Source organism: Cryptomeria japonica, chromosome 11 (assembly GCF_030272615.1).
Source record: "Cryptomeria japonica chromosome 11, Sugi_1.0, whole genome shotgun sequence".
NCBI lineage: Eukaryota > Viridiplantae > Streptophyta > Pinopsida > Cupressales > Cupressaceae > Cryptomeria > Cryptomeria japonica.
Genome location: NC_081415.1, coordinates 567111427 through 567253259, shown reverse-complemented (window position 1 = coordinate 567253259; position 141833 = coordinate 567111427). Strand labels below are relative to the sequence as shown.

The window sequence follows — 141833 nt, the reverse complement described above, 5'->3', positions numbered from 1 at the left end:
TCACAAACTCCATAGACTCTACAAACATTCTCTTATTGGAATCACCCTTAAGTTCAAAGGCCAGTCTTGCCACAAAGACTCCATTCCATTTCTCAATTTGTTCAACATATCTTCGTTGTTGCAATAAAGGGTAAAAAATGTAAACCCTCATTCCATCAATCTAAGGTTCATTGGGTAATCTAGGATAATCTCTTATGCAGGCTAAAATATAAAATAGGTAAGAAGACATGTAAAACCCAGTCATACCCACAAAATTGGTTAGTCCTTCGTGAAGCCTCTCCACAATTACCTGAAACCAATCCAGAAATGTGTCACTAGATAGAACCACTTGGACAAAAAAGTACATCCAATCTTCCCAGTAGAAGGAATGTGAGTTTCCCTTTACTATGTTTAAAAGCACAAAAATGTCCCGCACCTCAGTGATGAGGTGTTCTCTGGTTAAGGGTTTGGGTAGTCATGATGCTCCTTTCTGAACCCTCAAGAGCCAATTTCTTGCAATTGCACTTTTGTACTTGCTCTTCTTCTTAGAGAAATAGGCGTATATATTTCCAATGGTCCAATCCTTATACTCCTCTTTATGTAGAATACTCATTCTCGCCATCACCGTTTCCCTATTAATACTGACTAACACCTCACCATCACTGGTTTTGATACACTTGTTCTTAGAGTCATCTCTGTTCATACAAGCCAACAGTAAATCTGGATACGGCATGGCTAGCGGGAATAAAGCAACTTCCACAAGACCACTCTTAACTATCTTCTCCATTAGTGACCTAGCTTGAGGATTCTTAGTCCTTTCAAAGAATTTCCCAAAATCTACATGAACTAAGGAGGTGTCTTCCATTTCTAGCAAGATATTCACTAAACATGAGGTTCGGTCAAGCTTTGGTAGCACTGGCCTCATTTTAACTATCTATTCCCTTAACCAAGAAATTCTAACAGCAATATAGTATGCTACCCCAACAATTTTTGAGATTTCCCCCTTTTCTATACTAATTAAGCTTTAGTGCACAAAGAAACACAACATAGGAGAAGACAACTGAACTTACCCGATAACACCATGAAAACTGGAAATTCTTCTAGAGAACAGAGCTTGATTTACCTTTGGCACCTCCAATTAATTGAAGTATTGCAACCGTGACCTTCCTAAATATGGAAATAAACTCATACATTTTTCTTTTAATCAAATGAGAAAATATCAATAGGGCTGCACACGCTTCATCATGATTTACTCAAGCATGCGAAGTAACGGTGAAATGACAAACCTGACACCTTCTTAATTACCCATCACTTCTGCACAGGTAATTTGATGTTTTCACAATTACTTTCCACATTTAGAGTTTCAAAAAGCTGAATAAGGGAATATTCCTTCTTGTTGCCCCGCTTTTTATTCCACCAAAAAGCTTTTCAGATTAGTTTGAAAAGAACTTATGAACCTTGAACCAGTTGAACACAAGGTTCAATGTTTCAAGTTCACTTAAGAAAAAAAACAATAACGGTCGGTACATAAACAACACTGGGAATGAGTGGCAAAAGAAAAGGACTATTTAAAGTGAACCTTGAACCTTTTGAACCGCTTGATATTTGGTTCAAGGTTCAAGACCACATATCAACTCAACATAAAGAGACGCGGGCTCGTCATATAACAATACATTGCCACAACTCACAAACAGGCATTTCGAACCTTGAACCTTGAGCCTCTTCAAATTTTGTTCAACGGGTTCAAAACTTCAATGAACAAAAACAAAAAGCGTGCTTGAAATTTGGTGACAAAGACCGAAACAACTTTCTTTTTAAACTATGCTTTGAACCTTGAACCTTTGAACCTTTTGAAAAAAAGTTCAATAGTTCAAGTACGAGGAGAACAAATGACCTGATGGAAATAAAAGGCACAAAATGGCAACCCGCAAACTGGAATATTTTAAAAGAAAAAAATTTACGAGTGGACTAACATCAGCTTTGACTGGGGACTAGAACTATGAAGGAACTAGAAATGAACTTTAGAATCTTTGGTTTCGCATGCCAAACTTTATTCAAAGACACAAACTGACTAAACCGAAAAGACACACAAACACAAAATAACTAAACACTATTGTACAAAAACTACGAGGGACTCTTGTTTATAATTGATATAACTTCAAATCTTGACCATTATAGGTCAAAGGAAGAACAATACCATCCAAATATGCAAGTTTAAAATAATTCAATCCTTTTAGCTCATGAATTAGGAATGGTCCCTTCCAAAGCGACTCAAACTTAGCATGTTCTCCCTTAGGTTCTCTTCTTTTGTCCCAGAGCAGTACCTGATCACCCTCCATGAACTTTCAAGGCCTTGCTCGCTTGTCGAATATTCTTTTTACTCTCATTTGATGTTCTATTATCTGGTCCACTAGTCTATCCCTCTCTTCATCAATCTTTGTCAGGTGCATGATTCGCTTTTCTAAAGACCTCAAGAAGTAGGCTTCTTCAATCACTGTTTGTAACTTGGTGGCTGCCAGCACTAAAGGAAGTGCTACCAGAGCATCCACACCATAGACCAGTTCAAATGGAGACATCCCAATTTCTCTCTTTGGCATTTTACAGTCAGCCCAAAGAGCTTCATACAGTTTCTTATGCCAGTCCTTAAAATTCTCACTCACTAATTTTTTCATGATATTAATGAGGTTTTTGTTACTAGATTCAGCCTAGCCATTTCCCTGAGGATAATAATTAGATGAGTGAGCAAGAGAGATTCCATGATCATAGCAAAACAAAGAAATTTCAGCAGAGGAGAAATTAGTAGCGTTGTCTTCTACAATTTTTAATGTGACTCTAAATCGAACTAAGATGCTCTCCTTTAGAAAATTACAAACAATCTCCGAAGTTGTTTTTCGTACCAGAATGGCCTCAACCCATTTAGTAAAATAGTCCATGGCTATTAAAATATGAGTGTGACGAGCACTAGAGGTTGGTGTCAAGGGACCAATAAAATCCAGAGTCCACTACTTGAAAGGTTCATCCACAACCATGGTTTGGAGTGGTAATGCTGCGAGCTAAGGTTTACCGACGAATAACTTACATTTGTCACACTTGGCCACCCATGCATACGCATCCTTGAATGTTCCTGGCCAATAATAGTAGTTCCTCAAGACCTTGTAAGCAGTCACTGTTGAAGAGAAATGACCCCCACAGGCTTCATCGTGGAAAGTTTTCAAAAGAGGTTCCTGGAGCGATTTATCAACACATCTTAAGAAGGTTCCATCCAATCCCCTTTTATATAGTACATCATTAAACACGACGTACTTAGCAGCTTTCAGTCTCAGGTTCCTCTTCTCCTTTGCAGAAAGGTGTTTTGGGCAATCTCCATATGTCAAGTAATAAGCTACATCTGCAAACCAAGAATCTTGTAGAGAAACGAATAGAACTAAAGGCAATTCCTCTATCACTTCCTCCTTACTTTCAACAATTAGCTTGCACAAACCTTTCCCCCTCAACACTTTTGTTGGTCGAATGTCTAAATTAAACTCCTGAATTTTTGATACCTAATAAGCTCTTTCATTCATCCCTATGTCTTGCTACGTTAGAATGCTCTTGACTGCCAAATGAGGTACATAAACCACAATGTGAGAATGGAGAATATAATACCTAAACTATTTCATTACCTTTATGACTGCATATGCTTTCTTTTCCATTATTCAGTATTTAAGTTCATTCTTTTTTAGAGGTACGGTCATGAATGATATAGGGACCTCATCATTATTATCATTATTTTGTAGAAAAGTCCCTGACATAGTGTGCTCTGATGCATAGCAGTAGATGACAAAATCCTTACTGAAATCGGGATTAACCAAGATAGGTGCTTAACCAAGAGCATCTTTTATTGAGGTGAATTCTTTCTTCCCTTCCTCACTCCATTTGAAAGATTGTTTCTCACTCACCAAATTCACAATAAATCTGGTAGTCTCAGCAAAGTCATGAATGAACCTTCGAAGAAAATTCACTTGCCCGAAGAAGGATATAACGACATTCCTACTTGATGGCTGAGTTAGCTGTTGAACTACTCTTACCCTTTCAGGATCTATTTTCACCCCTTCTTTAGAAACAATATGAGCTAACAACTTACCCTCTATGACTCCAAACACTGATTTCTTAGGGTTCAATGATACCCCATGCTCGTGACACCTCTGCAACACTTGCCTCAGGTCCCGAAGATGGTGTTTTCTTCTTTTTGAGGACACTGTGAAATCATCCAGATATACAACAATGATCTTATCCTTAAAGTGACCAAAAGACAAGTCCATGGCCCGCTGAAATGTTGCTCTTGCATTAATCAAGTTGAAAGGCATCTGGTTATATGCAAATGTACTCCAGGGAGTAATATAAGTAGTTTTGTGTTAATCAACTTCCTGAACACTGATCTGATTATATCCCAAAAATCCATCAAGCATGGACATCATCTCTAACCCTAAGATAGTTTTTAGAATATGGTCCATGGCCGGCAAGGGATTATTGTCTTTTAAGCTAGCTTGATTAAGATTTCTGAAGTCTACACAAATCCTTATTTCGTTGTTCTTCTTCCTGACTGGTACTATTTTTTCTATCCATGTAGAATGATGAATAGGATATATAATCCTAGCTTTTAACATCTTATCCACTTCTTGGAATATAGCCTGCACTACTTTTGGATGGAAGTTTCTAAGCTTTTTTCGGAAAGGGCTTGCCTCGGGCTTCAAAGGAATCCGGTGCTGAAATCTCCCTTCTTTGAAATTCTTAAGGTGATCATAACACCACAAAAACACATCCTTGAAATCTACTAGGAGGCTAATGAACCTCTCATTTTTTGCTGGTTTACAACACTTTCCCAGATTGATATATTTAGGTTCATTCTCAGTACCAGTGTTGACCTTTTCATAGCCTCCACTATCATGAGCCTCTCGAGAATTGTCATCTTTGTTATTTTTGTAGGCATCATTATGGTCAAGCAAATGTTCCAAAGAAACCATTCCTCTAGGAATCTTGTTTCCTTTCAATTGCATGATTCCATTAGGTAATTCCTTTGTTCGTCCAGGCAAAAATTCTTTGCACTCTGCATCATAACCTTCAAAATACATGGCAGAAAACATATCCAAACCTTGCAGTAAATTATTTATTTACTTATCACTCTCAAATACCTACCATGAGTTAGAGTTGTCTGGAACATTGGGCCGATATACCAACTCTATCCTATAAGTTTCTTCAATAAATTCAGGGTGTGGGACAAGTAATGAAGCTAAGATTGCTAATGAATCTGCTTTTGAGTTCAATTCCCTTGGTATTGCCTCAATGGAGAATGCATCAAAACCTTCAATTTTGTCCCAGACACTATTTTGATAGTGCTTCAACCTTTCATTTTTGACACTAAACAACCCCCTGACCTGCTTCACAATAAGTTCAACACCTCCTTTAACTCGCAGGAGCTTCACTCCTAATCTATTAGCTTCGGCTAAGCCTAACAACAAGGCTTCATACTCCATTGTATTGTTGGTGTTTTTGAACTCTAGTTTAAAGGAAAAAATAATAGGGTCACCAGAAGGTGGTATCAACACAACCCCTACGCTAGAAGAAGACGCTGCACAACTACCATCGAACTCCATTAGCCATAGGATTTATTTTTCCTCATTTTGAGATGAATCACCCTCCACCTCACTATAAGACAATATCATGTAGTTCCCAAATTGACAATCATGATACAAAATCTGCGCCCTAGGGTCATCAGATGGGAAAACAATGAATTTGGACTTTGGTTTAGGTTACAGGATGACTCATTGCTTTCCAATAGAGATTGTGGCTTGTGACCAATCCTTTTATTTGGGTGAGATGCAAGAACTACTTGAGAATCCTTAATTTGACCTAGTAGAGGAATTTTTTTTGAGTTCATGGAATAGAATCTACCAAAGGCTTTGGTCAGGGATAACCCCAATGCTTTGGCTACAACAGAGGGCATTATGTTATCAGATGCACCTAAGTCTATAATGCAATTATTCAACCTATGACCATTAATGAATAATGATATATAAAAGGGCTCTGGTTTCAACTCAAGAAGGGGGACATAATCATCTGTTTGAAGATAAATTATTTCAGGCATCTTTTCACAAACCAAGAGATAAACAAACTCATTGCTATGTGAGGGCAATATGTCATTTACTGACTATTGCATACCATTAGTCTATTGTGCATTGTTTCCTTTCACGAATTGTACCAATCTACCTAATTCTTTAGAATTTAGTTTTAGGTATTCAGAAGGTGTGATTTGAATTTGAGAAGACTCGCAAAATTCTACTATATGAAAAGAAATTTCTTTTTCAACGGCCTTTAAAAATAAAGTCTCTGGCAATTTTTTATCTTTATTATGCAACTTTGAATCAATTCCTTTACCTTTGAAGGCTATCACAGATGAAGAAGAAGACATCTGGGGTTTCACATTTTGCTAGTTTCTTGTAAGCATCGCACATGAAGGATCATCCAAAGTAACCAAAATATCACTGCCTCTTTTTGAATCTGACTCGTACTCAAGAAAATGGATTTCAGAATCTCCAGGTTGGTTTGAAGATTCTTCCTCACCCCACTCATTTGAGGTATCTTTGAAATTCATCAATTTTGCATACCCTACCATCTCGAGATAGGAACTACCATCATGTTCATCAGTAAGGTGAAATACACACATATTCCCTTTAACAAGAGGTGCTTCAATTGCTAATCTTTGCTGAGTAGGGGTTAACTGCATGGTCTTATTTCGAAAGCCCAGAGACTGATTCACATTCCTTCTAGGTATATCTTGGTAGGGAGATGGGTATGAGGTGCTAGCTTTGGGCAACTATCTTTTAAAGGTAATCACATCATTCATTAACCGTTGGATGATAAGATCACAAGAAGAAGTTAAAGGCTAAGCATTTGGTGTTTGTACTTTGCTTTTCCATTTACTTGCTATGATTAAATCATCTTCTAGTTCAACTGCAAGGGTTTTGGTAGTATTTAAATCCGCAACCCTCTGCCTGCGAATCAAGAAACCTATTTCAAAAGGCATAGAATTAATAAAGAAACACTTGAGATTGTCATCTGAGGGCTTCTAATTAGTTGTAATCTTGTGCAAGATATTATCAAACCTTGCTATGAAATCCCTCATAGATTCAAGAATTTCCTTCTTTAACTACGCTAATTGAGCTAAGAGGGAATGTTCATCTGCTGCTACTTTAAATCTTGCCTCAAATCTTGTTTTTAGATCTTTCCAGGTTGTTATCACACTATTTGGTAAGTGATAAAACCAATTGGTTGCTAGCCCAGTTAATGTCTCGATGAACAACCTCACAACAACATCCTCATGTTGAACCGCTAGTATCCCACAGGCTATATTAAAGGCATTCAGGTGTTCATCAACGGTAATCTTTCCATCAACATTGAATTTTGGAAAATGATCCCTAGCACCTTTTGGTAAGGGATTAAGATTTAGACCTAAGTTCAATGGGCCTACAACTACCCCCAAGGGATTATTCGCTACCATTGGAAATATGATATTGAGGGGAGTGGGGTTTATTATATTAGGTAGAGTAACATCATGCATGGTCATAGCTTGACAAACTAAGGACATAGGTGGTGATGGTGATGAGGAAGGAGGCATACTTCTTGCCCTTCTCTGAGGTGAGAAAGTGGGTTGAAAATCTATGATTTGTATCTCCTAAAAGACAAAATTAAAAACCCCTTCACTTCTTTAGGACCTAGTGTATCTCCTTGACTCCAGACTCGCAACTAGGCAACCAATCTTATAATTTGACTCCCCAGTAGAATCGCCAAAAATCTATTGGTAAACAGATTTGTCTCTTTTCTGAAATCTTAATACAAAACACAAAATATGACTCTGATTCACCCTTTGTGAAAAGAAAACAAATTACCAATAGTTGGATGAATTAATTGAAATTCAATCTCTGCATTAGAGGGCAGCTCCTCATTTGATTTGTAATGAATTTATTATATATACTAACACTTTTAACTAGAAAGCATTGAAAGGCTCCAACATTTATCCATCAACACAAATAAACACCTTCAAAACTACCACATAGGTAAATTTTAGAAAATATTAAAAGTAGAGTTCACAGACTCTGATTCATAACATTCTCGTTGGATACATTTAAAAACAAAATGGGAACTCAACAAGAGAAACTAATAGCTCAACCGAGACTCTCTCATACCTCATAGGGCAAGGGGGATCAAGCAAATCAATACAATCATGTGATTCACCCAACATTGAATAGTAAACATGAATTAAAAGAAATTACAGAGGTAACTGATCATCAAATTATATTGTTCCTTAATAAACTTAGGAAAGATTGCAGATCTAAGAAGACACAGATTAAGAGATAACACAATATTTCATTAATAACCAAACATTGTATCATCAAAACAATTAATATCTGAAACCTAAGTTTTATTTGTTTCTCCCAAACTCACAGTTTTCAGAACCTCTTCAAAGGCAAGCTTTTCAGCTTAAATAGCCACCACACCATAGTTTTTACGTAATTAACAAATAACATTTACTTTCACTTTAGTGAAAGAAACCATTTAAATGACACAAAACAAACCTAAACTAATAGCCACTGAAAGGCCAACATTTCATTGTAGCACAACTAAGCATCTACTGCAACTGAGGAATTTACGGGCTTGTCTTGTTTTGTCACAGATCCTCACCATTCTAGGTGTGCAGTCAAAAAGTTCAAGATAACTTGGAAATAGGGCAGGCCAATGTGTATGATCCTCTACTTCCACACTTCCTTGACCATATTCACCTGCATGACCTTCACTTTATGAACCTCTAAGTGATTTGAACAGACAATGAGCATTTATTCAATCATTACTACTTTCAAAAAGTCATCGGTAGTTAAGGATTTTGTGGTATGAATGGAATGAGCATTGTCTTGAAAGACTTTAATCATGTTTGTAACTTTCTCAATTACCTTGGCTCCCTCCTTCATGATTTGGATATCAATACATTTAAGGTCCTTTTGTATAGGGTCAATCAAGTCAGTAAGTCCCCTGAGTAGCTTGGTGGACACTTCATGGCCTTTCTCGATGATTGAATTACGCCATTCTATGTTCTTCTTTGATACGTATAGCACATTATCATCTAGGTTCTCCACCATTTTCTTAGCTAGGAACTTCATCACTCCATACTTTTGGACATCATTCATTTGTGCGAGAAGCGCTACCCACTTAATTCTTTCCTTTTCGGAGGCGACCATCTCCAGCTCGAGCTCTTTACTCATAGTTTTTGCATCCTTATAAACCTTGACCAGATTAGTAATATATTCTGATCCTTGTTGAATTATTAGATCCAGCCATTTGTTCAACATCTCTATCACTACCATGTTCCTTTGAACTTGATCAAGCATCTTCTGATTTGCTAGAGACTTAGGGTCAAATGACAGTGGCACCTACGACAATGGTTGAGGATTTGGATTATGCATAGCTCTGATGTACTCTACCATCTATGTGACCATTTGCTTCATTTCTCTCTTATCTTTTTCATGTTTCCAAGTCCTTGAGATTATCCTCTTTGTAGAAGATTCCAAAGCTTTACATCCACAACCCTTGATGCAATGCCCAAATCTATTTTCTCCACAATAAATCTTTCTTTGTGGCCTTATCTACATCTCTCCTAGGAATGGGCTTGGCCACTTCAGATGTCCAGTGTCCTGTTGTGTCATCCACATCAAGCATTGATTGTCTTTTGAGCTTTTTGGGCTTTAATGCTTTTCCTAAGCATTTACTAACCATGTCCTCCAATGGAATGGTGACCGGAACCATGCTCCTCTTCTTTCTGATGGTGACTTCCAGCCACCTTGGTGCATTGGTAGGTCCTTTAAGTGGCCAAGTCATCTGTGAATCTGGGGAGGTAATGATTACTAGGGTATTCATGGGATCCTATCGAGTTTCTACTCCTTCATTTGTATCCAATTCTTGTATCCCAGGTTGGCTTTGATCCTGTGGGTCCATTATTTATTCAAGCTATTCATTGGGTTCTAAGTCCACCATGACCTATTGCAGAATAAGCTCTCTACTCTTATTTTTTCTTCTTGACTAGGTTACTTGGGCAACTGTAAGACTAGATGGTGAGCTTCCTGACCTTCTTGGCAGTATTTTCTCTACGGCGGGCTTTGAGACACCTGCAATATCAATAATTTTATTAGTGGGAAAAATAGGAGATTGAACCAGGATGTGTGAATCACTTCTTGATTCATCTGGGGACATGGAAGGACCCTCCTTGAATTTCAGTTTCCTCAACCATCTCTCTATTCTCCTGACAACATTGAAGGTCCTTGCTTGAATGTTATCATCTTCTTTTTTGTTCTAGTCAATTTTTGGAATTGGTTTCCCTTCAATCTCAGTAACAAACTTAGGGTCCAGGACATCTTCCTCTGTGTCTTCCAATACACCTGATGTATTAATTGGGAGCCTCAAGGAAACTATCTGTCGTAAAGTGAATCTTGATTACAACCTCTTTCTCACTTCATTCTCATCCTTGCATTTTTCAGAATAATCCTCTATCTGAGGTTCATGGCAGAAATGACTGTCTATGTTAAGGTTCTCCCTTGCATAACCTTTGTTGTAAAATCTTCGCCTAGCCACATATGGCTGCAAGTTCATCCTTTTGAACTCTAGTTCCAAATTCAAAGCATCTGATACCAATTTACAACTGTAATACCCAAGCTGAATGGGAAAAGCCACCCAGATTTAGTCTTCGCTCCTAGTCTTTTATCTATATGAGCTAGCTGCGTGCTCACTTTTGTAAGTACGAAGCTATCAAAGGCATACCTTGGCAATTTGAATTGTTGGCCTTCAAAACCACCTACCCGTATGTAAGTAAACCATAGAAATTGGATAAAGAAGCTCCCATAAATACTCACAAACTCCATAGCCTCTACAAACATTCTCTTGTTGGCATCACCCTAAAGTTCAAAGGTTAGTCTTCCTACAAAGAGTCCATTCTATTTGTCAATTTTTTCAACATATCTCTGTTGTTGCAACAAAGGGTAAAAATCGTAAACCCTCATTCTATCAATCCAAGGTTCATTGGTTAATCCAGGCCAATCTCTTGTGCACACTAAAAGATAAAATAGGTAAGAAGACATGTAAAACCTAGTTATACCACAAAATTGCTTAGTTCTTTGTGAAGCCTCTCCAAAAGTACCTTATACCAATCCAGAAATCTATCACCAGATAGAACCACTTGGATGAAAAAGTACATCCAATCTTCATAGTAGAAGGAATGTGAATTTTCCTTTACTCTGTTTAAAAGCACAATAATGTCCTGCACCTCAGTGATGAGGTGTTCTCTGGTTAAGGGTTTGGGTAGTCATGATCCTCCTTTCGAAACCCTCAAGAGCCAATTTCTTGCAATTACACTTCTGTACTTTCTCTTCTTCTCAGATAAATAGGCATATGAATATCCAATGGTCCAATCCTCATACTCTTCTTTATGCGGAATACCCATTGTTTCCATCATCATTTCCCTCTTAAGATTGACTAACACCTCACTGTCACTGGTTTTGATACACCTATTCTCAGAATCATATCTGTTCATACAAGCTAACACTAAATCTGGATACGACGTGGCTAGCGAGAATCCAACAGCTTCCACAAGACCACTCTTAACTATCTTTTCCATTAGTGACCCAGTCTGAGGATTCTTAGTCCTTTCAAGGAAATTCCCCAAATGTACATGAACTAAGGAGGTGTCTTCCATTTCCGGCAAGATACTCACTAAACATGAGGTTTGGTCAAGTTTTGGCAGCACTGGCCTCATTTTAACTATCTATTCCCTTAACCAGGAAATTCTAACAGCAATACAGTATGCTACCCCAACAATTTTTTAGATTTCCTCCTTTTCTATACTAATAAAACTTCAATGCACAAAGAAACACAACACAAGAGAAGACAATTGAACTTACCCAATAACACCATGAAAACTGGAAATTGTTTCAGAGAAAAGAGCTGGATTTACCTTCAACACCTCCAATTAATTGAAGTATGGAAATTGTGACCTTCCTAAATATGGAAATAAACTCATACATTTTTCTTTTAATCAGACGAGCAAATCTGAATAGGGCTGCACACACTTCTTCATGATTTACTCAAGCGTGCGAAGTAATGGTGAAATCACAAACCTGACACCTTCTTAATTACCCATCACTTCCACATAGGAAATTTGATATTTTTATGATTACTTTCCACATTTAGAATTTCAAAAACCCGAATACAGGAATATTCCTTCTTGTCGCACTTTTCGTATTAGTTTGAAAAGAGCTTATGAACCTTGAACCACTTGAACACAAGGTTCAATGGTTCAAGTTCACTTAAGAAATAAAACAGTAATGGTTGGCACATAAACAACATTGGGAACAAGTTGCATAAGAAAAGGACTATTTAAAGTGAACCTTGAACCTTTTGAATTGCTTGAAATTTGGTTCAAGGTTCAAGACTGCATATCAACTCAACATAAAAAGACTCACACTTGTCATATAACAATACATTGCCATGACTCACAAAAAGGCATTTTGAACCTTTAACCTTGAACCTATTGAAATTTGGTTCAATGGGTTCAAAAATTCAATGACCGAAAACAAAAAGAGCACTTGAAATTTGGTGACAAAGACCAAAACAACTTTATTTTTAAACCACACTTTGAACCTTGAAGCTTTGAACCTTTTGAAAAAGAGTTCAATGGTTCAAGTACGAGGAGAACAAATGACCCGATGGAAACAAAAGGCACAAAAAGGAAACCCGTAAATTGGAATATTTTAAAAAGAAAAAACTTATGCGTGGACTAATAGGTTTCTCCCAAAGGAAGGAGGAATCTTGATCCCTCGCCACTTTTTTCTTATACTGTCATCCCGAGTAGAATTTTTTTTTGCTAGAATCTGTTGAGAAGGCTAGTTTGCAACTTACTCCCTCAACAATTGATGTTTCAATTGAGGATAAAATTGATTCAAATATTCTTACTTTGTCATCAAAAAGACTTCGATTCCTTTCTTTCCATATTTCCCAAACAAGGCAAGAAGGAGAGATTTCCAAAATATGACTTAAAGTGCTTTCCTTAGAAGGAAGTGGCCAGCATTGAGAAAGAGTGACTATATAATTAGGGAGGGGTTTTTTACACCCAAGTTTTGTACAAAACCATCACCAACATTTTGATACAAATGGGCAGTTTAAAAGGAGATTGTCTACTATTTATCCTTGAGCTTTGCACAAAATGCATCTTGAGGGGCCTTCGTAGCCCATTTTAGTGAATCTTTGTGCTGTGAGGATCCTCTTTTTGAAAGCCAACCATGGAAAGATTCCTGCTTTTGGGATAATCTTGACTCTCTAGAATAGTTTTAGTGGAATATCTTGTTCCTCTTCATTCCCAAAGTTTTCTAGAACCCTATAGCCATCTTTAGCATTATATTGTCCTATTTTTGAACAAGCCCATGTAAGGGAATCTTTCCCTCTTCTGGGATTAATATTTCTTTTTCTAATGAGCTCTGATAGCTAGTTGATTTTGATAGTAGGAATAGGCAATCCCTCCAATTGTTTCCAGCTCCATCCTTGCATTCTAGTAGCCCTATCCAAAACCAAATAATCACTAACTAGAGATCCTCAATGCTATTGAAGCCAATGGTTAGCTATTGGAATATTGAGAGTTGTCAATGCTTGGATATCCTCCCAATGAGTCTTCCCAAAAAAGGCTGGAGGATCCATCGTGGATATCCCAAGACAAAGAGTTTGCAATTAAATTTTTGCATGTGACAATGAAATTCAAGGTCCTAGATCCCTCTGGATGAGAATTTGATCTTAGAAGATTTAGAGGAACCCCATCTATAAGGTATTTTGTTGCCATTATACTTACCCAAATTGATTTAGGGTTTTTAATGAACTTCCAAACTACTTTAGCTCCCAAGGCTTTATTCTGCAAGTGAAGATTTTTTATTCCTAGACCCCCACGGACTTGGGTTTGATGATTTTATCCCATGCAATTAGAGCAATTTTATGTTTTTCTTCAGTGTTTTACCACAAGAAGTTTCTCATCTTTTCAATGATAAACGAATTTGCACTAGCAATGAGGGATAAAAAGGATAAAAAGTAGATGGGTAGAGCAAAATAACTACTCGGAGCATTACCATCCTACCAGCCCATGAGTGCCATTTTCCTTTCCAAGAGTTAATATTCTGATCCAACTTTACCTTCAATGGATCCCAAAGTTTTGAGTTCCTCAATCCTTTGTCAATTGGGATGCCCAAGTGAATACAAGGAAGAATGCCTCTTTTAAAATTCTAAATTATTTGGATCTTAACATCTAAGGGGGCAGGGGTGGAGAAGATTTTTTTTTTTTTTTTCATTGTTCATAATTTGTCATGAGGCCTTCCCAAAGGATTCCAAGAGCATTTTCACCTAAATGGCTTCCTTGATCTTTTCTACACTCAACAAGAGGTTATCATTTCCAAATTTTGATGCTAGTCAATGAAACATCTGTTGAGAATCTTGTATGTCCTATGACATTCTCTCGTTAGACAGGTTTCAGACATTATCTCACCGGATGAGTGGTCATGGTCATCGTCGAAAGAGTCTTGGGTGTTGTCATAATTTTGATGTCCACCTTGGAAACATTTGACGAGGATGTTGTATGACTAATGACATTCTCTCACAGGATGAGTGGTCATGACCATCATCAGAAGTGTCCTAGGTGCCATGGGAATTTCGACAATAGTCAAAGAAACATCTAATGAGGATTTTGCATGTCTTATGGAATTCTCTCATCGGATGGGTGTCAAAATTCTGATGTGCACCCAGGAAACATCTGACGAGGATGTTATATGCCCGATGAAATTCTCTCACCAGATGAGCGGTCACGGCCGCCATTGGAAGAGTCCTGGATACCGTCAGAATTCGGATGCCCGTCAAGGAAACACCTGACGAGGATATTGCATGTCATATGGCATTCTCTCATCAGATGGGTGTCAGAATTCTGATTTCCACCCAAGAAACATCCAATGAGGATGTTGTATTCCTTCCGACATTCTCTCCCCAGATGAGCGGTCATGGCTGTTATCTTCTCTGATCTGGTCGCTGCTTCTTGAGAATTTTTTGGATCCTACTCTGTCTTGAAAGAACTGAATGCCACCTTCCTGATTCTCATCCCAAATAAATCTAGCGCCTTCTCTTTTAAGGATTTTAGACCTATTAGCCTTTTCAACTCTATTTATTAAAAATTCACCAAGATTCTTGTGCTCAGGCTTAGGATTTGCATCCCCTCTTTAATCTCTAAACATCAAAATGGGTTTGTGCCTGGGGGGTAGACCCTGGATTCTGCTATTGTGGTTCATGAGAACATCCACTCCCTTTGTATTAACAAAAAACCATGTTTTCTCCTGAAACTTGACCTGCTGAAAGCTTTTGATAGAGTTAATTGGTGCTTCCTCCTCAGAATCCTCAAGACCTTTGGATTTTGAGATAACTTCATCCAGATTATTGTGAAATGTGTTTCCACCCCAAAATTCTCTATGTTGATTAATGGATCTGTCTCCAGATTTTCTTTGGGTCTAGGGGAATTCGACAAGGGGATCCTCTATCTCCTTTTCTTTTCATTCTGATGAGTGAATCTCTTAGAAAAATAATTCAGAGGGAGGTCTGAAATTGCAATATTACGACCCTTCGGCCCTCCTGTCAGGCCCCTACTTGCTTTCACGAGCAATTTGTTAACGACACTCTCTTGATGGGGGAAGGTTTGATCAAAGAAGCAAAGAATTTAAAAATGACTCTGAATATATATGAACATGGCTCTAGACAAAAAAATAGCCTCCCTAAAATCTCCATCTTCTTTAACACCCCTGAGAATAGGAAAGTTAATATTGCCTTGATTATTGGCTGCAAAATTGGAACTTTGCCTGATTCCTATTTGGGCCTTCCACTTTACCAGGGCACAGCTCCTGACTTTTTTTGGGTGAATCCTATAGACAAATTCTAGAACAAATTGGCTGGATGGAAAGGCACTTCACTAAGCCAAGCTAGTAAGGTCCAATTACTCAAAGCCTCGCTTTAGAGACTTCTGGTTTATGCTATGTGTCTATTCAAAATCCCAATGAAAATCGCAGATAAATTGGAAAGAATTCAAAAAAAAAATTATGGACTAGAACTGAATCCAAAAATAGATTACACCTTGTGGCTTGGAATCAAGTTTTCTTGGCCAAACTCATGGGAAGTCTAGATATCCGGAATTTGAGAGACTTTAATAAAGACCTGATATCCAAGTAGCTATGGAGATGTCTTAAGGAGCCTAATGAATGGACTGATATATTCAAACTTAAGCACCCCATTCCTGATATCCAAAACACTCTGGAAACTTGTGAGCTCCCCAATGTGGCTTCTGATTTCTAGAGAAATTTCTTTGGCTCCTCCTAAGTTATCTTGCATGGCTGCAATGGATGCTAGGTAATGGTACCAGAATCAGGTTTTGGGATGACTGCTGGATTAGTGAAGGCCCCCTACCAGACTCTATTTGGGCTTCCCCCTACAAAGAATTATGCCTCACAAAAATTGGCACCTGGGTGGTTGATTACATTAGAAATGGAGAATGGTTGGACCTCTCTTCTGTTGATAATGATTTGAGACCTATGCAACCTTGGTTGATTTACATCCACATCCCCCACTCTCAAGAAGAGGATGAATTGTTCTCAAACTTCTCCTCTTCTGGGAAGTTCAAAGTTGTTGATGCCTATAAGTTCATCTCTAGATCCTTCTCCCCCCGTCCATTGGGTGGGTATTTGGAACAAACTCCTAATTCCTAAAATTAACATCTTTTTTGGGTTGTTTAAGCAGGGCAAGATCTCTACCATCGATAATGTTTGCAGAAGAGGTATTCCTCTCTCTAATAGATTGTTTCTTTGTAAAGAGGCAGAGGAAAATGATGGCCATCTACTACTACATTGCACCTATGCCAAGGATATCTGGAATCACTTCCTTAAAATTTGGAACATTGCCTAGGTCATCCCTATTTCTAATCAACAAAAGTGAACTGAATGGAAATGCCCTTCTGATAATTACGGCTTAGGAATTCTTTGGAATTTATCTCTTCCTTATATTTCTTGGGGTATCTAGAAAGAAAGAAACAATAGAGTTTTTAGGGACATGGAAACTCCTCCTTTTGTTGTGCCTATTAGAAGTCATAATTTTATCAAAGATAACTTTCTCCATTCCTACCCCAGCAGAAAGAATGAGTCCCCCATTCCTACTCTCTAGGAGGATTGGGATACTATCAATTGGTTGCAAATTGATTGGAACATTGCCAAACCAGTCCACAAAACCAAGCAGTGCAAACCAAATGTTGTATGGCATCCTTCTCCTATGGGCCGGATCAAAATCAATGTGGATGGGGCGGCTAAAGGAAATCTTGGGCCGGCCGGGTGTAGGGGAGTGGCTAGGAATCAGATGCCTCTGCTATTTTCCATGGTGGCACTCCACCTAGGCACCCAGACTAACAACTACGTGGAAGCTAGTGTTGCCCACATTTGGCTACACATGGCTAGAAGAGATGGGTGATTGCTACACATTTGGCTACACACTTGGATCATAGATGCGTGATTTCCAGCTTGATCAAGGACTACTAAAATATAATTAATGAACTAATAGATTTCAAAATCTTGCACATATATCTAGAAGGCAATAAGGCAGTGGATCTATTGGCCAATTTGGCAGTGGGATACCTAGCAAACAACTGGTGGAGTAGCATGGATGGTTTACTCAACATGGTACATAATGATTACTGCATTAATCAAGGATCCCTCATCATGACATGACTGAATTGATAGGGAAATGACTCTTTTTGGTTTTCCCTAATCAAAAGTCTAGAAACCTCCTTGGCAACTAGATTTCCTATCTCATTGTGTGGTTTTTCTTTTATTGTTCTGATATCCTTTGGGTGTGGCCCATTTTTTGCGACTGGTTGATAATGGGAGCAGATAAGAATAGACAAGAGCCCTCTACTTTCGAGAATTCAAAAAAGAATAAAGATGTATGGTAGGAAGTTGTCGATGGTGGTCTCATCCCCTATTTGGACCAGCTTCATGACCTCTCTCCTCTGATTACAAAGGTCTTTGTTAATGGATGGAAAAAAGGGAGTCTCAGGGCTTATGGTGTCAATTATCAGATTGATGAATCTTTGGTGGCAATGGTCACTGGTTTGGTTATAACTGGAAGAAGGTTTTACAGGGATAGAAAAACTAAGGAGGAGGACCTGTCGAGTTTCTTTGACAAAGACAAGGTGCGCTCCAGAGTCACCAAGATGGCCGATGGCAACTATAATAGAAAAAACGTCATGGTCCCATGGGCTAACATGATAGAGTTTATAATGAGGTATATCACCCTAGATGGTAGGTATGCAAGCATTTTCTCATACCATTTCATTGTCCTAAATCATTTTCATCATGGTAAAATTATCTCTGTTCCCTACTATCTTGCCTCCTCCATTGAGAATAGCCTGGAAAAGCACTTGGAAAACCCTAACAACCCTATTCTTCATGAGGGATGTATTATCCTTATCATAGAACATTCCAAATCCCTTGAAATTATGTCGCCGCTTGCTGAGATTGGCCTACAGAAGGATGTCCAAGATGTCTCTGATTTGAAGACGGACCTGGATGATAGTGGGGTTCCTTTTCATGACCCTGAATATGAACCTATGGATGAAAAGGAAAATATGGTCACTCCTAAGATGCTCGACAGCAAGAATCCTTCCAGATGGGTGGCTAGTAAATACAAAACCAACAACAAGCTGATCTCAAAGGCCAAACCCCTCACCAAAAAGAAAAAGATGGTGGCGAAGGATCACAACCCAAAGAATACAGACCAAGGGATTAAAATGGACATCCCTATCAATGTCCTAAAAGATAATTAGGGGACAGATGGTAGTCTGATGAATCTTGTCATGGAAGCCACTAGAAGCAAGGATTGCTACTGGAAATGGGTCGAGCATGAAATTGACACCCTCAAAATGGGGGTCAAAGAAATAATTGATATTTTCACTGCTTCCCCTGAACCCAGCAAGCAGGAAAAACTCATGATCATGACTCAAAAAATCTCTCTGAATGTTGAGGTAATTAAATGTAACCACGAACAAAGGATTGATAAGGTGGAAGAATCCATGGTTGAGATTAAGAAAAATCTCAAGAACCTGGTCGACATTAGTAAAGAAGCCATGAACAACAGCATTGAGGGTCTTGAAAAGATTAATGACATGGTTGCTAACTATAGATCCTTCCACAGTGACCTAGTGAAAGATCTTGGAGGAGATGATGTGGTTGTTGGAGAGAGAAATACAACTAGACCTAGTTCCAGAACAAGAAGCAAAAGCAGCAACAAGGGTACCTCCAGATTCAAAATGGAGGATCTTGAGGAAATCAACAGGATTTCCATCCAAAAGAACAAAGATCTAGTGCTCTCGCTTAGGTGAGAATTTTTTTTTCTTTGGCTTGTTTGTTTGCATTTGTTTTATTTTTGTTTTTGTTTGGAGTTGCTCCCTTATTTTGCTATTGTTTCTTGTCGGTTTCACAGTTGGCCGACTGTTGTAAAACTTTAGGTTTTGAGTCCTTGCAAAACCCGTTTATCCTTATCAAAAAACAATTAATAATTCAACAAGCTAAATATCAAGATTTATCATCTAAAATAACATGATCAATTCTACTTGAACTAATTATAAATATATAACATAGACACATAGACATGTGTAATAAAAAAACAAGTAATCTCATCAAACAAAGTGTGTCTGATATGTACAAGTGTTAGATACATTAAAAAACATGTACAAGAGTCTGATATGTATATAATCTCATCGAACAAGTGTCAAATACATATATGTAAAAAAAATACATGTATTGTACATATAATCTCATCAAATAATGATAATGAATAAACTAAGTCGATCGACCCTCCACTGATCCATGTCCTGAATGTTGTCATTGCAAAAAAATGTACATGCAAGAACATGTATATATAAGAACATGCAAATATTATCTAACTATAAGTATGCAAATTTTACTTCAACATAAGTACATGCAAATTTTACCTGGTCTAATCCATCATTTGCACCACCAAAGTGTGCAGGGGCCACAGGTATCCGAGATGAAGAACTAAAACGTGGTCCACGAACCTCAATCATATATACTTTTAAATTAAAATTGTGTTAAGTAATAATTTTGAAGTTGAAATCCACTATTTAAAATAAATTAAATAATATGACCTTACAGAAAGAAAAAGAATGTGTACCTGACTATGACCATGTCTAGGAGCAGAAGGAGGCTGCAAATATACTAATGTCTCCAATGTAATAGGATGCTATATATAATTCAAAATTTGAATTATGTTAAAAAATTTCAACTTGAAATTCACTATTTAAAATTAAATAAATAATATGACCTTAAAGAAAAAACAATGTGTACCTCATGAGACTCAAAGGCTCTCCCAATCTTGCTGACCTCGAATGAATGGAAGGACACATGGTCAATGTATATATCCAATGATGTATCCTATAAAATGTCAATAAGAAGACTAGTATAGTGACCATTAGCTCGAGCAAGAGCTATAAAAGTAATAGGCAATAGCAGTGTAGGTCATGGTGGCTCAGTTGTCGGATTGCCTAGTGTAGGCTGAGGAGGAGGTGTGGGATCAACTGATGTATGTGGTGGATGGGTTGTAGGATGCACCAAAATTCCCACCTCTCTCCCCATATCATCGTGAGATTATCTACCACCATTGCTCCTAGATCCATCTCCATGTACATGTTGTCTCACCCATGCTGGTACATCCTCGAGTGGGATCTCATGAATCAAAGAAAGAAGTGGATATGATTCGAATAAATAACTAAACAACAATGCACTCATCCATTGTAAAGTATCAACCTCTTTCTACCATGCAGCATCAAGTGGAGATGGTATATCTACATAAGCGTAAGGATCAACACCACTACTAGATGTCACATCTGTAGCTTGCAGAATAGTACCCTGCGATCCCAACAAATATCGCCCAACATGATCAGATGTCATCCAGTCAACCTCAGTGGCAATATATGCAATGCTAGAATAGATATGTCACCTGGCATTATCAGTTTTTGCATCTCATTCCTATGGTAACTCCAAACATTTTGGTAGAACCAAAAGGTTTGGACCAACTAATACTTGTTTATTAACGAGCACTAGTACATCAAGTCATCTAAATTTATCATTGAGCCTCCCTCTCCCCTACCCAACATTCACTGGTATAGATGTATAATCAATGTCTAAGCCCATATGAAACTCTGCAAATAATAGTTTTTAAAAATAAAGTGGCAACTCATCCTTTTGTGGCCACATATGATGAGTTGCCAACCATTTAGGAAATATGAATGGTGCCACAATGGGATTGATGCATCTGGTAACTAAATATCTAGTAATCTTACATTGTCTCGGACATTGATAATGGGGGAGCATAGTATAGACCTGTGTAGAGGATATATCCTTGCTCACGCCTTCTCATTTCACTGTTAGGATTATATGTCCGAATAGAGTCAATCATATTTAGTAACTCATCCCTAATAATATTTGCCCTTTCCTTATTAGGTCAGGTTGTGGAAAAATATAATTTGGACACAAGATGGTCTAGTGCACGCTAGAGGGCCTAAGTGGTTTCGGAAAAAAGTTGAGCCCTAACATCACTATCACTAGAAGACATTCAACCAGACTATCTAGATGTCTGGTTAGTGCCCTCGCGATGAACTCTACCATCTGATGCCTAATCGGCCATGTCAAAAATATCTGTATGTACATAATTTTAAAATCAAAGAATTTTAAAAATAATTATTCAAAACTATTTTAAACAATTCAAACTAATTTTGAATACTATTTTAAACTAATTCAAACATATATAAAAATGATATACAATTGTAATTTAAAGTACAATTGGAAGTAATTGAAACATTTGATACAAATTACTTTAAAGAAACATTAAAATTAAATACATGTGTACATACACATACACATACACATATACATATATAATTTACTTTAAAGAAACATTAACATTAAATACATGTACATGATACACAAACACATATACATTCACATACACACACACACACACATGTGCATATACACACATACTATACCTACATACATACATACACACATAAACACATAAATACACATGTATATACATATACATGTACACACACATATACCCACATACATACATATACATACGTGCATGCATATATGTATACATACACATACACACATACGTGCACATACACATGCATACACACATATGTAAACACATACATACATGCGTACATGTATGCATGTATGTATGTATGTACATATGCATGTATGTGTGTGTACATGTACACGTATGTGTGTATGTGTATGGATACACATGAAAGCATGTGTATGTGTATGTGTGTGTGTATGTATGTATGTGTATATGTATTTGTATGTGTGTTTATGTGTTCATGTATGTATGTATGTATGTATGTAAGTGTATGTATGTATGTGTGTATGTGTATATACATGTATGTGTTGGCACATGTGTGTATGAATGTATGTATGTATGTTATATATATATGCATGTTGATGTATGTATGTATATAACATGTATGTATGTATGTATGTATGTATATATGCTTATGTGTATCTGTATCTATGTGTCTTTGTATATACACATAAGCACACATAAATACATAAACACATACATACACTGACATACACACATATACCCATACACACATACAAATCACATATGCATGCATGCATACATACATACACACACATACACACACATATACACACATGCATACATATACACGTACATACATACATACACATTCAAATGTAAAAATTCAAATTTTGGATTTGGCAAGCGCCAAATGTGAAAATTCAAAATTTTGCATTTGGCGAGCGCCATATTTGGCGCTCACCAAATGGTTTGCTTGGGAGAATACAAACCCTTTGGGTTGGATTTGCCTTGGGCATCCAACACATAGGTTTGGATGACCTTTTCATGCCAATGACGTATTTTTTATGAAAAAGTAAGAAGTGGCACCCTTTTGGTACCACAACTTGGTGCACTTACCCTCAAATTACATCATATTATCTGCAAAGAAGAAGAATTTTGGAAGAAGAGATCTAGAGCTTTATGGCTCAAAAGCGGTGACAAAAACACTAAGTTCTTCCATATGATGACTCTTAAGCACATGGATACCAACATAATAAACAAAATTTAGATTGGGCAGAGATGGGTTGATAAGTATGATGAGATTTGTTAGGAAGCCATCAATTTTTTCTCCAAACTCCTTTCTGTGGACGATCCTCTTGATCCTTCAGCTCAGATTGAAATCTTGCAGAAAATTCCCTTCATCATCTGTAGGGACATAAACTTGGAGCTTACCAGAATCCCCTCACCTGAAGAAGTTCACAATGTTTTTTTCTCTTTTGAAGGTAACAAGGTCCCCCGACCTAATGGTTTTCCTCTTTTTTTCTTTCAAAACTTTTGGTATGTTATCTTCTCTGATGTAGTCGCTGCTTCTCAAGAATTTTTTGGATCCCGCTCTCTCTTGGAGGAACTGAATGCCATCTTCCTGGTCCTCATCCCAAAGAAATCTAGCGCCTTCTCTTTTTCAGGATTTTAGAGCTATTAGCCTTTTCAACTCTATTTATTAAATATTCAACAAGATTCTTGTGCTCAAGCTTAATATTTTCATCCCCTCTTTAATCTCTAAACATCAAAACTGGTTTGTGCCCTGGGGGCAGATCTTGGATTCTTCTATTGTGGTTCATGATAACATCCACTCCCTTTGTATTAACAAAAAACATGTTTTCTCTTGAAACTTGAGCTGTTGAATGCTTTTGATAAAGTTAATTGGTGCTTCCTCCTCAGAATCCTGAGGGCCTTTGGATTTGGAGATAACTTCATCTACATTATTGAGCAATGTGTTTCCAGCCCAAAATTCTCCATGTTGATTAATGGATCTGCCTCCGGTTTTTTCTCTGGGTCTAGGGGCATTAGACAAGGGGATCCTCTATCTCCTTTCCTTTTCATTTGATGAGTGAATCTCTTAGAAAAATAATTTAGAGAGAGGTCAGAAATGACAATATTATGGGCCTTCGACCCTCCTCTCAGGCCCCCACTTGCTCTCACGAGCAATTTATTGATGACACTCTCTTGATGGGGTAAGGTTCGACCAAACAAGCTAAGAATTTAAAAATGACTTTGAATATATATGAACATGGCTCGGGACAAAAAAATAGCCTGGCTAAAAGCTCCATGTTCTTCTTTAACACCCCTAAGCACAAGAATGTTAAGATTGCCTTGATTATTGGCTACAAAATTAGAACTTTTCCTAATTCCTAACTAGGCCTTCCCCTCTGCCAGGGCCCGACTCTTGACTCTTTTTGGGCGAATCTTATAGACAAATTCTAGAACAAATTGGCTAGATGGAAAGGCGCTTTTCTAAGCCAAGTTGGTAAGCTCCAATTACTCAAAGCCTCTCTTCAGAGCCTTCCAATTTATGCTATGTGTCTATTCAAAATCCCAATTAAAATCGCAAATAAATTGGAAAGAATTCAAAAAAAAAATTATGGACTGGAACTGAATCCAAAACTAGATTACACCTTGTGGCTTGGAATCAAGTTTGCTTGCCCAAACTCATGGGATGTCTGGATATTCAAAATTTGAGAGACTTCAATAAAGACCTGATGTCCAAGTACCTATGGAGATTTCTTAAGGAGACTAATGAATGGACTGATATATTCAAACTTAAGTACCACAATCTTAATATCCAAAACACTTTAGAAACTTATGAGCTCCCCAACATGGTTTTTGATTTCTGGAGCAATTTCTTTGGCTCCTCCAAAGTTATCTTGCATGGTTGTAGATGGATGTTAGGCAATGGTATAAGAATCAGGTTTTGGGATGACTGGTGGACTGGTGATGGCCCCCTATCAGACTCTATTTGGGATTACCCCTACAAAGAATTATGCCTCAGAAACATTGGCGCCTAGATGGCTTGTTACATTAGAAATGGAGAATGGTTGGACCTCTCTTCTGTTGATAATTATTTGAGACCCATGCAACCTTGGTTGAATTGCATCTACATCCCCCGCTCTCAAAGGGAGGATGAAGTGTTCTGGAACTTCTCCTCTTCTAGGAAGTTCAAAGTTGCTGATGCCTATAAGTTCATCTCTAGATCCTTCTCCCTCCCCCCTATTGGGTGGGTATTTGGAACAAACTCCTAATTCCTAAAATTAACATCTTTTTCTGGTTGTTTGTGCAAGATTAAATCTCTACCATTGATAATATTTGTAGAAGAGGTATTCCTCTCTCTAATAGATGTTTTCTTTGTAAAGAGGTGGAGGAAAATGTTGGCCATCTACTGCTGCATTGCATCTATTGCAAAGATATCTTGAATCACTTCCTTAAAATTTTGAACATTGCCTGGGTCTTCCCTATTTCTACTCAGTGAATGTGGTTTGAATGGAAATCCCCTTCTGATAATCAGGCCTTAGGTGTTCTCTGGAATTTATCTCTTCCTCATATTGACTGGGGAATCTGGAAAGAAAGAAGCAATAGAGTTTTCAGGGACTTGGAAACTCCTCCTTTTGTTGTGGCTGTTAGAAATGACAATTCTATCAAAGAGAACTTTCTCCACTCAGGAGGATTGGGAGACTATCAATCGGTGACAAATTGATTGGAACATTGCCAAACCAGTCCAAAAACCCAAGCATTGTAGAACAAATATTGTATGGCATCCTCCCCCTATGGGCTGGATCAAAATCAATGTGGATGGGGTGACTAAAGGAAATCCTGGGCCGACCGGGTGCGGGGGAGTTGCTAGGAATCAAAACCCTCTATTGGTTTCTGCAGTGGCACTTCCCTAGGCACCCAGACTAACCACTACGCGGAAGCCAGTGCTGCCCACATTGGGCTACACATGGCTAAAAGAGAGGGGTTTACTAAAGTGTCGCTAGAGTCCAACATGCTAAACACTGTCAACTACATGAGTGGTCACACAGATCCTAGCTGGGTGATTGCCAGCTTGATCAAGAACTGCTGAAATATGATTAATGAACTAACAGATTTCAAAATCTCGCACATATATGTGGAAGGCAATAAGGTGGCGGATCTACTAGCCAATCTGGCGATGGGATACTTGGTAACCAACTGGTAGAGTAGCAAGGATGCTTTCCCCAAAAATCTGTGTGATCTAGCATGTAACAATTAGTGTGTTAATCAATGATCCCTCATCATGACATGTCTAGGTTGATAAGGAAATGACTCTTTCTGGTTTTCCCTAATCAAAAGTCTAGAAACCTCCTCAGCGACTAGATTTCATATCTCATTGTGTGGTTTTTCTACTACTGTTCTGATAATCTTTGGGTGTGTCCCATTGTCTATGACTGGTTGGCGATAGTGAGCCCCTTCTCCTATTATCTGGCGACTAGGAGCATAATGGGAGGGGATAAGAATAGACAAGAGCCCTCTACTTGTGAGAAGTCGAAAAAGAATAAAGATGTAATGCAGGAAGTTGTCGATGGTTGTCTCATCCATTACCTAGACCGACTTCATGGCCCCTCTCCTCTAATTACGAAGGTCTTTGTTAATGGATGGAAAAAAGGGAGTCTCAAGGCTTATGGTGTCGATTATCAGATTGATGAAACTTTGGTGGCGATGGTCACTAGTTTGGTTATGACTGGAAGAAGATTTTACAGGGATAGAAAAACTGGGGAGGACAACCTGTCGAGTTTCTTTGACAAAGAAAAGGTGCGCTCCAGAGTCACCAAGATGGTCGATGGCAGCTATAATAGAAAAGAGGTCATGTACCCATGGGCTAAGATGGTAGAGTTTATAATGAGGTATATCACCCTAGATGGTAGGTATGCAAGCATCTTCTCCTACCATTTCACTATCCTAAATCATTTTTGTCACGGTAAAATTATTTGTGTTCCCTACTATCTTGCCTCCTCCCTTTAGAGTATCCTAGAAAAGCACCGTGAAAAACCTAACAACTCTGTTCTTTATGAGGGACTTATTGTCTTTATCATGGAACATGCCAAATCCCTTGAAATTGTGCCCCCGCTTCCTGAGATTGACCTGCAGACAGATGCCCAAGATGTCTCTGATTCAGAGATGGACCTATATGATAGTGGGGTTCCTTTACATGACCCTGAATACGAACCTATGGATGAAAAGGAAAAGATGGTTACTCCTAAGGCGCTCAACAACAAGAATCCCCCCAGATGGGCAGATAGTAAATATAAAACCAACAACAAGCTAATCTCCAAGGCCGAAACCCTCACCAAAAAGAAAAAGATGGTGGCAAAGGATCACAACCCAAAGATTATGGACCAAGGGATTAAACTGGACAACCCTATCAATGTCCAGAAAGATAATTGGGGGAAGGATGGTAGTCTAATGAATCTTGTCATGGAAGCCACCAGAAGCTAGGAGTGCTATTGGAAATGGGTCGAGCGCAAAATTGACACTTTTAAAATGTGGGTCAAAGAAATAATTGACATTTTCACTGCTTCATGTGAACCCTGCAAGCCGAAAAAACTCATGACCATGACTCAAAAACTCTCTTAGAATGTTGAGGTAATGAAATGTAACCATGAACAAAGGATTGATAAGGTGGAACAATCCATGACTGAGATTAAGAAAAATCTCAAGAACCTAGTCGACATTAGTAAAGAAGCCATGAACAACAACATTGAGGGGCTTGAAAAGATTAATGACATAGTTGCTAACTATAGATCCTTCCATAGTGACCCGGTGAAAGATCTAGGAGGAGATGATGTGGCTGCTGGAGACAACAAAACCACTAGACCCAGTTCCACAACCACGAGCAGAAGCAACAACAAGGGTACCTCTAGATTCATCATGGAGGAGCTTGAGGAAATCAATAGGATTTCCATCCAAAAGAACAAAGATCTAGTGCTCTCGCTTAACTGAGAGCTTTTTCTGCTTTGGCTTGTTTGTCTGCATTTCTTTTGTTTTTGTTTTTATTTGGGGTTGCTTCCCTATTTTGCTGTTGTTTCTTGTCGGTTTGGTTGTTGGCCGGCTATTATAAAACTTTAGGTTTGGAGTCCTTGTAAAACCCATTTATCCTTATCAAAAACAATTAATAATTCAACAAGCTAAATATCAAGATTTGTCATCTAAAATAACATTATCAATTCTACTTGAACTAATTAAAAAAATATAACATAGACAAATAGACACGTGTAATAAACAAACAAGTAATCTTATCAAACAAGTGTGTTTGATATGTACAAGTGTTAGATACATAAACAAACATGTACAAGTGTCTGATATGTATATAATCTCATCAAAGAAGTGTCAGATACATATATGTAAAATAAAGGTACATGCATTGTACATATAATCTCATCAAAAAATTATAATGCATAAACTAAATCGGTCAACACTTCACTTATCCATGTCTTGAATATTGTCCTTGCAAAAGAATGTACACACAAGAACACGTATATATAAGAGCATGTAAATATTATCTAACTATGAGTATGCAAATTTTACTTCAACATAAGTACATGCAAATTTTGCTTGTTCTAATTCATTATCTGTAGCACCAGAGTGTGCATGGGCCACAGGTATCCGAGATGAAGAACACAAAAGTGGTCCAGGAACCTGGATCATATATAATTTAAAATTAAAACTGTGTTAACTAATAATTTTGAAGTTGAAATCCACTATTTAAAATCAATTTAGTAATATGACCTTACAGAAAAAAAAAAAAGAAAAAAAAGGTGTACCTCAATATGACCATGTGCAGGAGCAGAAGGAGGCTGCAAATATACTAATGTCTCCAATGTAATAGGATGCTATATATAATTCAAAATTTGAATTGTGTTAATAATTTTCAATTTGAGAGTTCTATTTAAAATTAAATAAATAATATGACCTTACAGAAAAATCAATCTGTACCTCACGAGACTCGAAGGCTCTCCTGATCCTACTGACCTCGAGTGAATGGAAGGACACATGGTCAACATCTATATCCAATGACGTTTCCTCTAAACTGTCAATAAGAAGACTCGTATAGTGACCATGATCTCGAGAAGGAGCTGTAAAATTAATAGGTAGTAGAAATGTAGGTCATGGTGGCTCAGGTGTCGGATTGCCTGGTGTAGGCTAAGGAGGAGGTGTAGGATCAATTGATGTATGTGCTAGAGGGATTGTAGGATGCATTGGAATTCCCTCCTCTCTCCCCATATCATCGTGAGATTTTCTACCACCATGACTCCTAGATCCACCTCTGTGTACATGTATATGAATCCAATAAATCACTAAACAACAATGCACTCATCCGCTTCACAAGATCAACCTCTCTCTACCATGCAACATCAAGTGGAGATGGTATATCTACATGAGCATAAGGATCAACGCCACTACTAGATGTTGCATCTGTAGCTCGTGAAATGGTACGCTGCGATCGCAACAAATATCTCCCAACATGATTAGATGTCATCTAGTCAACTCGAGTGGAAATCTATGCAATGCTGGAGTATATATGTCGTCTAGCATTATCAATTATTGCATTTGATTCCTGTGATAACTCCAAACATTTGGGTAGAACCAAAAGGTTTGGACCAACTAATACTTGTTTATTAACAAGCACTAGTACATCAAGTCATCTGAATTTATCATGTGTATGTGTACCATTCACTTGTATAGATGTTGTGTGTACATGTGCACATATGTGTGTATGTGTATGGATACAAATGCACGCATGTGTATGTGTATGTGTGTATGTGGATTTATGTGGGTGTATGTGTGTGTATGTATGTATGTGTATATGTATATCTATGTGTGTTTATGTGTGCATGTGTGTATGCATGTATGTGTGTATGTGTATGTACATGTATGTGTGTGCACATGTGTGTATGAATGTATGTATGTTTGTATATATGCATGTTGATGTATGTATGTATATAACATGTATGTATGTATGTATGTGTGTATGTATGTTTATGTGTGTGTATATATGTATGTATGTGTGTGTGTGTCTGTGTATGTGTATGTGTATTTGTATGTGTATGTGTATGTGTATGTATATGTCTGTGTATACACACATACACACACATACATACACTCACATACACACATATACCCATACACACATACACATACACATGCATGCATACATACATACACACACATACACACACATATACACACATGCATACATATACACATACGTAAATACATACACACAAACATACCCGCACATACCCATGCACACACATGTAAAACTATGTCTGCATGTGTATGTTTAATTGTGTGTATGTGCACATGAGTCTCTGTGTGGGTGTGGGTGTGGGTGTGGGTGTGGGTGTAGGTTTAGGTGTCTATGTCTTTGTATGAGTATGAGGATTTATTTTTTATGTGTAGTGTATTAATTATATTTTTTTATGGTTTATATGTAAGCGTAATGAGAAAATGATTTTTTTAAAAATTATTTAATAGGTATATGCGCATATTTTTTTCATAGTGTCAGTTTTCACATTTTGCTAGCTTTAATTTTGTTTTAACATTTTTCTAATGTTTTCCTTCTAAATGTTTTTTAAAAATTGATAAACTATTCAATAAATATAATTATAGCAATAAATATATTAATTTTTAAATTACAAATACAAAACCAAAAATCAATGAAAAAAAAATGAACCTTCTTGGAAAAATGGGGGTTGGAAATAAGTTCCTTGTGAGTCCAGCCAAACTCCCAATGCTCCTTAGGGTGCAAATGGCGGTCGCTGGGGAAAATATCAGTTTTTATAACCGATAGTCCGATTGGACTCCCGACACCATTTCAGCACCACGCGGCCTAGGTGTAGTCTGTCTGGACTGAGTCAATTCGGACTACCAATAGTTGACTTAAAGTGTGACACAGGTTCATGCATTTACCCCCTACTCTTTGGACTCTATAGTGCACTTGCTACTTTTCAAAAAGCTATCCTGGCCATTTTTCTAGACTCGAAAACATGTGTGGAAGTGTACATGGATGATTTCACTATCTATGGGAAAGCTTATGAAGAGGCATTGAGTTGTCTAAACCAATTATTGAAGATATGCAAAGACCACAAATTATCCTTGAATCATCAAAATATTTTATTAATGATGATGGAGGGAATCGTCTTGGGTCATCACATCTCTGAAGAAGTCACAATAGACTCTATAAAGTTAGAAGTTATTCAATGAATCCCAATACCCTAGAATAAAACTAATATAAGGATTTTTTTGGGCCATGTAGGTTATTATAGGACATTTATTTTAAGAAAGATACAAATTTCACTTGGACAAAAGACTATCAAGAGTATTTTGAAGCCATTAAACAAGCCTTGACAATTTCTATTGTTATAAATGTACCAATGTGGCAACAACCATTTCAGATTCATGCTAATGCATCCAATCCAACAATTGAACTGGTCCTCAGTCAAAAGGACGAGTCTAGAGAAATGCATGAAATCTACTACATCAATAAGAATCTCAATCCAGCTAAAATGAACTACACCATAATTGAAAAATAATTATTGGCAATTATTTCCTTCAATTAATAAATTTAGACATTACATTATATTGTTTAATTTTTTTTTGTCAATACGGACCATGCAACTATTAGGTATCTAATGAACAAGTTTGTAATAGGAGAACATATTATTAAATGGTTACTAATACTTCAAGAATTTGGCATAGCCATTGTTGATAAACTAGGAAAAGATAATGTCATAGCTCATTTTCTATCACGAATGATTCTATAAGGTAACGATGAACCAATCAAGGATACATTTCTAGATGATCATTTGTTTCCCATTTCTATCCAATCACCTTGGTTGATATTGTAAATTATTTGGTGACGGGGAAGTGTCCTTCTCAATTTAGCTCAAAACAAAAAAAGAAACTAATTTGTAAGAGTTGTAGGTTTAAATGGATTAATGACATGTTGTTTAAAATGTGTCTTGGCCATATTAGAAAGAACTTTGAGATATAAGTGAAAATTATATCACTAATATACATATACAATTTAGTATGTGATGAATATACAATACTGCAATTTGACCTAACTCCATGTATAATGTATTATATGATGTAATGTTCATGTGAATATTCACAAATTATCAATTTTACTTATATCTTCTTGTCTCAATGCTTTTTAACTAAAATTTTCAAGAGACTCAAGCCCATATCCTTGACATATACCTATTGTTTCCAACATTTTGGTTCCAATGTCAAGACTATTCTAAAGTGATAAAGGAAAGGTCGAATCAATACATAAGGAAATGTCAAATCAATACTATCATTTGTGATGGTAAAATACATTAATAAAAGATTATTTAAGACTTGGAAAAGAAATAATAGGTAGAAATAGAAATACTACACATATGTATCACACTTTAATAAAGAAAACAATCAATACACATACAAATTTTCAAATTCAAACGCCTAAATGTGACATTTATTATTTGAATTTTAAAATGATGTAAAATGTAGTTTATAAGATACATTTAAAAATAGTTGGATTTATCATTTTTTTCTAAAATTTTAGAAAACAATGAGCTGGATGGGACATCACCAAAAAAACAAAATCGTTTTTCTCCTCATAGATTACTTGAAATCTAGTGCATGAAAAAAAAGAAAAAAATTCAATGATTTTTTTAATAATTTTTAAAATTAAACTTAATCAAAACATTACAATTTTCATAAGATATCAATTTTCATTTAATTTTTTTATGATTTAAAAAATGTGACCTTGGAGAGGATTGTCTCCTCTAATACACTCTATGTTTTTCAAAAACTCTAGATATATTTGATATATATTTACAAATAATTAAATAGAATATGTTGGCCAAACGTGAACGCAACATAACTTCTGCATCTAATTAGAAGAAGAAAATTTGATGTACTTATTTCTTTTAGTAAGGACAGAAAACAATGAGTTTCTTATGATGAAAGGTGTGAAAAGAGATAGCGACACTTTGATCGACTATGAATCTAATGTAAGAAATTTACAATTTTTATTCAGAGAATTAAATATGATCTTCCTCATTGAAGTCAATTGTTCCCAGGTTGAATCTGATTCCAAACATGGATTTTTGCCCACCAGAATATGTCCAACATCAACATTTTCTAAGTCATGTACATCAATTGGAGATCCAATCTTAGTGGGACATTCAATCATTGCACCATCTTCAAGTAAAATATTTTCCCAAGTTGAATCTAATTCAAAGGACAGATTTTCCTCTAATGCAAGCATGGCATCAACATTTTCTAGTCCATCAACACAAATCGAAGATCCAATACTAATGGAACTTTCAGTCATTGCACCATCCGATTCACAACAGCTCCTAGGTTCTTGTAAATCTCTAAATTGCCCTTCAATTTGCTTGGTTTTTTCCTCTGCATTTGGTTACCCTAGATTATGATAAGCAGTATTCAAAATAATTTTATGAATAGGCTCCTCACTCATATTGTTTTGGGAAATAACATCATCTTCATATTTCTTGATGTAAATTTCACTGTGTATAATCCATCATCCAAGTTTGGACCCAAGTTCAACTCAGCTAGCCAATTACTTCTCACCTGTAAATCTGGTGCAAAAGTGGAGTTGATGCCATTTTCATTTATAACTAAATTCACTTCTGCGCAACCTGAAGTGTTTACACCATTCTTGTATGCTAAAGTTTCAATGTCTCCATTTTCATGTGTACCTGGTTACATATAACAAAACAAGTTAATATCAATATTAAATAGAGGCCACAAATAAAGTATTGTACCATGTCAAATTAAGGAACAAGAGCTTTTAGTTCAGGGTAGAGCACCCCAGCATCCGGACCGTCTTAAACCATACACACCAAGCAACATATGAAGTCTAGAGAATGTTAGTCAACTTTGAGTGTTTAACACTTTTAAGTCTAGAAATGTATTAAGCCTAAAAAATGTCAGTCAACTCTCAATGTTTAACACTTTTAAGCCTAAAAGCGTAAGCTTCATGTGTATGATTTAAGCCGTTACCCAACACCCTAACAACACAATAGACAATGCTTAGATCTAATTTGATCCTACTGTTTGGCCGCAAAATATGTAGTACCGATTCTAGATTGTTTAATACTTGTGTACCCAGTTTTATGGTGGGAAACCTAACATTATGGATTACAGAAGCTTGACATCATTCAACAGTAATAATGGGCTCCTATTGCTCAAGCAGAAAACATGCTAATTGCTACATCGAAGCTTTGTAAAACGATAGTGTTCTGGTTCTTGGGCTTGAACTGTGCACCATTCTTCATTCTCTTGGTCGGGCAATCCCATATTAAATGATCCAGCTTGCCACAACAATAACAAGTTCTCTTTCGAATTCGGTAGCTCTGTCTATAATCATTCTGCGAAATCACCCTCTCTTTTCCTGATATATGAGCCTCCATTCCCGACTTGACCGGATTTTTAAACAAAATGATTCGCAATAATAAGAAGATAAACTTAGAGAATTGTGAACAAATATTTTGCTCCGAGCTCGGTTATTTATTTGATAATTTTTAAAATGAGGCTGTAGCAGTCACACCCACGAGGGTAATGGACGTATCGCTTGGATCTATAAGTTAAAACGTAGTTTTCAATTTATAATTTTTTAAAATAAGCTTTTACTAATTATAGTGGCCACTATAATGGATATATTAACCTCATTTTAAATTAATCAAATATAGATACATATTAAAATCTTGTTAATAAGTAGCAATCGCACTTTAGTGTGCGATGTCGAAGAGGTGTGGAAAGTCAATTAGGAAGAAAGTATATATTTTACATATATTTTCATAGTCCATGTGGTCATTTAATAGATGACTTTTATGCAACAAAGGTCTTAATAGACAAGTGATATCTCCCATTCAACTATGCATATGCTTACATGGATATGAACATGATTGAAATAAAGCCTTTAAATTAGGAAGATAATCAAGATCAATTACCAATAGGATCATGTTATATTTGCAATAGAGAGTGAAGGAGAGAGAGGGATAGATAAGGATGGAAAGGAGAGATAGAGGGGGGAAGAGAGAGAGGGGGTTAAGGAGATAGAAATAAGGGATGGAGGTAGAGACGAAGCTAGAGACAAGGTGGACATAGAGATGGAGATGGAGGTGGAGAAGGATATAGCTATGTAGAGAAGGAGGGGGAGAGATAAGGGGAGGGGAGACAAAAAGATAGATAGAGATGTAAGAGATGAATATAAATAGAGGGAGAGAGGTGGAGACAATGTGACAGAGATATGAAACAACATAGAGAGGTGTAAAGAGATATAGTGGTAGAGAGAGATGGAGAGATACCAAGATAGAGATAGAGGTAGAGATGGAAGAAAAAATATAGAAAGATTAAGATAGAAAGGCAAAGAGATATAGGTGTAGAGATGTAGGAATAAGGAGAGGGGTGGGGGATATAGATGTAAAAGAGAGGGAGATATGTCTAAAGATAAAGGGTGAGAGAGGAAGATAGAGGTAGAGATGAAGATAATGAGATAGATTAACAAGGTCGGAGAGAAGAGGGGGAGAGGAAGAGATATAGATAGAGCGTGATATAAAGAGATAAAGAGGGATATGGAAAGAGATTGAGAGATAGGGAGAGTGATCGAGAGATAGGGAGATAGAGAAAGGCACAAATAGAGATGGAGAAAGACAAAGAGAGATGAAGAAAAAGAGATATTGAGAGAGGTAGAGAAATAGAGAGCCCAAGAGGTAGAGGGGGAAAGAGAGACTAATAGTAAAACTGACAAGTTTATGATTCCATATTATGCATGCATGTCTACCAATGTAGTTGTGATATATGTCATAGCCTATTCTAGATCTCTCGTTTTCATACAAACAAGGAGAAAGTAAGAAAAAGTTGTAGAGATTTACTTTATATATGTAAAATGCATTTGCTTAAAAGTTTATAAGTAATTTTCAACAAATCCATTTTGTGTAGTTTTTGCAATTATAGCAAGCCATGAGACAAAGATAGAAACTAGGTTCTTATTTGAAACTTTTGACCAACTATCTCATGATGTTAGACATCTTGCTAGCCAAACATTTTTTTTTTATGCTTCTTTTGTACATTCTCCTAAATTCCAAGCATGTATGATTCTTGAGTATATAGGAAAACAAATAAGAGAACTAGAGAAGAACATTAACCCAGAAATGTATCCACAATTGTTTAAGGAATTACAAGATGAAGTAGATAAGGAAATGAAAGAGATGATCCCTGAAAAGGGAAGAAGATTATTGTAAGAAGAAGGGGTCCTAATCCTACTTAGATGGGATATTAGCTCAACCATAGATTTTGACAACTTAAGGATCAATTGGAGCATGCAAGTTAAATTGAGTTTTGGAGATGCAAATAAGATCTACACTAGATCAAGATTTCACCCTAATAATAAGTCTTCGTATACTTGGGCCTTATATCCACCACGTAAGAGGTCTCTCAATATTGAAAATCCAAGTCAAATTTATGGATATCTTGTTCATAGATTAGAAGACATGAACCTTGTTAAGGCTGTAGACCTGACACTTAATGCAACAAAATTTATGAAAGCTCATATTGAAAAACTCATGAAACAAAACACATGGTATAAGAGAGAAAATGAGCACTTGAGAGAAGAAAATGTGAAATTTGGAGATAGATTGCCATCTTATTCAGGGACTGCTCTGTTGCCAATAATTGATGCACCAAATCATGAGAGAAGACTAATGAAGGTTACTTCAAAGAGGTCTTATTAGAAACTAGAAGTAATAAAGTTAGTGAAAAGAAAGGAATGGATAGTTCAATAGTGGAAGGCTTTAAAAGCCAATGTTGTCATAGAGTTAATGAATGACATGTTTGAAAAACTATTGCTACATGTTGACAGATTTTGGACTGTATTAATTGGAACATAAAAGGCCATTAAAGAGAATGAGAGGTTACAAGGAAGGATAGAATCAAAAAGAGAGGAAGTCACATAAGATCTTGTTCAAGAGAAGTCAACATATGCAGCGAAACAAGTTGATAAATGGATAAAAGTACACAAAAAGTTTAATATGAAGTTTCAATCAAAGAATTAAATAGATATGATCAAATGAAAGACAGTCATTTCCCCTCACTACTTAAGGATACTGATAGTAGTTTGAAAAAATTCTTGAAGAGTGGAAAATGAAGATTATTTATATGTTACCACAGGCCACAAGTATTGTCCTTATTAATTACAAGTTTTTGAGAATACAAGTGTTAAATTGAATAAAATATCTTTACTAGGATTTGGAATGAAGGATGTCAATGGCCTCAATGGTGTATATGCCGTTGGCATTTTTGATGATTATGCTGTGATTGTCATTGATGGACACACACTTGCATTGAGATCACCTTTATATGAATGAGTTAAAGCTCAACTAGAATTTGTTGCAACTGGTATATTGTATTATATTTTTTAGACTATCGGTGTTTTGAAGAATGTGTTTACCGGTCTGAAGCGATATCTTGACCCCAAGCAGTTTGTGGATCTCAAGCGGTACGAAGGATCAAGCGGCAGGACACTCATTTTCCCAGTCTTCATTTCTTGTCAAACCAGCAACTAGTATTTTGCTTAAATCGGTATTTTGTATGAATCGATAATACTTTGTGATGAGTTACCAATGGGCATTTTGTGATGAGTTACAATCCATCGAATGTTTGACAGTGCCGACACTCTGGCGGTGCTTTTTGTGTCGTGTTACCAAGTATGTCTAAATTCATTGAACCTAGGAAATTGGATTGTAAACCTATTGGACCGACATGAAATCAGATTCCTTTATAAGGACATCATGTCTAGGGTTTTAGAGAGTTGCTAGGGTTTTAAGGTGGTTGATGATTTTTTGTAATGGAAAATACAAAAGAGAAGTTTAGGTCTAAAAAGAGAGACAGAGAGTGAATGTGTTGAAGACTAAAGTAATGCTGGAATGCATTAGCTATGAGCCATAGTGGATCTAAACAAGCAATCTGTGCTATTTGCTAGATCAATCTCTTGTTGATTACTCACATCTTTGACAAGTCTGAAGCCCTTAACCGGGTAGGCTCAGAGTAGCCTTTGTAAAATCCTCTAACAAGGTGGTTCACATATGTGGATCTAAAAGCCTCTAGCAAGGTAGTCTTTCATCGGACTTATCTCCTAACAGAGATTGGGATCCTAATAGGATCTGTTCTGGTAAAGAACATTGTATGACCTTAACCAGTCTAACCTTAATCGATCTGCTTCCTATTCTGCAGATAGTTACTTGTGAGTTTCATCTCACCGTGGTTTTTCCCATTTGGGTTTCCATGTCAAATATTTTGTGTTATGGTGTTATTGCTGTTGTGGGTGAATGTCTTATTTGCATTTTGGTTTAGTTGCCTATTAACCTATTTGACTGTTAAACTGTTCTACCAGTTTATCACTAGACTGTTTAAGGGTTTTAATACAGTGTTTTTCAGTATACTAATTCACCCCCTCTCTTAGTATTCATCAATTGGTATCAGAGCCTATCTTTCTATAAGTCTAACCACTTGGAAAGAGACATGGGGGAATACACTGTGAGGTGTAGGATTTTACCAAGATCAAGGGCACAATGAAAAGCATAAAAAGAGAGACAATAGAATGACAAGAACAAACTGTATTCTCATCAATATGCAAAATGATCAACAGGATTAACCAATACAATGAATATAGGCCTACTTATATAGGCAAGGCCATATGGATGTATGAGCACACAATTATGACATGTGGCTCAATGAGAAACAAGGGTAGGTAAGAAATACTAGGGGTAGGTAGGAGAAATAATATAATATTCCACAAGAGGTGGATGACCCACCAAATGTGGAGTGTAACATCAAAATAAGACCACAAAAGGTGGAATTTCTCCTACAAGCTCTATCCCTATGTGCACATTTCCCTAAGTGTCTCAAATCCAAACTATGAAGAGATGCATTATCTTGAGTTAACTTAAGTAAAGTGTAATAATATCCAAAATGAATATTTATTTACACCAACACCCCCCCTTAAGTGCAACTTAGGGGAATGAAGACTCAAGCCAACAATGCAAGATGGGTCCCAGCTACTAGGCCATGATAGGTACCCATGTACAATATGCAAATGTAAGCAAAACTATGCAATGCAATCTCTCACAAACAGAGAAAGGGAGAAAACCCAATGGGAAAAAACTCCCCCCCAAAAGAGAGATGAATGTACAAAAGACTCTCAAAGAGGAAAAAGTTCCCCCCATAAGAGAGGAAGGAGAAGTCAACTGACCCCCCCTAATGACACATCCCGCACCCCCAAGAGAGATCGCAACTGCTGGAACTTACTCTCGGTGAATGGTTTGGTGAATATGTCAGCAACCTGCTCTGTTGTAGGACAATACTGCAAATCAATGACCTGCTCTTGGATGAGCTCTCAGATATAGTGCATATGAATTTCGATGTGTTTGGTCTGCTGATGCTGGACTGGGTTCTTCAAGATTACAATAGCACTATGATTGTCACAATTTAGAACTGTCGGTCGTGGAGTGGTGAATCCAAATTCTGTGAGGATTTGCTGGAGCCAAATGGTCTCAGACGCTGCGTTAACAGCGCCTCGATACTCAACCTTAGTCAAAGAGAGAGCAATAGCATGTTGCTTCTTTCTCTTCCAACAAATGGGGCCCGAACCAAGGTGAAAACTGTAACCAAAAGTAGACTTACGATCATCAAGATTGCCAGCCCAATTGGAGTCTGTGTAACCAACCAAGTGAAGTCCTGTGCCTGCTGCATAGTGAATCCCATAGTGATGTGTACCCTGGATGTAATGAAGGATGCATTTGGCGGCTTTCCAATGAAGCCCATGTGGTTCCTGCATGAAGTGGGAAACCATGCCAACTACAAATGAAATATCAGGGCGTGTATGGGTCAAGTAGATGAGACTACCCACAAGCTGATGATACAAAGTGGCATCAACTGGTGGAGAAGAACACTGAGCCTCAAGCTTGACTCTAAAAGAAAAGGAGTCGGTGTAGGCTTACAATCAGCCATATGAAAGTGTGCAAGTAGATCAAGAGCATACTTGGGCTGTGATAGTGTAATCCTGGAAGGTGACTGTGAAATCTCTATCCCAAGAAAGTAGTGCAAAAGACCCAAGTTAGTCATAGAAAATCTGTCATGCAAAGCAGATTTGACCCTGCTAATGATGGATGAAGTACTCCCTGTAATGATCAAGTCATCAACATAAAGCATAAGTATCAAGTGAGAGTCATCCTGTCACAAAATGTAGACATTCAGATCGGAATGACACCTGGTGAAACCTGCGGAGAGAAGAAAGGAATCCATCTTGGTGTACCAAGCCCTGGGGGCCTGCTTAAGGCCATAGAGAGATTTCCTTAGTCTGCAAACCAAGGAAGTATCCTGGATGAAACCCTATGGCTGCTCCATATAAATCTCCTCATCAAGATCACCATGAATAAAAGCACTCTTCACATCCATCTGATGTACAGCCCAACCATGAGCTGCAGCAATAGCAAGTGTCAAACGAATGGAGTTCATCTTGGCTACGGGTGCAAAGGTCTCAGTATAGTCAAGACCTGCAACCTGAGAGAAACCTTTTGCAACAAGCTGAGCCTTATACTTATCCACACTACCATCCGCTGCAAACTTGGTCTGATAGATCCACTTACATCGAACCAACTTTCTCCCCTTAGGGAGATGGACTAAATCCCATGTGTTGTTCCTCATCAAGGAACTATACTCTTCCTCCATAGCTTGGTCCCACTCAGGAACCCCTGATGCTTCCCTAAATGTCTGTGGATTGGAAGTAGTAGCAATGAATGCATGTGGTAGATCCTGATGTTGTTATCGAGCTCTCTGTGTATCTGAAGGATCCCCAACAAGAGAACCTGCGGACTCAAGTGTTTGTCGATCCCAACGAGGTTGAGGTGGAGGTGGAGAACGAGGCTCTTCAACTACAAGTGGACCCTACAGAGGTGTAACCCTGCGAGTCAAAGTTGAAGGAGTCTCATCATCTGAATCACTAACATCACTATCCACAATGGAGGAAGGTGGAGGAGGTAGAGAGGCTAAGCTAGGAGAGCTTTCCTCAAAGTGAACACTCCTCTCTATGAACACCTCATGTGTCTCTAGATCCATCAATCTGTATTCCTTAACACCCTTAGGATGTCCAACAAATATGCAAGGTCGACTCTATGGTTCCAATGCCTTTCATTTCTGCAGAGGTATGTGAGCCCATGCTGGACACCCAAAGACTCTGAAATGTCTCACAATCGGTTTCCTACCAGCCCAAGCTTCAAAAGGAGTAATACCTTGCAAAGCTTTGTGAGGAACCCGATTCTGGATGTGTGTGGCACAACTGATAGCCTCTGCCCAAAAGGTGGGATCAAGAGAACGTGCATGTATCATACAGCTAGCCATTTCTTTGAGAGTTCTATTCTTGCGTTCTACAACCTCATTTTGTTGTAGAGTATATGCGACAGAATGCTGAAGATCAATCCCCTCAAATGTACAAAAATCCTCAAGTCTTTTGTTCACATATTCCCTTCCATTATCTGTATGAAGAATCTTGACCACTTTCCTTGATTGCTTCTCCACACAAGTCTTGAAGTCCTAAAATCTGTCAAATACTTCACTCTTATGAATAAGAAAGTAGACCCAAGTGAAGCAAGAGTAGTCATCAATGAAGGTGAGGACATAGCGGGCCTTACTAAATGAAGGTGCTGGAAATGGACGTGCTACATCGCCATGAAAAAGTTGAAGAACTTCCAAAGCTCTCCAAGCTTTCCCCTTATCAAACTTCTCTTCAGGATGCTTGCCCATGGAACAACCTGAACATACACCCTCTGAAAAACTGATTCGAGGTAGACCTGTGACCATGTCTTTAGTGCTTAGCTGTTGAAGATAGCGGTAGTTGAGGTGACCAAACCACTCATGCCATAGCTTACTTTTTGAATTTGAATGAGTAAGCAAGGCCCTAGAAGGTGAACTTGGCACAAAGTGGGAGAATGAATAAAGCCTTGAGTTGTCATTGACTTGTCCCACTGCTACCAAGGCATCATCATCAAGTTCCTTTACCACAACTGAATCTGGTGTAAACTCAACCTTTTTCCCATTCCCATAGTGAGTGATTTGGTAGATGGAGAGAAGGTTGGTAGACAAGTTAGGAACATAGAGAACATTCTCAAATGTTCCATCATCCATGTCAACTGAACCTTTCCCTTCAACCTCTACTTGTGTATCATCACCTATGTAAATGTGAGGTACCTTAGATGGCTCCAATGAAGAAAACTGCTCCTTTGTAGAACCCATGTGATATGAGGCACCCGAGTCAAGTATCCATTGCTGTGAAGAACCTGTTGTAGCCAAAAATGCTTGCCCTTTTCCCTTAGACTGTGAGGAAGAGGAAGGAGATGAATCCTTCTTTGTGTAGGTAGATGGCAAGTTGATGTTGTTTTTCTTAAGAAGATTAGTTAACTCATCAACTTGCTTTGCGTGGCATCGATGCTCATCATGACCATACTTCTTGCAATATGCACAAGTTGGTTTATCCTTCTTAGGTGGTGTCCCCTTCTTGGAAGAGGATGTAAAATCGCCTTGTGATGGAGAGGATGATTGTCCTTTTTCCTGGTGTGGCTTAGACTTAGAGTGCTTCTTCTTCTTGTTGGAATCTTTGCCTTGACTTCCTTGATTCCCTTGATTTGCCACCAAAGCCTTGGACTTTGAAGACTTGAGAAGCCCCATGTTCAACAACTTAGATTGTTCCAATATCAACATTTCTGTGAAAGAATCAAATGAAGGCATAACATAGGAACTCCCCACTATCAAACGATGAGTTTGGAAGCTAGACACAAATGCTGCATATTCTGGTGCAAGCTTGTCCAACAAGTTGAATATCAACTGAGCATCCTTTTTGTCAATTCCACAATCCTTAAGCTTTGCTCTTAGCTCATTTGCTTTGGTGACATAATCTTGGATTGTATCAAAACTCTTGGGATCCAAGTTGGTGAGTTCATTGTCAATCTGATAGCCTCTGATTTCATCAACTTGACCATACAATTTTTGAAACATATCCCAAGCCTCTTGGATTGTTTTACACTTCTCAATGTGAAAAATGAGGTCATCTGATACATACTTGCACAAAGTTCCAAGAGCCATGCAATTATTTGTGAGCCATTCTAATTGAGCATTTGGATCAGCCTTAGGATCAGGTGGTGCTGTTATTGTTCCATCTATGTAATGTGTGAGACCCTTTTCCATTAATTTACTCCATGCTTTAATTTTCCATGATGCATAATTATGTGGAGTTAAAGGGGGAAATTTATGAGGACTCATTGCAACAAAAATGGAAAGAGCACAAAGAGAGGCACAATCACACAAGACACCCCCCAAATTCACTCAATCAAAGAACCCCCCCCCCCCCAAAAGTGATGATTTGGCACTTTATACTTAGTGCGTATATAATGGGCCACTTGCAAAAAATGGAAAAGTGGACTTCTGATTACAATTTTACAACTGCCTCAATAAGGCCAAAAGATCTAACTAAGATCAAACTGATAATGCAAGAGATCTAACTAAGATCCAAGCAATTTACAAGTACCTAATAGGCCAAATAAGACCAATATCTGAAAGTACAATTTCCACTCAAAATCTTGGAAATCTGATCATAGAATATGAAATTAGACAAAAAAACATGCACTTTAAAAAAAAATGGCACCTAAAAAGGCGGTCATATGAGCTCAAATGAGGCCTTTGAAGTTGCAGAATTGAGGATTGGACAGGTACAACTGAGAGAATTCAAAAATTCTAAAAAACCTATGCACCAAAATCATAAACTAACCACACCACTACGAAGATCATGAAATTTTAGCCCATTTCAAAAAAATGTATACCACAAAAGGAGCAAAAATGAGCAAGATATGGCCTTTCAAAGTTGGACTCCAAAACTGAAAAGCTCAATGGAGAGGGGTTAAAAAATTTCAAAAGTCTGCTGATGTGGTGCTAATGTCAACAATTTACTGGCTTAAATTTGATGGCCATATGATAGTCATGAAAACTTCACCTCCCTGCTGACTGGGCGTTCGTACCGTACGGACTGCTAACTGGGCACGGTGACTGTGTAGCTGACTAGGCATACGATTGGTTGATGTGGCGCTGTGACTGTGTGTACGGATGGACTACATGTGTGCCACGTGGTGGGGTCCCGGCAGCTGACTGGGCTCCGCGTGGCGAGTTGTAGGCACAGCAGCCGGCGGTGACTGGGTGGTCGCCGGAGGTTCTGGCCGGTGGCCGTGGCTGGGTCGCAGTTGGCGGGAGGAGGTCTAGGCGGGAGCCGAGGTCGTGGCCGGCAGGAGGAGGCTGCCGAAGAGCTGGGCTAGGAGCCGAGGCGGCATGCACAGCGAGGCAGTGGCGGGAGCAGGTACGTGGCGACGCGGCGGCTCCGACAGTAGGTACAACCTGCAACCTGCAACACGCGTAGGGTACTGCGCAGTACGGGGGGGTTTGCGGACCCCCAAAACAACCAAAAAAAATTTTATTTTTTATTTTTTTTTGGATTGCTTTTTTTTTTTTTTCGAATTTTTTTTTTTCAAAAAATAATAAATTTTTTTTGAAATTCATACGATAATAGCCAAAATGGGGAAAAAAATTTCTCACCAAAATAGGTTGACTTTATAGTCAAAATTTATGGAAATGGCCTCCTGGATTAAACGGTGATGTCCAAATTGCTGTATGACACTCCCAAAAAATGAAGATCCCCAAATCCAAAAATAGAAGCCTTCCACGATGTCTCCAAAAACCAATCAATGAAGCCCAATGGCTTTGATACCATGTAGGATTTTGCCAAGATCAAGGGCACAATGAAAAGCATAAAAAGAGAGACAATAGAATGACAAGAACAAACTGTATTCTCATCAATATGCAAAATGATCAACTAGATTAACCAATACAATGAATATAGGCCTGCTTATATAGGCAAGGCCATATGGATGTATGAGCACACAATTATGACATGTGGCTCAATGAGAAACAAGGGTAGGTATGAAATACTAGGGGTAGGTAGGAGAAGTAATATAGCAATCCACAAGAGGTGGATGACCCACTGAATGTGGAGTGTAATAGCAAAATAAGACCACAAAAGTTGGAATTTCTCCTACAAGCTCTATCCCTATGTGCACACTTCCCTAAGTGTCTCAAATCCAAACTACGAAGAGATGCATTATCCTAAGTTAACTTAAGTAAAGTGTAATAATATCCAAAATGAATATTTATTTACACCAACATGAGGGAACTTACTCATTGGCTCACTCAGCTTGAGCAAGCCTATGATGATCTTATGGTAAAATATGGCCTCTTAGGCAAAAAGAAGAGAGCATGCTGAAAAACTGATGGAGCTATCTAGAAATAGTTCTTCTGATGAAGCGGATGTGGAAGCCCTAATTCAGGAAGTAGAAAAGTTGAATGAATCAAACTCCAACCTAAGAAAGGAGCTTGAAGGACTGACTATCCGAATGTGTCAAGAGCCTGAGAACCGGAGGAAAACTGAAGATCTGGTGAAGGACAAAGATCATGAGATCTCCAAGTTGAAGCAAGAGATCAGTGCACTTACTGTTCACCTTCATGAAATTAGAATGGAAAAAGAAGAAGTACAAGGTGAACTGAACACATCCATCTCTGAGAATGCAAACCTGAAGGAGACAAATGCTGCTATTTCCAAAGAACTCTCTGAGTCAAAGGAAATACTTGCTAAGTTCAACAAGAATACTGTTAAGCTAGAGCAAAAGCTTAAATTTGCCAAACCTGTCAAGAATACTGATGGACTTGGTTTCTTTGGTCATGAGGAAGGTGAGACCTCAGGTGCAAATGCTGAAGCATCAAAGAAGCAACCGACATTCAAAGGTAAAGGTAAGAAAAACTTCACACCTGTTTGCTTTAACTGTCTTAAAGAAGGACATACTGCCAATGTATATAGGAGCAAAGCCTATAATAATTTTCCTTACTTTATAAACAATGTACCTAGATCCAATAAGTTCAATGGTAATTGTTATGCATGCAACAAGTATGGGCACAGAGCATTTGAATGTAGGTCTGTCATGAACAACAATGGAAGATATCCTCAGAGGACTCAAAGAGTTGGTCCAGAATCTTTTGTGAACCGGAACCCCAACTGGTTTAATGCCTTTAATCATCAATCAGGAAGTGGGGGCTATCAAGTGGTAATTGGATGGAGAGAAAACTGTTGGATTTGCCATGGTTATGGTCACACTACAACAACATGTAGAAGGAAGAATGGAAACATGAACAATGGACCTTGGAGAGCACTTGGAATGGTTTACTATCACTGCAACAAAATGAGTCTTTCAGTAAGATTCTACAGAAGTAGAAAGAGTATATCGGATGATATACCAGTCAATCTAGAAGGAAAAATTATGTTGAAACTGTCCAAGTGGATATGAACAAAACCTGGAAAAAGAAACTAGCAATGTTGCAAGAAAACTGGTTTCTGCACCTAGTGTGGAAATCACGGAACTGGCAAACTAAGCTTTAGAAAAGCTTAGGGGGAGCAAACGGTGAAATGTTTCATACGCCTGGCTTACACCGGTAAAAGACCTTAACCAGTGTGTGATACCTGCCTCGTGGCAGAAGATCAGAAATGGTGAAAGGCAAATTAGGGTTTACAGCTTAATAGTGGAGCATTAATTACAGTAGGTGAGGAACCTATTTAAAAGGAATTTTGAAATCATTTCTCACTTATCATTTTTCAAATTGAAGAAGTTTTTCAAGTGCAGAGCAAAGAAAAAGTGACTTGCGTTGCGATTTAGAGAATTTTAGAAATCTTGAAGGAGTTTCAGAAGCTAATTGCAAACAGTCAAGAGAAGAATGCAAAGTGGTGATCATGCAATCGACGAAGTGTGAGGTGAAGTAGAATCTGAAAGCCCTAAATTCATGATTTCCAAAAGGTATTTCTCAAGTTTTCTATTTTTATCATGGCTTCCACATCTCATACTAGCCTGAGTGCATCTGTCGATTCAGTGAACTTCATTCAATGCAAGTCCAAATACAATGCCCTATCACAAGTTCCTGTTGGACTAATAGTAGAAGAAGGAATCTCTGATTATATAGATTGTAACATTGAAGACCTAGGGTCTCTCGCAATCCACTCACAGCTAAGTCTATTATGTGGGAAGGATAAAAAGATCAAACAAAAATATAGCATCCTGGAGAAGAAGATGCCTCATAATGCAGTTTACTTCCTTGAGGATTTCATAGATGATCATATTAGAATCATCCTGAGCAGGGTTCATGGTGACAAAATGTATCTTGAAAGAACGCATGATATCACACCACAAGATGTTCATGCCATCATCGGTTTCTGCAACGTTGGTGAGGTATTGGCCCTAAGGAAGATCATCAAGACTGAAATGACCAAGCTCACCGGTTCAGTGAGCGATTCATGAGGAATGACTGTTAATTTCATCAAGGATGATCTCGTGAAGTATGCCTGCATGGTGATAGGTTACCGGACATTCTCTGCTAGTAGAATTAATTATGTCTCTGCTGCAACGGTAAATGCTGCTTATAGGATGATTAAGGAAGATGCATCGTTTGATCTGTGCACCGTTATGCAAAGCCAACTCCTGTTGAATCTCAAATCAATCAAATAGGATAATGCATTGAAATTCAAGTTTGGTCAACTACTACTAGGATTATTTTTCTACTTTCAAGGCTACTTCCCAGTAGTGGGAGACATTCAGTGGTCTGCTGACCAACCAGTTACCAAGCAAATCAAAGAAAGCCTGCGAGTAGTCGGAACCGGCTACCCTGAAGTTATGAACAAGCATTTTGATGAGTTTAGAAGCAAGATGAGCCTAAGGATGAGGATATCCAGTGACATTGTCAAGAAATATGAACAGGACATCTACTTCACCATCAAAGTGGATGTATGCTTAATGGAGGCCGTTGAGCCTAGATAGGAAGAAGTAGAACCTATAGGCTATGAGGTAATGAATGATATGTTGGATGGGTATGCTTCCACCCTAATCGTCTCACCCCTTGATCCTAAGGAAAAGAGAACTAATACTTATTTAGAAAGGGTTACACCAGTTACAGAACCCTTAGAAAAGAAAGGAAAGGCAGTGCCTTCAGCATCGACATCGGTTACTGTAGCCAGTCCCAAAGTGACCAAGCGGTCACCGATCAAGAGGAAACCGGAAGAGGCACCAACAAAAGTCTTCGAGAGGAAACGGAAGACAAAAAGCAATTCACCTGAGTCAGAAGAAACTGTGTAAGAAGAATCGCCTAAGAAGACTGGGCAAATAAGGAAAAAGACAAAGATTGAACCGACATCATCTGCACTGGTAAATATTGACATTTCTTCATACAAACCTTTGACACATTGTCGAAGAACAATTAAGAATATTAGGAGAAAATTGTTAAATGATTTGGTAGATCATTTTGATGATTTTAATGATGAAGAACAGCAAGAAGTAGAGCAAGAAGATATAAGGTATTTATGTGCTAATGACCAGTCGCCTTCAAAAATTAGATCTGAGATACTGGATTCTTTGTATAAGTCCTTAGACAATAAATGGCGCATTGCCATAGAGAATGAACAAGAAATTAAGGAGAAAGTTTTTGCTCAACACTTTCCCGACCTGTCCAATTCAAAGCTATTTGATGTCATCAATCAGAATAAAGGACTCTTCTTCACCAAAAGAAGAAGACTGTGGTTATTGGAAGGAGGAATTGATGATGTCAAAAAGGACACTCATCTGCATATGACAACTATTGTTCATACGCACAAAGTGCTACAAGCCAACAAGAAGGTTGAGGAAGAACTAGCAATATCAAGACCGGATGAAGTGTTTGATGATGAAGGCAATCCGGTTGTTGAACCTACAAACACTATTGATGTCGATACTCTGGATGTAGAGGATGTTGCTCAGGACTCACCATTAGAAGCAATAGGATAGGAGAAGCAGGCAGAATAGGCAGAAAAGCAAAAGGAAGCAGAGGACAAAAAGGAAGAAGCAAAGAAGCAAGCAGAGGAGAAGAAAAAGAGGGATGAAGAGGAGAAGAGGAAGAAGGAAGAGGAAAAAAAGAAGGATGAAGAGGAAAAGAGAAAGAAGGAAGAGGAAAAGAAGAAAGAAGAAGAGGATAAGGAAGAGAAGAAGTAAAAGGAAGAAGAGGAGGAGAAAAGGAAACAGGAGGAAAAGAGAAAAGAGGATGAGAAGAAAAGAAAGGAAGAGGAGAAGAGACATCTATAATAATCAATTCCTTGGGTCAATTCAACAATATCTCATATGCTCACATATGGTCTTACATTCATGTGTGTGCAGACAAGAGAGAGAGAGAGAGAGAGAGAGAGAGAGAGAGAGAGAGAGAGAGAGAGAGAGAGATCAATATCTTTTAAGCTTCTTAGATAATTGGAGGTGAATTAAGGTTTTGTGGTAGAAAAGTGAAAGTGTTGTGGTGAGAAAGGAAAAGTTTGAATTGGGAGATGGTAAGATGTGCAATTGAGAGAGAGAGAGAGAGAGAGAGAGAGAGAGAGAGAGAGAGAGAGAGAGAGAGAGAGAGAGAGAGAGAGAGATGTAAGTATTTAAAGGTAGAAACATTGACGGTGAATGGAAGAAAGCAATTCAAATGTGACAAGGTTCATGTTCAAATGGGAGGAGAAAAATTGGAGATGATTCACACTCTACGTTCATTAAAAACAATTAAAGCTATGCTTATTGAGAAAAGAAGCCAAATTTTTTTTTTTAAAGTTTTCAGTATGTATTTTCCATCTTTATAATTACATAAGCTACTTCTAAATTAAAAAGAAATTTCGAAAAAAAAATATTTTTCTTTCTTATATAAATTTTATAGATACAACCAAATTATATAAATAATAAGATCCCTATTCTTAAAAAGACCAAATACACTTTAGTAGAATCTATTTATAAGAAAATAATGATATTACTTGTTATCATACACACTAATTAAACTCAACCCCTTAAATGCTAATAATATCTTATAATTAATTGCAATATACAATATGCTAATTAGGCTCAACTACTTTGGTATTAATTACCATTTGGAAGCAAGAAGATACATATTTAGGTATCAAGTGGGGCCATTTCACCTACTACCATTAGCAAACAACCACAAAACTCATGCCTAATGGCCAACATACATAGTGGATAACGTAGTCACTTGTGATGGGGCATTTTCAAAATAATGAGATCATTTCTGGAACTCAATAACCCAGACTCCATTAACCCCACAAATTGGCTTTATACCTGCTGCAAATCTTGTTTCTTTTGCAAGGTCTTTGAACTCCTCCTCTGTACGCTCTTTTCCAACTAGGTTGAATGCCAACATGCAAAGATCTACATGAAATGTTTTCTTGGCATAGGAAGAGGTCTATGCAACCACTGGCAAAATGGAATCCACTATAAGAACTACGACCTGTCTTTGCCTTCAACTGATCTGGGGTTTCCAACAATATTGCATAATCATAAACATTCCAGTCTTCTATTTGATTCTGATCTTTTCTTAAGTTTTGGGTGAAAATTAAAGAATCCATTATCAAGAAGCAGAAAGCAAAAGAATAAAAAAGTGTCAGAAATCAAACTATAGATCATAAAATTTGATCTGAAACATAAAAAAATTACCACAATCAAATTTCAAAAAATATAAAGAAAAGATAAACCAAAAATGTATGATTCATAGAAGATTTCCTCCAAAACTGCATCTGGAGAGATGGAGAGAGAGAGAGAGAGAGAGAGTATTTGATGGTAGAAACATTGACGGTGAATGGAAGAAAGTAATTCAAATGTGTCCAGGTTCATGTTTAAATGGGATGAGACAAATTGGAAATGATTCACACTCTATGTTCATTAAAAACAATTAAAGCTATGCTTATTGAGAAAAAATGTCAAAAAATAAAATTTATAAGTGTTAAGCATGTATTTTCCATCTTTATAATTACATAAGCTACTTCTAAATTAAAAAGAAATTTCTACAAAAAAAATATTTTTCTTGCTTATATAAATTTTATAGATTCAACCAAATTATAAAAATATTAAGATCCCTATTCTTAAAAAGACCAAATACACTTTAGCACAATATATTTATAAGAAAATAATGATATTTCCTGTTATCATACACACTAATTAAACTCAACCCCTTCCATGTTGATAATATATGATAATTAATTGTAATATACAATATGCCAATTAGGTTATACTACTTTGGTATTAATTACCATTTGGAAGCAAGAAGATAAATATTTAGGTATCAGGTGGGGCCATTTCACCTACTACTTTTGATGGGGGCGTTTTCAAAATAATGAGATCATTTCTGGAACTCAATAACCCAGAATCCATTAACACAACAAATTGGCTTCACACCTCTTGCAAACCCTATTTCTTTTGCAAGGTCTTTGAACTCCTCCTCTATACACTCTTTTCCAATTGGGTTAAATGCCAACATACAAAGATCTACATGAAATGTTTGCTTGGCATAGGAAGAGGTCTCTACAGCCACTGGAAAAATCAAATCCACTACAAGAACTACTGCCAATCTCTGCCTTCAGCTGATCTAGGTTTTTCAACAATAATGCATAATCACAGACATAATTTCCAGTCTTCTATTTGATTCTGAGCTTTTCTTAAGTTTTCGGTCAAATTTCAGAATCCATTATCAAGAAGCAGAAAGCAAAAGAATGAAAAAGTGTCAGAAATCAAACTATTGATCATAAAATTTGATCTTAAACATAAAAAATTTACCACAATCAAATCTCATACAACATAAAGAAAAGATGAACCAAAAATGTATGATTCATAGAAGATTTCCTTGAAAATTGCATCTGAAGAGAATTATAAAGAAGAATCACTGGGGTAGCTAAGTATACATTTTTCCACAAATGAACAGGTTCAATAAACATAATAAAATAAATAAATAGTTGGCAAAAATCTTAATGAGCTATTTAAACAAGTAGATTGACTATCTAGGTAATCAAAAGATGTCTCATACATTCATAAGAATAGTCAGACTAGATGGTACACTATCGAAAATATCTCCCCCAACATGTGTAACCCCTGAAATAAAAAAAATCATCACAAAAGGGAGTTACTATGGAAAAACATTCCAACCAAAATCCTAGCTTAAAAGATGTCATATCTCTTTTCACTATTAATCTAAGCAGTCACTAACTGCCTGCAGGTGTCCCTAGATCTCTGGAATCGATGGGTTTGGGGCCTGAATTCAGTAGTAAACTAATATTCCATTGGAAAACACTCACCTGGAAACTGAGGAGAATCTACCACAACATGAGGTTGATCAAAATTCACTCCCCTTATACGGGGTACTTGGAAACTATAAGATTGAGAGTAGACCCAACTCCACCTCCTACATCCACCAGCTCCTCCTAATCCTTAAAACCCTCATATGTCTCCAGAATCCTCCCTATCATAAGTGTAGAGTGTTCATCCATAGCCCTATTAAAAACCCTATTGAATCTTTGGTCTTTGGCAGGGTACTCAAATGCATTCACCCCATGTGCCTTGGTGAATGGTTGGCTCCCTTCAACAACAACATCCTTAAGATAATGTCAAGTGTCTATGAACACCTTGTCCTAGTTCATCAAGGTTAGTGGTACCAAGGACAGACCATCCTTGTTCTACACATGGTATTTGCAGAGAGGATTCAGACCATAGTATTTGCAGAGAGGATTCAGACCATAGATCCTCTCAAGTTTTCTATTCTCGTGGTTACAAAAAATCTAAGGAGGGAATGACTTGCTAGAAATCTGAGAATCTTATCTAGAGTAATTGCTGAATCTGGGTTTGTTTTTTCTTGGTCGATAAAAGGCAAAGCTAGAATAATATATTGATTTTAAAGAGAATTTACATTAAGAAACCACAAATTTCTAAAATGGTCCATTAGGGCCTAAACACTGTGAAAATAAAGATATGTCCATGAGTATGCATAGAAAGAGAAAACCACATCCAAAACCCTAAAATTCTCTTAACTCAGAGTGGGATTTGAGTGTTGATTACAATTCATTTATCCCTTTCATAAAATCTATTAAAGGATTTTTTAAATTTATAAGTCTAATGCTATGTTAAAGTTTCTTTGTAAGTTTAAAATTAACAGAGAAATAAAAAAGAGCCAACTATGTGTTGTGTAGTAGCCTCAAAAAAGAACAGAACAACTGAAAACCTATTTGTTTAATCCTCTCTTTGAGGCATGGGCGGAGGCATTGGGGCACAAACTCTTCCGAGAACCCTTCATGGAGGATGAGCCCTTTCTCGACTAGAAGCATGACCGGTACCTCGACCACCACCTCACCTACTCTTGTCCGCTCGGGGACCCTCTGCTTCTATTTTGGGAGGCAGAACACCATTGAGTCTAGCAAATTCTAGGAATTCTTCTTTCCTGCCTGTGTCCTTTGGATTGTCCCCCAGAAACCTCCATTTTAAAAACCAGAGGGCCATGCCAGCAAAGGATTTATTCTTTTGTAAGTCCTTTCCCATCAGGTCTAGTTGAAAAGGATAAAATTTAATCATCTCTCCCAGGATATTGAAGAGGATTCTCTCACTCAGATACGAAGCACCAGAATTATGTTGCACTTTGTTTAGGACTTCTTGAAATTCAAGCAAGATGTCACCTGGGAAGAGTCATTTGGTGACGTTCCAGACTTCCTATTTATCAAGCTTGAGGTCCATCAAGGAGGCGAAAAACCAAGACAAAATGTTCATATTGTCTCGGGGGTATTCATCTTTGTTGATATGCCCACTACCAAGACTGAGCTTAATGACCAGGATGACTATTGGCTCAGGAACTAAGAGGAGCTTCTTCAATCTCAGGTCTGTGAATTGTCTGAAAGAGACTTGCCGAGTTGATGCAAAGAGAGAGATGGGGGTATCCACTCCAAAGCATGAGATTGGTGTTGGGAAGACACTCATTTTAAACCTGAACGACTCCTCCCTAGACATCGCTTAAAAACCTGTAGTAGCTTTAGCTTCTTTGAAGATGGTTGTAGAGCGAATCTAGTTGATAGTCTTGTGGAAGAAGCCAAATAAAAGCTAATAAATGTTCTCTTCAACATGCACTTACTACAAAATGGCTTGCAATGAATTCACCTGCAAAGGTGGCAAGGGATATCTGTCTAGCATCATGCAAAATCTCGAGGCTAAAAAATTGTGCTCTTTCCAATGAATAGCGCATGCATCGTACTTGTAATGACAGCAGACCATAGGCTGTCTTTTTAGGATGAAAGTGGCAAAAATTGCTTTTAGAAAGGCCAAAATAAGATGATGTCATAGTTGACGTGACAATTTCACTTTTGGAAAGCTGGCGGAAAAGTTTGAATTTGAAATGATAGCCATTTAGACCAAGCTGGTAGAATTTTTTTATGTCTAACATATGAAAACAAGAATCTACTACTGAGCAATGTTGATATACTATCTGTAGCTTTAGCCATGATTAATGATGTCTTTCTCCAGCCAATGTAAAGAAAGGCCTTCTACTGCAATTTTTGAGAGAGAGTTTGCTTCTATGTTAGCCTCTTTGTAGAGATGTTTAGCCTCATATTGCTCTAATTTGATCAAAATATCAGTTATGTTGTCCAAAATCACATGTAGCCGCCAGTTTGGGGTTTTTCTTGATTTAATTGCATTGATTGATATCTCTGAGTCTCCCTCTACTATGAGGTTTCATATCCCATGTTTGCGGCAATCAAGTAAGCCTATGAGAAAAGCTTTGTATTCTGTTATATTGTTAGTATCTGGTGGCAGTGACATGGCCATCTTTCCAATTACTATTCCTATATGATCTCTAATCACATATCCTATACCTGAAGCACCTAGGTTTACTTTGGAGGCTCCATCAAATTTTAGCTTGAACCAACCCTGTTTAGGGGGAGACCATATAGCATCCTTTCTTGCACTAGGGTTTCTCCCAAAGGAAGGAGGAATATTGATCCCTTGCCATTTTTTTCTTATACTGTCATCCCAAGTAGAAATTTTTTTGCTAGAATTTGTTGAGAAGGCAAGTTTGCAATTTACTTCCTCGATAATTCATGTTTCAATTGAGGATAAAACTGATTCAAATATTCTTGCTTTGTCATCAAAAACACTTTGATTTCTTTAACAAGGCAAGAACAAGAGATTTCAAAAATATGACTTAAAGTACTTTCCTTAGAAGGAAGTGGCCAGCATTCAAAAAGAGTGACTATATCATTAGGGAGGATTGTTATACACCCAATTTTTGTACAAAACCATCTCCAACTTTTTAAGGCAAATGGGTAGTTTAAAAGGAGATTGTCTACTATTTCTCCTTGAGATTTACACAAAATGCATCTTGAGGGCCCTTCATAGCCCATTTTAGTGAATCTTTGTGCCATGAGGAGCCTCTTTCTGAAAGCCAACCATGGAAAGTTTTCTTCTTTTGTGATAATCTCACTTCTCTAAAATAGTTTTAGTGGAATATCTCGTTCATCACGATTCCCAAATTTTGCTAGAACCCTATAGCCATCTTTAGCATTATATTGTCCTATTTTAGAATAAGCCCATATAAGATAATATTTCCCTCTTCTGGGATTAATATTTCTCGATCTAATGAGCTCTAATAGCTGGTTGATTTCAATAGTAGGAATAGGCAATCCCTCCAATTGATTCCAGCTCCATCCTTGCATTCTAGTAGCCCTATCCAAAACCAAATAATCACTAACTAGGGATCCCCAATGTTGTTTAAGCCAATGCTTAGCTGTTGGAGTATTGAGAAAGTTGTCAATGTTTGGATATCCTCCCCATGAGTCTTCCCAAGAAAGGCTAGAGGATTCATCGTGGATATCCCAAGACAAAGAGTCCGCAATTAAAATTTTGCATGTGACAATGAAATTCCAGGTCCCAGATCCCTCTAGATGAGAATTTGATCTTAGAAGATTTAGACGAACCCCATCTATAAGGTAATTTTTTACCATTATCCTCACCCATAATGCTTTAGGGTCTTTAATGAACTTCCAAACTAGTTTAGCTCCCAAGGATTTGTTCTGGAAGTGAAGATTTTTTATTCCTAGACCCCCATGGACTTGGGTTTGATGATTTTATCCCATGCAATTAGAGAAATTTTATGTTTTTCTTAAGTGTTTTGCGAGAAAAAGTTTCTCATCTTTTCAATGATGAAGGAATTTGCACCAGCATTGAGGTATTACCATCCTACTTGGAGCATTACCATGCTACCAGCGCATGAGCGCCATTTCCCTTTCTAGGAGTTAATATTTTGATCCAGCTTTAACTTTAGAGGATCCCAGAGTTTTGAGTTTCTCAATCCTCTGTCAATTGGGATGCCCAAGTGAGTACAAAGAAGAATGCCTCTTTTACAGTTCTAAATTATTTGGATCTTAACCTCTAAGGGGGCAGGGGTGGAGAAGAATTTTATTTTTTATTTTTCTTTGTTCATAATTTGGCTTGAGGCCTTTCCAAAGGATTCCAGGAGCATTTTTAGCTAGATTGCTTCCTTCATATTTTCTACATTCAATAAGAGGTTATCATCTGTAAATTTTGATGCTAGTCAATGAAACATCTGATGAGGATGTTGTATGTCCTATGACATTCTCTTGTTGGACAGGTGTGAAAATTTCAATGCCCACCCAGAAAACATCCAATGAGGATGTTGTATGCCCGATGACATTCTCTCGTTGGATGAGGGGTCATGGCCATCGTCGAAAGAGTCCTGGGTGTTGTCATAATTTTGACATCCACCCAGGAAACATTCGATGAGGAATTTGTATGACTGACCACATTCTCTCACTAGATGAGCGGTCATGGCCACCATCGGAAGAGTCCTGGGTGCCATAGGAATTTCGACGACAGTCAAAGAAACATCCGATAAGAATGTTGTATGTCCTATGACATTCTCTCATCAAAAGGGAGTCAGAATTTTGACTTGTAGCCAGGAAACATCTGATGAGGATATTGTATGTCCGACAGAATTATCTCACCAGATGAGCGGTCATGGATGCCATCGGAAGAGTCCTCGGTGCTATTGGAATTTCGATGCCAGTCAAGGAAACATCCGACAAGGATGTTGTATGTCGTATGGGATTCTCTTGCCAGATGGGCGTCAAAATTCTAACATCCACCCAAGAAAGATCTGATGAGGATGTTGTATGCCTATCAACATTCTTTCACCGACTGAGTGGTCATGGCTGCCATCGGAAGAGTCCCAAGTGTCGTCGAAATTCTGATGTCCACCCAGGAAACATCCGACGAGGATTTTGTATGTCTAACAACATTCTCTTACTGGATGAGCGGTCATGGCCACCGTCGGAAGAGTCCTAGGTGCCCTCAAAATTCTAATGCTAGTCAACGAAACATCCGATGAGGATGTTCTATGTCCTATGACATTCTCAGTGTTATCTTTTATGGATGGTTGGTAAATGTTCTATAGTTATATTTGCACTTAAATATTATATCTATTTTTCCGATATTTGGTTTATGTATTCTAGTAATAAGGTTTTAATGCTTAAAGTTCTATAATATATTGACAACTGATTCACCCCTCCTATTAGTTGTCTTCTGGTTATCTGATTTGTCTAACAACAACAACAACATGCTAAATGTGGCCTAAAGTTTTTGTGGAACTTTTTTTAAGGTGGACATGGAAAAGGAGAGCATGATGAGCAGGAGCTTGTGTGCAACGTGCACTTCGCCAATATAAATTTGGAGGTAACAACATACAAAATTCAAGTGAGATAGTAGAATGGTGCAAAAAATCATTTTGGTGCACGTGACACAACGTACAATAAATGCTATTTGGGGGAAGTTAAATATTTTGATCAATCATATTGCCAAACAATTAATGGCATTAGAAGTTTGCATCAAGTGATGACTACATGACATACCAAACCTCTTTAACAATCATGTTTTTGTGTTGATTGCATTGAAAACAATGCAAATATTCAACAATGTCAGAAAATTAGAGATGGATTTTCTTCAGAATGGAAGATGAAACAATTTGTCACAATGCCTCCTTTTGAAGATAGTGACATTGTAGATATTCATGATCCTATATATTCAGTTGATTATGAACGTGTTTCTGATTTAGTTGTGTGAGGTACACTTGCATTTTATTTAAATATACTTATAGTTTTTCATGTACTTTGTTTAAATTTTAATTCAATATGAATTATTTTTACACTCTACCATACACTTTATAATTTAATTGTTTGTATTTTGCCGTATATGAGTGATATTTTTGTTGTTCTTGCAGATCCTAACAATGTAGAAAGTGTTGACTATTACCTACTATGATGCACAAAACCAAAATGTAAATTGTCAGAATCAGTGGAAGATGTTGATGGGGAACAACATCCCACTAGATCCATCATTGTTGAAGGTACTTATTATCAACAAATGAAGATAGATAATAATGGTGTTACATTTACTGAATACATGCCCATCCAAAAAGTTTTGCATTATAGTCATTTAGTTATAGCAACAAGATTACATTTTAAAACTTAAAAAAAAGAGTTTGTATCTCCCAAACATGGTGGTTGCCTATCGAAGATCATGAAAGCATATTACAGATAGTAAAAGATAGAGAGGGTCCATATTTTTTTACTTTTTTTAATAGATTAATAGCTCCAGAGGGGCAGCACCCTTGTATTAATCAAAATTAAGAAACACATACTTGGTTTAGAAAGAGCCATAGAGGGAAATAACCAGGAGGAAAACCCCTTATCATTGCTCCAATAGTGAGCAAAAAGGCCACCCAAGCTGGCAAAGATCCTAACAAGATAGAAAAAGAGAGAACTGGAGGAGAACAAAATATCGATTGAAACCAAAAGCCTACAATTATCTAAACAATGAAAGAAGATGGGATATGGAAAACCAAAGAGGATCATAGCACGGGCCGATGAGGTCAATACATTCAGGATTCTTCATTGCTTGAGCCTGGGTCCTCATCACTGGGAGCAGGAGTAGCGGTTGCATCCAGAATTACCGAGGAGTCATTCCCGCAAGCAGCATGAGCCAATGCTTCCAGTTTTTCCTAGGGGTGGCGGAAATCTTCTGGAATCCACTCTTCGCTGTGGCCATGACCCCAAGAGTTTCCTTCAACTATATAACCATTGGCCATAACGCCAATATCTTCTCTACCCAAAATCCCTTTGTCCTAGATAAAGGTACAACTCCCGGTAGCTGTGAAGCCTGGCAGTATACTTGCAATCTTGTAGAGGAACTCAATATTTCTGTTAATAATAGGCCAGGAGGCCTCCAAGGCATTGAAGTCAATAGAGTTTACAATCACCTTTTTCCACACCTCCACACCATTACCCAAACTCATATAATAATTTTGAGGGAAGGGAAATCTCAAATTGTCATCGACATTGTCAAAAACTGCATCAATTTCCCCAAGAAAGCGGTGCTCGACCACTATTTGGGTGAGAAGATTCGCCTTTTGTTTTCTAATCCTCATATAGAGTAGCATAGCTAGGAAGAAAGTCGGGGTGTCTGCTTTGGCTCTGTATCTATGGTATTCATTTAAGAATTCCTTCCCCAAAATTATTTTAACATAGTGAAGAATCAAAGGGTTTTTTGAGGAAAGAACCGATTGCAGGCGCTTATCATAGATTTTGCCTAGGAATGCCATCTGACAGCAGGTTGCCTCCAACAGAATTGATGTTTCCATTGAAAAACAATAGAGAAAGAAAGAGGAAGATTTTGATATGAGCTCACTTAACTTATTAGAACAAGTGAACTCGTGTATTTTTTTGACCATGATACATGTCTATATATGCATATATATGTATACATACATTTGAGTTCTTTATTGGATTGCTATACATTCAATGTGTATGTACATTCGAGCTCTTTTTTGGATTGCTATACATATGTACAGACATGTAAATTTGAGTTATTTTTTGCAGCATATATATGATATACATTTGAGTTTATTTGTTGCAACTGCTTTGAAATCAAAATTTGCACAATTTGAGTTAATTTGTTGCATGCTATCTTATATTGATTTGAATCACTTAGTTGAATTGAATTAATTAATTGATTTGAATAAATAATTTGATTTCATTTCATTAAATCATTGGAGGTATTTGAATCACTTAATCGAATTGATTTAATTAATTATTTGGATTGATTAGAATCACTTAATTAATTGATTCATTCGTTGGATTGGTTAATTAATTGGATTGATTAACTCATTGCATTAATTCGTTGGACTGATTAATTGATTTGATTAATTGATTTTAATTAGTTTGATTAATTCTTTGAATTGATTTGAATTGATTTGAATTAATTTTATTAATTGATTTCAATTAGTTTGAGTAATTCATTGAATTGGTTTGAATTGATTTGATTAATTGATTTGAATTAGTTTGATTAATTCATTGAATTGCTTTGAATTGATTCGATTAATTTCTTTGATTAATTAGTTGAATTGAATTGATTTGATTAATTTAATGAATTCATTTGATTAATTGATTTGAATTAATTTGATTAATTCATTGAATTGAATTGATTTTATTTAATTAATTGATATGAATTAATTTCATTAATTCGGTGAATTCATTTGGTTAATTGATTTGAATTAATTTGATTAATTCATTGAATTGAATTGATTTGATTTGATTAATTGATTTGAATCACTTTTTGATTTGAATTGATTTGATTAATTTAATAATTAAATCAACAATAAAACTAACTAAATCAAATCAATAATTAACAATTCAACTAACTAATTAATTTGATAATTCATTGGTTTGAATTGATTTGATTAATTGATTTGAATTAATTTGATTAATTGATTTGAATTAATTTAATTAATTCATTGAATTGAATTAATTTGATTTGATTTGATTAATTGATTTGAATTGATTTGAATTGATTTGATTAATTTAATAATTAAATCAACAATTCAACTAACTAAATAAAATCAACAATTCAATTAACTAAATCAAATCAACAACTAATAATTGCTACTAGATTCTGTAATCTTAAAGATGGGTCCTCCTAGGTCATTTCCAACATCTATGCTCCTAATGGGAGATCAGCTAGGAAACCTCTATGGTCTTCCATTTTCCTTTCCAGATCTCTCTTCCCTAATGAAAAATGGATCCTTCTAGGTGATTTCAATACTGCTCTTTCTAATCTAGAAAAATCTGGTGGTTTACCAATTTCTATTGATAGTAGACAAGACTTGGCTAACATGATCAACTCTTTGAGCCTTTTAGATCTTGATGTTATTGGGGCTAAATTAACTTGGTCTAATAGACGCAGTGGGGAGGAACTTATTCAGGTCAAGCTTGATAGGGGTCTTATTTCTTCATATTGGCTTCGTCTAGCCTCATGCAGACTCAATGCCTTAGCCCGTGTTGGATTGGATCACTTCCCCATCTACCTCCAGTCTCTCCATTATCTCATAGAAAGGCATACCCCATGAGATTTGAGAAAATGTTGCTCATGGCCCTAGAAAGCCAAGATAAAATTTTGGAGTGGTGGAATATTGATATCCAGGGAAAGACTATGTTTTGTATAGCTAAGAAGCTCTCCAATGTTAAGTCTAATATCCAACGCTGGAATAAATCCACTTTTGGCAACATATTCAAAGCTAAAGAGAAGCTCAAACTGGAATTTGTGGAGGTTCAAGAGCATATCCAAGCTTACGAGTTCGATATTGATGTCTCAAATAAAGAAATTGAAATTTTGACCAAATTACATGATATCATCTCCAGAGAAGAAGAATTTTGGAAGTAGAGATCTAGAGCCTTATGGCTCAAAAGAGGTGACAAAAACACTAATTTCTTCCATATGATGACTCTTAAGCACATGCCTACCAACAGAATAAACAAAATTCAGATTGGGCAGAGATGGGTTGATAAGCATGATGAGATTTGTTAGGAAGCCATCACTTTTTTCTCCAAACTCCTTTCTGTGGACGATCCCCTTGATCTTTTAGCTCATATTGAAATCTTGCAGCAAATTCCCTCCATTATCTCTAGGGACATGAACTTGGAGCTTACCATAATCCCCTCCCCTGAAGAAGTTCGCAATGTTGTTTTCTCTTTTGAAGGTAACAAGGTCTCGTGACCTAATGGTTTCCCTCTTATTTTCATTCAAAACTTTTGGCATGTTATCTTCTCTGATGTGGTCGCTGCTTCTCAAGAATTTTTTGGATCACGCTCTCTCCTGAAGGAACTGAACGTCGCCTTCCTAGTCCTCATCCCAAAGAAATATGGTGCCTTCTATTTTCAAGATTTTAGACCTATTAGCCTTTTCAATTCTATTTATAAAATATTCGCCAAGATTCTTGTGCTTAGGCTTAAGGTTTTCATCCCCTCCTTAATCTCTAAACATCAAAATGGGTTTGTGCCTGGGGACAGATCCTGGATTCTGCTATTATGGTTCATGAGAACATCCACTCCCTTTATATTAACAAAAAACTATGTTTTATCTTAAAACTTTACCTGCTAAAAGCTTTTGATAGAGTTATTTGGTGCTTCCTCCTCAGAATCCTCAAGGCCTTTGGATTTGGAGATAACTTCATCCAGATTATTGAGAAATGCGTTTCCACCCCAAAACTATCTATGTTGATTAATGGATCTGCCTCTGGTTTTTCTCTGGGTCTAGCGGCATTCAACAAGGGGGTCCTCTATCTCCTTTCCTTTTCATTCTGATGAGTCAATCTCTTAGAAAAATAATTCAGAGCGAGGTCATAAATGGCAATATTATGGACCTTTAGTCATCCTCTCAAGCCTCCACTTGCTAAAAGCTCCATCTTCTTCTTTAACACCCCTGAGAACATTAAAGTTAAGATTGCCTCGATTATTGGTTGTAAAATCAGAACTTTGCTTGATTCCTATTTGGGCCTTCCCCTCTGCCAGGGCCCGGCTCCTAACTCTTTTTGGGAGAATATTATAGAAAAATTATAGAACAAATTGGCTGGATGGAAAGGCGCTTCGCTAAGCCAAGCTGGTAAGCTCCAATTACTCAAAGCCTCGCTTCAAATCCTTCTGGCTTATGTTATGTGTCTATTCAAAATCCCAATTAAAATCACAGATAAATTAGAAAGAATTAAAAAAAAAATTATGGACTGGAACTAGATCCAAAAATAGATGACACCTTGTGTCTTGGAATCATGTTTGCTTGCCCAAACTCATGGGAGGTCTAGATATCCAAAATTTGAGAGACTTCAATAAAGCCCTGATGTCCAAGTAGCTATGGAGATGTCTTAAGGAGACTAATGAATGGACTGATATATTCAAACTTAAGTACCACATTCCTGATATCCAAAACACTCTGGAAACTTATGAGCTCCCCAACATGGTTTCTAATTTCTGGAGCAATTTATTTTGCTCCTCCAAAGTTATCTTGGATGGCTGCAGATGGATGCTAGGTAATGGTACCATAATTAGGTTTTGGGATGACTGGTGGACTGGTGATGACCCCCTATCTGACTCTGTTTGGGCTTTGCCGTACAAATAATTATACCTCACTAAAATTGGCGCCTACGTGGCTGATTACATTAGAAATGGAGAATGGCTGGACCTCTCTTCTATTGATAATGATCTGAGACCTATGCAACCTTGGTTGAATTGCATTCACATCCCCCACTATCAAGGGGAGGATGAAGTGTTTTGGAAATTCTCCTCTTCTGGGAAGTTAAAAGTTGTTGATGCCTATAAGTTCATCTCTACATTCTTCTCCCCCCCTATTGGGCGTGTATTTGGAACAAACTCCTAATTCCTAAAATTAACATTTTTTTCTGGTTGTTTATGTAGGGAAAGATCTCTACCATTGATAATATTTGTAGAAAAGGTATTCCTCTCTCTAATAGATGTCTTCTTTCGATAGAGGCAGAGGAAAATGTTGGCCATCTACTGCTGCATTGCACCTATGCCAAAGATATCTGGAATCACTTCTTTAAAATTTGGAACATTACCTGGGTCTTCCCTGTTTCTACTCAAGGAATTTGGTTTGAATGGAAATGCCCTTCTGATAATTAGGCCTTAGGTATTCTTTGGAATTTATCTTTTCCTCATATTGCCTGGGGCATCTAGAAAGAAAGAAACAATAGAGTTTTCAGGGACTTGGAAACTCCTTTTGTTGTGGTTGTTAGAATTCACAATTCTATCAAAGAGAACTTTCTCCACTCTTACCCCAACAAAAAGAATGACTCCCATTCCTACTCTCTAGGAGGATTGTGATACTATCAATTGGTGGCAAATTGATTGGAGCATTGCCAAACTAGTCCACAAAACCAAGTAGTGCAGAACAAATGTTGTATGGCATCCTCCCCATATGGGCTGGATCAAAATCAATGTGGATGGGGCAGATAAAGGACATTTAGGGTCGACCGGGTGTGGGAGAGTGGCTAGGAATCAGACCTCTCCCCTAGTTTCCGTGGTGGTGCTCCCCTTGGGCACCCAGACTATCCACTACACGGAAGCTACTGCTACCCACAATAGGCTACACATGGCTAAAAGAGAGGGGTTTACTAAAGTGTGACTGGAGTTCGACTCGCTAAACAATGTCAACTACATGAGTGGTTGCACAGATCCTAGCTGGGTGATTGTTAGCCTAGTCAAGGTCAACTGAAATATAATTAATGAATAGATAGATTTCAAAATCTTGCACATATACCTGGAAGGCAATAAGGCAACACATCTACTGGCCAATCTAGTGGTGGGATACCTAGCAACCATCTGGTGTAGTAGTAGGGATGCTTTCTCTAAAAATTTATATGATCTAACATGTAACGATTACTGCATTAATCAATGATCCCTCATCATGACATGATTGAGTTGATATGGAAATGACTCTTTCGGGTTTTCCCTAATCAAAAGTCTAGAAACCTCATCGGCAACTGGATTTCCTATCTCATTGTGTGGTTTTTCTGCTATTGTTCTGATATCCTTTGGGTGTGGCCCATTTTCTGCGACCGGTTGGCGATAGTGAGCCCCTTCTCCTATTATCTAGTAACTAGGAGCATAATGGGATGGGATAAGAATAGACAAGAGCCCTCTACTTGCGAGAAGTCAAATAAGAATAAAGATGTCTGGCAAGAAGTCGTCGATGGTGGTCTCATCTCCTACCTGGATGGATGGAAAAAAGGGAGTCTCAGGGCTTATGTTATTGATTATCAGATTGATGAAACTTTGGCGGTGATGGTCATTGGTCTAGTTATTACTGGAAGAAGATTTTACAGGGATAGAAAAACTGGGGAGGAGGACCTATCGAGTTTCTTTGACAAAGACAAGGTGTGCTCCAGAGTCACCAAGATGGTCGATGGCGGCTATTATAGAAAAGACTGCATGGCCCCATGGGCTAACATGCAATAGTTTGTAATGAGGTATATCACCCTAGATGGCAGGTATGCAAGCATCTTCTCCTACCATTTCACTATCCTAAATCAATCTCATCATGGTAAAATTATCTTTGTTCCCTACTATCTTGCCTCCTCCCTTGAGAGTAGCCTGGAAAAAGCACCTTGAAAACCCTAACAACCCTGTTCTTCATGAGGGACTTATTGTCCTTATCTTCGAACATGGGAAATCCCTTAAAATTGTGCCCCCTCTTGCTAAGATTGGCCTGCAGATGGATGGGCAAGATATCTCGGATTGAAAGATAGACCTGGACAATAGTGGGCTTCCTTTTCATGATCCTGGATACGAACCTATGGATAAAAAGGAAAAGATGGTCACTCTGAAAACACTCAATAGTAAGAATCCCCCAAGATGGGCGACTAGTAAATACAAAACCAACAACAAGCTAATCTCTGTTAGGTCCCAGAGACAACTGCGAGCGCGGGGTGAATTAGTTGTCTAATAAATTCAAACAAAAAACTATTTAACTAGCTTAATGCTTAATACTGATAAACCAGTTAAGTATGCTGGTAGATAGTCTTAACAGTAAATTACTATACCGGTAAAGATTACTGCATGAAACATAAACATAAAGTCATCGACAACACATAACACCAATATTTGTACGTGGAAACCCTGTAAGGGGAAAAACCACGATGGGAAACCTTACCCACAATTAGATGATACTACTGCAGATTGTAAGTGTACGTAAATGGGGTTAGCACATGCAGAAAGGCCAATAGCCTAGAGCTCACTGCTCAATCACAAAATGGGAGTCACACTGACTATAGTTGGATGGTTAAATCCAATAAGAATGTACTGCACAAAATAGCATCTTTATATGCTGGATTCAGTACAAGTGTAATGCTGATATGCTTCTACAAAAACCTAGCTTCACCTTCAAATGATGTCTTCATGTATACCTCTTCTTTATCTCACATATACCTTCACACAATTTTTTTTCACATTCCATATTCGATCTTAAAAATAAGATCTTACATTTATACCATAACCTAAGACCAATTTTAGTAGGTCAGCTCTACAAGATATTACAAAAAAACATTTTACAAACAATATAATATCCAATGCAATAACTGATTGAGCATGTCATCTTAATGCATTTACAATAATAATAAATCATCTCCATAGCGTGCCATGCTGATCTGGAAAAGATAAACCTGCCAGTGTAACCCTGGACCTATTTGCTAGTAAAAGCAAATATGCAAATATGAATATACCAATGATTAATTCTTCAAAACAAAGTGTCCACACGATGTTTTCAACATTACCAAGTGTCTTCCACATCATTCCAAGTGCCAGTGAACATTATATCTTGCCGATGAACCATATACCAGTAACTGTGCAATAGTTACTTGCTTGCCGGTGAATGTTGCTAGATCTCCAAAGTGCTAGTGTTCTAGTAGGTGTTGACATCAATGACAAAACCATACCAAAATACCAACAATCTCCCCCTTTGGCATTTATGGCAACACAAGATGGAAAAACCATCAAAGTGCCAAAATAGAAATGCCAAATACTAAAAACAAACAATCTCTCCTAAACAACAATCTCTCCCCCTGGCAGCAACATGTGTTTATCCAAAGATTTATTTTCAATACCAATCTTTCTATCAATCTTTCCTCAAAGATAATGTGTTTTTCCATAGATATCTCTCCCCCTTTGACATCAAATGCCAAAGTTCATATACAAAATACCAATCAATTCAATATACTAACTACTCCCCCTGAGAAGTAGCTTCCTCATCAAAGACCGGAGTAAAAGATTTGTCTTTCAATTCTGTCAGTTGATGACAATCATCAACTGTCTAAGTTTCTACCGGTGGTGGTATGACTCCAAGCTGATCTCTGAGATATTCAAAAGTCTCCTTAGGCAAAGGTTTTGTGAAAATATCTGCAAGTTGTTCTTTAGTATTCACATAAACCAGTTTTATCTCCTTTTCTTCCACTTTTTCCCTTAGAAAATTTAGTTTGATAGAAACATGTTTTGTTTTAGAGTGTAATACTGGATTCTTAGATATATCAATTGCTGCAGTGTTATCACAATATATAGTAATAGGTTCCTTGCATTTTACCTTTATGTCTTTCAACATTTGCTTAAGCCATAGTACCTATGTACAGTTAGTTGCTGCTGCAACATATTCTGATTCTGTTGTTGATAAAGATGTACAACTCTGTTTCTTACTTAACCAAGAAACTAATCTCTTTCCAAGAAAGAATGCTCCTCCAGTGGTGCTTTTTCTATCATCCACATCTCTTGTCCAATTTGAATTTGTGTATGCACATAGATCAAAATTTTCATCTCTAGGATACCATAATCCAAGATTTGCAGTGCCTTGTAAGTACCAGAAAATCCTTTTTACTGTCAACTCATGATTTTCCCTACGATTACTTTGAAATCTAGCAACAATACATACTGCATTCATAATATCAGGCCTGGTTTGTGTCAAATATAGTAAACCTCCTATCATAGATTTGTATCTAGTTCGATTAATAGGTGTAGATTCATCCCTTTGAGATAATTTGTTATTTGTAGTCATAGGTGTGCTTACCGGTTTAGAGTTCTCCATCCCAAATTTCTTTAGTAATTCTTTCAAGTACTTGGATTGACTCAAAAATATAGCTTTATCAGTCTGTGAAATCTGCAATCCTAAAAAGAATTTTATTTCTCCAATCATAGACATTTCAAATTCTTGCTACATTTTAATTAAAAATTCCTTACATAATCCATCTTCTCCTCCAAAGATTATATCATCAATGAATACTTCTATAATCAAGATGTCATCATTAGTTATTTTGTAATATAAATTGTTGTCTGCATTTCCTTTAGTAAAACTAATCTTTAAAAGATAGTTATCCAACCTTGCATACCAACCTCTTGGGGCTTGTTTCAATCCATACAGAGATTTTCTTAACCTGCAAACCATATCATTGTCATCTGTCAAAGAAAATCCATTAGGTTGTTCAATATAGACTTCCTCTTCAAGATCTCCATTCAAGAATGCACATTTAATATCCATTTGATAAACTTTGTAGTTCTTGTGAGCTGAAAAAGCCAAGAATAATCTGACTGCCTCAATTCTAGCTACCGGTGCAAAGGTTTCATTGTAATCAACTCCTTCTTTCTGAGAATATCCCTTACACACTAATCTTTCTTTATTTCTGACAACCTTACCATCTTCATTAAGTTTGTTTCTAAATACCCATTTGGTTCCAATTACATTTTTATCTTTATGCCGGGGAACTAATGTCCAAGTATTATTTTTCTCAAATTGTCCTAATTCTTCTTCCATAGCTTTAATTCAAAATTTGTCTTCACATGCCTCATTGATAGATAATGGTTCAATTTGAGAAAGAAGACATACCTCTTCATTTGCCAATCTTCCTCTTGTCATAACTCCTTTAAATTTGTTTCCAATTATTTGATCTTCAGAATGATTCAATCTTACATACCGGGGTGTCTTAGTTTGTTGTTGTTCTTCAATTGCTGTGGAATCCTTTGATGGTACCGGGGTAACTGGATCTTCATTCTGTACCGGTGAATTTATTGTAGGTTCATTTATCACAATTTCTATTGCCGGTTCAAAGTCTATATACCTTGAAGTTCCTCTGAATTGTTCATCAATCTTTACATTTGTACTCTCAACAATTTTCTGCAATCTCTTATTAAAACATCTATATGCCTTGTTCTTAGATGAATAACCAAGAAATATTCCTTCATCACTTCTAGGATCAAATTTTCCAATATAGTCATCTCTTCTAATATAACATTTACTTCCAAAAATTCTAAAATACTTAAGAGTAGGAGTACTACCAAACCATAGTTCATGAGGGGTCTTACCGGTTTCATCTTTGATGTGAATTTTGTTGAATGTATAGACAATAGTGCTAACTACTTCTCTCCAATACACATGTGGTAAATTTTCTTTAGATAACATACTTCTTGCTGCATCCAAGATAGTTTTGTTTTTCCTTTCAACAACTCCATTCTGTTGTGGTGTCCGAGGTGCTGATAATTGTCTTATGATTCCATTCACTTCATAGAATGTATTAAAGTCCTTAGATGTGAATTCTCCTCCTTGATCTGATCTTAAACATTTCATTTTCTTACGGATTTCATTTTCAACCATTGCTTTGAACAGTTTGAACTTTCCAAGTGCTTCTGATTTTTCCTTGAGAAAAGTAACCCAACACATTCTAGAATAATCATCAATAATTAGCATGAAATATCTATCACCTTGTAAGCTTTTAGTTCTAGCTAGACCACATAAATTAGTGTGAATTAAATAAAGAGCATTATTGGATTTTTCTAGAATACTTTTGAAACTAGCTCTAACTTGTTTTCCAAATTGACATTCCTTACAAATTGTATTATGAGGTTTCATAATTTTAGGTAGATCTCTAACTGCCTTGGAAGTACTGATTTTTACCATGCAATCAAAGTTTACATGACATAGTCTCTTATGCCATAACCAACTTTCATCTATATGTGCAATCAAGCATGTATTTTCACTGTTATTCAAATGAAAGATATTACCTCTAGTTTGATTACCGGTTCCAATTTCCAAACTAGTTCTATTCATGATTTTGCATTTTCCATTTTTAAATTGTAACTGAAATCTCTTCTCAACTAATTGACCAACACTTAAAAGATTATGCTTTAATCCTTCAACATAGTAGACATTTTTAGTGTTATGCTTACCATCAAGAGATATTGAACCCTTACCTTTGATTGAATAGCCTTTGTCATCTCCAAATCTTACTAAACCTCCATTGTATTCTTGAAAGTTCAAGAATTTACCCTTGTCTCCTGTCATATGATGTAAGCATCCTGAGTCAATGATCCATTCATCCTTTACTTCAACTTTAGCTGCTAGGTTTTGTTCTACCGGTTGAGCACTAGGTGTCAGTTGATCTTCTGTTATAGCAACAAAAACCCATCCATTGTCTGCTGGATCCTAATCAGAATCATCAGTCACACCTTCATCAGCAATGTAACAAGATTTGTCTTTGTTCTTCTTAAATCTGTATCTCAGATATTCAGGATTAGGCTTGTATGTTCTTCTAGCTTCTTCTCTTAGTCTAGCATGTCTATCAGGGCATCTCGAAGCCATATGACCAATCTTATTGCAGTTGAAACATTTAAAGGGTGCTATACCTTCATACTTGCTTCCGACTAGACCTTTTGGCATTTTCCTTGCAAATAGTGCTTCAAGTTCTTCAAGCTCTTCATTTTCCTTCCTAGTTTCTTCAAGTTCTCTTGCATAAAAGGCTTTCCAGTCTGATTTGTCAAATGATGGAGCAGATGATGTTGATGCTTTAAAGGCCAAATTTGTCTTTATAGTAGCAACAGGAACAAATTCCTCAATTTCAAAGGCTAAAAGTTTTCCAATCAATGTATCCCTAGTTACTAATGTATTAGGCATTGTTCTCAACTCATTTATAGTAGTAACCTTCATTTTATATGCTGGTGGCAATCCTCTTAAAATTTTTGAAATAATTTCATCCTCACTTAAGGTTCCTCCACAACATTTAATACCCAAAACAATTTCATTTACTCTTTCTGTAAAAGCAGAAATCCTTTCATCTTCTTCCATTTTCAAATGTTCATACCTGACTCAGAAGCTTTCAAGTTTTGCAATCTTGACTGTGGAATCTCCTTCATTCAATGTTTCCAAATGATCCCAAATAGCTTTAGCAATAGACCTATCTGATAATCCCATGATTTGTTGATATGATAATGTGCTCAGAAGTGCTTCTCTTGCTTTGCAATCATTCTCCTCATCTTTAGCTAAGGTAGTTGGAGAAGTCTAACCAGCTACAACAGCAGTATAACCATTCTTTGTAACTTCCCAGATGTCTTTACCAATGCAATTCAGATGTGTATCCGTCCTGGTCTACCATATCCCATAGTTGGTTCCATCAAGTTTAGGACTGTCCTTCCTGAAATGATTAGTAGACATTGGATCTCCTCAAGTTGTTAAACTTCTGCAAAAGTGGACTGTGCTCTGATACCAAATGTTAGGTCCTGGAGACAACTGAGAGGGGGGGTGAATCAGTTGTCTAATAAATTCAAACCAAAAACCATTTAACCAACTTAATGCTTAATACCAATAAACTAGTTAAGTATGCTGGTAGATAGTGTTAACAGTAAATTGCTATACTGGTAAAGATTAATTCATGAAACATAAATATAAAGTCATCCAAAACACATAACACCAATATTTTTATGTGGAAACCCTGTAAGGGGAAAAACCACGGTGGGAAACCTTACCCACAATCAGATGATACTATTGCAGATAGTAAGTGTACATAAATGGGGTCTGCACATGTAGAAAGGCCAACAGCCTAGAGCTCACTGCTCAATCACAAAATGGGAGTCACACTGACTACAGTTGGATGGTTAAATCCAATAAGAATGTACTACACAAAATAGCATCTTCATATGCTGGATTTAGTACCGGTGTAATGCTGATATGCTTCTACAAAAACCTAGCTTCACCTTCAAGTGATGTCTTCGTGTATACCTCTGCTTAATCTTGCATATACCTTCACACAAATCTTTTTCGCATTCCACATTCGATCTTACAAATAAGATCTTACATTTATACCATAACCTAAGACCAATTTTAGTAGGTCGGCTCTATAAGATATTATAAAAAAAATTTTACAAACAATATAATATCTGATGCAATAACCAATTGAACATGTCATCTTAATGCATTTACAATATTAATAAATCATCTCCATAGCATGCCATGCTGATCTGTAAAAGATAAACCTGGCAGTGTAACCCTGGACCTATTTGCCGGTAAAAGAAAATATGCAAATATGAATATACCAATGATTAATTCTTCAAAACAAAGTGTCCACACGATGTTTTTGACATTACCAAGTGTCTTCCATATCATTCCAAGTGTCGGTGAACATTATATCCTATGGGTGAACCATATACCAGTAACTATGCAATAGTTACTTGCTTGCCAATGAATGTTGTTGGATCTCCAAAGTGATAGTGTTCCAGTAGGTGTTGACATCAATGACAAAACCATACCAAAATACCAACAATCTCCAAGGCCAAACCCCTCACCAAAAAGAAAAAGATGGTGGCAAAGGATCACAACCTGAATATTATGGACCAAGGGATTAAACTGGACATCCCTATCAATGTCCAGAAAGATAATTAGGGGATGGATGGTAGTCTGATCAATATTGTCATGGAAGCCACCAGAAGCCAGGAGTACTACTGGAAATGGGTTGAGCATGAAATTGACACCCTCAAAATGGGGGTCAAAGAAAAACTCATGATCATGAATCAAAAACTCTCTTAGAATGTTGAGGTAATGAAATGTAACCATGAACAAAGGATTGGTGAGGTGGAACGATCCATGGGTGAGATTAAGAAAAATCTCAAGAACCTAGTTGACATTAGTAAGGAAGTCATGAACAATAGAATTGAGGGTCTTGAAAAGATTAATGACATGGTTGCTACCTATAGATCCTTCCATAGTGACCCGGTGAAAGATCTTGGAGGAGATGATGTGGCTGCTAGAGACAACATAACCAGTGGACCCAATTCCTGAACCTGGAGCAGAATCAAGAACAAGGGTACTTGCAGATTCATCTTGGAGGAGCTTGAGGAAATCAATAGGATTTCCATCCAAAAGAACAAAGATCTAGTGCTCTCGCTTAAGTGAGAGCTTTTTTTCCTTTGGCTTGTTTGTTTGTGTTTCTTTTGTTTTTGTTTCTATTCGGGGTTGCTCCCTTGTTTTGTTGTTGTTTCTTGTTGGTTTGGCAGTTGGCTGGCTGTTGTAAAAGTTTAGGTTTTGGGTCCTTGTAAAACCCATGTATCGTTATCAAAAATAATTAATAATTCAATGAGCATGACAACAAGCAAGACAACTAATTATAAAAATATAACATAGACACATAGACATGTGTCATAAACAAACAAGTAATCTCATCAAACAAGTGTATAAGAAACATGTACAAGTGTTAGATACATAAGAAACATGTACAAGTGTTCGATATGTATATAATCTCATCAAACACATGTCAGATACATATATGTTAAAAAAATTACATGCATTGTACATATAATCTCATCAAATAATGATAATACATAAACTAAGTCGATCGACCCTCCACTAATCCATGTCTTGAATGTTGTCCTTGAAAAAGAATGTACACGCAAGAACATGTATATATAAGAACATGCAAATATTATCTAACTATAAGTATGCAAATCTTACTACAACATAAGTACATGCAAATATTACCTGGTCTAATCCATCATCTGCACCACCAGAGTGTGCATGGGCCACAAGTATCCAGGATGAAGAACTCAAACGTGGTCTAGGAACCTAGATCATATATAATTTTAAATTAAAATTGTGTTTACTAATGATTTTGAAGTTTAAATCCACTATTTAAAATCAACTAAATACTATGACCTTACAAAAAGAAAAAAAATGTGTACCTGACTATGACCATGTGAAGGAGCAGAAGGAGGCTACAAATATACTAATGTCGCCATAGTAATAGGACACTATATATAATTCAAAATTCAAATTGTGTTAATAATTTTCAAGTTGAAATTCACTATTTAAAATTAAATAAATAATATGACCTTACAGAAAAAACAATGTGTACCTCACGAGAATCCAAGGCTCTCCCAATCCTGCTAACCTCAAATGAATGGAACGACACATGGTCAATGTCTATATACAATGATTTATCCCCTAAAATGTCAATAAGTAGAATGGTATAGTGACCATGAGCTCAAGTAGCAGATATAAAAGTAATAAGCGGTAGGAGTGTAAGTCATGGTGGCTCAGGTGTCGGATTGCCTGGTGTAGGCTGAGGAGGAGGTGTGGGAACAACTAATGTATGTGGTGGATGGGTTATAGGATGCACCGTAATTCTCACCTCTCTCCCCATATCATCATGACATTATCTACCACCATGGCTCCTAGATCCACCTCCATGTACATGTTGTCTCACCCATGTTGGTACATCCTCGAGTGGGATCTCAATAATCAAAGAAAGAAGTGTATATGAATCCAATAAATCACTAAATAACAATGTACTCATCCACTGCAAAGGATCAACCTCTCTCTGTCGTGCAACATCAAGTAGAGATGGTATATCTACACGAGTGTAAGGATCAACGCCACTACTAGATGTCGCATATGTAGCCTATGGAATGGTATCTTGCGATCGCAACAAATATCTCCCAACATGATCAGATGTCATCTAGTCAACCTGAGTGGCAATCTATGCAATGCTAGAATAGATATGTTGCCTGACATTATCAGTTGTTGCATCTAATTCTTGTGATAACTCCAATCATTTTGGTAGAACCAAAAGGTTTGGACCAACTAATACATGTTTATTAATGAGAAGTAGTACATCAAGTTATCTAAATTTATCAATGAGCCTCCCTCTCCCCTACCCAACATTCACTGGTATAGATGTATAATCAATGTCTAAGCCCATATGAAACTCTGCAAACAATTATTTGCAAAAATAAAGTGGCAACTTATCCTTTTGTGGCCACATATGATGAGTTGCCAACTATCTATGAAATATAAATGGTGCCACAACTAGATCGGTGCATCTGGCGACTAAATATCCTCTAATCTTATGTTGTCTTAGACTTTGATAATGGGGGAACATAGTATGGACCTGTGTAGAAGATACATCCCTGCTCACGCCTTCTCATTTCACCGTAAGGATTATATGTCTGAATAGTGTCAATCATATGCAGTAAATCATCCCTAATAATATTTTCACTTTCCTTGTTAGGTTGGGTTGTGGAAAAATCTAATTTGGACGCAAGATGTTCTAGTGCATGCTAGAGGGCCTAAATGGTTTCGGAAAAAAGTTGAGCCCTGACATCACTATCACTAGAACGCATTCAACTAGACTGTCTAGATGTCTCGTTAGTGCCCTCGCGATGTACTCTACCATTTGATGCCTGATCGGCCATGTCAAAAATATCTGTATGTACATAATTATAAAAGTAAATAATTTTAAAAATATTTATTCAAAACTATTTTAAACAATTTAAACTAATTTTGAATACTATATTAAATTAATTCAAACATATTTAAAAATGATATACAATTGTAATTTAAAGTACAATTGGAAGTAATTGAAACATTTGATACAAATTACTTTAAAGAAACATTAAAATAAAATAAATGTGTACATACACATACACATACACATACACATACACATACACATACACATACACCTACACATACACATACACATAAACATACACATACACATACATATACACATAGACATACTATTAGGTCCTGGAGACAACTGAGAGGGGGGGGGGGGGGTGAATTAGTTGTCAGATAAATTCAAACCAAAAACAACTTAACCAACTTATTGCTTAATACCGGTAAACCAGTCTTTTATACCGGTGGACAGTTTTATTAGTTAAGTGCAATATCAGTAAAGATTAATGCATGAAACAAAAATACAAAGTCATCCATAACACATAACACCAATATTTGTATGTGGAAACCCTGTAAGGGGAAAACCACGATGGGAAAACTTACCCACAATCAGATGATACTACTGCAAATAGTAAGTGTATACAAATGGGGTCTGCACATGCAGAAAGGCCAAGCACCTAGAGCTCAATGCTCAAACACAAAATAGGAGTCACACTGACTACAATTGGATGGTCAAATCCAATAAGAATGTACTTCTTAAATTAGCATCTTCTACGCTGGTTTTAGTACTGGTGTAGTTTTGATTGTCTTCACAAATAACCTCCTTCAACCTTCAAATGAAGTCTGCATGTATAGCTCTTCTTATTCTTGCATATACCTTCACACAATCCTTTTTTGCATTTGAATACTAATCTTACAAATAAGATCTTACATTTATATCATAACATAGGACCAATTTTAGTAGGTCAGCTCTAAAGGATATTACAATAAAATCAATTTACAAATAAATTAATGCCTGATGCAATAATGGATTCAACATGTTGGCTTAATGCATTTACAACAATAATAAAACATCTCCATAGCATGCCATGTTGATCTGGAAAAGATAAGCCTGTCAGTGTATAACCTGGACCTATTTGCTGGTAACAACAAATATGCTAATACGAATATGCCAATAAACAAATCTTCAAGACAAAGTGTCCAAATGATGTCTTTGACATAACCAAGTGTTTTCCATGTCATTCCAAGTGCCGGTGATCATTATATCATGCCGGTGTACCAAATACCGGTGACTATGCATGAGTTATTTGCTTGCCGGTGAATGTTGCTGATTCTCCAAAGTGCCAGAGTTGATACAAATACATGTACACACACACATACACCCACATACATGCTTACACATACATGCATGCATATATGTATACATACACATACACACATATGTGAACATACACACATACACGTATATGTAAATACATACACACATGCGTACATGTATGCATGTATGCATGTATGTAGATATGTGTGTATGTGTGTGTACATGTGCATGTATGTGTGTATGTGTATGGATACAATGCATGCATGTGTATGTGTATGTGTTTATGTGTGCATGTGGGTGTATGTGTGTGTGTATGTATGTATGTTTTTATGCATATTTATGTGTGTTTATGTGTGGATGTGTGTATGTATGTATGTAAGTGTATGTATGTATGTATGTGTGTGTGTATGTGTACGTACATGGATGTGTGTGCACATGTGTGTATGAATGTATGTATGTTTTTATATATGCATGTCAATGTATGTATGTATGTATATAACATGTATGTATGTATGTATGTATGTATGTATGTATGTATGTATGTATGTATGTGTGTATGTATGTTTATGTCTGTGTGTGTGTATATATATGTATGTGTGTATATGTGTATGTATGTGTTTGTATATACACACATAAACACAGATAAATACATAAACACATACATACACTCACATACACACATATACTCATACACACATACACATCACATACACATCACATACACATGCATGCATACATACATACACACACATATACACACATGCATACATATACACATATGTACATACATTCAGACAAACATACCCGAACATACCCATGCACACACAAGTACAACTATGTATGCATGTGTATGTGTATATGTGTGTATGTGCACATGTGTCTTTGTATGGGTATGGGTGTGGATGTAGGTGTATGTGTCTATGTCTTTGTATGAGTACGAGGATTTATTTTTTATATGTAGTGTATTAATTATAATTTTTTATGGTTTATAGCTAATGGTAATGAGAAAATGATTTTTTTTAATTGTTTAATAGGTATACATGCATAATTTTTTAATAGTTTCATAGTGTCAGTTTTCACATTTTTCTAGGTATAATTATAGCAATAAATATATTAATTTTTTTAATTTCAAATACAAAACCAAAAAAAAAGAAAAAAAAATGAACCTTCTTGGAAAAATGGGCATTAGAAATAAGCTCCTTGTGAGTCCGGCCAAACTCCCACAACTCCTTAGGGTGCAAATGGGGGTCACTGAGGAAAATATCAGTTTATATAACCGATAGTTTGGTCGAGCTCCCGACAACATTTCAGGGCCACATGACCTGGGTGTAGTCTGTCCGAACTGAGTCCAACCGAACTACCCATAGTTTTCTTAAAGTGTGAGATAGGTTCATGCATTTACCCCCTACTCTTTGGACTCTATAATGCACTTTCTACTTTTCAACAAGCTATCCATGCCATTTTACTAGACTCAACAACATGTGTGGAAGTGTACATGGATGATTTCACTATCTATGGGAAAGCTTATGAAGAGGCATTGAGTTGTCTAAACCAAATATTAAAGATATGTAAAGACCAGAAATTATCCTTGAATCATTAAAATATTTTATTAATGATGATGGAGGGCATTGTCTTGGGTCATCACATCTCTCAAGGAGTCACGATAGACTCTATAAAGGTAGAAGTTATTCAATCAATCCCAATACCCTAGAATAAAACTAATATAAGGATTTTTTTGGGTCATGCAGGTTATTATAGGAGATTGTTTTAAGAAAGATACAAAATTCACTTGGACAAAAGACTATCAAGACTCTTTTGAAGCCATTAAACAAGCCTTGATAATTTCTATTGTTATAAATGTACCAATGTGGCAACAACCATTTCATATTCACGTTGATGCATCCAATCGAACAATTGAAATGGTCCTTGGTCAAAAGGATGAGTCTAGAGCAATGCATGAAATCTACTAGATCAATAAGAATCTCAATCCAGCTAAAATGAACTACACCACAATTGAAAAATAATTATTGGCAATTGTTTATGCAATTAATAAATTTAGGCATTACATTATATTGGTTACAATTTTTTTGTCAATACAGACCATGCAACTATCAGGTATCTAATGAACAAGTTTGTAATAGGAGAACATATTATTAAATGGTTACAAATACTTAAAAAATTTGGCATAGCCATTATTGGTAAACTAGGAAAAGATAATGTCATAGCTGATTTTCTATCAAGAATGATTCTATAAGGTAACGATGAACCAATCAAAGATACATTTCTAGATGAGTATTTGTTTCCCATTTGTATCCAATCAACTTGGTTGATATTTTACATTATTTGGGGATGGGGAAGTGTCCTTCTCAATTTATCTCAAAACAAGAAAAGAAACTAATTTGTAAGAGTTGTAGGTTTAAATGGATTAATGACATGTTGTTTAAAATTTGTCTTGGACATATTAGAAAGAACATTGAGATATAAGTGAAAAGTATATCACTAATATACATATACAATTTAGGATGTGATGAATATACAATACTGCAAGTTGACCTTACTCGATGTATAATGTATTATATAATGTAATGTTTATGTGAATATTCACAAATTATCAATTTCACTTATATCTTCTTGTCTCAAATCTTTTTAACTCAAATTTTCAAGGGACTCAGGCCCATACGCTTCACCTATACCTATTGTTTCCAACATTTTGATTCCAATGTCAAGACTTTTCTAAAGTGATAAAGGAAAGGTCAAATCAAGACATAAAGGAAATGGCAAATCAATACTATCATTTGTGATGGTAAAATACATTAATAAAAGATTATTTAAGACATGGAAAAGAAATAATGGGTAGAAATAGAAATACTACACATGTGTATCACACTTTTATAAAGAAAACAATGAATACACATACAAATTTTCAAATTCAAACACCTAAATGTGACATTGATTATTTAAATTTTAAAATGATGTAAACGAATTTAAAATGTAGTTTATAAGATACAATTAAAAATAGTTGGATTTATCATTTTTTTCTATAATTTTTAAAAACAATGAGTCTATGTGGTCAATTAATAGTTTATAAGATACAATTAAAAATAGTTAATAAGTAGCAATCACACTTTCGTGTGCGATGTTGAAGAGGGGTGGAAAATCAATTAAGAAGAAAGTATATTTTTTACATATATTTTCATAGTCTATGTGGTCAATTAATAGATGACTTTTACGCAACAAAGGTCCTAATAGAGAAGCGATATCTCTCATTCAACTATGCATATGCTTATAGGGGTATGAACATGATTGAAATAAAGCCTTTAAATTAGGAAGATAATCAAGATCAATTACCAATAGGATCATGTTATATTTGCAATAGGGAGTGAAGGAGAGAGAGGGATAGATAAGGATGGAAAGGAGAGATAGAGGGGGGAAGAGAGAGAGGGGGCTTAAGGAGATAGATATAAGGGATGGAAGTAGAGAGGAAGCTAGAGATAAGATGTAGATAGAGATGGAGATGGAGGTGGAGAAGGATATCGCTATGTAGAGAAGGAGGGGGAGAGATAATGAGAGGGGGGACAGCTAGATAGATAGAGATGGAAGGGATAAATATAAATAGAGGGAGAGAGGGGGGAATGATGTGAGAGAGATAGAAAGATCAAGATAGAGATAGGAAGCAACATCGAGAGAGGTAAAGAGATATAGTTGTAGAGAGAGATGGAGAGATACCAAGATAAAGATAGAGAGAGAGATGGAAGAAAAAATATAGAAAGGCAAAGAGATATAGGTGTAGAGATGTAGGAATAGGGAGAGGGTGGGGGATATAGATGTAAAAGAGATGGAGTTATGTCTAGAGATAAAGGGTGAGAGAGGAAGATAGAGGCAGAGATGAAGATAAATGGAGAGATTAACAAGGTCAGAGAGAAGAGGGGTAGAGGAATAGATATAGATAGAGGGTGATATAAAGAGATAAAGAGGGATATGGAAAGAGATTGAGAGATAGGGAGAGTGATAGAGAGATAGGGAGATAGAGAAAGCCACAAATAGAGATAGAGAAAGACAAAGAGAGAGTTGAAGAAAAAGAGATATTGAGAGAGGTAGAGAAATAGAGAGCCCAAGAGGTAGAGGGGGAAAGAGAGACTAATAGTATAAGTGACATGTTTATGATTCCATATTATGCATGGATATCTACCAATGTAGTTGTGATATATGTCATGACCTATTCTAGATCTCTTGTTTTGGTACAAACAAGGAAAAAGTAAGAAAAAGTTGTAGAGATTCACTTTATATATGTCAATTGCATTTGCTTAAAAGTTTATAAGTAATTTTCAACAAATCCATTTTGTGCAGTTTTTCCAATCATAGCAAGCCATGAGATGAAGATAGAAACTAGGTTCTTATTTGAAACTTTTGACCAACTATCTCATGATGTTAGACATCTTGCTAGCCAAACATTTTTTTTTATGGCTCTTTTGTACATTCTCTTGGATTACATGCATGTGTGATTCTTGAGTATATAGGAAAACAAATAAGAGAACTAGTGAAGAACATTAACCCATAAATGTATCCACAAGTGTTTAAGGAATTACAAGATGAAGTGGATAACGAAATATAAGAGATGATCCCTAAAAAGGGAAGAAGATTACTAAGTAAATGAAAGAGATGATCCCTGAAAAGGGAAGAGGGTTATTGTAAGAAGAAGGGGTCCTAATCCTACCTAGATGGGATATTAGCTCAGCCATAGGTTTTGAAAACTTAAGGAACAATTAGAACATGAAAGTTAAATTGAGTGTTAGAGCTGCAGATATGGTCTACACTGGATCAAGATTTCACACTAATAATAAGTCTTGGTATACTTGGGCCTTATATTCACCACGTAAGATGTCTCTCAATATTGAGGATCCAAGTCAAATATATGGATATCTTATTCATAGATTAGAAGACATGAACCTTGTTATGACTGCAGACCTAACACTTAATGCAACAAAATTTATGAAGGCTCATACTAAAAAACTAGTGAAAGAAAAAATATGGTATAAGAGAGAAAATAAGCACTTGAGAGAAGAAAATGTGGTGTTTGCAGATAGATTGTCATCTTATTCAGGGACTACTCCGTTGCCAATAATTGATGCACTGGATCATGAGAAAAGACTAATGAAGGTTACTTCAAAGAGGTCTTATTAGAAACTAGAAGTAATAAAGTTAGTGAAAAGAAAGGAATGGATAGTTCAATAGTGGAAGGCTTTAAAAGCCAATGTTGTCATAGAGTTAATGAATGACATATTTGAAAAACTATTGCTACATGTTGATAGATTTTGGACTATATTTGTTGGAACATAGAAGGTCATTAAAGAGCATGAGAGGTTACAAGGAAGGCTAGAATCAAAAAGAGAGGAAATCACACAAGATCTTGTTCAGGAGAAGTCAGAATATGCAATGAAACAAGCTAATAAATGGATAAAAGTACATAGAAAGTTTAATAAGAAGTTTCAATCAAAGAATTAATTAGATATGATCAAATGAAAGACACTCATTTCCCCTCACTCCTTAAAGATACTGATAGTAGTTTGAAAATTCTAGAAGAGTGGAAAATGGAGATTATCTAGATGTTACCACTAGCCATAAGTATTGTCCTTATTAATAACAAGTTATTGAGAATACAAGTGTTAAATTGAATAAAATGTCTTTACTAGAATTTGGAATGAAGCATGTCAATGGCATCTTTACTATAAATAGAAATCATTGGCAAAGGTTCTAGAATAGACATTCGGATGGGTAGCTTGTATGTAGTCGAATTTTGTTTTAGTAATGGAGCGCAATTTGCAAAAAAAGGTTTATATCTATGATATTGTATCAGCCATTTTGAAAAATTAATGAGAATATGCTTTAGGATTATCTCTAACTTGTGTCATTTTATTCACATGAACTAGTACATAAAAGATGTATTGGTTTGTCTTTGTTCTCTTTGTGTGAATGTGTAATGCATTTCATAAGTTTCTTTCAAGAAGAGAATTTGTCTCTAAGGACATTGTAGTGAACATGAGTATATGTGTTGTGATCCTTGAGTAGAATTGTGGGTGCATATCTAATTAACATTTGTATAATGCATAAGTGTTGGGATTAGATGATTGGATTTAGATCAATTCCAGATATTAAATATATATGCTATTTGACTCCATGTCCCTAGGAATCAAGCACCAATCTATCTTTGTTCCAGATTTTTTTCAGAAACGTCTCAACTATCAAGATCTCTTTTAAATTTATTTTGTAGGATTAGCTTTAGTTTAGGTTTTATTCTCAATTGTTAAGTTGATGATGATAAACCAAGAATGCAACCACATTCTAAGATAATTAATCATTTCCTTGGTATATTTTCATTGGAATATATCTGCTATATATGCAATATTTGCAAATTATTTATGTGGAAACTTTTAATATTGCAAGGTATACTCACTTAGGTTTAGTAGAGCCTAAAGAGTAGGAGATTACTCAATCATCTAATTGAAATCTCATTTGTTGGCCACTAATCCAAGGGTTTGAAGATTGAAATTTGCATTTCGTAGGAAATCCTCAGGCAATCAGATGAAGTAACCAATTAGTTTAGGGTGAGGACTTTCTATGAATTTGTAACCTAGTGATATATAGCTAGCAAAACCATCTTCTATAAGCCTAGAATGAATTCATTTTATGTGGGTTATACCTATATAGTCCTATGATCTGTATAGGGGTTATTGAGGTAGCAAACTATTTTTTGTTCAATGACATTCTTTGGGGCTAAGTCAACAAGTTGGGTTTGATTTTGTTTATAGTGTAATGGTCCATTTTGTTCAAATTTAATATCTATTAAGGTATTACTCTAGGAATACCCTCAGGAATCTAAGTTGAATTCAAAATGTAGGAGATATAACCTACTCTCGTAGAGTTGGCCTCTAACCCTCCATGATCTATTGCTGAGATGATTTCACTTGCAAGAATACAACCCTAGCCTTACGAGTTGATTTTAGTTCTAAGAAGTGGAACAACAATTTTAAGATCCAATAGGATGGACAAAGGTATTAATATTGGGGTCACATTTAAATTTTTACATTGTAATATTTCTTTGTTAAGGATGTTAGCAAGAACAATTATGTTGTAGATTTTGCATGGTCCTATCTATATGGGTAGGGTCATGTCTACTCAAGGGTACTAGAACCCTAATAGTACATTGGAGTCTTGTAAAATACAAATAATGTATCTACAAGTTTTGTGGTATCTTTTATAAGTGCACCAACATCCTATATAAGTCTAGCATCATCATTTATGTTGTCTTGAAAAACTAACAATTTTTTTTTTTTATTCCTATACCAACATGTTTAAAAAGGACAAATTTGGTTCCTAAGGCACATTTGGGGGGATCTATAATAATCAATTCCTTGGGTTTATTCAAGAATAATATATCTCATTATGTTGTAAGTGTCTAAACATACCTATAGGTGCAAGTTTAGGTTGTTCAAAACAATGGTGAATTGTGATGTGTTCTCTTGGAGGATATCTCATATGCTCACATGTGGTCCTAGATTCATGTGTGTGCACACGAGAGAGAGAGAGAGAGAGAGAGAGAGAGAGAGAGAGAGAGAGAGAGAGAGAGAGAGAGAGAGAGAGAGAGAGAGAGAGAGAGAGAGAGAGAGAGAGAGAGAGAGAGAGAGAGGAAAAGTTTGAATTGGGAGATGGTAAGATGTCCAATTGTGTCCATAAGAAAAGTGTGTGTGTGTGTGTGTGTGTGTTTCAGAGAGAGAGAGAGAGAGAGAGAGAGAGAGAGAGAGAGAGAGAGAGAGAGAGAGAGAGATGTAAGTATTTGATGGTAGAAACATTGACGGTGAATGGAAGAAAGCATTTCAAATGTGACAAGATTCATGTTCAAATGGGAGGAGACAAATTGGAGATGATTCACACTCTATGTTCATTAAAAAAAATTTAAAAATATGCTTATTGAGAAAAAATATCATTAAAAAAAATTAGAAGTGTTAAGTATTTATTTTCCATCTTTATAATTACATAAGCTACTTCTAAATTAAAAAGAAATTTCTACAATTATTTTTTTTCTTTCTTATATAAATTTTATAGATTCAACCAAATTATATAAATAATAAGATCCCTATTTTTAAAATGACCAAATACACTTTAGCACAAACTATTTATAAGAAAATAATGATATTGCCTGTTATCATACACACTAATTAAACTCAACCCCTTCCATGTTGATAATATCTTATAATTAATTGCACTATACAATATGCCAATTAGGCTGAATTACTTCGGTATTAATTACTAGTTGGAAGCAAGAATCCATTAGCAAACAACCACACAACTCATGGCTAATAGCCAACATAAATAGTGGATAACACAGTCACTTTTGGCTTCACACCTCCTGTATGCTCTTTTCCAATTGGGTTGAAATGTTTGCATAGGAAGAGGTCTCTACAGCCACTGGAAAAATCACTAGAAGAACTACGGCTAGTCTCTGCCTTCAGCCACTGGAAAAATGGAATCCACTGGAAAAATTTCAGAATCCATTATCAAGAAGCAAAAAGCAAAAGAATGAAAAAGTGTCAGAAATCAAAGTATAGATCATAAAATTTGATCTGAAACATAAAAAAATTACCACAATCAAATCTTAGACAATATAAAGAAAAGATGAACCAAAAATGTATGATTCATAGAAGATTTCCTCCAAAACTGCATCTGAAGAGAATTATAAAGCAAAATCACCGGTATAGCTAACTATACTTTTTTCCATAAAAGAAAAAGTTCAATAAACAAAATAAAAATAAATAAATAGTTGGCAAAAATCTCAATGAGCTATTTAAACAAGTAGATTGACTATCTAGGTAATGAAAAGATGTCTCATACATTCATAAAAATAGCCCGACTAGATGGTACGTTGTCAAATATATCTCCCCCGACATGTGTAACCCCTGAAACAAAAAAATCATCACAAAAGGGATTTTACTACGAAAAAACATTCCAATCAAAATCCTAGCTTAAAAGATGTCATATCTCTTTTCACTATTAATCTAATAAATTATTAACTGCCTATAGGTGTCCCTAGATCTCCAGAAACCATGGGTTTGGGGCCTGAATTCAGTAGTCAACTAATATTCCATTAGAGAACACTCACCTGGAAACTATAAGAATCAGAGTAGACCCAACTCCACCTCCTACATCCACCAACTCCTCCAAATCCTTACAACTCTCATATGTCTCTAGAATCCTCCCCATCATAAGTGTAGAGTGCTCATCCATAGCCCTATTAAAAACCCTATTGAATCTCTAGTCTTTGTCAGGGTACTCAAATGCATTCACTCCATGTGCCTTGGTGAATGGTTGGCTCCCTTAAACAACAACATCCTTAAGAGAATGCCAAGTTTCTATGAACACCTTGTCCTAGTTCATCAAGGTCAGTGGTGCTAAGGACACGCCATCCTTGTTCTGCACATGGTATTTGCAAATAGGAGTTAGACCATAGATCCTCTCAGGATTTCTACTCTTGTGGTTATAGAACAACTAAGGAGGGAATGACTTACTAGAACTCTGAGAATCTTATCTAGAGTAATTGTTGCATCTGGGTTTGTTTTTTCTTGGTCGATAAAAGGCAAAGCGACAATAATATATTGATTTTAAAGAGAATTTACATCAAGAAACCACAAATTTCTAAAATGGCCCAGTAGGGCCTAAGCACAGTGAAAAGAAACCTATGTCCATGAGTATGCACAGAAAGAGAAAACCACATCCAAAACCCTAAAATTCTTTGAACTCGGAGTGGAATTTGAGTGCTGATTACAATTCATTTATCCTTTTTATAAAATCTATTAAAGGTTTTTTAAAATTTATAAGTCTAATGCTACATTAAAGTTTGTTTGTAAGTTTAAAATTAACAGAGAAATAAAAAAGAGCCAACTATGTGCTATGTAGCGGCCTAAAAAAAGATCAGACCAACTGAAAACCTATCTGTTTAATTCTCTCTTTGAGGCATGGGCAGAGGCATTGGGGCACGACCTCTTCCAAGACCCCTTTGTGGAGGATGATCGTTTCCTTGAACAGAAGCACGACTGGTACCTCGACCACCACCTTGCCTACTCTGCTCTGTTTGGGGACCCTCTGCTTCTATTTTAGGAGCCAGAACACCATTGAGTCTAGCAAAGTTTAAGAATTATTCTTCCCTGCCCATGTCTTCTGCATTGTCCCCCAAAAACCTCCATTTTAAAAATGTAAGGGACATGGAAACAAATCATTTGTACTTTTGTAAATCATTTCCCGTCAGGTCTAGAAGAGAAGGATAGAATTTAATCATCTCTCTTGGGACATTGAAGAGAATTCTCTCACTTGTACATGGAGCGCCAGAATCATGTCGCAGTTTGTTTAGGACTTCTTGAAATTCAAGCAAGATGTCACCTAGGAAGAGTCATTTGGTGACCTTCCATACTTCCTGTTTATCAAGCTTGATTTCCATCAAGGAGGCAAAAAATCAGGATGAAATGTTTGTATTGTCTCGAGGGTATTCATCTTTGTTGATATGCCCACTATGAAGAATGAGCATAATGGCCAAGATGACTATTGGCTAAGGAACTAAGACGACCCTCTTCAATCTCAGGTCTGTGATTTGTCTAAAAGAAACTTGGTGGGTTGAGGTAGAGAGAGAGATGAGGGTATCCGCTCCAAAGCATGAGATTGGTGTTGGTAACACACTCATTATAAACCCAAATGACTCCTCCCTAGACATTGCTTAGAAACCTATAGTAGCTTTAGCTTTTCTGAAGAAGGTTGCAGAGAGAATCAGGTGGATAGTCTTCCAGAGGAAGTCAAATAAAAGCTTAGAAATATTGTCTTCAAAATGCACTTAATAGAAAATGCCTTGCAATGAATTAGCCTGCAAAGGTGGCAAAGGATATCTATCTAGCATCATGCCAAATCTTGAGACTAAAAAATTATGCACTTTCCAATGGATAGCACATGCCTTGTACTTGCAATGATGGCGGACCACAAGCTATCTTTTCAAGATGAATGTGGGAAAAATCACTTTTAGAAAGGCCAAAATAAGATGACGTCTTAGTTGACGTGACAATTTCATTTTTTATAAGCTAGTGGAAAAGTTTGAATTTGAAAAGATAGCCATTTAGACCAAGCTGGTGGAAATGTTTTATGTCTAATGTATGAAAATAAGAATCCACTATTGAGCAATGTTGATATACTATCTGTTGTTGTAACCATGATTAATGATGTCCTTCTCCCACCAATGTAAAGAAAGGCCTTTTGCTACAGTTTTTGAGAGAGGTTTTGCTTCTGTGTTAGCCTCTTTGTAGACATGTTTAGCTTTATATTACTCTAATTTGACAAAATATTAGTTATGTTGTCCAAAATCGCCTGTAGCTGCCAGTTTAGGGTTCTTCTCGATTTAATTGCATTGATTGCTATCTTTGAGTCTCCCTCTACTGTGAGGTTTCTTATCCCATGTTTGTGGCAATCAAGTAAGCCTAGGAGCAAAGCTTTGTATTCTATTCTATTGTTAGTATCTAGTAGCAGTGGCATGGCCATCTTTCCAATTACTATTACTATATGATCTCTAACCACATATCCTATACCTGAAGCACCTAGGTTTACTTTGGAGGCCCCATCAAATTTTAGCTTGAACCAACCCTGTTTAGGGGGAGACCATATAGCATCCTTTCTTGCTGTAGGATTTTGTTGGTAAATAAATTTGTCTCTTTTCTGAAATCTTAATATAAAACACAAAATATGACTCTGATTCACCCTTTGTGCAAAGAAAACAAATTACCAACAGTTGGATGAATTAATTGAAATTCAACCTCTGCATTAGAGGACAGCTCCTCATTTGATTTGCAATGATTTTATTATTTATACTAACACTTTTAACCAGAAAGCATTGAAAGGATCCAACATTTATCCATCAACGGAAATAAACACCTTCAAAACTCCCAAATAGGTAAATATTTCAAAGAATGTTCCAAGGAGAGTTCATAGACTCTGATTCATAACATTCTCGCTGCATACATTCAAAAACAAAATGGGGACTCATCAATAGAAACTAATAACTCAACCGAGAGTCTCTCATGCCTCACAGGGCAAGGTGGATCAAGCAAATCAATACAATCATGTGAGTCATCCAACATTGAATAGTAAACTTGAATTGAAAGGAATTACAGAGGTAACTGATCATCAAATTATATTGTGCCTTAATCAACTTAAGAAAGATTATAGATCTAAGAACACAGAGATTCAAAGATAACAAAATATTTCATTAATAACCAGTCATTGTATCATCCAAACAATTCATATCAGAAACCAAAATTTTATCGGCTGCTCCCAAAATCACAGTTTTTGGAACCTCTTCAAAGCCAAGCTTTTTCAGCTTAAAGAGCCACCAGGCCATAGTTTTTACATAATTAACAAATAACATTTACTTTCACTTCAGTGAAAGAAACTGTTGAAATGACACAAAAGAAAGCTAAACTAATAGCCACTGAAAGGCCGACATTTCATTCTAGCAAAACTAAGCATCTACCGCACCTGAGGAAGTTATGGGCTTGTCCTGTTTTATCATAGATCCTTGCCATTCCAGGTGTGCAGCTGAAAAGTTTAGGATAAGTTGGAAATAGGGTAGGCCAATGTGTATGATCTTCTTCTTCCACACTTCTTTGTCCATATTCATCCGTGTGACCTTCGCTTTATGAACCTTTAAGTGATCTGAACAGACAATGAGCATTGATTCAATCCTTGCTACTTTCAAAAAGTCATTGGTAGTTAAGGATTTTGTGGTCCGAATGGAATGAACCCTATCTTGAAATACTTTAATCATGTCTGCAACTTCCTCAATTACCTTGGTTCCCTCCTTCATGAGCTGGATATCAATACATTTAAGGTCCTTATGTATAGTTTCAATCAAGTTAGTCAGTCCCCTGAGTAGCTTGGTGGACTCTTCATGGCCTTGCTTGATGATTGAATTATGTCATTCCATGTTCTTCTTTGATACGTATAGCACATTATCATCTAGGTTCTCCACCATTTTATTAGCTAGGAACTTCATCACTCCATACTTTTGGACATAATTCATTTGTGTGAGAACTGCTAACCACTTAATTCTTTCCTTTTCCCAGGTGACCGTCTCCAGCTTGAGCTCTTTTCTCATGATTTCTACATCCTTATAAAACTTGACCATATTAGTAATATATTCTGATCTTTGTTAAATTATTAGATCCAACCATTTGTTGAACATCTTCATCACTACCCTATTCCTTTGAACTTGATCAAGCATCTTCTGATTTGCTGAAGACTTAGGGTCAAATGACAGTGGTATCTATGACAATGGTTGAGGATTTGGATTATGAATAGCGTTGATGTACTCTGCCATCTATGTGACCGTTTGCTTCATTTCTCTCTTATCTTTTTCATCTTTCCAAGTCCTTGAGATTATCCTCTTTGTAGAAGATTCCAAATACTTTACATCCACAACCCTTGGTGCCATGCCCAAATATATTTTCTCCATAGTGAAATCTTTCTCTGTGGTCTTATCTACATCTCTCCCAGGAATGGGCTTGGCCACTTCAGCTGTCCAGTGTTCGGTTGAGTCATCCACAACACGCATTGCTTGTGTTTTTTATCTTTTTGGGCTTTAATTCTTTTCCTAAGCATTTACTAACCATGTCCTCCAATGGAATGGTGACTAGTACCACACTCCTCTCCTTTCCAATGGCGGCTTCCAACCATCTTGGTGCATTGGTAGGTCCTTTAGGTGGCGGGGCGATCTGTGCATTTGGGGAGGTAATGATTAACAGGGTATTCATGGGATCCTGTTGAGTTTCCACTCCTTCATTTGTATCCACTTCTTGTATCCCAAGTTTGCTTTGATCCTGTGGGTCCATTATTTGTTCAAGCTCTTCACTGGGGTCTAAGTCCACCATGACTTGTTGTAGAACAGGCTCTTTATTCTTCTTTTTGCTTCTTGACCGGGTTACTCGGGCAGCTGTAAGACCGGATGGTGACCTTGTTGACCTTCTTGGTGGTATTTTATCTACATTGAGCTTTGAGACACCTGCAATATCAGCAATTTTATTAGTGGCAAAATAGGAGATTGAACCAGGATGTGTGAATCACTTCTTGATTTGTGTGACAGCATTGAAGGTCCTTCTTTGAATCATATCATTTTCTTTTTTATTCCAACCAATTTATGGAATTGGTTTCCCTTCAATCTCAATACCAAACTCAGGGTCGAGGACATCTTCCTTTATATCTTCCAATACACCTGATGTATTATTTGGTAGCCTCAAGACAACTATCTATCGTAAAGTGAATCTTGACCACAACCTCTTTCTCACTTCATGCTCATCCTTGCAGTTTTCCCAATAATCCTCTATCTGAGGTTCATGGAAGAAATGACTGTCTATGTTAAGGTTCTCCCTTGCACAACCTTTGTTGTCAAATATTCGCCTAGCCACATATGGCTGTAGGTTCATCCTCTTGAACTCCAGTTCAAGATTCAAAGCATCTGATACCGATTTGCAACTTTAATACCCAAGCTCAATAGGAAAAACCACCCAAGATTCACCCTTTGCTCCTAGTTTCTTATCTATATGAGCTAGCTTCCTTCTCAGTTCTGTAAGTACGAAGCTATCAAAGGCGTACATAGGCAATTTGAATGGTTGGCCTTCAAAACCACCTACCCGTATGTAAGTAAACCATGGAAATTGGATAAAGAAGCTCCCATAAATACTCACAAACTCCATAGACTCTACAGACATTCTCTTGTTGGAATCACCCTGAAATTCAAAGGCCAGTCTTGCCACAAAGACTCCATTCCATTTGTCAATTTGTTCAACATATCTTTGTTATTGCAACAAATGGTAAAAAATGTAAACCCTCATTCCATCAATCTAAGGTTCATTGGGTAATCTAGGATAATCTCTTATGTAGGCTAAAATATAAAATAGGTAAGAAGACATGTAGAAACCAGTCATACCCACAAAATTGGTTAGTCCTTTATGAAGCCTCTCTATAATTACCTGAGACCAAACTAGAAATCTATCACCAGATAGAACCACTTGGACAAAAAAGTACATCCAATCTTCCCAGTAGAAGGAATGTGAATTTCCCTTTACTCCAATTAAAAGCACAAAAATGTCCCGCACCTCAGTGATGAGGTGTTCTTTGGTTAAGGGTTTGGGTAGTCATGATCCTCCTTTCTGAACCCTCAAGAGATAATTTCTTGCAATTACACTTGTGTACTCACTCTTCTTCTTAGAGAAATAGGCGCATATATTTCCAATGGTCCAATCCTTATACTTCTCATAATGCAGAATATCCTTTCTTGCCATCACCATTTCCCTATTAATACTGACTAACACCTAACCATCACTGGTTTTGATACACCTATTCTTATAGTCATATCTGTTCATACAATCCAATAGTAAATCTAAATACGGTGCGGCTAGCAGGAATGCAACAGCTTCCACAAGACCACTCTTAACTATCTTCTCCATTAGTGACCTAGCCTAAGGATTCTTAGTCCTTTCAAGGAAATTCCCAAAATCTACATGAACTAAGGAGGTGTCTTCCATTTCCACCAAGATACTCACTAAACATGAGGTTCGGTCAAGCTTTGGTAGCACTGGCCTCATTTTAACTATCTATTCCCTTAACCAAGAAATTCTAACAGCAATACAATATGCTACCCTAGCAATTTTTCAGATTTCCCCCTTTTCTATACTAATTAAACTTCAGTGCACAAAGAAACACAACATAGGAGAAGACAACTGAACTTACCCGATAACACCATGAAAACTAGAAATTCTTCCAGAGAATAGAGCTTGATTTACCTTTGGCACCTCCAATTAATTGAAGTATGGAAATTGTGACCTTCCTAAATATGGAAATAAACTCATACATTTTTCTTTTAATCAGACGAGCAAATATCAATAGGGCTGCACATAATTCATCATGATTTACTCAAGCGTACGAAGTAACAGTGAAATGACAAACCTGACACCTTCTTAATTACACATCACTTTCGCACAGGCAATTTGATTTTTTCACGATTACTTTCCACATTTAGAGTTTCAAAAAGCCGAATAAGGCAATATTCCTTCTTGTTGTGCCACTTTTATTTCCACCAAAAATCTTTTCAGATTAGTTTGAAAATAATTTATGAACCTTGAACCACTTGAACACAAGGTTCAATGTTTCAAGTTCACTTAAGAAAAAAAATAGTAACGGTTGGCACATAAACAACACCGGGAACGAGGGGCAAAAGAAAAGAACTATTTAAAGTGAACCTTGAACCTTTTGAACCGCTTGAAATTTGGTTCAATGTTCAAGACCTCATATCAACTCAACATAGAGAGACTCACACTCGTCATATAACAATACATTGCCGTGACTCACAAAAAGGCATTTCGAACCTTGATCCTTGAGCCTCTTGAAATTTGGTTCAATGGGTTCAAAACTTCAATGAACGAAAATAAAAAGCATGCTTGAAATTTGGTGACAAAGACCAAAACAACTTTCTTTTTAAACCGCGCTTTGAACCTTGAACCTTTGAACCTTTTGAAAAAAAGTTCAATGGTTCAAGTACGAGGAGAACAAATGACCCAATGGAAATAAAAGGCACAAAATGGCAACCCGAAAAATTTGAATATTTTAAAAGAAAAAAACTTACGGGTGGACTAACATCGGGTTTGACTGGGGACTAGAACTATGAAGGAACTAGAAATAAACTTTAGAATCTCTAGTTTTGCATGCCAAACTTTATTCAAAGACACAAACTGACTAAACCGAAAAGACACACAAACACAAAATAACTAAACACTATTGTAGAAAAACTATGAGGGACTCTCATTTATAATTGATATAACTTCAAATCTTGACCATTATAGGTCAAAGGAAGAACAGTACCATCCAAATATGCAAGTTTAAAATAATTTGGTCCTTTTAGCTCATGAATCAGGAATGGTCCCTTCCAAAGAGACTCAAACTTAGCATGTTCTCCCTTAGGTTCTCTTCTTTTGTCCTAGAGCAGTACCTGATCACCCTCCATGAACTTTCGAGGCCTTGCTCACTTGTCGAATATTGTTTTTACTCTCATTTGATGTTTTTGTTATCTGGTCCACCAGCCTATCCCTCTCTTCATCAATCTTTGTCAGGTGCATGATTTGCTTTTCTAAAGACCTCAAGAAGTAGGCTTCTTCAATCACTGTTTGTAACTTGGTGGCTGCCAGCACTAAAGGAAGTGCTACCAGAGCATCCACACCATAGACCAGTTCAAATGGACGCATCCCAATTGCCCTCTTTGGCGATGTATGATGTACTTAGCAACTTTCAGTCTTAGGTTCCTCTTCTCCTTCGCAGAAAGGTGTTCTAGGCAATCTCCATATGTCAAGTAATAAGATACATCTACAAACCAAGAATCTTGTAGAGAAACGAATAGAACTAACAGCAATTCCTCTATCACTTCCTCCTTACTTTTAGCAATTAGCTTGCAGAAACCTTGCCCCCTCACCAATTTTGTGGGTCGAATGTCTAAATCGAACTCCTGAATTTTTTATACCCAATAATCTCTTTCATTCATCCCTATGTCGTACTACGTTAGAATGCTCTTGACTACCAAATGAGGTACATAAACCACAATGTGAGAATGGAGAATATAATACCTAAACTATTTCACTACCTTTACAACTGCATATGCTTGCTTTTCCATTATTGAGTATTTAAGTTCATGCTTTTTCAGAGGTACGCTCATGAATGATATAGGGACCTCATCATTATTATCATTATTTTGTAGCAAAATCCCTGACATAGTGTGCTCTGATGCATAGCAATACATGACAAAATCCTTACTGAAATCGGGATTAACCAAGACAGGTGCTTGACCAAGAGCATCTTTCATTGAGGTAAATGCTTTCTTCCCTTCCTCACTCCATTTGAAAGATTGTTTCTCACTCATCAAATTCACAATAAATATGGTGGTCTCAGCAAAGTCAGGAATGAACCTTTGAAGCAAATTCACTTGCCCGAAGAAGGATATAATGACATTCCTACTTATTGGCCAAGTTAGCTATTGAATTACTCTTATCCTTTCAAGATCTATTTTCACCCCTTCTTTAGAAACAATATGACCTAACAACTTACCCTCTGTGACTCCAAACACTGATTTCTTAGGGTTCAATGATACCCCATGCTCGCGACACCTCTGCAACACTTTCCTTAGGTCCCGAAGATGGTGTTTTCTTCTTTTTGAGGACACTGTGAAATCATCCAGATATACAACAATGATCTTATCCTTAAAGTGACCAAAAGACAAGTCTATGGCCCGCCAAAATGTTGCTCTTACAATAATCAAGCTGAAAGGCATCCGATTATATGCAAATGTACTCCAGGGAGTAATAAAAGTAGTTTTGTGTTAATCAACTTCTTGAACACTAATCTGATTATATCCTCAAAATCCATCAAGCATGGACATCATCTCTGACACTGAGATAGTTTACAGAATATGGTCCATGGCCGGCAAGGGATTATTGTCTTTTAAGCTAGCTTGATTAATATTTCTGAAGTCTACACAAATCCTTATTTCCTCATTCTTCTTCCTGATTGGTACTATTTTTTCTATCCATGTAGAATGATGAATAGGATATATAATCCTGGCTTTTAACATCTTATCCACTTCCTAGAATATAGCTTGTGCCACTTTTGGATTGAACTTTCTAAGCTTTTTCTGGAAAGGGCTTGCTTCGGGCTTCAGAGGAATCTGGTGTTGAAATCTCCCTTTTCTTAAATTCTTAAGGTCATCATAACACCACAAAAACATGTCCTTGAAATCTACTAGGAGGCTAATGAACCTCTCATTTTCTGGCGGTTTACAACACTTTCCCAGATTGATATATTTAGGTTCATTCTCAGTACCAATGTTGACCTTTTCATAGCCTCCACTATCCTGAGCCCCTCAAGACTTGTCATCTTTGTTATTTTGTAGGCATCATTATGGTCAAACAAATGTTCCAAAGAAACTAGTCCTCTAGGAATCTTGTTTCCTTTCAATTGCATGATTCCATCAGGTAATTCCTTGGTTCATTCAGGAAAAAATTCTTTGCACTCTGCATCATAACCTTCGAAATACATGGTAGAAAACATATCCAAACCTTGCATTAAATTATTTATTTGCTTATCACTCTCAAATACCTACCACGAGTCAAAGTTGTCTGGAACACTGGGCCGATATACCAACTCTATCCTGTAAGTTACTTCAATAAATTCAGGGTGTGGGACAAGCAATGAAGCTGAGACTGCTAATGAATCTGCTTTTGAGTTCAATTCCCTTGGTATTGCCTCAATGGAGAATGCATCAAAACCTTCAATTTCATCCCAGACTCTATTTCGATAGTGCTTCAACCTTTCATTTTTGACACTAAACAACCCCCTGACCTGCTTCACAATAAGTTCAACACATCCTTTAACTTGCAGGAGCTTCACTCCTAATCTCTAAGCTTCATCTAAGCCTAACAACAAGGCTTCATACTCTGTTGTATTGTTGGTGTTTTTGAACTCTAGTTTAAAGGAAAAAATAATAGGGTCGCCAGAAGGTGGTATCAACACAACCCCTACACCAAGACCAGATGTTGCACAACTACCATCGAACTCCATTAGCCATAGGATTTATCTTTCCTCATTTTGAGATGAATCACCCTCCACCTCACTGTAAGACAACATCATGTAGTTCCCAAATTGACAATCATGATACAAAATCTGCACCCTAGGGTCGTCAAATGGGAAAATAGTGAATTTGGACTTTGGTTTAGGTTGCAAGATGACTTGTTGCTTTCCAACAGGGATTGTGGCTTGTGACCAATCCATTTTGATTTCACTACCTAAGTCTCTACAGAAAGTACGACTTAAAATCATGTTGTAACTAGCTGGGATATCAGCTATTAGAATCATCAACTTGATCCTTTTATCCGGGTGGAATGCAAGAACTACTTGAGAATCCTTAATTTGACGTAGTAGAGGAATTTGTTTTGAGTCCATGGAATAGAATCTACCAAAGGCTTTGGTCAGGGATAACCCCAATGCTTTGGCTACAACGGAGGGCATGATGTTATCAGATGCACCTAAGTCTATAATGCAATTATTCAACCTATGACCATTAATGAATAATGATATATAAAAGGGCTCTGGTTTCGACTCAAGAAGGGGGACATAATCATCTATTTGAAGATAAGTTATTTCAGGCATCTTTTCACAAACTGAGAGATAAATAAACTCATTGCTATGTGAGGGCAATATGGCATTTACTGACTGCTGCATACCATTAGTCTGTTGTGCATTATTTCCTTTCATGAATTGTACCAGTCTACCTAATTCTTTAGAATTTAGTTTTAGGTACTCAGAAGGTGTTATTTGAATTTGAGAAGACTCGCAAAATTCTACTATATCAAAAGAAATTTCTTTTTCAACGGGCTTTAAAAATAAAGGCTTTTGCAATTTTTTATCATTATTATGCAACTTTGAGTCAATTCCTTTACCTTTGAAGGCCATCACAGATGAAGAAGAAGACATCTAGGGTTTCACATTTTGCTAGTTTCTTGTAAGCATCATACGTGAAGGATCCTCCAAAGTAACCAAAATATCACTGCCTCTTTCTGAATCTGGCTCGTACTCAAGAAAATGGATTTCAGAGTCTCCAGGTTGGTTTGAAGATTCTTTCTCACCCCACTCATTTGAGGTATCTTTGAAATTCATCAATTGTTGATACCCTACCATCTCAGGACAGGAACCGCCATCATGTTCATCAGTAAGGTGAAATACACACATATTCCCTTTAGTAGGAGGTACTTCAATTGCTAATCTTTGCTGAGTAGGGGGTAACTGCATGGTCTTATTCCCATAGCCCAGAGACTGGTTCACATTCCTTCTAGGTATATCTTGGTAGGAAGATGGGTATGAGGTGCTAGCTTTGGGCAACTATCTTTTAAGGGTAATCACATCATTCATTAACCATTGGATGATAAGATCAGAAGAAGAAGTTGTAGTTCCCTTTTCCATATACCTCCTATGATTAAATCATCTTCGAGTTCAACTGCAAGGGTTTTGGCGGCATTTAAATCTACAACCCTCTACCTGTGAATCAAGAAACCTATTTTAGAAGGCATAGAATTAATAAAGAAACACTTGAGATTGTCATCTGAGGGCTTTTGATTGGCTGGAATCTTGCGCAAGATCTTATCAAACCTTGCTATGAAATCCCTCATAGATTCAGGAATTTCCTTGTTTAACTGTGCTAATTGAGCTAAGAGGGAATGTTCATCCACTACTAGTTTAAATCTTGCCTCAAATCTTGTTTTTTAGATCTTTCCAAGTTGTTATCACACTATTTGGTAAGTGATAAAACCAATTGGCTACTACCCCAGTTAATGTCTAGATGAACAACCTCACAACAACATCCTCATGTTGAACTGCTATTATCCCACAGGCTACATTAAAGGCATTCAGGTGTTCATCAATGGTAATATTTCCATCACCACTGAATTTTGGTAAATGATCCCTAGCACCTTTTGGTAAGGGATTAAGATTCAGACCTAAGTTCAATGGGCCTACAACTACCCCCAAGGGATTATTTGCTGCCATTGGAAATATGATATTGAGGGGAGTGGGGTTTATTATGTTCGGTAGAGTAACATCATGCACGGTCAGAGCTTGACAAACTAAGGACACAGGTGGTGATGGCGATGAGGAAGGAGGCCTACTTATTGCACTTCTCTGAGGTGAGAAAGTGGGCTGAAAATCTAGGTTCTGTATCTCCTGAAAGACAGAATAAAAAACCCCTTCCCTTCTTTGGGACCTAGTGTATCTCCTTGACTCTAGACTTGCAACTAGGCAACCAATCTTATAATTCGACTCCCCAGCAAAATTGCCAAAAATCTATTGGTAAACAGATTTGTCTCTTTTCTAAAATCTTAATACAAAACACAAAATATGACTCTGATTCACCCTTTGTGAAAAGAAAACAAATTACCAACAGTTGGATGAATTAATTGAAATTCAATCTCTGCATTAGAGGGCAGCTCCTCATTTGATTTGCAATGAATTTATTATATATACTAACACTTTTAACTAGAAAGCATTGAAAGGCTCCAGCATTTGTCCATCAACACAAATAAACACCTTCAAAACTGCCACATAGGTAAATTTTAGAAAATATTAAAAGGAGAGTTCATAGACTCTGATTCATAACATTCTCGCTGCATACAAAAAAAAAAAATGGGGACTCAAGAAGAGATACTAATAGCTCAACCGAGACTCTCTCATGCCTCACAGGGCAAGGGGGATCAAGCAAATCAATACAATCACATGAGTCGCCCAACATTGCATAGTAAACATGAATTAAAAGAAATTATAGAGGTAATTGATCATCAAATTATATTGTTCCTTAATCAACTTAAGAAAGATTGTAGATCTAAGAAGACACAGATTCAGAGATAACAGAATATTTCATTAATAACCAATCATTGTATCATGAAAACAATTAATATCAAAAACCTAAATTTTATCTGTTGCTCCCAAAATCACAGTTTTCAGAACCTCTTCAAAGGCAAGCTTTTTAGCTTAAATAGCCACTAGGCCATAGTTTTTACATAATTAACAAATAACATTTACTTTCACTTCAGTGAAAGAAACCATTCAAATGACACAAAAAAAAGCTAAACTAATAGCCACTGAAAGGCCAACATTTCGTTGTAGCACAACTAAGCACCTACCGCAACTGAGGAAGTTACAAGCTTGTCCTACTTTGTCACGGATCCTCACCATTCTAGGTGTGCAGTCAAAAAATTCAAGATAACTTGGAAATAGGGTAGGCCAATGTGTATGATCCTCTACTTCCACACTTCCTTGTCCATATTCACCTTGGTGACCTTCACTTTATGAACCTCTAAGTGATCTGAACAGACAATGAGCATTGATTCAATCATTGCTACTTTCGAAAAGTCATCGGTAGTTAAGGATTTTGTGGTTTGAATGGAATGAGCCTTGTCTTGAAAGACTTTAAACATGTTTGTAACTTCCAAAATTACCTTGGCTCCCTCCTTCATGATTTGGATATCAATACATTTAAGGTCCTTTTATATAGTGTCAATCAAGTTAGTAAGTCCCCTGAGTAGCTTGGTGGACACTTCTTGGCATTTCCCGATGATTGATTATGTCATTCTACGTTCTTCTTTGATATGTATATCACATTATTATCTAGGTTCTCCACCAGTTTCTCAGCTAGGAACTTCATCACTCTATACTTTTGGGCATCATTCATTTGTGCGATAACCACTACCCACTTAATTCTTTCCTTTTCCTAGTTGACCATGTCCAGCTCGAGCTCTTTACTCATGGTTTCTGCATCCCTATAAACCTTGACTAGATTAGTAATATATTCTGATCCTTATTGAATTATTAGATCTAGCCATTTGTTCAACATCTCTATCACTACCTTGTTCCTTTGAACTTGATCAAGCATCTTTTGATTTGCTGGAGACTTAGGGTCAAATGATAGTGGCATCTGTGACAATGGTTGAGGATTTGGATTATGCAAGCTTTGATGTACCCTACCATCTGTGTGACCATTTGCTTCATTTCTCTCTTATCTTTTTCATGTTTTTAGTTCCTTGAGATTATCCTTTTTGTAGAAGATTCCAAAGCTTTACATCCACAACCATTGATGCAATGTCCAAATCTACTTTCTCCACAGTAAATCTTTCTTTGTGGCCTTAGTTGCATCTCTCCCAGGAATGGGCTTGGCCACTTCAACTATCCAGTGTCCTGTTGTGTCATCCACATCAAGCATTGCTTGTGTTTTGATCTTTTCGGGCTTTAATGCTTTTCCTAAGAATTTAGTAACCATGTCCTCCAATGGAATGGTGACCGGCACCATGCTCCTCTTCTTTCCAATGGTGGCTTCCAGCCACCTTGGTGCATTGGTAGGTCCTTTAAGTGGTCGGGTGATCTATGCATCTGGGGAGGTAATGATTACTAGGGTATTCATGGGATCCTATTGAGTTTCTACTCCTTCATTTGTATCCACTTCTTGTATCCCAGGTTGGTTTTTATCCTGTGGGTCCATTATTTATTCAGGCTGTTCATTGGGGTCTAAGTCCACCATGACCTGTTGTAGAACAAGCTCTATAGTCTTCTTTTTCCTTCTTGACCGGGTTACTCAGGCAACTGTAAGACTAGATGGCAAGCTTCCTGACCTTCTTGGTGGTATTTCCTCTATAGCGGGCCTTGAGACACCTGCAATATCAATAATTTTATTAGTGGCAAAAATAGGAGATTGAACCAGGATTTGTGAATTACTTCTTGATTCATGTGGGAATATGGAAGGACCCTCCTTGAATTTCATTTTCCTCAACCATCTCTCTATTCTCCTAACAACATTGAAGGTCCTTGTTTGAATGCTATCATCTTCTATTTTGCTCCAGACAATTTCTAGAATTGGTTTCCCTTCAATCTCAGTAACAAACTTAGGGTCCAGGACATCTTCCTCTGTATCTTCCAATACACCTGATGTATTAATTGGGAGCCTCAAGAAAACTATCTGTCATAAAGTGAATCTTGATTACAGCCTCTTTCTCACTTCATGCTCATGCTTGCATTTTTCAGAATAATCCTCTATTTGAGGTTCATGGCAGAAATGGCTGTCTATGTTAAGGTTCTCCCTTGCATAACCTTTGCTATCAAATCTTTGCCTAGCCACATATGGCTGCAAGTTCATCCTTTTGAACTCCAGTTCCAAATTCAAAGCATCTGATACCGATTTGCAAATGTAATACCCAAGCTGAATGGGAGAAACCACCCAGATTCACTCTTTGCTCCTAGTATTTTATCTATATGAGTTAGTTGTCTGCTCACCTCTATAAGTACGAAGCTATCAAAGGTGTACCTAGGCAATTTGAATGTTTGGCCTTCAAAACCACCTAGCCGTATGTATGTAAACCGTAGAAATTGGATAAAGAAGCTCCCATAAATACTCACAAACTCCATAGCCTCTATAGACATTCTCTTGTTGGCATCACTCTGAAGTTCAAAGGTTAGTCTTCCTACAAAGACTCCATTCTATTTGTCAATTTGTTCAACATATCTCTGTTGTTGCAACAAAGGGTAAAAATTGTAAGCCATCATTCCATCAATCCAAGGTTCATTGGGTAATCCAGGCCAATCTATTATGCACACTAAAAGATAAAACAGGTAAGAAGACATGTAAAACCCAGTTATACCCACAAAATTGGTTAGTTCTTCGTGAAGCCTGTCCACATGTACCTTAGACCAATCCAGAAATCTATCACCAGATAGAACCACTTGGACAAAAAAGTAAATCCAATCTTCATAGTAGAAGGAATGTGAATTTTCCTTTACTTTGTTTAAAAGCACAACAATGTCCCGCACCTCAGGGATGAGGTGTTCTCTGGTTAAGGGTTTGGGTAGTCATGATCCTCCTTTTAGAACCCTCAAGAGCCAATTTCTTCCAATTACACTTCTATACTTTCTCTTCTTCTCAGATAAATAGGCATATGAATTTCCAATGGTCCAATCCTCATACTCTTCTTTATGCGGAATACCCATTCTTTCCATCATCGTTTCCCTCTTAATACTGACTAACACCTCAACGTCACTAGTTTTGATACACCTGTTCTCAGAGTCATATCTATTCATACAAGCCAACACAAAATCTGGATACGGTGTGGCTAGCGGGAATGCAACAGCTTCCACAAGACCACTCTTAACTATCTTTTCCATTAGTGACCCAGTCTGAGGATTCTTAGTCCTTTAGAGGAAATTCCCCAAATGTACAAGAACTAAGGAGGTCTCTTCAATTTCCAACAAGATACTCACTAAACATGAGGTTCGGTCAAGCTTTGGCAGCACTGGCCTCATTTTAACTATCTATTCCCTTAACCAAGAAATTCTAACAGCAATACAGTATTCTACCCCAAAAAATTTTCAGATTTCCCCCTTTTCTATACTAATAAAACTTTAGTGCACAAAGAAACACAACATAGGAGAAGACAACTGAACTTACCCGATAACACCATGAAAACTGGAAATTCTTCCGGAGAACAAAGATGGATTTACTTTTGGTGCCTCCAATTAATTGAAGTATGGAAACTGTGACCTTCCTAAATATGGAAATAAACTCATACATTTTTCTTTTAATCAGACAAACAAATCTAAATAGGGCTGCACACACTTCATCATGATTTACTCAAGCATGCAAAGTAATGGTGAAATCACAAACCTGACACCTTCTTAATTACCCATCACTTCCGCACAGGAAATTTGATATTTTTATGATTACTATCCACATTTAGAATTTCAAAAACCTGAATACAGGAATATTCCTTCTTGTCGCACTGCTTTTATTTACACCAAAAAGCTTTCCGTATTAGTTTGAAAAGAACTTATGAACCTTGAACCACTTGAACACAAGGTTCAATTGTTCAAGTTCACTTAAGAAATAAAATAGTAATGGTCAGCACATAAACAACACTTGGAATGAGTGGCAAAAGAAAAGGACTATTTAAAGTGAACCTTGAACCTTTTGAACCGCTTGAAATTTGGTTCAAGGTTCAAGACCGCATATCAACTCAACATAAAAAGACTCATGCTTGTCATATAACAATACATTTCCATGACTCACAAAAAGGCATTTCGAACCTTGAACCTTGAACCTATTGAAATTTGGTTCAACGGGTTCAAAACTTCAATGAATGAAAACAAAAAGAGTGCTTGAAGTTTGGTGACAAAGACCGAAACAACTTTACTTTTAAACCGCGCTTTGAACCTTGAACCTTTGAACCTTTTGAAAAAGAGTTCAATAGTTCAAGTACAAGGAGAACAAATGACCCAATGGAAACAAAAGGCACAAAAAGGAAACCCGTGAATTGGAATATTTTAAAAAGAAAAAACCTATGGGTGGACTAACAGGTTTCTCCCAAATGAAGGAGGAATCTTGATCCCTTGCCATGTTTTTCTTATACTGTCATCCCGAGTAGAAAAGTTTTTGGTAGAATCTATTGAGAAGGCTAGTTTGCAATTTACTGCCTCGACAATTGATGTTTCAATTGAGGATAAAATTGATTCAAATATTCTTGCTTTGTCATCAAAAAGACTTTGATTCCTTTCTTTCCATATTTCCCAAACAAGGCAAGAAGGAGAGATTTCCAAAATATGACTTAAAGTGCTTTCCTTAGAAGGAAGCGGCCAGCATTGAAAAAGAGTGACTATATAATTAGGGAGGGTTGTTTTACATCCAAGTTTTGTACAAAACCATCACCAACATTTTGATACAAATGGGCAGTTTAAGAGGAGGTTGTCTACTATTTCTCCTTGAGCTTTGCACAAAATGCATCTTGAGGGCCCTTCATAGCCCATTTTAGTGAATCTTTCTGTTGTGAGGATCCTCTTTCTGAAAGCCAACCATGGAAAGATTCCTTTTTTTAGGATTTCGCTTATCCTTGCTATAGTTGCAACCCATTACTGGGAAGTTCATGGAATAGATGTGAAGAGTGTCTTTCTTCATGGTGACCTTCAGGAGGAAATCAACATGGATTAGTCACATGGGTTTGTTCATGATCCCTCACTTGTGTGTCGACTTCAAAAGTCTCTATATAGCCTCAAACAAGCTCCTCAATCTTGGCATGCCAAGATGCAATCATTCCTTTAGATAGTTGGTTTCGCTCAATGCCATTCTAATATGAATGTATATATTCTGCAACATGATGACACTCACATTTTTGGTTCTCTACATTGATGACTTGTTGATCACATGGTCATTCATCCACTATCATTGCAGTTAAAATTGATCTACATGATAGATTTTTTATGTGAGACTTGGGTCCTTCGCATTAATTCTTGGGGGTTGATATCACTTATTCATCTTAAAATATATTTCTTGGACAACCCAAGTATGCACTTGATATGCCCTTTATATTTTGTATGGCTGACTGTAAGCCTACACTGACTACATTTTGTTCAAGGTTAAAACTTAAGGCTAGCATTATATTGTCCTATTTTTGAACAAGGCCATATAAGAGAATCTTTCCCTCTTCTGGGATTAATATTTCTTTCTCTAATGAGCTTTGATAGTTGTTTATTTCAATAGTAGGAATAGAAAATCCCTCCAATTGCTTCCAGCTCCATCCTTGCATTCTAGTAGCCCTATCCAAAACCAAATAATCACTAACTAGAGATTTGCAATGTTGTTGAAGCCAATGCTTAGCTATTGGAATATTGAGAGAGTTGTCAATGCTTGGATATCCTCCCCATGAGTCTTCCTAGAAAAGGCTAGAGGATCCATCGTGGATATCCCAAGATAAAGAGTTTGCAATTAAATTTTTGCATGTGACAATGAAATTCAAGGTCCTAGATCCCTCTGGATGAGAATTTGATCTTAGAAGATTTAGGGGAACCCTATCTATAAGGTATTTTGTTGCCATTATACTTACCCAAATTGATTTAGGGTTTTTAATGAACTTCCAAACTACTTTAGCTCCCAAGGCTTTGTTCTACAAGTGAAGATTTTTTATTCCTAGACCCCCACGGACTTGGGTTTGATGATTTTATCCCATGCAATTATAGAAATTTTATGTTTTTCTTTAGTGTTTTACAAGAAGAAGTTTCTCATCTTTTCAATGATAAAGGAATTTGCACCAGAAATGAGGGATAAAGGATAAAAAGTAGATGGGTAGAGCGAAATAACTGCTCAGAGCATTACCATCCTACCAGCCCATGAGCGCCATTTCCCTTTCCAAGAGTTAATAATCTGATCCAACTTTACTTTCAAAGGATCCCAAACTTTTGATTTCCTCAATCCTCTGTCAATTGGGATGCCCAAGTGAATATAGGGAAGAATTCCTCTTTTACAGTTCTAAATTATTTTGATCTTAACATCTAAGGGGGCAGGGGTGGAGAAGATTTTTATTTTTTATTTTCCTTTGTTCATAATTTGTCATGAGGCCTTCCCAAAGGATTCCAAGAGCATTTTCACCTAAATGGATTCCTTGATCTTTTATACACTCAACAAGAGGTTATCATTTCCAAATTTCGATCCTAGTCAATGAAACATTTGATGAGAATATTGTATGTCCTATGACATTCTCTCATCAGACAGGTTTCAAAATTCCAACGTCCATCGAAGAAATATCCAAGGAGGATATTGTATGCCCGATGACATTATCTCACCGGATGAGGGGTCATGGCCATCATCGAAAGAGTCTCGGGTGTTGTCGTAATTCATGTCTAGCATATACTATATGTGTTCCTAATAGTTTGGTGACAGCAAGTTGGAGTTTGCAGGTGTACACCGAGATAGATGACTGAAAACACATGGTTTTGATGCCATAGGTGTAGCAGCAGAGGATTGGCCTTCAGGAGATCATGCTTTTATAATGGAATTAGTAAAGAAATGTTAAATTTTGGGTGAATCACCCTTTGTTTGATTCTGGAAGTGAGTTTTGAAGTGATTTGAGCAAGCCCTTGGTTTGTGGGTGATTTAAGGAGGGTTTTGGAATTTGGGTATTTAGGAATGTAACTGAACCTTAATACCTTGAAAATACTTGGTTTGGCATAATAATTAGAGACTATACAGAAGGGTTAGACCTGAGGATGTATTTGAAGGGTACTTCCTTAACAAAATAGGCCTAATTAGCCCTCACGGTGACTAGGGACAGCAGTTTTTTCAAGGCTTTATTCCAAAACAAGCATAGGTAAAACTTTGTGTGTTGATATTGGGTATCTAAATCAGTCATAAAATTGGTCCATGTTTTGGGAAATGTGTGTGAAAAGAGCCAAAAACAGTCCAGCAGGCTACTAGGAAACTAGGCCTAGTGAAGGGCTAAAAACTGGGTTTTCGTATTAGTTGACGAGTTGAGGGTTTGAAAACCTTAGAGACATGTTAGTTGAAGTTATTTGATGTATGTGGAGGTGGAGGAAACACCTGATTAAGGTGAAGACAAGTTTTGAGCCTATTGAGGCACTTTGAGCATTTGAAACACCATAGGAGTGTTGGGGTTTGGGTCCATATTATACTTTAGTTTGCAAGATTGCAATCAGATCCTCCATCCTCTGCATCAAGTGGTATCAAAGCATCAGTAAAAGATCTGGTCCAGGTTTGTTAAGGTTAGTTATGGCACCTAAGAATTAGTTGGCAAGAGAGCTAGAAGAATTGAAGGAAATCCTAGAATGGGAAAGAAGGGAAAGAAGGGACCAAGATGTAGCAAGAGAGCAGGCTAAGGCAAGAGAAGAAAGGCAATGGAGAAGGGAGAGATAATTTATGCAATCAAGGATAGATAACCTTGAGAGGAATAGGAGAAGAGAAGAGAGAAGGCAATGATGAAGAAGAAGACAATGAGATAGCAAACCAAGAGCAGCAAACAAATGACATAGAGGACCCTGAAGAAAAGAGATTTGTTAGATTGTTGAAGGAAGTACAAGGTAGTGGAGGTAAGAGTCATATTGATTTGTCTATCTATCAGGGAAAGATGGATAGTGAAGAGGTGTTAGGATGGCTTGATGCCTTGGATAACTATTTTGAGTTTGAAGAAATGGAAGAGGAGAGAAAAGTGAAATTTGCAAAGACTAAGTTGAGAGGTACAACATTGACATGGTGGACTAGTTTTCAGAATGATAGGATGGCAAGAGGATTAACAAAAGTGTCTACGTGGTCAAGAATGAAAAGTTTGATGAAAGAGCAGTTCCTACCATCTGATTATACCATTCATGTGAAGAGGATGAGACAGAATCTGAAACAAAAAGAGAAGGATGTAATGGCTTACACTGAGCAATTTCACAAGCTTAGTATCAAAGGAGGATATGAGGAAGAAGATGAAAAAGTAGCCAGGTATATAAATGGCTTAAGATTTAATTTGCAAGATGAGATTGGTCTACAACTACTAAAAATAATAGGTGAATGTTATCAGTTAGCAATTAGAGCAGAAGGGAAGGTGAAAAGAAAACAAGAAAGATCAGGTAATGGTGGAAGAGGAGGCATTTCTAATAGAGGAAGAAGTAATAGAGATCAAGGGCAAGGTAGCAATGAGAAAGGCAAAGAAAGATTTTTAGAACCAAGGGGAGGATACAACCATAGAGGTGGCAGATTTGGAAGAGGAAGTGGAATCTTTACAGGTAAGTGTTTGAAAACCTTAGAGACATGTTAGTTGAAGTTATTTGATGTATGTGGAGGTGGAGGAAACACCTGATTAAGGTGAAGACAAGTTTTGAGCCTATTGAGGCACTTTGAGCATTTGAAACACCATAGGAGTGTTGGGGTTTGGGTCCATATTATACTTTAGTTTGGAAGATTGCAATGAGATCCTCCATCCTCTGCATCAAGTGGTATCAGAGCATCAGTAAAAGATCTGGTCCAGGTTTGTTAAGGTTAGTTATGGCACCTAAGAATTAGTTGGCAAGAGAACTAGAAGAATTGAAGGAAATCCTAGAATGGGAAAGAAGGGAAAGAAGGGACCAAGATGTAGCAAGAGAGCAGGGTAAGGCAAGAGAAGAAAGACAATGGAGAAGGGAGAGAGAATTTATGCAATCAAGGATAGATAACCTTGAGAGGAATAGGAGAAGAGAAGAAAGAAGGCAATCATGAAGAAGAAGTCAATGAGATAGCAAACCAAGAGCAGCAAACAAATGACATAGAGGACCCTAAAGAAAAGAGATTTGTTAGATTGTTGAAGGAAGTACAAGGTAGTGGAGCTAAGAGTCATATTGATTTGTCTATCTATCAGGGAAAGATGGATAGTGAAGAGGTGTTAGGATGGCTTGATGCCTTGGATAACTATTTTGAGTTTGAAGAAATGGAAGAGGAGAGAAAAGTGAAATTTGCAAAGACTAAGTTGAGAGGTAAAACATTGACATAGTGGACTAGTTTTCAGAATGATAGGATGGCAAGAGGATTAACAAAAGTGTCTACATGGTCAAGAATGAAAAGTTTGGTGAAAGAGCAGTTCCTACCATCTGATTATACCATTCATGTGAAGAGGATGAGACAGAATCTGAAACAAAAAGAGAAGGATGTAATGGCTTACACTGAGCAATTTCACAAGCTTAGTATCAGAGGAGGATATGAGGAAGAAGATGAAAAAGTAGCTAGGTATATAAATGGCTTAAGATTTAATTTGCAAGATGAGATTGGTCTACAACTACTAAAAACAATAGGTGAATGTTATCAGTTAGCAATTAGAGCAGAAGAGAAGGTGAAAAGAAAACAAGAAAGATCAGGTAATGGTGGAAGAGGAGGCATTTCTAATAGAGGAAGAAGTAATAGAGATCAAGGGAAAGGTAGCAATGAGAAAGGCAAAGAAAGTTTTTTAGAACCAAGAGGAGGATACAACCATAGAGGTGGCAGATTTGGAAGAGGAAGTGGAATCTTTACAGGTAAGTGTTTGAAAACCTTAGAGACATGTTAGTTGAAGTTATTTGATGTATGTGGAGGTGGAGGAAACACCTGATTAAGGTGAAGACAAGTTTTGAGCCTATTGAGGCACTTTGAGCATTTGAAACACCATAGGAGTGTTGGGGTTTGGGTCCATATTATACTTTAGTTTGGAAGATTGCAATCAGATCCTCCATCCTCTGCATCAAGTGGTATTAGAGCATCAGTAAAAGATCTGGTCCAGGTTTGTTAAGGTTAGTTATGGCACCTAAGAATTAGTTGGCAAGAGAACTAGAAGAATTGAAGGAAATCCAGGAATGGGAAAGAAGGGAAAGAAGGGAACAAGATGTAGCAAGAGAGCAGGCTAAGGCAAGAGAAGAAAGACAATGGAGAAGGGAGAGAGAATTTATGCAATCAAGGATAGATAACCTTGAGAGGAATAGGAGAAGAGAAGAGAGAAGGCAATGATGAAGAAGAAGTCAATGAGATAGCAAACCAAGAGCAGCAAACAAATGACATAGAGGACCCTGAAGAAAAGAGATTTGTTAGATTGTTGAAGGAAGTACAAGGTAGTGGAGGTAAGAGTCATATTGATTTACCTATCTATCAGGGAAAGATGGATAGTGAAGAGGTGTTAGGATGGCTTGATGCCTTGGATAACTATTTTGAGTTTGAAGAAATGGAAGAGGAGAGGAAAGTGAAATTTGTAAAGACTAAGTTGAGATGTACAACTTTGACATGGTGGACTAGTTTTTAGAATGATAGGATGGAAAGAGGATTAACAAAAGTGTCTACATGGTCAAGAATGAAAAGTTTGATGAAAGAGCAGTTCCTTCCATCTGATTATACCATTCATGTGAAGAGGATGAGACAGAATCTGAAACAAAAATAGATGGATGTAATGGCTTACACTAAGCAATTTCACAGGCTTAGTATCAGAGGAGGATATGAGGAAGAAGATGAAAAAGTAGCCAGGTATATAAATGGTTTAAGATTTAATTTGCAAGATGAGATTGGTCTACAACTACCGAAAACAATAGGTGAATGTTATCAGTTAGCAATTAGAGCAGAAGAGAAGGTGAAAAGAAAACAAGAAAGATCAGGTAATGGTGGAAGAGGAGGCATTTCTAATAGAGGAAGAAGTAATAGAGATCAAGGGGAAGGTAGCAATGAGAAAGGCAAAGAAAGTTTTTTAGAACCAAGAGGAGGATACAACCATAGAGGTGGCAGATTTGCAAGAGGAAGTGGAATCTTTACAGGTAAGTGTTTTCATTGCAATGAGATTGGGCACCAATCATTCAGATGTTCTAAGTGGATTGAATCTGATCAAGGTAGAGATAGAAGAGTGAATATGGTACAAGAAGATGAGAAGAAAGAAGAATCAAAGAGAGCAGACCCTGTCCTTGAAGGTGACTTCTTGATGGTAAGGCAAGGTGAGAAACTTCGGCAAGAACCAAAGGTAACAATCTTTAGAACTACTTGTTTATGCAAAGGAAAGATATGTAAAGTAATCATTAATTCAGGATCACATAGTAATCTTGTGTCTCTTGATATGATAACGAAGTTAGGAATTGTACCATTTGACCATCCTAATCCCTACAAGGCCACTTGGGTTACCCAATAGCAGCATGTAGAGGTTAGTTTGAAGGCTTATGTGAATTTTTCTATTGGTCCATATCAAGATAAGGTATTATGTGATGTGGTTCCTATGACTTGTGCACATTTAATATTAGGAAGACCTTGGAAACATAGTAGAAGAACAATACATGATGGTTTTGATAACACTTATTTGGTTCATAAAGATGGTCTGAAATATAAGTTGAATCCTTTACCTTTGGGGGTCTTGAAAGAGCATCCTATAATGTGTTTTGGGGAGCATTTACTAATGATAAGGTAGGTTGGAAAACAAGAAGATACTGGTTGGAAGGAAGATGTTAATTTGCAGCAGACTATGAGGAAGAATAGTCCTCTCCATGATGAATTATGGGATTTGAGTTTTGTGCAAATTGGTTCAGTCAAATGTCCTATTGTTGAGCAGGAATATGTGGATGTGAAAGAGAAGTTGCAGGTACAACAAGTGGATCAGAGAAGAGTAGATGTACAGACTGGTTATGAGCAGCAATGTCCTAAACAAGAGCAACAAAATACATGTTTTGTTTCTAATCTAATGTGTGATGTGACTACAGGTTTAAGGTGCAGAAAGAAGGTGACTTTTCAGGATTATTTCATCCCTCAATCAAGATTTGTGAGGAGGCAAAAGCAATCTGATGTTTGGAAGTAGCAACATCATTCTTGGGACAAGAATTTTCTTATTGGTGGGGAGTATGATGCAGGAGCATCCCAGGAGGCAAGAACTTGTTTCATGTTACTAAGGAGTGAAGGAAGGATCATGACATCAAGAAAGATCAACTTGGAGGTGTTGAAGCTCATTATGGTTTCTTATGTTAAAAATGATGTGTTTGTATGATGCTCCTATGCATAAAATGATTGTAATAAGGGCCAATAGTGTCCATGAGAACAAGTTTGGTTTGATGAGGTTCTAGATTCATTTAATTATCTCTAGGAGTGTCAAGTTATGATTTAGATAAATTAAAAGTGTCATAGATTACACAATCAATAAGTTGTAAATTCAAATATTTGAATTGCAACGGTTAGTACATAAATGTGAAAATCATGCTTTTAGGTGTTGTTAGTGCCTTCTAACTGATTTGGATCGGTTATGGTGGTTGTCTAGATGCCTATAAAGTTTGTGCAAGCATTATTGTATGTAAAGAAGTCTGGAAGAAGTCTGGAAGAAGTCTCTGGGAAGGATGGGAAAAGTGTCTTGGACAGTTTGCAAATCTGGAACAGCAATAAGAAACTTTAAATTTCCTGCATTTTTTGTGTATGGTTTGTCCTATTTTGCTTTGGAAGTCATAATATCATGTTGGCCATGCTCTGAGGGTTTTTTTTTTTGTTCCATGCAAGCTGGAGATGTTTTGAAGTTTTTAAATAATACTATTTCCATTTGACTGTCCCCAAAAAGGCAGTGCGGTTTTTCATTGGTTCTGAGAGGTTTTAAGGATGTTTGGATTCATCCTGTGAATGTCTTTTCTGATTCTCATGGTATGGATTCATGTCTAACATGTACTATATGTGTTCCTAACAGTTTGGTGACAGGAAGTTGGAGTTTGCAGGTGTACACCGAGACAGATGACTGAAAACACATGGTTTTGATGTCGTAGGTGTACCAGCAGAGGATTGGCCTTAAGGAGGTCATACTTTTATGATGGAATCAGTAAAGACATGTTAAATATTGGGTGAATCAACCTTTTTTTGATTCTGGAAGTGAGTTTTGAAGTGATTTTGAGCAAGCCCTTGGTTTGTGGGTGATTTAAGGAGGGTTTTGGAGTTTGGGTATTTAGGAATTTAACTGAACCTTAATACCTTGAAAATCCTTGGTTTGGCATCATAATTAGAGACTATACAGAAGGCTTAGACCTGCAGATGAGTTTTAAGGGTACTTCCTTAACAAAATAGGCCTAATTAGCCCTCACAGTGACTAGGGACAACAGTTTTTTGAAGGCTTTTTTCCAAAACAAGCATGGGTACAACTTTGGGTGTTGATAGGGGTTGATATTGGGTATCTAAATCATTCATAACATTGGTCCATGTTTTGGGAAATGTGTGTGAAAAAAGCCGAAAACAGTCCAGCAGGCTACAAGGAAACTAGGCCTAGTGAAGGGCTAAAAACTAGGTTTTTGTATTAGTTGATGAGTTGAGAGTTTGAAAACCTTAGATACATGTTATTTGAAGTTATTTGATGTATGTGGAGGTGGAGGAAACACCTAATTAAGGTGAAGACAAGTTTTGAGCCTATTGAGGCACTTTGAGCATTTGAAACACCATAGGAGTGTTGGGGTTTGGGTCCATATTATACTTTAGTTTGCAAGATTGCAACCAAATCCTCCATCCTCTACATCAGGTGCCATGGGAATTTTGACAATAGTCAAAGAAACATCCAAAGAGGATTTTGTATGTCTTATGGCATTCTCTCATCGGACAAGTGTCAGAATTTAGACGTACACCCAAGAAACATCTAACAAGGATGTTATATGCTAGACGAAATTCTCTCACTAGATGAGCAGTCACGGCTGATGTTGGAAGAGTCCTGGGTATTGTTAGAATTTTGATGACCATCAAGGAAACACCTAACAAGGATTTTGTATGTCGTATGGTATTCTCTCATCAGACGGGTGTCAGAATTCTGACGTCCACCCAAGAAACATCGACGAGGATGTTGTATTCCTTCCGACATTCTCTCCCAGGATGAGCGGTCATGGCTGTTATCTTCTCTGATCTAGTCACTGCTTCTTGAGAATTTTTTGGATCCTTCTCTCTCTTGAAAGAACTGAATGCCACCTTCCTGATCCTCATCCCAAAGAAATCTGGCGCCTTCTCTTTTCAGGAGTTGAGACCTATTAGCCTTTTCAACTCTATTTATAAAATATTCACCAAGATTCTTGTGCTTAGGCTTAAGATTTTCATCCCCTCTTTAATCTCTAAACATCAAAATGGGTTTGTGCTTGAGGGGATGATCCTGGATTCTACTATTGTGGCTGATGAGAACATCCACTCCCTTTGTATTAACAAAATACTGTGTTTTCTCCTAGAACTTGACCTGCTGAAAGCTTTTGATAGGGTTAATTGATGCTTCCTCCTCAAAATCCTCAAGGCCTTCAGATTTGGAGATAACTTTATCTAGATTATTGAGAAATGTGTTTCAACCCCACAATTCTCTGTGTTGATTAATGGATCTGCCTCTAGTTTTTCTTTGGGTCTAGGGGAATTCGACAAGGGGATCCTCTATCTCCTTTTCTTTTCATTCTAATGAGTGAATCTCTTAGAAAAATAATTTAGAGGGAGGTCTGAAATAGCAATATTATGGCCCCTCGGCCCTACTCTCAGGCCCCTACTTTCTCTCACGAGCAATTTGTTAATGACACTCTCTTGATGGGGGAAGGTTTGATCAAAGAAGCAAAGAATTTAAAAACGACTCTGAATATATATGAACATGGCTCCGGACAAAAAAATAGCCTCCCTAAAATCTCCATCTTCATCTTTAACACCCCTGAGCACAGGAAAGTTAATATTTCCTCAATTATTGGCTGCATAATTGGAACTTTGCCCAATTCCTATTTGGGCCTTCCCCTTTACCAGGGCTCAGCTCCTAACTTTTTTTGGGGAATCCTATAGACAAACTCTAGAATAAATTGGCTGGATGGAAAGGCACTTTGCTAAGCCAAGTTGGTAACATCCAATTACTCAAAGCCTCGCTTCAGAGACTTCCGGTTTATGCTATGTGTCTATTCAAAATCCCAATTAAAATCACAAATAATTGGAAAGAATTCAAAAAAAAATTTATGGACTAGAACTGAATCCAAAAATAGATTACACCTTGTGGCTTGGAATCAAGTTTTCTTGGCCAAACTCATGGGAGGTTTGGATATCCATAATTTGAGAGACTTTAATAAAGACCTGATATCCAAGTAGCTATGGAGATGTCTTAAGGAGACTAATTAATGGACTGATATATTCAAACTTAAGTACCACATTCCTAATATCCAAAACACTCTGGAAACTTGTGAGCTCCCCAATATGACTTCTGATTTCTGGAGCAATTTCTTTTTCTCCTCCAAAGTTATCTTGCATGGATGCAGATGGATGCTAGGTGATGGTACCAGAATTAGGTTTTGGGATGACTGTTGGATTAGTGATGGCCCCCTTTCGGACTCTATTTGGGTTTCCCCCTACAAAGAATTATGCCTCACCAAAATTGGCACCTCAGTAGTTGATTAAATTAGAAATGGAGAATGGTTGGACCTCTCTTCTGTTGATAATGATTTGAGACCTATGCAACCTTGGTTGAATTACATCCACATCCCCCATTCGCAAGGGGAGGATGAATTATTCTCAAACTTCTCCTCTTCTGGGAAGTTCAAAAGTGTTGATGCCCATAAGTTCATCTCTAGATCCTTCTCCCCCCCCCCCCCCTATTGGGTGGGTATTTGGAACAAAACCATAATTCCTAAAATTAACATCTTTTTTGGGTTGTTTATATAGAGAAAGATCTCTACCATCGATAATGTTTGCAGAAGAGGTATTCCTCTCTCTAATAGATTTTTCTTTGTAAAGAGGTGGAGGAAAATGTTGGCCATCTACTACTACATTGCACCTATGCCAAAGATATCTAGAATCTCTTCCTTAAAATTTGGAACATTTCCTAGGTCGTCCCTGTTTCTAATCACCAAATGTGATTTGAATGGAAATGCCCTTCTCATAATCATGCCTTAGGAATTCTTTGGAACTTATCTCTTCCTCATATTGCCTGAGGTATCTAGAAAGAAAGAAACAATAGAGTTTTTAGGGACTTGGAAACTCCTCCTTTTGTTGTACCTATTAGAATTCACAATTTTATCAAAGAGAACTTTCTCTACTCCTCCCCCAGCAGAAAGAATGAGTCCCCCATTCCTACTCTCTAGGAGGATTTGGATACTATCAATCGGTTACGAATTGATTGGAACATTGCCAAACTACTCCACAAAACCAAGCAGTGCAAAACAAATGTTGTATGGTATCATCCTCCTATGGGGTGGATCAAAATCAATGTGGATGGGGCAGCTAAAGGAAATCTTGGGCAGGCCGGTTGTAGGGGACTGGCTAGGAATCAAACACCTCTGCTATTTTCTGTGGTGGCACTCCCCCTAGGCACCCAGACTAACCACTATGTGGAAGCTAGTGCTGCCCACATTTGGCTACACATGGCTAAAAGAGAGGGGTTTACTAAAATGTGACTTGAGTCTGACTTGCTAAACAATGTCAACTACATGAGTGATCACACGGATCATAGATGGGTGATTGCCAGCCTGATCAAGGACTGCTGAAATATAATTAATGAACTAATAGATTTCAAAATCTTGAGCATATATCTGGAAGGCAATAAGGCGGCGGATTTATTGGCCAATCTGGCGGTGGGATACCTAGCAAACAACTATTGGAGTAGCATGGATGGTTTCCCCAAAAGTCTGCATCATTTGGCACATAATGATTACTGCGTTAATCAAGGATCCCTCATCATGACATGACTGAGTTGACAAGGAAATGACTCTTTCTGGTTTTCCCTAATCAAAAGTCTAGAAACCTCCTCGGTGACTAAATTTCCTATCTCATTGTGTGGTTTTTCTATTATTGTTTTGATATCCTTTGGGTGTGGCCCATTTTCTATGACTGGTTGGCAATAGTGAGCCCCTTCTCCTATTATTTGGTGACCAGGAGTATAATGGGAGGAGATAAGAATAGACAAGAGCCCTCTACTTTTGAGAAGTCAAAAAGAATAAAGATGTATGGTAGGAAGTTGTCAATGGTGGTGTAGTCCCCTATGTGGACTGGCTTCATCGCCTCTCTCCTCTGATTACGGAGGTCTTTGTTAATGGATGGAAAAAAGGGAGTCTCAAGGCTTATGGTGTTGATTATCAGATTGATGAATGTTTGGTGGCAATGGTCACTGGTCTGGTTATAACTGGAAGAAGGTTTTACAGGGATAGAAAAACTGAGGAGGAGGACCTACCGAGTTTCTTAGACAAAGACAAGGTGCACTCCAGAGTCACGAAGATGGCCAATGGTAGATATAATAGAAAATACCTCATGGCCCCATGGGTAACATGACAGAGTTTATAATGAGGTATATCACCCTAGATGGTAGGTATGCAAGCATTTTCTCCTACCATTTCATTATCCTAAATCATTTTCATCATGGTAAAATTATCTCTATTCCCTACTATCTAGCCTCCTCCATTGAGAATAGCTTGGAAAAGCACCTGGAAAACCCTAAAAACCCTATTCTTCATGAGGGACGTATTATCCTTATCATGGAACATGCCAAATCCCTTGAAATTGTGTCACCGCTTGCTGAGATTGACCTACAAATGGATGTCCAAGATGTCTCTGATTCGGAGATGGACCTGGATGATAATGGGGTTCCTTTTCATGACCCTGAATACAAACCTATGGATGAAAAGGAAAAGATGGTCACTCCTAAGATGCTCGGCATCAAGAATCCTTCCAGATGGGTGGCTAGTAAATACAAAACCAACAACAAGTTGATCTCAAAGGCTGAACCCCTCACCAAAAAGAAAAAGATGGCGGTGAAGGATCACAGCCCAAAGAATACGGACCAGGGGATTAAACTGGACACCCCTATAAATGTCCAGAAAGATAATTAGGGGAAGGATGGTAGTCTGATGAATCTTGTCATGGAAGCCACCAGAAGCCAGGAGTGCTACTAGAAATGGGTCAAGCATGAAATGGATACCCTCAAAATGGGGGTCAAAGAAATAATTGATATTTTCACTACTTCCCCTGAACGCAACAAGTAGGAAAAACTCATGATCATGACTCAAAAACTCTCTTAGAATGTTGAGGTAATTAAATGTAACCACAAACAAAGGATTGATAAGGTGGAACAATCCATGGCTGAGATTAAAAAAAATCTCAAGAACCTAGTCGACATTAGTAAAGAAGCCATTAACAACAGCATTGAGGGTCTTGAAAAGATTAATGACATGGTTTCTAACTATAGATCCTTCCACAGTGACCTAGTGAAAGATCTTGGAGGAGATGATGTGGTTGCTGCAGACAACAAAACCACTGGACCTAGTTCTAGAACAAGGAGCAGAAGCAGCAACAAGGGTACCTCCAGATTCAAAATGGAGGATCTTGAGGAAATCAACAGGATTTCCATCCAAAAGAACAAAGATCTAGTGCTCTCTCTTAAGTGAGAGCATTTTATTCTTTGGCTTGTTTGTTTGCATTTCTTTTATTTTTGTTTTTGTTCGGGGATGCTCCCTTGTTTTGCTGTTGTTTCTTGTCGGTTTGGTAGTTGGCCAACTGTTGTAAAACTTTAGGTTTTGAGTCCTTGCAAAACCCGTTTATCCTTATCAAAAAACAATTAATAATTCAACAAGCTAAATATCAAGATTTATCATCTAAAATAACTTGATCAATTCTACTTGAACTAATTATAAAAATATAACATAGACACATAGACACGTGTAATAAACAAACACGTAATCTCATCAAACAAAGTGTGTTTGATATGTAAAAGTGTTAGATACATAAAAAAACATGTACAAGAGTCTGATATGTATATAATCTTATCGAACAAGTGTCAGATACATATATGTTAAAAAAAGTACATGTATTGTACATATAATCTCATCAAATAATGATAATACATAAACTAAGTCGATCGACCCTCCACTGATCCATGTCCTGAATGTTGTCCTTGCAAAAAAATGTACATGCAAGAACACATATATATAAGAACATGCAAATATTATCTAACTATAAGTATGCAAATTTTACTTCAACATAAGTACATGCAAATTTTACCTGGTCTAATCCATCATCTGCACCACCAAACTGTGCATGGGCCACAAGTATCCGAGATGAAGAACTAAAACGTGGTCTAGGAACCTCAATCATATATAAATTAAAATTAAAATTGTGTTAAGTAATAATTTTGAAGTTGAAATCCACTATTTAAAATAAATTAAATAATATGACCTTACAGAAAGAAAAAAATGTGTACCTGACTATGACCATGTGCAGGAGCAAAAGGAGGCTGCAAATATACTAATGTCTCCAATGTAATAGGATGCTATATATAATTCAAAATTTGAATTGTGTTAATAATTTTCAACATGAAATTCACCATTTAAAAATAAATAAATAATATGACCTTAAAGAAAAAACAATGTGTACCTCATGAGACTCGAAGGCTCTCCCGATCTTGCTGACCTCGAATGAATGGAAGGACACATGGTCAATGTCTATATCCAATGAAGTATGCTATTAAATGTCAATAAGAAGACTGGTATAGTGACCATGAGCTCAAGCAAGAGCTATAAAAGTAATAGGCGATAGCAGTGTAGGTCATGGTGGCTCAGGTGTCGGATTTCCTGGTGTAGGCTGAGGAGGAGGTGTGGGATCAACTGATGTATGTGGTGGATGGGTTGTAGGATGGACCAAAATTCCCACCTCTCTCCCCATATCATCGTGAGATTATCTACCACCATTTCTCCTAGATCCACCTCCGTGTACATGTTCTCTCACCCGTGCTGGTACATCCTCGAGTGGGATCTCAAGAATCAAAGAAAGAAGTGGATATGATTCCAATAAATCACTGAACAACAATGCACTCATCCACTGTAAAGTATCAACCTCTTTCTACCGTGCAACATCAAGTGGAGATGGTATATCTACACGAGCATAAGGATCAACGCCACTACTAGATGTCGCATCTATAGCCTGCGTAATGGTACCCTGCGATCCCAACAAATATCTCCCAACATGATCAAATGTCATCTAGTCAACCTGAGTGGCAATATATGCAATGCTGGAATAGATATGTCACCTGGCATTATCAGTTGTTGCATCTGATTCTTGTGATAACTCCAAACATTTTGGTAGAACCAAAAGGTTTGGACCAACTAATACTTGTTTATTAATGAGCACTAGTACATCAAATCATCTAAATTTATCATTGATCCTCCCTTTCCCCTACCCAACATTCACTGGTATAGATGTATAATCAATGTTTAAGCCCATATGAAACTCTGCAAATAATAGTTTGTAAAAATAAAGTGGCAACTCATCCTTTTGTGGCAACATATTATGAGTTGCCAACCATTTAGGAAATATGAATGGTGCCACAATGAGATCGGTGCATCTAGTAACTAAATATCCTGTAATCTTACGTTGTCTTGGACTTGGATAATGGGGGAACATAGTATAGACCTGTGTAGAAGATACATCCTTGCTCATGCCTTCTCATTTCACCATCAGGATTATATGTCCGAATAGTATCAATCTTATGTAGTAACTCATCCCTAATAATATTTGCCCTTTCCCTATTAGGTCGGGTTGTGGAAAAATATAACTTGGACGCAAGATGGTCTAGTGTACGCTAGAGGGCCTAAGTGGTTTCAGAAAAAAGTTGAGCCCTAACATCACTATCACTAGAAGGCATTCAACCAGACTATCTAGATGTCTGGTTAGTGCCCTCGTGATGAACTCTACCATCTGATGCCTGATCGGCCATGTCGAAGATATCTGTATGTACATAATTATAAAAGAAAATAATTTTAAAAATAATTATTCAAAACTATTTTAAACAACTCAAACTAATTTTGAATACTATTTTAAACTAATTCAAACATATTTAAAAATGATATAGAATTGTAATTTAAAGTACAATTGGAAGTAATTGAAACATTTGATACAAATTACTTTAAAGAAATATTAAAATTAAATACATGTGTACATACACATACACATACACATACACATACAAATACACATACACATATACATATATAATTTACTTTAAAGAAATATTAAAATTAAATACATGTACATGATACACATACACATATACATACACATACACACACATGTGCATACACACACATACTATACCTACATACATACATACACACATGCACACATAAATACATATGTATATACATATACATGTACACACACATATACCCACATACACACATGCGTGCACATACACACGCATAGACACATATGTAAACACATACATACATGCATACATGCATGCGTGTATTTATGTATGTACATATGCGTGTATGTGTGTGTACATGTGCACATATGTGTGTATGTGTATGGAAACACATGAATGCATGTGTATGTGTATGTGTGTATGTGGGTGTATGTGTGTGTGTATGTATGTATGTGTATATGTATTTGTATGTGTGTTTATGTGTGCATGTGTGCATGTATGTATGTATGTATGTATGTATGTAAGTGTATGTATGTATGTGTGTATGTGTATATACATGTATGTGTTGGCACGTGTGTATGAATGTATGTATGTATGTTTTATATATGCATGTCAATGTATGTATGTATGTATATAACATGTATCTATGTATGTATGTATGTATGCTTATGTGTGTGTGTATATATATGTATGTGTGTGTATGTGTATGTATGTGTCTCTGTATACACACATAAACACACATTAATATATAAACACATACATACACTCACATACACACATATACCCATACACACATACACATCACATACACATGCATGCATGCATACATACACACACATATCAACACATGCATACATATACACGTATGTACATACATACATACAAACATACCCGCACATACCCATGCACACACATGTACAACTATGTATGCATGTGTATGTGTATTTGTGTGTATGTGCATACGAGTCTCTGTATGGGTGTGTGTGTGGGTGTAGGTGTATGTGTCTATGTCTTTGTATGCGTACGAGGAATTTTTTTTTATGTGTAGTGTATTAATTATAATTTTTTATGGTTTATATGTAAGGGTAATGAGAAAATAATTTATTTTTTTAATTATTTAATAGTTATACGTGCATATTTTTTTAATAGTTTCATAGTGTTGGTTTTCACATTTTGCTAGGTTTAATTTTTTTTTAACATTTTTCTAATGTTTTCCTTCTAAAAATATTAAAAAAATTGATAAACTATTCAATAAATATAATTATAACAATAAATATTTTAATTTTTTAAATTACACATAGGAAACCAAAAAACAAGGAAAAAAAATAAACCTTCCTGGAAAAATGGGGGCTTGAAATTAGCTCCTTATGAGTCCGGCCAAACTCCCAAAGCTTCTTAGGGTGCAAATGGGGGTCACTCGGAAAAATATCAGTTTATATGACCGATAGTGCAGTCAGACTCCCAACACCATTTCAGCGCACCACAGCTCGGATGTAGTCTATCTGGAGTGAGTCCGGTTGAACTACCCATAATTGGCTTAAAGTGTGACACAGGTTAATGCATTTACTCACTACTCTTTGGACTCTATATTGCACTTTGTACTTTTCAACAAGCTATCCTGGCCATTTTTCTAGACTCAACAACATGTGTGGAAGTGTACACGGATGATTTGAATATCTATGGGAAAGCTTATGAAGAGGCATTGAGTTGTCTAAACCAAATATTGAAGATATGTAAGGACCATAAATTATCCTTGAATCATGAAAATATTTTATTAATGATGATGGAGGACATCATCTTGGGTCATCACATCTCTCAAGGAGGCACAGTAGACTCTATAATGGTATAAGTTATTGAATGAATCCCAATACCCTAGAATAAAACTAATTTAAGGATTTTTTTGGGCCATGCAGGTTATTATAGGAGATTTATTTTAAGAAAGATACCAATGTACCCATGTACGGTAGACTCTTTTGAAGCCATTAAACAAGCCTTGACAATTTCTCTTGTTATAAATGTACCAATGTGGCAACAACCATTTCATATTCACGTTAATGCATCCAATCCAACAATTCAAATGGTCCTCGGTCAAAAGGATGAGTCTAGAGCAATGCATGAAATCTACTAGATCAATAAGAATCTCAATCCAGCTAAAATGAACTACACCACAATTGAAAAAATAATTATTAGCAATTATTTTATGCAATTAATAAATTTAGACATTACATTATATTGGTTACAATTTTTTTGTCAATATGGACCATGCAACTATCAGGTATCTAATGAACAAGGTTGTAATAGGAGAATGCATTATTAAATGGTTAGTAATACTTCAAGAATTTGGCATAGCCATTGTTGATAAACTAGGAAAAGATAATGTCATAGCTGATTTTCTATCAAGAATTATTCTATAAGGTAACGATGAACCAATCAAGTATACATTTCTAGATGAGCATTTGTTTCCCATTTCTATCCAATCACCTTGGTTGATATTGTAAATTATTTGGTGACGAGGAAGTGTTCTTCTCAATTTAGGGGTCAGTGCAAGAAGATGAGTCCACTTTTTGGCCAAAAAGTGGAAGTGTTTTCCCTATTTTTCAGATTTTGTCTCACTTGAGCTTAAATTTTGAGACACTTAGAGATTGAATCTTCGGAAAAGTAAGTAATATAAAAGATAGCTCTCTGAGTTTACTTTTCAAATATGTAATTTATTTTAATACCCACATAATAAAAAATAACATTTTGAATGGAGTTCTAAAAACTATGTTTTAAAAATGCCTGTTTCAGGACCATACCATGCATGTGTACGACCCACACTTTTTGACACAATTAAAATTATTTTCTCAAACTGTTTTGGGAAATGGTTTGTAACACACTGAATATTGATGAGCATATTTTTCTGTATTTTTTTTTCAAATATTTTTTTTTTAATTAATTTTTTAATGGCCGTAATTATCTTTTTAAAAATTTGACGTGTACGAGCCACATAATTTGATGTAAACTTAGCATTTTTTTGATTTTTTTTTTTTTTAAATTGAAAAGAATTTTGTGTAGATTGATGACATATAATTTTTTTTTCAAAATTCATTAAAAAAAAAAAGTTATTAAATTAAGAAAATTAGTTAATATTTCAAATTTATGGACCTGATTTAGTATAAATTAAATGAAAAATAGTTAAAATAATCAATTTTTAAATTAATTTACATATTTAGAATCTAGACAGTATAATCTGAAATGGGTTTCAATTTCGTATAAAAATTCTCTGATTAGAGGCACGTAAACTATTTCATTTCATCATATTTGTGCTTTCATTCATGGAGCTTTGAATTTGCAGGTTCATGTCTCAGGTGTGGCCAACCCAGGCCTATCTTGGGCCTAATCCAGAGGCAAGCAGTGGGTTGTGAATTCAAATTTTGCATAATGGGCCCCCGTTTTATAAACGGGGGGCCGTTTCTAAAACGAGGGCCCGTTTCATTTTTTGTCCGTTGGATTTAACAACGGGCCCCCGTTTTAAAAACGGGGACCCATTATTTAAGAAACGGGCCCTCGTTATTTAAATAACGGGCCCCCGTTTCTAAATAACCGTTACTGTAAAAAAAAAGATAGATTGCATCGATTTACCACACTATCATTGAAATCCGTATTGACAAAGATTTTTTACATCATTTGGTAGTACTTTTTAATATTTTTTGAGGAACTCAGTAAAAAGATATTATTTTTTGAAGACGAGTTTGTAAAAATGGGTTCTGAGCAACGTCAAAAGAAAAAAAAGAGGACAATGACAGTGGATGAAATTCAAGCACAAAGAGAGAAGGAGGCAAAACGCCAAAGAGATCGAAGATCACAACAACGACAATTGAATAACACTTCTGAAGCATCTAGTTCAGTGCCTGTTGTAGATGAGACCATTGAAGACATCATGATGGATGCAAGAAATGTAGAACCACACACGGGTATGATTGTTGATGCAAATGTTGATGTGGATGCGAATCCTGGTATTTTTTTAAATCCTGATGACTATGATGCCAATCAAATTTCTGATTTAAATGAAGCTGGATATAAATTTCATACACCAATACGAAAAAAATAAAAATTGAAAATATTACACCACCCTCTCTGAAAGAAAATGAATGTAATTTGTTTACTATTGATAGCAATGTGCTAGATAATCTTAATGGGTTAGTTTCTTGGAGACAAATCATAACACATGCAAACAGATTATATAAACAATTTTCCTATAATAAAAAGTTAGGATTCCAATGTCAATTAATGCTACAATTAATAAAAATGTTAAAAATGCATAAAGTCATGAAAAAAATAGGTATTTATGCAAAACCAAAAAGAAAAGATGAATCATATAAGCAAGTTGTATCTACTGTTGCCGGTGCCATCGATTCTATAGGAAAAACAAGTCGATCTAAAGATAAGAATGTAGCACATAGAGTTATAACGACTGCTATAGTTGACAAAATGATTGTTAGTAAAAGAATGTTAAGTGATATAAGTGGCTATTTGAACTTACATCATAGAACCTTGTCAAGAGCGGCCAAAAGAAGAGACACAGTTGAAATTGATCCACTAAACCATTGTTGGAGTTTTAGTGGTAGACTTCAAAGGTCGGACATGAAATTAAATGATGAAACTAAACAATTAATTGCAAAATTTTGGCATGATAACACTAGAGTTTCATCAAATGCTAGAGATGTTTTAAAGTTAAGGGTGGGATCAAAAATTTGTGATCCTCATCCAAAACATCTTCTTGACATGACTCAAACTAAATTCTTTAAAAAATTTAGTGATGAATCTATGTTAATGAATTTACGAATTAGTCAAAGATCATCTGAAAAATGCAAACCCTGGTATGTTAAAATCAATAATCAAAGAATATCTTGTTGTTGTAAAACTCATGTCCAGTTTCATTACTATTATGATGTTTTTCGATATATTCATTGTATGTTGCATGGTAATGATCTTGTGCAGGATTGTGGTGTTTATGTTCCACCTGAAACTATAAAAGATTTTATTGGAAGTTTATTTTGTAAACCACCTAATGAATAATTATTTCTTTCCAGTTCATGCATTTATGGCCTTTGCAATTTATGTGGGAACTATTCTTCGATAGGTGAATGTTTGCATGAACATGTTTCATCTGAGTTTGGACAAAAAATGGTTGATGTTAGGAGATTTAAAAATATAGAATACCCTCTAAAGGATGGAAAGATGGGGAAACGTTTAGAATTGATTACAGAACAAATTAGTGTGAATGCATTTATTAGTGAGTTTAAAACTCATATTGTTCAAAAATATGTGAAACATTCCCAACATGCCCGATGGCTTGATGGACAGTTTCGCATATGCAAGAACACATTTCCAGTTGGAACAATAGTATCAGTTGTGGATTTTGCAGAAAATTATACTCTAAAACCACAAGAGGAAACTTAATCACAATACTACAACTCAGTGCAAGTGGCCATATTTGTGCACATTATATATAGACATGACCATGACAGTACAGAAGATAATAGAAATTTTTTGAGGGAGTATCATTTCTATGTTAGTGATAATCGATTACACTCTTCAGAGTTTGTCCAACATTGCTTCGAGGTATTTTATGATAATCTTAAGGAAAGAGAAATTGACATGAAACAACATATGATATGGTTAGATAACTGCACTGGACAATAAAAAAATGCAAGAATGTTTTATTGGCTATGCAAAGTTCACAAGATAACCAATGTCCAACATTTATGGAGTTTTTTTGAAGCAAGACATGGTAAGGGGGAACACGATGGAGCCGGTGCCTGTATAAAAAGATCTCTTGCTAGAGAACAATTGAAATTCGAGGATGCAGTGAAATTCAGAGATGCTCGTGCAATTGTAGATTGGTGCAATTCAAAGTTGTCAAAAGGATCAACTGGAAACTCTGCAATTCGATGTTTCTTCTGGTTGATAGAGGAAGATAGTATTCCTATTCGGCATGATTGTAATACCATCATTGGATCAGCTAAATGGAATTCATTTAAGAGTTCTAATTCAAACACATGGACTATATTCACAAGGCAACTTGCTTGCTTTTGTCAGTTTTGTGTTTCCGGAGATTGGGAATTTTGTGAGAATAAAGAATGGGTTGAAGAATGGCAACAAAGATCATTGACACCCATAGATGCAAATGATTTGCATGAAAGAACTGATGAAGATATGGATCAAATGTTTGCATAAAATGACTATGATCGCATTTCAGATCTTATACAATAAGGTAAAATTATTTTTGAAATTTGTTTTGATTTATTAAATAGTACATAAATTTATGAAATTTTACAGTGTATATTTTTGTTTTTATTTCTCATTAAATATTAAAATAAAATTGTTTTGTGCACAGGACATGTCTATGTTGTTGTTGCACCAGAGGACAATGAAGAGGGGATAGAGTATTGGTTGGCTCGATGTGTAGAGCCAAAACATAAGCTAACTACTCCTTGAGTACATGATGATGGTTATGACTATCCAACAAGATCTGTGGTTGTTGTTGGCACTTGGCTATGCAAATATCTAACAAGAAAGAATGGATTGCCCGCATTTGAAGATTATGAATTAGAGAAGAAGATTATACATTACTCGCATTTGGTAGTGGCAACTAATATAAAATTTGATAGATATCAATGCAAGCCTGATAATAAACAATTATGGACTCTCTCTATGGAATAGCATGAGACAATTATAGATGCTTTGCAAAAGAGAGAGGGTGCAGATGGTATAACGAAATGAATCTAGTAAAATTTTGTTTTAGGTCTACCACAAGTAGAAGGCATCAATGAAAACAAAGTTATTTAAATAGACTGTTTATTTTATTTTAGATATGTCTTCTTGATTACATTTTGTGTACAATATACATAAATGAGAGACTATTGGTCAAATTTATGAACGAGATAATTATGTTTTAATCAAGTTCTATTCATTATATTTGTTAAATGATAATTTTTAATTTAGAATATGTTAAAATTATAAGATATGTTTCGATACTTAGTTCATGATGTATGCACCTTTAGTTTATCTAATCACAAGAACTATTTAAATGAAATTTCAAAAATAAAATTACAAGTCCACATAATGCCTATAAAGTTTTTTAAGCACAACTTCCATAAATAAAATTTCAAGTCCACATAATATATAAAGTATGCACAAAATTTCAAGTCCACATAATTTCAAGTCAATATATATGATCTAATGTGCACATAATTTCAAGTCCACATAATATCTAATGGGCACAATACACATAAAGTATGCACATAATATATATGATCTAATCCTATTATGAAACTATCCATATATATAAAGTATGTATGTGCACGTGTAAAAAAATATGTAAAGCCCATAAAATAGTACATATCAGAGCCAAATAAACAGTAAAATTTCAAGTCCACATAATCCATATAATATCTAATCCATATATATGTCTAGATGGTAACATGATGTTCACTCCACATAATATCTAATGTGCACAAAATATATAAAGTATGCACAAAATATATATGATCTAATCCTATTATCCAACTATCCATATATATAAAGTATGTGCACGTGTAAACAAATGTGTAAAGTCCATAAAAAAGTACATATCAAAGTGAAATAAATAGTAAAATCTAAGTGCTATCATCAATAACATCTTGTGGTCTCTTGTCCCTAGGACGTGGTCCAGATCCACCTGTCTCATGCTGTACAATAAAAAAATAATATTAAAATATTACTTGAAATTAACTATTAAAAGAATCATTTATCAAATATAGTAGAATTCGTAAATTAAGTTACAAACTTACCATATGCTCATCAGATCCTCTAGCAGTATCTCTCTTGTCCCCGGGACGTGGTCCAGATCCACCTGTCTCATACTGTACAATAAAAAAATAATATTAAAATATTACTTGAAATTAACTATTAAAAGAATCATTTATCAAATATAGTAGAATTCATAAATTAAGTTACAAACTTACCATATGCTCATCAGATCCTCTAGCAGTATCTCTCTTGTCCCTGGGACGTGGTCCACATCCACTTGTCTCATGCTGTACAATAAAAAAATAATATTAAAATATTACTTGAAATTAACTATTAAAAGAATCATTTATCAAATATAGTAGAATTCATAAATTAAGTTACAAACTTACCATATGCTCATCAGATCCTCTAGCAGTATCTCCTCTAGCAATATCTTGTGCAGTATCAACACCAAATGTAGTGCTAGCTAACTCCTGTACAAGGTCAAATTCAAAGTGTCCAATTAAATCTTAAATTAAGAGTCAAAATAAGATCAAATTAAGTATTACATATTAATACCTCAAAGGATGTCGATGTGTGTTCAAATTGGCTCTAATCAAAATTATGAGGATAACCTATCCTAATGGTAGTGTCCACCTACATACATGCATTTAATGAAATCATATTTAGTGAACGTATATATGTGTACTAAATAAATTCAAGTTAAGTTACAATATTGTAAGAGTTCATATTTAATTTAAAGAATTATAAGATACATACCATAGATGGTGTCACAATAGTTAGACCCTCTTCTCGATGTGATGTAGAGGGTCCCTCATGACCTGAATCCTGGAGAAAGAAGCATTTAGTGTATCATCAACCATCCACCATCTATCCCAAAAGTATCTAGCCATTTCTGGATGCACACACCACCTAATTGAAATTCTTTTCTAGTTAGGTTGCATTGGTTCTCTTGTTTTTGGGTTGGTAAAATATGGACATAAATGAGCTTTGGTTATTTTCAAATCAGTGATTTTCCTATAAGTGAAACCATCGGCATAAAAATCACGCAACTCTTGTCGTCGTCTATGAAATTGATCTAATTGAGAATCAACAGATCTAACTGACTCGACAACAGTTTGCATTGATTTTGCAAACTCTACAAGATGGGGTTGCGTGATTTGCTCATTTTGGATAGCAGCAATGTTTTGTTCAATCACTTGTAGGTTTTCATTAATTCATTCTCTTAAACGAATTTCATCCAATCTAGGGGGTTGTTGTGGTGGTGGTGGTGGTGGTGGAGGTGGAGGAGGAGGAGGAGGGGGTTGTGGTGGGGGATTTTCACCTAATAGTTCATCTATGTCAAAGACATCCATGATAACAAAGAACTCCTGCATATATAAAGATATACATGAATTATATACAACTCTATGTCAAAGAAGAATCTATTTTACTAAATTAAAGAAAAACATTTATAAATAGTAACATTTCTATGTTGTTGAATGAGATACACATGAACTATATAATATAATATAATATTGAACTTAAAAGAATATACATGTACATATTATTGAATCTTGAAATATAAAATTTGCACATAAAACTTAATAAAAACTTTCAAGGAAACATCATAAATCTATTATATATTCAATTTAATAAATTCATTTCTTGTAAAATGCATCAACTATTAAAATCAATATAAAATATTTCATACATAAGATCAATAAAGAAGTGAGAAATAAGATGATCCTCCTTCTAGTGTAAGAATATATAGCATGGAAACAATATTACTAAGACAACATAATATTTTGTTAACTTTAACTTAAAGTTATTTTGAAACTAAATTATAATGAGATACAACACAATAATATTAATAAATCTAGAACTTTCTTAGGTTCATATCATACTTGCAAGCACTTAATTATTAAGTCAATGAACAAACTACAACTCATTGAAGCTAAAAAAGTGATGCAAGCCTAAGAAAGTCCTAATGTAAAATTTTGAAAGATTTTGATATGTACAGACAAATTAAATTTTTCATATAATTAGAGGTGAAATCAATTTTGAATTCTACCTCAATGATTGAGGGGATCTTACAATTTTGACTTTAAATATGTTGTGAGGGGTCCACTATCATACTTGCAAGCACTTAATTATTAAGTCAATGAACAAACTACAACTCAATGAAGCTAAAAAAGTGATGCAAGCCTAAGAAAGTCCTAATGTAAAATTTTGAAAGATTTTGATATGTACAGACAAATTAAATTTTTCATATAATTAGAGGTGAAATCAATTTTGAATTCTACCTCAATGATTGAGGGGATCTTACAATTTTGACTTTAAATATAGCTTCATTTGTACTCTTTCATAAATAAACTAAAATAGAAGCTATAAAGAACTACTAAATTTTAGCAATATATGTGTATGCAAGCAAGCATAAAAAATCAATAAAGGACTTAAACTATGAATTTCAAACCATTATGCTATGCATAAGTACCACCTTTAGATCGAGTTAAAGGATAATGTATAAAAGATGAAAGACAATAGTATCTCAGAAAGAAAAGTCTTGTTGTAGCTAAAGGTTGATGGCTTCAAGATGGATTTGTGACCAAGATAGGATGTAAGGTGCTTAAATTGGCAACATAACATTGCATTACAAGAGTTCTTGAAAATAGCTCATATAATGATTTATTTATAGTCATGAAGGATAGAGGATTAAAGACTAAGATTGTTTTGAGAGATCAATGGAGTAGATTGATTGAAAGGATTGTGTGCATTAGAAGCTTCCAAGTGGCAACTTATGTTTGGTGCACATGAGGAGTTCATGATCCAAGAAATTTTTTAAGAAAAAGGTCTTCTTAGGGGCATATACACCAAGATGTTGTAAAAAAAGGTAGCCAAATGACCAAAAAAAGATAAACACGAGTGCGTTAATGGGAAATTCATTTAACGCATTTGAGGTCTTTTTTGTAGTGATTTTTTCTTAGACTATCCTAGGCTTGTTTACACTATCCTAGGTTCATTATGATTGTCCTATAATCATTAGGACTATCCTAGGTTCATTAGGATTGTCCCAAGTTCATTATGGATTTCTTAGGCTCATTAGGACTTTCTTAGGTTCATTAAGACTACCCTACATTCATTAGGATCATTTGAGGCTCATTGGGACTATCATATGTTCATTGTGATTGTCCTAGGTTCATTAATTTAATTCATGTGTTCATTAGGACTATCTCACATTCTCAAATAGCTTCAACTAATATCTTAAATTAACTATTTTAAAAAAAAATATCTCCTTAACAATTTAATATTATATACAATCGAATATGATTTCAACTTCAAACCTTGTGCACCTTTTAAAACCAAAAGATGTTGTTAAAACCATTCTTCTAATATTAGCTTAATCATAACATAATCTAATAAATCTTCCTCAAAATATCTACCAACTTCAAATCATATATCAAATCTTTTATAATATAAATTACATTCTAGATATACCAATATACTTCTAAAGATATTCAAAATACTTCTTGGGAATTATATTTTTCAAATCTTTCGGATGTATATATAATTAGCTCCCCATTTTGAAAACTCATTATCAATCAACATTATAAATCAAGAATATTTTTTATTTTGTATTAATGAATTATATATTTGGCATATTAGCTTCCTTTATGAACCTATGTAAACCAAACTCCAATTTTAGTAACTTATCTAGCTTTGCTCTAGAATTGTGTCCATAATTGATCCTTTTATACCATCACATGACATAATAGGACCATAATAGGACCTTTATGCCATGACATGGCATAAACCTAAGCCTAAACTTTCATATCTAAAATTTGAAGAGTAATGTTAATTACTTTAAAGGTTATACTAATTTAGTGGTAACTTTTGTATTGCCTAATGAGGATTACGAACAATTTAGGTACATATGTTCGGTTTTATTTCAATTTCATTTTTGAACATTTTTGTTTTTGTTTCCATTTCATTTTCGGTTTTTTGTTTGTGTCTATTTCGTTTTGTTAATTATCTAGGTTTGGTTTTGGTTTCTAAATTTGTTGATTACGGTTTAGGGTTAACTGTTCAAAAATATTTTAGATCAAAATCAAGAATTTACAAATATAAAAAATAATTTATTTATATGCTACTATAAAAAAAAACTAAAATATTAAAAAAAATGCTAAATAATACACAAAAAAACAAGAAAAATATACAAGAAAATTATGAAAAGTGAAAATAGATGACTGAATGTGTACCTGAGATAGTGGTGGAGGCTTGAAGTGGAAACCACAGCACGGGGGCCCGTTTTTGATCTCTTCTTGTCAATTCACTGTCACGGTGAAAATGAAAAATTGTCCACAAAAATGGTAAAAATAGAATTTCAAAATGGGGGCCCGTTTTGTTTATAAACGGGGGCCCATTTTGTAACAAAATGGGGGCCCATTTTATTTAGCTTCGGCACCCCGTGACCTTTCGGCTCGAGAGGCCAAACCATTAAGGGGCCCCCATTTTTTGAAAATGGAGGCCCATTTTGCGGAGTGCATTTTCCAACGCGTAGACTTCCATGAATTTGTGACTCATTAGCTTGCACATACCCTTAGCTCAAAACAAAAATAGAAACCAATTTGTAAAAGTTGTAGGTTTAAATGGATTAATGGCATGTTGTTTAAAATGTGTCTTGGCCATATTTGAAAGAACATTTATATATAAGTGAAAATTATATCACTAATATACATATACAGTTTAGGATGTGATGAATATACAATACTACAAGTTGACCTAACTCCATGTATAATGTATTATATGATATAATGTTCATGTGAATATTCAGAAATTATCAATTTCACTTATATCTACTTGTCTCAAAGCTTTTTAACTCAAATTTTCAAGAGACTCAAGCCCAATCCTTCACCTATACCTATTGTTTCCAACATTTTGGTTCCAATGTGAAGACTTTTCTAAAGTGATAAAGGAAAGGTCGTATCAAGACATAAAGAAAATGTCAAATCAATACTATCATTTGTGATGGTAAACTACATTAATAAAAGATTATTTTAGACATGGAAAAGAAATAATGGGTAGAAATAGAAATACTACACATATGTATCACACTTTTATAAAGAAAACAATCAATACACATACAAATTTGCAAATTTAAACACCTAAATGTGACATTGATTATTTGAATTTTAAAATGATGTAAATGAATTTAAAATGTAGTTTATAAGATACATTTAAAAATAGCTGGATTTATCATTTTTTTCTAGAATTTTAGAAAACAATGAGTTGGATGGGACATCACAAAAAAAACAAAATCATTTTTCTCCTCGTAGATTACTTGAAATCTAGTGCATGAAAAAAAAAAAAAAAAATTCAATGATTTTTTATAATGATTTTTTATAATAATGATTAAATGATCCAGCTTGCCACAACAATAACAAGTTCTCTTTTGAATTCGGTAGCTCTGTCCATAATCATGAGCCTCCATTCCCAACTTGAGCGGATTTTTAAACAAAATGATTCGCAATAAGAAGATAAACTTAGAGAATTCGGTAGCTCTGTAATATCACCCTCTCTTTTCCTGATATATGAGCCTCCATTCCCGACTTGACCAGATTTTTAAACAAAATGATTCGCAATAATAAGAAGATAAACTTAGAGAATTGTGAACAAATATTTTGCTCCGAGCTCGGTTATTTATTTGATAATTTCTAAAACAAGGCTGTAGCAGTCACACCCACAAGGGTAATGGACGCATCGATTGGATCTATAAGTTAAAACGTAGTTTTCAATTTATTATTTTTTAATAGAAGGTTTTACTAATTATAGTGGCCACTATAATGGATATATTAACCTCATTTTAAATTAATCAGATATAGATACATATTAAATCTTGTTAATAAGTAGCAATCGCACTTTAGTTTGCGATGTCGAAGAGGTGTGGAAAGTCAATTAGGAAGAAAGTATATTTTTTACATAGATTTTCATAGTCCATGTGGTCAATTAATAGATGACTTTTATGCAAAAAAGGTCTTAATAGAGAAGCAATATCTCCCATTCAACTATGCATATGCTTACAAGGGTATGAACATGATTGAAATAAAGCCTTTAAATTAGGAAGATAATCAAGATCAATTACCAATAGGATCATGTTATATTTGCAATAGGGAGTGAAGGAGAGAAAGGGATGGATAAGGATGGAAAGGAGAGATAGAGGGGGGAAGAGAGAGAGGGGGGTTAAGGAGATGGATATAAGGAGATGGATATAACGGATGGAGGTAGAGAGGAAGCTAGAGATAAGATGGAGATAGAGATGGACATGGAGGTGGAGAATGATATAGCTATGTAGAGAAGGAGGGGGAGAGATAAGGAGAGGGGGGACAACTAGATAGATAGAGATGGAAGAGATAAATATAAATAGAGGGAGAGAGGGGGGGACGATGTGAGAGAGATAGAAAGATCAAGATACAGATAGTAAGCGATATAGAGAGAGGTAAAGAGATATAGTGGTAGAGAGAGATGGAGAGATACCAAGATAGAGATAGAGGGAGAGTTGGAAGAAAAAATATAGAAAGATTAAGATAGAAAGGCAAAGAGATATAGGTGTAGAGATGTAGGACTAAGGAGAGGGTTTGGGGATATAGATGTAAAAAAGAGGGAGATATGTCTAGAGATAAAGGGTGAGAGAGGAAGATAGATGCAGAGATGAAGATAAAGGGAGAGATTAACAAGGTCGGAGAGAAGAGGGGGAGAGAAAGAGATATAGATAAAGGGTGATATAAAGAGATAAAGAGGGATATGGAAATAGATTGAGAGATAGGGAGAGTGATAGAGAGATAGGGAGATAGAGAAAGCCACAAATAGAGATGAAGAAATACAAAGGGAGAGATGAAGAAAAAGAGATATTGAGAGAGGTAGAGAAATAAAGAGCCGAAGAGGTAGAGGGAGAAAGAGAGACTAATGGTAAAAGTGACATGTTTATGAATCCATATTATGCATGCATGTCTACCAATGTAGTTGTGATATATGTCATAACCTATTCTAGATCTCTTGTTTTGGTACAAACAAGGAGAAAGTAAGAGAAAGTTGTAGAGATTCACTTTATAGATGTCAAATGCATTTGCTTAAAAGTTTATAAGTAATTTTCAACAAATCCATTTTTTGTAGTTTTTGCAATCATAGCAAGCCATGAGACGAAGATAGAAACTAGGTTCTTATTTGAAACTTCTGACCAACTATCTCATGATGTTAGACATCTTGCTAGCCAAACATTTTTTTTTAATGACTCTTTTGTACATTCTCCTGAATTCCAAGCATGTACGATTCTTGAGTATATAGGAAAACAAATTAGAGAACTAGTGAAGAACATTAACCCATAAATGTATCCAAAAGTATTTAAGGAATTACAAGATGAAGTAGATAAGGAAATGAAAGAGATGATCCTTGAAAAGGGAAGACGATTATTGTAAGAAGAAGAGGTCCTAATCCTACCTAGATGGGATATTAGCTCAGCCATAGTTTTTGACAACTTAAGGAGCAATTAGAACATGAAAGTTAAATTGAGTGTTGGAGCTGTAGACTGGATCAAGATTTCACCCTAATAATAAGTCTTTGTATACTTGGGCCTGATATCCAACACGTAAGAAGTCTCTCAATATTGAGGATCCAAGTCAAATATTATAAATGAGAAATCAAGATCAATGGCAAAGGTTCTAGAATAGACATTTGGATGGGTAGCTTGTATGTAGTCTAATTTTGTTTTAGTAATGGGATGCAATTTGCAAAAAAAATATTTATATATATGATATTGTATCAACCATTTTGAAAAACTAATGAGAATATGCTTTAGGATTATCTCTAACTTGTGTCATTTTATTCACATGAAGTAGTACATTAAGGATGTATTGGTTTGTCTTTGTTCTCTTTGTGTGAATGTGTAATGCATTTCATAAGTTTCCTTCAAGAAGAGAATTCATCTCTAGTGATATTGTAGTGAATATGAGTATATGTGTTGTTATCATTGAGTAGAATTATGGGTCCATCTAATTAACATTTGTATAATCCGTAAGTGTTGGGATCAGATGAATGGATATAAATCAATTGTAGATATTAAATATATATGCTATTTGACTCCATGGCCCTACGAATCAAGCACCAATCTATGTTTGTTCCAAATTTGTGTTAGAAAAGTCTCAACTATCAAGATCTCTTTACAATTTATTTTGTAGGATTAGCTTTAGTTTAGGATTTATTCTGAATTATTAAGTCTATGATGACAAACCAAGAATGCAACCACATTCTAAGATAATTAATAATTTCCTTGGTATATTTTCATTGGAATATATCTGCTACATATGCAATATTTGCAAGTTATTTATATGGAAACTTTGAATATTGCAAAATATACTCACTTAGGTTTAGTAGAGGCTAAAGAGTAGGATATTACTCAATCCTCTAATTGAAATCTCATTTTTTGGCCACTAATCCAAGGGTTTGGAGATTGACATTTGCATTTCATAGGAAATCCTCAAGCAATCAGATAAAGCAACTAACGAGTAGTTTAGGGTTAGGACTTTCTATGAATTTGTAACCTAGTGATATATAGCTAGCAAAACCATCTTCTATAAGCCTAAAATGAATTCATTTTATGTGGGTTACACCTACATAGTCCTATGATCTATATAGGGGTTATTGAGGTAGCAAACGATTTTTTGTTCAATGACATCCTTCGGGGCTAAGTCGACAAGTTGGGTTTGATTCTTTTTAGAGTGTAATGGTCCATTTTGTTCAAATTTAATATCTATTAAGGTAATACTCTAGGAATGACCTCATGAATCTAAGTTGAATTCAAAATGTAGGAGATATAACCTACTCTCATAGAGTTGGCCTCTAACCCTCCATGATATATTGCAGAGATGATTTCACTTGCAAGAATACAACCCTAGCCTTACCAGTTAATTTTAGTTCTAAGAAGTGGAGAAACAATTTTTGGATCCAATAGGATGGACAAAGATATTAATATTGGGGTCACATTAAAATTTTTACATTGTAATATTTCTTTGTCAAGGATGTTCGCAAGAGAAATTATGTTGTATATTTTGCATGGTCCTATCTATATGGGTAGGGTCATGTCTACTCAAGGATACTAGAACCATAATAGTACATTATATTCTTGTACAATACAAATAATGTATCTACAAGTTTTGTGGTATCTTTTATAAGTGCACCAACATCCTAGATAAGTCTAGCATCATCATTTATGTTGTTTTGAAAAACTAATAAAAGTTTTTTTATTTATTCCCATACCAACATGTTTAAAAAGGACAAATTTGGTTCCTAAGGCACATTTGGGGGATCTATAATAATCAATTCCTTGGGTTGATTCAACAATAATATATGGAAATATGTTGTAAGTGTCTAAAAATACCTATAGGTGCAGGTTTAGGTTGTTTCAAAACAATGGTGAATTGTGATGTGTTCTCTTGGAGGATATCTCATATGCTCAGATGTGGTCTTAGATTCATGTGTGTGCACAAGAGAGAGAGAGAGAGAGAGAGAGAAAGAGAGAGAGAGAGAGAGAGAGATAGATGTCTTTTAAGCTTCTTAGATCATTGGAGGTGAATTAAGGTTTTGTGGTAGAAAAGGGAAAGTGCTATGGTGAGAAAGGAAAAGTTTTAATTGGAAGATGTGCAATTGAGAGAGAGAGAGAGAGAGAGAGAGAGAGAGAGAGAGAGAGAGAGAGAGAGAGAGAGAGAGAGAGAGAGAGATGTGTCTTTTAAGCTTCTTAGATAATTGGAGGTGAATTAAGGTTTTGGGGTAGAAAAGGGAAAGTGTTGTGGTGAGAAAGGAAAATTTTGAATTGGGAGATGGTAAGATATCTAATTGTGTCCATAAGAAAAGGGGGAGACAGAGAGAGAGAGAGAGAGAGAGAGAGAGAGAGAGAGAGAGAGAGAGAGAGAGAGAGAGAGAGAGAGATATGTAAGTATTTGATGGTAGAAACATTGATGGTGAATAGAAGAAAGCAATTCAAATGTGACAAGATTCATGTTCAAATGGGAGGAAAACAATTGGAGATGATTCACACTCTATGTTCATTAAAAAAAATTAAAGCTATGCTTATTGAGAAAAAATATTATAAATTTTTTTTTAAAGTGTTCTGTATTTATTTTCCATCTTTATAATTACATAAGCTACTTCTAAATTAAAAAGAAATTTCTAAAAAAAAAAAGTTTATCTTTTTTATAAATTTTATAGATTCAACCAAATTATATAAATAATAAGATCCCTATTCTTAAAATGACCAAATACACTTTAGCACAATCTATTTATAAGAAAATAATGATATTGCCTGATACAATAGACACTAATTAAACTCAACCCCTTCCATTTTGATAATATCTTATAATTAATTGCAATATACAATATTCCAATTAGGCTCAACTACTTTGGTATTAATTACCATTTGGAAGCAAGAAGATAAATATTTAGGTATCAGGTGGGGCAATTTCACCTACTACCATTAGCAAATAACCACACAACTCATGCCTAATGGCCAACATAAATAGTGGAACTCAATAACCCAAAATCCATTAAATAGTGTGCCTCCTACAAATCCTATTTCTTTTGCAAGGTCTATACGCTCTTTTCCAACTGGGTTGAATGCCAACATGCAAGTTTTCCTTGCATAGGAAGAAGTCTCTATAGCCACTGCAAGAACTACGGCTAGTTTCTGCCCTTAGCTGATCTGGGTTTTCTAGTCTTCTATTTGATTCTGAGCTTTTCTTATGTTTTGGTTCAAATTTCAGAATCCATTATCAAGAAGCAGAAAGCAAAAGAATGAAAAAGTGTCAAAAATAAAACTATAAATCATAAAATTTGATCTGAAACATAAAAAAAATACCACAACTAAATCTAAGACAATATAAAGAAAAGATGAACCAAAAATGTATCATTCATAGAATATTTCTTGCAAAATTGCATCTAAAGAGAATTATAAAGCACAATCACTAGGATAGCTAAGTATACTTTTTTCCACAAAAGAACAAGTTCAATAAACATAATAAAAATAAATAAATAGTTGGCAAAAATATTAATGAGCTATTTAAACAAGTAGGTTGACTATCTAGTAGGTAATGAAAATATGTCTCATACATTCATAAAAATAGCCTCACTAGGTAGTATGTTGTCGAACATACCTCCCCCGATATGTGTAACCCTTGAAACAAAAAAAATCACCACAAAAGGGATTTTACTACGGAAAAACATTCCAACCAAAATCCTAGCTTAAAAGATGTCATATCTCTTTTCACTATTAATCTAATCAATCATTAACTGCCTACAGGTGTCCCTAGATCTCTGGAAACCATGGGTTTGGGGCCTAAATTCAGTAGTCAACTAATATTCCATTGGAGAACACTCACCTAGAAACTATGGATCAGCTGCCACAATGTCAGGCTGATCAAAATTCACTCCCCTTATACAGGGTACTTTGAAACTATAGGATTGAGAGTAGACCCAACTCCACCTCCTACATCCAGCAGCTCCTCTAAATCCTTAAAACTCTCATATATCTTCAGAGTCCTCCCCATCATAAGTGTAGAGTTATCATCCATAGCCCTATTAAAAACCCTATTGAATCTTTGGTCTTTGGCAGGGTACTCAAATGCATTCACCCCATGTGACTTGGTGAAAGGCTGGGTCTCTTCAACAACAACATCCTTAAGATAATGCCAAGTGTCTATGAACACCTTGTCCTAGTTCATCAAGGTCAGTGGTGCCAAGGACAGGCCATCCTTGTTCTGCACATGGTATTTGCAGAGAGGATTCAGACCATAGATCCTCTCAGGCTTTCTATTCTTATTTATTATAGAACAATTGAGGAGGGAATGACTTGCTACAACTCTGAGAATCTTATCTAGAGTAATTGTTGCATCTGGGTTTGTTTGTTATTGGTCAATAAAAGGCAAATCCATAATAATATATTTATTTTAAAGAGAACATACATCAAGAAACCAAAGATTTATAAAATGGCCTAGTAGGGCCTAAACATTGTGAAAATAAAGCTATGTCCATGAGTATACACAGAAAGAGAAAACGACATCCAAAACCCTAAAATTCTCTGAACTCGGAGTGGGATTTGAGTGTTGATTACAATTCATTTATCCTTTTCATAAAATCTATTAAAGGTTTTTATAGAATTTATAAGTCTAATGCTACGTTAAAGTTTCTTTGTAAGTTTAAAATTAACAAAGAAATAAAAAAGACCCAACTATGTGCTCTGTAGCGGCCTAAAAAAATAACATACCAATTGAAAACCTATTTGTTTAATCCTCTTTTTGAGGCATTCGCAGAGACATTGGGGAGCGACCTCTTCCGAGACCCTTTCATGGAGGATGACCCCTTCCTCAACCAGAAGAATGACTAGTACCTAGGTCACCACCTCACCTACTCTGCTCCGCTTGGGGACCCTCTACTCCTATTTTGGGAGGAAGAACACCATTGAGTCTAGCAAAGTATAGGAATTATTCTTCCCTGCCCATGTCCTCCAGATTGTCCCCCAGAAACCTCCATTTTAAAAACCTGAGGGCCATGGCAACAAAGGATTTATGCTTTTGTAAGTCCTTTCCCGTCAGGTCTAGCAAAAAAGGACGGAATTTAATCAACTCTCCCGGGACATTGAAGAGGATTCTCTCACTAGGACACGGAGCACCAGAATCATGTCGCACTTTGTTTAGGACTTCTTGAAATTCAAGCAGGAGGTCACCTAGGAAGAGTCATTTGGTGACGTTCTAGAATTCTTGTTTATCAAGCTTGACGTCCATCAAGGAGGTGAAAAATTGGTACAAAATGTTCGTATTATCTCAAGGGTATTCATCTTTGCTGATATGCCCACTACCAAGAATGAGCTTAACGGTTAGGATGACTATTGGCTCAAGAACTAAGAGGAGCCTCTTCAATCTCAGGTCTATGATTTGTCTGAATGAAACTTGGTGGGTTGAGGTAGAGAAAGAGATGGGGTTATCTGCTCCAAAGCATGAGATTGGTGTTGGTAAGACACTCATTATAAAGTGGAATGACTCCTCCATAGACATCACTTAGAAGCCTGTAGTAGCTTTAGATTCTGTGAAGATGGTTGTAGAGAGAATTGAGTTGATAGTCTTGCGAAGGAAGCCAAATAAAAGCTAATAAACGTTGTCTTAAATATGCATTTAATACAAAATGCCTTGCAATGAATTCACCTGCAAAGGTGGCAAGGGATATTTGTCTAGGATCATGCCAAATCTTGAGATTAAAATATTGTGCACTTTCCAACGGAGAGCGCATGTATCATACTTGCAATGACGGCGGACCATAGGCTATCTTTTCGAGATGAAAGTAGGAAAAATCACTTTTAGAAAGGCCAAAATAAGATGACATCATAGTTGATGTGACAATTTCACTTTTGATAAGCTAGCAGAAAAGTTTGTATTTGAAAAGATAGTTGTTTAGACCAAGCTAGCAGAATTTTTTTATGTCTGACGTATGAAAATAAGAATCCAC

General features: G+C 36.3%; 2 pseudogenes; both read right to left on the bottom strand.

The window, feature by feature from the left end:
* Window positions 1-33390: 33390 nt before the first annotated feature.
* Window positions 33391-89161, bottom strand: LOC131027764 (caffeic acid 3-O-methyltransferase-like; annotated as a pseudogene).
* A 50560-nt stretch (window positions 89162-139721) lies between these two features.
* On the bottom strand, window positions 139722-140230 carry LOC131027763 (caffeic acid 3-O-methyltransferase-like; annotated as a pseudogene).
* Window positions 140231-141833: the final 1603 nt, after the last annotated feature.